The 104,439-nt window shown below is 35.6% G+C and overlaps 1 protein-coding gene across 3 annotated transcripts; it reads right to left on the bottom strand.

Moving 5' to 3' along the window:
• Positions 1-5,047: 5,047 nt before the first annotated feature.
• ITPRID2 (ITPR interacting domain containing 2) lies at positions 5,048-97,111 on the bottom strand. 3 transcript variants are annotated; one of them, XM_074338864.2, is made up of 20 exons: positions 97,009-97,111; positions 47,570-47,673; positions 41,686-41,931; positions 41,282-41,327; positions 38,223-38,272; positions 37,335-37,391; positions 35,357-35,396; positions 35,177-35,275; positions 33,786-33,994; positions 32,055-32,752; positions 22,894-22,966; positions 20,688-20,776; positions 18,122-19,330; positions 16,000-16,077; positions 15,789-15,916; positions 15,246-15,396; positions 14,129-14,194; positions 13,001-13,456; positions 7,080-7,197; positions 5,048-6,205 (listed from the first exon to the last, which is right to left on the bottom strand). In XM_074338864.2, the coding sequence occupies exons 3-19, from the start codon at positions 41,894-41,896 to the stop codon at positions 7,093-7,095; spliced, it is 3,765 nt and encodes a 1,254-aa protein (XP_074194965.2). In that variant the 5' UTR covers positions 41,897-41,931; positions 47,570-47,673; positions 97,009-97,111; the 3' UTR covers positions 5,048-6,205; positions 7,080-7,092. The 3 variants fall into 3 exon arrangements, with proteins under 3 accessions (XP_074194965.2, XP_019608400.3, XP_019608401.3); XM_019752841.3 differs by lacking the exons at positions 47,570-47,673; positions 97,009-97,111 and having other exon boundaries at positions 41,686-42,181; XM_019752842.3 differs by lacking the exons at positions 7,080-7,197; positions 47,570-47,673; positions 97,009-97,111 and having other exon boundaries at positions 41,686-42,181.
• Positions 97,112-104,439: the final 7,328 nt, after the last annotated feature.

Raw genomic sequence — 104,439 nt, 5'->3', positions numbered from 1 at the left:
ATTTCCCTTTGCCATTATGGACATTACAGGCAGAATGGACCAAGCTAAGACTCTTCTAGGAAATTCATATCTACTCTAAAAAATGGTTTAGGGATTATACCTGACAGAATTGAGATGTTATTTGTGTCCTGCTTTTGTTTTTTATGGAGTATTTGAAAGAACAAAAACAACCATAATAAATTTTACCAATATAAAAACTCTCTTTTGTGAATCTTGAATAACTTGGCTCAAATGCTAGTAAAATTAACAAGTTATCCAATAGTACAATAAGGTCATGAAAACATTGACTGTCAGTGCCTTCTACTCAACAGTGGTTCATTAAATGCATGTTGAATGAATCTAACTGTGGTGAGATTTCTCAATAGAAAAATAATAAATATGTGTATGCTCAACATTGGTCATTAAAATATTTGTCTGTTCCTAAGAGTAGGAGGGAACCAGCTTGTACCTATAGTGTCATGCTAAAGATTCAGCCACGATCAGTTTATATTAGTTGATTTGCAAAAGGGTATTTTGGCAGAGAGCAAGAGAGCTTGCAAGCACCAGAGGAGAAAAGCGGATGGGAAGGACAGCAAGCTATCTGTCTCCAGTGCTTTTCACCCATGGCCAAGCCCTGTGGATATGACACTGAAAGTATAAATGACCGAAGATGTGTTCACAGAGGATTCATGGAAAAATTGGGTTATAAGCAATGCTGCTTTGCTGCCAATGTACCATGTTTCCCCGAAAATAAAACCTAGCCAGACCATCAGCTCTCATGTGTGTTTTGGAGCAAAAATTAATATAAGACCCAGTTTATATTATATAAGACCTGGTATATTATATTATATTATATTATTATATTATATTATATTATATTATATTATATTATATTATATTATATTATATTATATTATATTATATTATATTATAATATATATTATATTATATTATATTATATTATATTATATTATATTATATTATATTATATTATATTATATTATATTATATTATACACCCAGTCTTATAGTAAAATAAGACCGGGTCTTATATTGATTTTTACTCCAAAAGACATATTACGGCTGATGGTCCGGCTAGGTCTTATTTTCAGGGAAGCATGGTAGTGACTAGATACAGCAAGAGAAGCTCTCTCTCTGCTTCCATACAGTGTATTATAATTTAGCCAACTGAGGGCCTGCGTAGAAGAGCAGAGAATCACAGTGGGTCTCAACAGAGAAAATAAGAGAAGAGGAAATCACTTGGAAATGATAGATGGGAACTGTTGGGAAGATATTTCAATAACTCTTGGGGACACCCCCTACCCCCAGTATAAATGCATGAGATTTGAGAGGATATGTGGCAGCAGGTGAGAGAAAAATATTTTTTTAAATGGCTGTCATCATTACTGAAATCCCATTTGTCCTCACAGGCTGAGGAGGCCTGGGTAAATGCATTCCATTTTTATTCAAATGATTATATGAGTCAGGTTATTTTACATATCTTAATAGGTTAATAATGGTATAAGTACTTCTAACAAAACACAAATCAGAACATTCACTACTGAGATTTATCTGATGACTGCTTGTGATTCAGTCAAGAACAATCTCTGCCCAGGTACAAAATGGTGGTAAGTGTTTGTGAATCAACTCGTCCGATAATATCTTCTTTGCAATATCTCAAAGGATTTTTTTTTACCTGGAGAAATAATAAAAGGAAGTATCTGAGACGTACTTAAACAAAACATGAATCATCTGTGAATGGATTTACTAAACAATTAACTCAAGAGCACAAATAACATATTACAATGTGTTCGACACAGGTATAACTTTTTAAATCACTAATCCCTTCCCCAAAGGAATGGTAAGCAACTTCAAATGCCAATGACTGAAACAAATTCCACACTTTAGAGCTCATCTCCCTTCTTTAGCATCACCAGCACGAGTTCTTTCCTTTTTGGGTCTTGTTCGAGTTCTTGACTGGTTAACTCTAGAAGCATTCAATGTCCAGTCCACACAGTCTATGAACTTATTACCTACCCACCATTAACAAAAGAGGTCTTTACTCATGCTGTTATTGCTGCCACACAGGGCTCTCCTGACCATTGTGTATTTCCATGAGGCCATTTCCATGAGGCCATGAGGTATTTCCATTAAGTGGTTCCCCTCATGGTTTCTTTCCTATGTGCTGTACTTATATTTGTTCTTGATTTTGAGCTTTGGGCTATAATGAAGCTTCCTCTAAAATGACATCTCCTTTTTCTGCTTAACCAATTTCTCCCTTCAAAGCATCTGCAGACAGGTAGTAAGACCTAGTACTATTTGAAATCTTTGCTACCAAACATACAGTTCATAGACTAGCAGCATCAATTTCACCTGAGAGCTTCTAGAAGTGCAGAAATTTGGACCCCTGAAAGTAGGACCAGATGTACTCAGAATCTTCATTTCTACAAAATCTCAGGTGATTCGATTTCTATGCATATTGAAGTTTTAGAAGCATTGCTCTAAGTGGTATTGCATGAGCCAAATTTTTTTGTTCCAAAGGACAAAATCTCTTTGTGGAAATGGATAGGCCATAATGTTCACCCTTCACATAATAGGAAAGTCAGACCCGGTCTTATATTAATTTTTGCTCCAAAAGATGCATTAGAACTGATTGTCCAGCTAGGTCTTATTTTTGGGGAAATACGGTAGTTGTGTGGTCCTCACTTAAACTGCATATTTAAAGTATCTCCTGAGGTTAAAGTAAATTCTTTGAAGTTCATTCAATTTTTTTCTCCTTAGCCTACAGATAAATCAGTTACTTTATCATCACTTCAAATATATTTCTAAAATAAAGCAACATTCTTTTCTGTCACACTTCTAAGTCCTTCTGAAGTCTGCTCTTCAAAATGCATTACTTCTCATATTCACTCCAACTCATATTATCTTCAATACATTTAAAATGGTTTCCTTTCCATTAAAGTACACTTTGGGTTTTTTTTTTAAATAGACAAAGAAGAGACAATCTAATTCCTAAATGTATTGATTCTTTCACTTAAAGTTCTAAACAGTGTACTTTATTACCTTTTCTTAGAGTATGCTGTTATTCATTCATTCTTTATATATTAATCTTCCTCAGAGCAGAGCCTTAAAAAGAGTGGCTAACCAGAAAACTTTTAATGGAGTGAATGGAATGAGCAAGCAAGCTGGTTAATCATTGTTCACAATAGGTTCAGTCTCCTTTGGGGTATCCAAGAAGACTCTCATGAAGAAACGGACCCTGATATTTGTCTGGTATGAATGTTTATCTTTGAGTACATTCTGATGTACTGCTGAGCACACTGACTTTCTGTATACAAGCTATTAGTTATTCAATGAGTATTAGAGCGTCAGTTGTGAAAGTGAGAAGAAAACAAGGTAAAGGGCCTGAGTTAATAGTAATAAGAAGAAATTTTAAAACTATAGGAAAGGAGCTATTAGAAATGAACTTAACTTTATACATTTAGAATGCAGCCAGAATAAGTGCTAATTGCTTTCAATATTCATAAATGATTCCAACAATCATACACAACTCACTACAAAACTTACATCCTCAGCTTTAATTATGATAGAATGTTCCCTCTTCCCACTTCCTAGAACTGTTATAAATTCACCCTTTCCATGAGAGGGGAAAGAAGAACCTCTGCTTCTTCAGTTTTGCTTTATTCTTCCACTAGCACTACACTCCCATTTGTTCAAGTGAGGAGCCTGCATAGTACACCATCCCGTCAGGAATCCCCCAAGCATACTTTTTCATTACATTATTTTACATGCATTCTTATTTTCCTCTAAAAAAGTTGAAATATGTCATAAACCTAAAATTGCTCAAAAAATATAGTCTTTAAAAAAAAAAGATGGCCAGCTGAGCAAACACTCTTAACTGATGTAATGCATATTTCAAATATTCCTGAAATTCAAATGAGTATTCTTAGAGGAACAGTATGTACTTCAAGTCTGAGAAGCTGCCCATTATTGCCAACCGTATTATCATTCATAGTGACTCCCAACTTCCAAATCACCATTGCAAGATACTTGTACTTCTATGCCTCCTCGTTCAGGCTCTTAGCACAATACACACAAACTATAGACAATGTACATTCTTAAAAACATTCCTTTCATCATGCACATAGTAGTTCAAACTCAATTTATGCATTCTGGATAAACTTTGCCAATGTTCTCTACTACTTCAACCCCATCCTTTCCACGTCCTAGTCTTTAAGACTTTCCTCAAACATCTCCTTGGTGAAGACTTCTCTGACCACCCCAGGATATAGTCTCTCAAATGCTCTTTATTCTTCTTCACATTTTTCACTTGGTACTCCTAAACTTATCTATAAATAAAAATGTGCCTTGTTCTTCTATCTAGTTTGTTGACCCTCTCTTATTCTTTTCTAGCAGCTAGCATGGTGGCTTGAATATAGTAGCTTTCAAATGTTCAAGTATACAAAGGTTTAAAATGGGGAGAGGAAAGTAGAAACTCTAATAGCGTTGAGGTGCATTTTATTTGTATACTAGTAAGTGACCTGCCCATTGGCTCATCCTATTTTTGCAACTGTTACACCTCTAATTTGATTAGCAAATTCTGGGTATCTTGTATTGTCAGAAATGAAGTAAAAGTGGCTACAAAGCTGAATAATTAAAATCACTGATGGCTGTATTACTATTAATATGGGGTGTTTGGTTTACACATATCATTACTGTTATTAGAATTAACTATTCAGCAGTTAAATTGCTGAATAAATTGACCAAAGAATAAGATAATACTTTAATGGGCTTTTTTTTGGTAGTTTAACACTACATTTTAAAGAAAAGTTTTACTTGGCCTCATGGCAATCATTAGGACCACAGAACTAGATGGAACCAAAAGGCATCAGTATGTGCTCTTTCTCCAGTGTGGTCTAGTCTAAAGTACATTTTGGCCTCTTCAGGAACAGAGAATATCAACCTATTAGGTTATATGCTGTAATTCTTTTAGATCTTCTTTGTTACACATCAAATCTAATCCAAATTCTTCATGGTGTAATTGAAGAAAAGAAAGCGCTAAAAACATGTTATGTAAAATAAATACTTTATTCTTTTAATATTTTTTTTGTTTTTAGAAACCAGCCTTTGTGTGATAATTCAAACATTTATAAACCTTTTAGATTGTCTTTCAAAAAATATTGTTAACATCTCAACCACTTTTGATTAAAATTTCACACAAAGAAATATAATGGGAGTTGAAAATTATAAATGCTAAAGGAACAATTCTAATAACATTTGGTTGTTACTTTACATATTTATTTAACACATATATAACCAAATAGGAAACCACCTTCCTTTTTTCCATAAAACCAAATAGTTCTCAATGGTTAAAACTGAATTAAAACCATCTATTGTGAGGAGAACAAATCTAAATTACTTCCATTTTGAAAACACAAAACCAGCTTATTTCTATCCATTCAAGTCGAAGGCCCCATTATTTTGGTAATATTCTATTTAGTCTAGAAGACAGAAGAAGAAACATCTCCTTATAATAAAGAAGCCTCAACAATGCAAAAAGTACATAGTGTTTAACATAAGGCACATTTCCAACAGAAAAATACTACATAAGCTATAACAAAATTAAATTTGTCTCGGGAAAAGTAATAATGCTTACAGTGTAAGAACATTTAAGTAGTTGTAGGTAACCTCATATAATTCTATCCTACCACTATTAGTAACTTCCTCAAGAATTAAGAGCTATTTTTCACAACAGAACAATTTTTCTTCTTGGAAGTGACACTAATTAACAGCAGTGGAGGGAAAATCATTGGTTTCTTCAAGCTCTCAACAAATGAATCAGTTATTGCACAGTAAATACCTCACAGAGGTCAGTGTTTAAGGAAGCTAATCTGAAGAAATATGCTATTTATAAGTTGGTTAAGTCTGGAAGTTTTCAAGTTTTAAAATTAATTCTACATAGGGAGTCGACTGGAAAATATTGACATACAAATAAATATTAGGCTTTTCAAATGGCTACAGTTTCGATAGTTTAGAAAAGAAAGTCAGCAAAGTGCCTATTTCTATGTATGTTTTTTAAAAAGATATGCATAGAAGAAATAAACATTGTACACAGTATACAGTAGCCCAGTTTAGCAGCAAGTATCTTCTGAAGCACAAATAACACCTCCACCAGTGTATATCAGTGATAATCCCAACATTACACAGCTAATACGATCCATGCCAACCTTAAAAAAGAAAGAGAAATGAACATTAAACATCTTTGAAATATATTATTAGATTCTTTAAAAAGCTAAATGAGAATATTCTCTAAATATAGATCTATAAACAAGATCCTGCTGTGATCTCTACACATCTGAGTTAATTCTTTTATCCCTGGCTTTGAAAAGAAATTCTTGTTAGTTACTTTATGAAATAGATTTTTCCCCCATTTTCTACAGCTGAAATTATATATTATACTTTTCAAATTATATTTTTGTTTCTCATATTTTATGGAATGGATATTTTTAGTTCTATAACAATATTATTCTAATGAAGTATATTACTCCCTTTTTCATTCACCAAGAATTACTGTCAAAATACATATTTTGTAAAATGTGTAAAATTACAGCTATGAGATAAAATTAAAGTAATTCATTTTAATAAATAAAACAGTTCTTTATAAATTGACATGATTAGATATGGACCTATGGGATACATTTCTTTAAAACACAAAAAATTATAAAATACACTAAGAATTTGTGATTAATTCTCAAAATCTTGGTCCACAAATTGCACGTCTGAAATCCATTATAACCAATGCTATCAAAATAAGACTCAGGTTTGAAGGTTCTGATTTCCCCAATTCCAGCATTTATTTACTATAATGAAATTTCAGTAAAATGACATAATAATCCCTTAGAAATTAGTATTATGAGATTTGACTTGCTTACATTTGAAAAGGGGTCGTATGAGGTTTTCACACTACAGGATAACATGTTACATACATTCTAAAAATTAAAATTTCATTAGACTAAACAGACCAGTATATTAAGAAAACAAAGTATTAAAAACTAAGTCCTAATTTACATTTATCTAAACTAAGAAATTCAGAAAACTTACCTATTAATTCCATTTAATGACTATCTTGCTTAGAATTAGATGATTTACTTGAAGATACTGCTGCCAAAAGTCCACTTACAATTTCCCGTCTGATTTCCCCAACAATAGACTCTTTAATCTAGAATAGAAAAAGATAAAAATAAGAATTTAGCAATATGACTGTCATCCGTTTTTATTTTAAAAAAAAACCATAAATAGCATTTAATTCCTGCAATCACATAAATTGTAAAGAAAACTACAACCTTCATGTGAATCTTCATGCAATACAGAGTAGTGGGAAATCACATCCATTTATCCTGAAACCCTGATTAATTAGACTTCTAGATCTGATCTACCATCAGTCAGACAACTACATTATAAAATATCACATTTCTAAGGTTGAGAACATTAGAAAATGTTATTTTATGGAGTTAAAAAGCTTCTATTAAAGAATTTGCTTCATGACACAAAAATAACCTGGAAGAGTGACTAAATGTTAGGTTCACTTTTATGTTTATAATGTCCACCTTTGTATTGTAATTAGCAGGATGCTCACGTGTTCTCAATGTTAAGAAAACCCATTAGTGGCAAAATAATATACAGGTATATTGCCTGTTTATATTAGGCTGGTGCAAAAGTAATTGCGGTTTAAAAGGTTAAAAATTGACAACACTGCAATTACTTTTGCACCAACCTAATATTAACTGAAAGTAGAGTATCTAAAGCATTTATATATTGTTCTAATATAACACACACTTTTTAAGCGGAAAGAAGAAATGATCAGTTAGCACAAATTATTTTAAAGCATGAAAAACATTCTCTAAACAACTATAGACTCTAAAGAAATAAATTTTTCTTTAGTTGTATGGTACGTTTGTCACTATCTGAAACATTTGCTTCAGATAAAGATATACACTTTATTTTATTGCTGGAAAAAGCAGAGACCCAGGGGCAATAACAATTCCATCAAAATTTTCTTCTCCAGATGCCCTAACACTGCATATGCCTATCCATGCCCTTTTCTCTCTAGTAATATAGCTTCACCTCCAAATAGCCCTTTGTGAAGACTTTAAATGTGTATTTCCTGAAACAAACTGATAATGCCCTTCCAAATTAGCACTCAAGACACTTTCAACCAGCTTTTAAAAATTCTACATTTCCACAGTTTCCTGTCAGCCTGATCTATTTCCTAAAATGTCTCTAAGTACATCCTGAACACATCTCAATTGAAGTCTTTCCCAAAATGGCTCTGTATTAATCTGTCATGCAAAATTGGTACACAGTACACAGATTTATACATAAGTATCCAGAGAAACAAATGCTCTTTACCTACCAAACATCTGTACTGGAGTATATATAAGTAAATATAAACTTGTTTTACCTTCTACCAATATTTCTAATTTTTAAGCATCATCAAAAGTTTTGGAAGTTCGTAGCACTTCAGATTCATTTTTTTAAACAAATATGTGTAAAGACAAATATTATGAAAACCAGAATCTCTTAGCCACAGGTACAAGCACAACACGTCGAATCAGAACCACTGCAAATCTGTATTTATAAAAGACAATGACTAGCACAATATTTGCACTTTCGTTGTCCAATGCAATATGGCAAATTTATTAAATATCATCATTCTTCATCAGTCAAAAAACAAACTTGCCAAAAAGCATTATTTAAAAACTGAAAATGTGTGCCAAAGTATTTGGGGAACACTGAAGTAAAGTCTCCACCATCATGGATGTTATCATCTAAATGGGCACAAAATGAATATTATTTCATAAAATATTAAGAGAAAAAAATTACTTAACAATTCATTAATAATATAATAACTCTGAAAAATGAGAGACCAGTATGAGTTAGAAGAGGAAAAAATACCAAATTCTCAGAGAATGGCGGACTTTAACGTAGTACAGTGTTTCCCCGAAAATAAGGCCTAGCCGGACCATCAGCTCTAATGCGTCTTTTGGAGCAAAAATTATTATAAGACCAGGTCTTATTTTATTTTACTATTATAATAAGATCGGGTATTATATTATATTATAATTATATTATAATTATATTATATTATATTAATTTTTGCTCCAAAAGATGCATTAGAGCTGATTGTCCGGTTAGGTCTTATTTTCAGGGAAACAGGGTAGGTCTTGAAAAAGGAAGGATTTCAGACAACAGTGAGAATAGAAAATTGCTAACAGAGCCCCCTGGATGAGAGGGCAGCCAGAAGAAAGGAGCCTCACTGACAAGACAGTCCCTGCTAGTGAGTGGAAGGAAGTTAGAATAGAAAGGGTGAGGTCAAATGGAAAGTGTTTACTGTGAGCTATTTCAGGGAAAGGATTGGGTCTCATTTATCAATGTATCCTGGCATAAAGTAAGTGCTCAATAAATGTCTGAATGAATGAATCAATGACATCGTAAGAGAGCACAAGAGTGAGAAACCATATCTGACATAAAAAAGGGAACAGACAGTAGAAAAACAAAGGACTACAGACTAGCACTGAAAATGACAAAATGCCTTTAACAATTTATTGAAGGAATAAATGTATGGAAAAATAAATCAGTTCTCAAGTCTCCCATGCTATAGAGATGTTGGAAGGGTTAGGAGAGAGAAAACTCTACTGGAATGGATGGTAACATTGCTCACAACTTCCAAAAAGTGATAAAGGCTATTTGAGTTTAAGAAAGGAATGCTCATTGGTGACAGAAACAGACAATGCAAGTCTCAACTGTGAGGCAATACATCCATTTAATATGTATCTGCTGACTTCGTGGCAGCCATTACATCAAGTGATCACTAAAACAAGTTATAATAAGAACAGAGTCAAGCTGTGTATTTATCAAAATTTATGTTTAAAGCACGTCAGATGAACTGTAATGAGCATATTAAAAGACATGAATCAAGTCTAGGAACTTCAATAACAAAGAACAACTGAACATAAAGCAATATATGTTTATGCTTTGACTACTGTGGGCACATGTTCGTTCATTCTATTAAGTAATCTTTTTATTTACTTTTTAAAAAAATATATAATAAGTAAACAGTTTCAGGCCACTGATTATATACACCAATAACCACCTGGGCAAACTGCAGGAGAGTGTATTTTTCCCCCACTACAACACATACAATCTGGGCAGAAAAGAGGTAGCTTTAATCTAACAAAAGCTTAGTGATTGAATGAGTGTGAAAGGGCTTTCTTTCAATGCTCTCCTTCAAAAAACGAATTCTGCTGTATTGATATATTATAAATAATGAAAGCATTCTTTCTAAAAACTTCACATATCATGAAATGATGGAAACCAAACCCTGACAGACATTGTTCTCATGCGCTCATCAACGCAGTAAGAAAACTTCCCTGCAAGTGTCTGCCACACATGCTTAATCCTCACCTGCAAACTTGTTCAATCCAAGTTGAAAGCTTGCCTTCCTGAATAGCGGCTTTGTTAATGGGGTCAAGGACCCAGAATTTACTGGGAAGACAGAATCAAATTTTCTTGGTAGCTGATACAATAAAACTGGAATGCAGTACCAAGTGTATTTAAGTAAAAAGATGATGGATTTGAAATGTATGGCATCAAGACCAATCTGAATTTTAAATATTTTGTAAACAAAGTTTAACAGAATTCCACTGTAATTAAGATGATAGGAACACAATTCACTTTTTAAATTATAAATGGTGTTGGACTAATTTATCAATTAATATATGCTTTTAAAATGCTTCAAAATAGTTTACTCTCTTAAGTACATCAACATTCCTCTTTTCTTGTTTGACCTGTACATTTTGCATGGCAAGTCGTTTATTTTGTAGACAATAAGAGGGTAAATGTTAATAGGCCCAACTTCCTCTACACTGCCAAATTCTGAATTAGGGAGTTTCTAATTAATGGGTTTAGTAACAAATTCTGAAAAATTCTTGAAACATTTGCCTTGCATGTCAGTTTAAATGTCTTCAAATTATAAAATCTTCTATGCCTAATGGGAGGTTTTTATAATGTTAAATAATTCTCTAGGAGAGAACAACTGAATTTCTATATGCTATGTTCTATCAGTCAAAAATCAATGCTCTCGTCTACGAATGATTTACTCCTGCGAAATTACACAGAGTACACATCAGACCATCCATTAACGACTTTAAAAATGAGGACTCAAGTGTACATTAAGGTGGGCCGGCCCGGTGGCTCAAGCGGTTAGAGCTCCGTGCTCCTAACTCCAAAGGCTGCCGGTTCGATTCCCACATGGGCCAGTGGGCTCTCAACCACAAGGTTGCCAGTTCAATTCCTCGAGTCCCGCAAGGGATGGTGGGCTCTGCCCCCTGCAACTAAGATTGAACACGGCACCTTGAGCTGAGCTGCCTCCCGGATGGCTCAGTTGTTGGTTGGAGCGCGGGCTCTCAACCACAGGTTGCCAGTTCAATTCCTCGAGTCCCGCAAGGGATGGTGGGCAGCGCCCCCTGCAACTAAAATTGAACATGGCACCTTGAGCTGAGCTGCCGCTGAGCTCCCGAATGGCTCAGTTGGTTGGAGCCTGTCCTCTCAACCACAAGGTTGCCGGTTCGACTCCCGCAAGGGATGGTGGGCTGTGCCCCCTGCAACTAGCAACGGCAACTGGACTTGGAGCTGAGCTGCGCCCTCCACAACTAAGACTGCAAGAACAACAACTTGAAGCTGAACAGAACCCTCCACAACTAAGACTGAAAGGACAACAATTTGACCATTGCTCCCCAATAAAGTCCTGTTCCCCTTCCCCCAATAAAATCTTTAAAAAAAAAAAAAAAAAAAAAAAAAAAAAAAAAAAAAAAAAAAAAAGTGTACATTAAGGTAGTATTTGTGCCCAATGAGTAACATAAAGTCAAGTTCTCAAGGAAAACTTCTAAGCCAAAGCAAACTAAAGGGAACAAAACTATCACATTTCTGCAGCTGCTGGAGGGGGTTGTTACTTTCTCAGTTAACAAATATAGCATGAAGAAAAACAGTTACTTAATTTCACTCAAAATTGAGCTTTGACATGAAACATTGATGAAAATGAACGATAATCCGTCATACAAGGTGGATGTACAGAGCTTGCTAAACATTAGCCAGCTACAACAAACTTACAAACATAATTACATATGTAGGACAAACACATTTACAGAATTAAGACCTTTCAAACTTTAAGTTGGTATTTCATGTCATGAAAAGAAATTACATACATTCAGTCTGTTCTGCTATAATGCTTGTGTTGAAAAAGTGAATTTGTCTCAACATGACTAAAATATTAGGAAACAATTGTCTCCCTTTTTAAATTTTATATATATAAATTCCTTTTAAGTACCTGATCCTAGTGACAAAAACAGCTATTTTACTAATTTTCACAATTAACTTTGACCTTTGATTACTAATCTTCCTATTTTTTTGCAATTCTTTTGGTAACCTAGAACTATGGTTAAATGCTTCAGGTTTGCACACTGCTATTCTCCAGAGTAAACCTTTACATTCTGTATTTCTATCTTTGAGCAACTCATATAATTTCCATATTACTCCACAAATAGATCTAATTATTTATACTTGTTAAAGTCACAACACCATTTTCTAATGTCAATTGATACTATAAAATGACACTATAAATTCCTGGAAGGAATTTGTCTGAACTGTAATCCCTCATTTTACAAACGTGGAAACAGATCTAAAGAGTTTGTCACCTGTTTATCTACACTGTCTTCAGCAGAGTGAATATACACAATGGCAATTATTTTACACTGAAGTATGAAATTTACCAAAATGCCATTACAAACATTACAAAAATATCTTAGTGGACACAAGCTGGATCAATGGGGAAGTTCATTTGAAAGCTCTCTAAAAATTACTGAATACAGTGAATCAAAGGAATGTCTTATAAATAATTAATGTTCAAATAAAACCCCCTCCAACACTTATCGCCAAATAAATTATTAAGCATGGATCTTACTCACCTCCCGTATGACTTGCTGCAACTCATCTTGCTCCACATTTTTATGCATTTCCTCAGCAGCTGACATTAATGGGGTTTTTCCATACCTTTCTTCCACTTCAGATTTAGGTCCTATAGCCTCTGAAGCTTCTTCAGCTGCTCCAGCTTCCTCAGAACTTTCCACTTCTGGAGGCGTCTGCACAGAGCCTATTCTAGAAGGAGCAGTTGGCGTTAGGGCCACAGATGCTCGGAATACTTTCTTGCTTGATCTCCGATGGGTCTTGGGTTTGCCTGCCGAGTCACTAGAAGGTACTCCAACTCTACCATTAGCAGGAGAAGGACCAGAACATACAGAAGACGACTCTGATGTTGCTTGGGAGAAAACAGATTCTGAGCTCTCTCCAGGAGGAATATCAAATCCAAGTCCCAGGCCCAATTCAGATTTCAGATATGACTGTTCCCTCATCAATTCAGTGACCTGTAGATCAGAAAAATTATAACTCTCCTCTCTTGAAATGAAGATTGGTAGTTCAAATAAATTAAAATCCTAGCTCTGATTACTGCCAGAAATCACTTGTAAAGACATGATTCTAATTCATTCATTTAGTAACTACTCAATTTCATTTGCAAAAACGGCAAAGAAAATTTACATTCATAGTGCGATCAAGCCACAAGATTTGTTAGCCAGAATATTTAGTTGGATGAAATTTTACTGGTTACCACAGGGTGTCCAAATTATTTGTAAGGAATAGTAACTAGTGAAAAAGCAAAAAGCTACTTATAATGCTTTTGCCCCCAAATGAACCAATATGTTTCAAGTATAATAAAAATCAGACTTTTGTTCAAAAAGTAGTTAATCTTACAGATCCAATTACCTAAAGGACCTGGAATCAAACTTTAAAAGAACATTTCCCTTGGCATATAAATTAAATATTTTTTATGATGCATTATCTTCTTTAGGCCATAAAGATAAATCACTATTGCAATTAACTGGCTTTGTAGTGGCCTAAGATGGCAATGGCCTTTCAGAAGTGTCAAACTCAGTTCCAATCAATTTAACTAAAAAAATTCATTTATGATAGGTAAATTATGTATTTATGAAATTCTGTATCATTCCCTTGCCCAGTGATTTAAAAAGAGAGAGGCTTACTGGTTCCATTACATTCAATGGAGAAGGGCATGACAAGTTATCAGCACTTCTACTGCCACACATTCCCTGAAAAAGAAAGAACAATTTACATAGATGTGTGTGTGCATATTTTTTCAAACTGCAACTTATTTACAATAAAATGAATCAGCTAATTATTTCCCTGAAGTATTCCATTATGTCATAAACATCACCCTCAACTGTCATAGGACCCTATAAAATGTATTATTGTGACTGAAGGTGATTGGAGATGGTCCGATTCTCTGCTATTACCAACACACATTTCTCAGAATAATGGATAAAAACCTTTTATGGGAAAGTATGTTAATCAACAATTTAGGATATTCTTATTCTATGCTACTCATACATATGTGCACACACGCACTCTTATTCTACTGATTCTACTCCATGTGTGCGTATTTATGTGCGTGTGTATTCATCCATTTATTCTTAACAAAAATCAAGTTGTTCGGGTAACAAAGAGAAGTTCACTATTTCAACATTTCAAAACAATATATTCTACAACTGCAAAGATATTAACAAAAATTAGAATAACTGCTAAAGTTCAAATTTCATAGAAAGGAACATCATGAGAAACACAAAAATTTCTACAAATAAAGAGCAACAGTCTTTCTTTTTAGTCTCTTGGTTGTATACATGTTTTCTGCCTTTACGAAGATTTCATTTGATTCTTTAAAAAACATAAATAGAAAAAAATACAAAATAAAAGTTTAAAGAGAATAATTATTTATTCAAAGGTAAGGAAGGGAAAAAAGAGTGAAATATATATTTGTGTTCTTTGCAGTCATATAGTGATTAAAATCTAAATTAGTCATATATTAACCCATTATCATTTTTCCTTTAAAACCCTAAACTTTTGTATTGCTTCTTGTTCTCTCTGACTAAAAATTATGATTAAAATTTTTCAATGTATTTCTAAATATACTAAATGTTTAAGAAAATATTCACATGTATTCACTGATTTGAGGGAAAGGCTCCTTTAAAATATGCATGCCACTAATGCCATTAGAACAAGTGTTTTTAAATTAAGGCATATATAGAACATTATGACTAAATCCTTACTGCAAACTATTGCGAAGCCCCAGGGTGCTTCACGTACCACAAGTGCTGAGGAGCGGAAGGGGGACGGTATATGCGTGGAACGCAGCTGTTCTTCCAGGCCCAGCAGACGCTCCTCCAGCTGTAGCTCCAGGTCTTCAAGTTCCATTCGGACTGAATTTCTCAAACTCTGGAGCTGATCAACTTCATACCTATGGATATGGGGACAGGCACAAAGTCTAAAAAAAACCAGTCTTGGGATTGATATTTACAATTCTCTCACCAGCTATCAGAAGGTATTGAAATTCCAAGTTCTATAAATGGGCAACTGCAATATGTGTAACCACCAGAACAAATGGTCTTCCTCTCCTCTTTCTCACCAATATCCCAAACACTAAAAAATACATTACAGCCACTACTTTCCTCAATACGTCGAAGGCAGAGAAGTTTACTTAGAAAAACATTATGCCTAATTTTATTTACAGATGCACAAAATAAAGGATACACAAAAATAAAACCTAGCTTTAAAAAAAACAAAAATCTTGAAAATGCTTTTTAGAATAAAAAATATTTTGAGTTCCATTAAGACAAAATGAACTTTTACCTCTCTTCCTCAGTCATATGCTGATATACCATGGTTTGCTGACGTAGCATTGCCAATTCTAAATCCATCATTTGCGTTCTAAACAAATTCAGGTTCCGCCTCATTACCTGGAGCTCCTGAAAAGTATTCTAAAATACAATATCACAAAATTACACTTCCAAATCATACACATTATTTTGTAACTAACACAAAGACTTAAGTCAGAACTTACTTCACAAAGAGGTAGAACAGATGATTTCTGAGTACTATATGGAGCAGCAGCAAAGTCAGGTCCTCTCATCAAAGGGTACTTCAAAAGAGTGAAAGTACAGTTACAAATCAATGTTAAAATGACTTCTACATTAATTAAGGTATTAAAAAGGCGGAATTTGGGGCCTTTTATTTTTCTCTTTGAGGCTCCTCCAAAAACCCAAAGAAAAACTTCTTATGGTAAGCAGGGACCAAATAAATCAGTCCCTAATGCTACCTGTTATTCCTATGTGTTTCAAGTATGAGTCCACTCGGAATGAGGCTGAGTCAAAGGACTATTTATAGTTCATCTATGTCTTACAGGACTTTCCTCTTGTTGAGAAAGTAAAAAAAGAAAAAAAAATGGAGAAGCAATCAGCAAATGTCATTCTTAAATAAGAGACTATTGACTTGGATGCAGTGAGTAGCAAGCAATCATCACATTCACTCTTAGACATTTAAGCATCTACCACGTCACTATTTTATGTAGTAAGGAGAAAAAGACAAAAGGAAGATAAAAGGCATTCCCAGCCTTCAAGTGTTCTCACAGTGCAAGAAAGAAATAAGAGGAATTTTAAAAATTATTATAATATTGGGGTACAGGGGAGTACTATGATGGAACTAAAAATTCAAATTAGGGGACTAAGTGTTCCCAACAGTGGCGATACCTGAACTAAGCCCTAACTGTAAACAGGAGTTAATCAGGCAAAGAAAGGCAAAAATGGGGCATTCCATGCAGGAAAAAAAAAGTGGCACATGTGAAAACAGATACCTAGGAACACACAACTATTAGAGACCTGCACGCAGTCCAATATGGCTGCAGCGCACACATAAGGAATGAGTCTGGGTAGATAGGCAAAGGCCAGGTCACAAATAACATCTATCTGTTGAGGTGGGGTGGGGAAATTCATTAGCTGAGTTATTGACAGGACATCTAAGAGCAGAAGAGCATACTTAGAGCAGCAGAACAAGCTGGCCTAGCCAGAGAGGTGAACCATGGGGGTGCAGGTAGACAGGGCCCTGGGAATCCCCAGGTTCACATAATTACAGCTGAAAGGTTGAATGTCTCACTCATACATAGAACTACATTTTGTAAAGAGGAAGAAGAAACGTCTACATTCTGGTTAGACTGAAATTCATTAGAGACACTTGTAATGAGGATAAAATCTATATTTAAAAGGAGGTATATTTTACTACATAACTTGGAAAAGTCATAACTTTAATTTTTACTTTCAAAGTGGCTTCCTGTCTAGTGTGTTATCATGGTAAGAGATCTGTTATATACATTCTAGGCCTTCTAACTCCTAGCTGAATACTCTGATCACTGCATTACACTGTCATTTTCTTCATTTCCTTAATTGTCTGAATGTAAGTAGTTCAGAGAGAGATTTAGAAAGGAAACATGAAATATGAAAGGCAAATCTAGGACAATTTGCTCATGTTTTTGGAAATTATTTCCAGCCCACTCACAGATCTGAGAGCAATGACTTTAAAAGTGACAAGACACATAGACCATTTTTATTCAAATTCACACTTTACCTGATTTTTTTTCTTTTCTGGGGTAGTTCCAGTCTCTGAACCCAGTGGAAACGGGCTAACTCTGTGCCAGAAGACCAGCAGCAGGAATCAGCAGGTGAAGGGGAAAGCTTAGTCAGAGAGCTACGAGCAAAACCAGGAGAACACACGGCGACATAGAAGCCAAGAGGAGAAAACTAAGAAAGGAAGAGGTGGTAAACACTGTCAAATGGCAGAGAAAAGAAGAGAAAGTACTTGAGAGGGAAGATTTTTTAATAATAGGGACAACTTGACTAAGACAGACAGTGGAGGAGAGGCTAAAGGGAGGATGCCTGATGGGCAAATCTCTTCTCTAAAAGTGAGGGAGATTATCAGCAGAGAAATTAACCTTCTTCAGGATTAGTTACAGCCTTTCCCCTGAGATAGGAGGAAAGAATACAGGAGGAGGGCATGTATAGGTTAAGTTTAGGCACGTAAGAAAACGAAGCTGAGGCGGTTCATGCCTGCTGGGTCTTAGCTTCTCAGTGAATTAAGAGGTGCTCAGATCAATTGAAAAAAAAAGTTAAGAATGATATCGTTTTTTCTCATACCTGTGAAAGATTCTGCAGTGAATTTCTAATATCATGCAATACTCTTCGTAGCTGCATTTCAATGGCAGAAGGAGGGTTCACAGAGCACGCTCGGTAAGGGTAGGCAGCATGTCTATGTGAGTAAGAACACCCGAAAGGGGAAGTGAAGCCACTACAGACGCCGGATATGTTGGGAACACTGTGAGTGCTGAGAGTTCTCATGTGCTCACACAGGGGCCTTTCCTGCCACTCAGAGCGAAGAGAGTGGAGGGAGCAGGTGGACCGAGATATAGGTGCTGGAGCATAGAGAGAACAAGTAGGAGTCCTTTGATGATGACATTCCTCCAACTGGTTCGCCTCTCTCGGAGAGGCTTCTTCTTTCTTCACAGATGATGGAGAGATGAAAATAGTGGATTTCACTAAAGACTGACCATCATGCTCAATCTCCTCTTTTTCTAATTTCTGTTCCTCTTCAGGTGTATACTTATAGGTGAAGGAAGGTGGACTGCATCTGGTCTCTTTTCCTGGGGACAATCGAACATTGACAGAGGACACAACCCTCACTGGGCTCAGTAAGGTGGTTGGTAAAGACTGAGACCTTCTTAGAGGATATCCAGCTTTTGCAAATAAGTACCTCTGTTTTAACAGATCTTTTGATTTTATCAAGCTACGCCCTACTCTTTGATTAGACAGACCACATATCTTCATTTGAGCTCTTTGCAAAGCTGTATTAACTCTGTCCACCGAAGAGGGAGGCCCAGTTATATTTTCAGAGACTTTCTCACTGCATTTAGCTTCAATAGAAGCCAATGACTTGAGAATATGGTGTGTGGTATACTGGACAAATTCGCATTCAGTGCTTTTATCCACATCGCTTTCAGCACTTGCTTCCCTTGGCAGTTCCACTGGCTGTGCTGGGGACGAATCCTTTTTCATTTCAGTAATTTCAGTAGCATGACCGCTTGCACTATAGGTGGACTGTTTATTTCCTGTATTCTGAACAGTCTTGCACTGGGGGAAATCCTGGCTATCTGACCCCCTTTTGTCAGCAACTGTCATTGCCTTCTCTTCTCTTCCCTTTTTAGGAGGAACGAGAGACTCCTCCTCAGATTCATTAAAATAAGGCTGGTCTTGTGCTGTTGGTGTAGTATGCTCTTCACCAAATGTGACTGTCGTCTCACTGTCACAACTATCAGCACTACTCCCCATGGCTTGCAAGGGTTCTTGAACCTGAGAAAGGAAAACAGGTGGAAGGATGGATTCAAATAAGTATCATTAACAAACTACCAAACTGATATGATGCTTCTACACTTTGAGGGTCTCCCACCTCGGTTGTGGCCCTAGCACTGTTCAAAATTGCTTTTACACCCCGATCAGCAACTCCTCCACTTCCTCACCAAGATTATTCTAGACCTTTATTATTTTCCTTGAATGCCCTTTTCAACACCCATCTCCTTTTCTTCCAACACATGACACTGACTCAGAGAAAATGGACGAAGAGTTCTTAACTTTCTTCTCCAACACCTACAAAGATCCCCATACCTCTTCCCATCATTCCCTCCTCTCCGTTCTGAAAGGAAACTGTCTCCTTTTCAAAGCTAATGCCTCCAAGCTATACTTCTGATCACATCCTCTCCAGGACTAGGGTATTTCCCCACAGTTTCATCCCAGATTTTTGTGCACCCAACTCTCTTCTCTTAGAGCCCCTTCCATAACAAGTTCCCTATGTCGCTGTCCTATGAAAAAGACAAAGACCTATCGCCCTTACGCTATCATCCTTATTTTAAAAGCCAGTCAGCATTCACATCTTCTCTTTATTAGCCATTTACTCTTCAGTCATGCTGTTGCCTCATATACTCTATCAGAACTATTCATTCAACTACTGAATTTCCAAATAACTACACTCTCATCTTTGTACTCCGATGGTCACAGCCTTCCTTTGAGAGGTATCTCCTCCATCTCCTAATTTTTCTACCCACCAGATTACTCTTTCTGTTCTCTTCAGATACTTCTCTTACATGTCTACTCCTTAAATGCTATGGTTATAAAGATTCTGTTTTTCTCTTTAAAATTTGTATATAGATGTGTTAAACACTTTTCATGTACATTCTGTATACTGCACACATAGACTATAAGCTCCTTGAGAATAAAGATGTGCCCTCTTCTGGGCTATCTAATACACTCTAGCATAAAAGTCATATAATATTAAGCAAGCTATGGATCCACACTTAATATTAATTATTAAATAAACAATCATTGTAAAATACTAAAATACAATGATGATAAAAAACAAAACAGACAGAATACGCTTATGATTAAAATAACCTGTTTACTGGTGGTCCCAAAATAAAGATGACTTTTCTGGTTTTAACTATGCAGTCAGAGACAGATGAAGAATTAGTGAAACCCAAAATTTACAGTCAAATGCTTAGATTACATCTGCATCCCAGAAAAAGTTTTATTCTTACTGTTATTTGAAAAATAAAGATAACACAGACTTGGTCTTGAAATATATCACTACTGAAAAAAAAAATCAGCTAAATATGAAGAAGTTAATTATAGTGCCTACTACAATAGAAAATGTTACCTGAAGATGATTAGGGGAGTTGCAGTCGGTTGAATCTTCAGCAAAACCACTGCTGTCAGAATGCTGACTGGCAGTTCTTAACAGATGATCTACCAAAAGAAATGTGGTTACACGAAACTGATAAATATGACTTCAATAAGAACAATATTATTACAGATCTATGACTCTCAACAGATATATGATACACAGCACTGATTCTTTCTTAGAAAAATATGCAGCACTTAAGCAAAATTGTGGCTTCAAAGCACAGGAGACAACTCAAATTCAAACAAAAACTGAATCACATCTATCAGAAATTCTCAATGTTCAGGTGCTGATTAAGCTCTAATTATCATGTATTATGGTAAATCCAATTAATTTCTTATCCTTGGAAGATAAGTGGTTGAAACAAAAGACCCAAGGCTACATTTCCATTATGTAAATATATAAAGTATGTAGCAGGTGAAATTATAAGTTTAAATGTAGTGTGTAAAAACTTCTATTATCTTCCTAATAAGAAAATAAAAATATATACCACATATCAGGGAAATCATATGGTTCTCGACTTTTTCTAATTTATTTCACTTAGCATAATAATCTCAAGATCCATCCATGTTGTCGCAAATTGTACACTTGAAAGCTATGTAACTTTACTAACCGTTTTCACCCCAATAAATTTTAATTATAAAAGAAAAATTTAACAGGCTATCTTCAAAAATAACTAAAACACTATGTTGTTCTCTCTCCCTCTCATGTACACACAAAACCATTTTACTGTTAAGTTATAAAAATGTGATTCATAAAAATGTTAACATTTTTACTCATGCCACCCGAAATAAGAGACCCTATGTCGTTAAGAGGAAGAAACCTAGATGTAAATACAAACCACATTCCATCTTTCCTACCACAGGAAGCTTACTCTTAAAAGATCTTAAAGTAATTATAGTGTTTTTATTTAAAAGTATGAAGTTTACCCACATCCTAATAATATGGACAAACTAGGCATATGGGATTTCAACCTTGAACAAATCAGAGAGCAAACAGCAAACAGGTTTTAGGAAGACCCTGGAAGTTTTGAGCTTTGAATCCTTTCAAGAATAAGAAATATTCCATAGGAATAAGAGTGGAATAACCCATACACAAAAAAGCTCAAAGGTTAAAGAAACTATTACCACTTTTGGCACAGGGCAAGCTGCTGTTTTCAATGTACCCCTTGTCTATCCATCTAAAGCAAAGATTCCTTGATAGCTGTCAACTCTGCCTTACAGCTTAGAAACACATGCATGTATTTATGGACTTACAAGTCGATGAAAATTAAATAGTAAACTTTGTTTTGTCTTTGAGCAAAACTAGTAAGTGGAGCTCTTGTTTCTAAGTACCATATTACAATAAAAGAAAAATTATATGCAAATTGTCTCTTATGAAGTCATTTCAGAGATCAGAAAACAAACATATAATTTCCTATTCTAGGAACATACATATGAATCTTTGCTTAAAAAAAAAAGGGTGGTTCAACATGTGTAAAGTTTTAAAAATAAACAGTCCTACCTTCAGTGGTCATTTTAACTTCTTTACTTCCTCTCTCCTTTTCTCTAAATCTCAAAACCTTTGTGACTTTAAAGATCAGACATGCTCTTCTTGTTGTAAGTTAAATGTGAAAAACAATGGATGCAAGCGTTCTTTGGTCAATAATCGTTCAAGAGAAGAATGGTATCTACAGCCATTCACCTTTGATCCATACTTTGAATTTAACTGGTTTTAATTATTGCTGAGATGTTGGTGTTTTTTTTGTTTTTTTGTTTTTTGCCACAGACATATTCATGTATCATACCTAGGAGCCATATTTAAATAGTGAAAACCCGGAGGTAGAAAATACAGTGTCTATTTCAATCATAATCATGTAAAAAAGTAGGCCTGAATGTGTTGCTCTTTCTATCATTTCCCATCTAGCCCTTATGCAAACTGAAAAATATTTAAAGGACACAGAATTATATAATGAGGTCATTACAGAATAAACAAACTGAAAGTACTTTATGAGCATAAAAGTCTTCAAGAAGATACAAAAAATTCAATAACCAAACCATAATGAAGCATGCATATCTGTATTCTTATTCATCTTTTTACACTTATATGTAGTACAAACACTGACAGGTAAAACCCCTTTTTCAGGTCAACTAATGACATTTTGGTAATGTACTTGAGATCTAGTGGATGTTGGTCTACTTACCTCTTTTTGACTTAGTAAGACCTAGCTGGTAAGTAGCTGGAACATGAGAAGCTTCTCCTTCCGTACTTTGAACCTAAAGAAGAATTTAAAGTAATTAAAACTTAAAGAACCTACGGCAAAGAATATCTTGATACTCATTTACTGAACAAATCAACATAACTAAAAGGATACCAAAGCTTTATATATTTAAAATAAGCAAGACATCTTATCTCAAATTGTTAGAATGTCTCAAATCTCAATTTTATAATCTCTTTTACAGTAAACAAGAAGAGTGCAAGTTTGTAGCTAGCTAAGAAAAAGGACCACATGAATAAACTATCTCATTAAAAGACGTTGCTGTTTTATGAAAAATAGATCCATAATAAAAAGTTCTTCTTTAAATGTTAAACTTCCAAGTTTAAGGTCAATCCCAGCAGAAATGCTGATTGACTCACTGCAGCAGACCAGTGAGTGATACACAACTGACTCAAGTATAATTCCTGTATCTTTGAAAAATGGCACATCATACTCCCATTGCAAAATTCTATAAAATCCCACAAATTTTCTGGTATCAAAATCCCTCATGTGTGGGCTTCCACTCAAGGGGGCACAGTAGGTAAATACTGTGCACACCTCCACCCATGACCACATCAAAATTATAACTAGACAACAGAACAACCATCATTGAGAAGTGCTTGAAATCTAGCTGAACAGAAGTCCTATAACTAAGGATATACAGAAGCCACCTCGAGACTGGTAGGAAGGGTGGAGATGCAGAATGGGATGGGGTAGCACCCATGTATGGCAGTTAAATATCAGGAGAGATATCATGGCTGCAGAGGTCTTCCCTGAGGAGTGAGGGATCCCAGACTCACACCAGACTGCCCAGCCCAGGGTTCCAGTGCCAGAAGTTCCCAAAACTTCTGGCTGTGAAAACCAGTGGAGATTGCGGCTAAGTAAGACAAAGGGCGGCTGCAGTCCCAGGCGTTCCTCTTAAAGGGCCTCTGCATAGACTTACCTGCTGATGGACTGACTCGCTCTGAGACCCAGCAATGGTCAGCTGCTCAAGAGCACCAGGGACATACAGGGAGGAACTGAATTGCCTGGCTTCAGGGTTGAGCTGAAAGGGCAGCTTTCTCCCAGGCAGAAGTGCTGGCAGAAGCTACTGTGCCTTTGTCAAGCCCTCTCCCCACCCACTCTGCACTCACAGGTGGGTGCCATATATAAGTCTCCATCAACCTGGCTAACACTCTTTGCCTGGCCCTGGCGATTCCCTGATACCCTGACCCACCCAAGCCACTTCCAGTGGCTTTTCCATACAAACGGTCTGTCTTAGCTCACGTTGCGACTTTCCTACCATCTCTCAAAGGTGTACAAATACCAAACAAGCAGCATCTGGCGTCAGCATGCCCTGCACCTCTCGCTAAGCAGCCCCACGCTCAGCACTAGCGGCAACTGGACTCATTTCACAGCTTAGCCTCTCCTAGTCACCTCCAAGCCTAGTATAAGTGGCAACCATCTGCAGATCCTTTGTGGCTCATACCAAGTGGCCCTGGGCAGAACACAGGCAGTCACTAAACGTGTCCTGCACCAGAGGCCCTCCTACGAGATCCCAAAACCAACACACCCAGTGGCCAGCTTCAGACTGCACCAAAGCACCACCAGCCACCTCCACAAACGACATACACCAAGGACTGACTCTGCAGGCACCAGAGCCCTGCTAAAGTGAATCCTGATCTGAGTAAGAATCCTGATCTGTAGGGTCAGCCCCTGTGCAACAGCTCCTCCACTGTAGTCATGGCCAGTCCTCGTGACCAATCAGCCTGAGGGTCAATCCCTCCTACTGATGTGCAGACAGGAATCAAGGGTCAACTACAACAGGAGGGCACATACAACCCACACAAGGGACACACCTGAAGTACCTGGCTCAGGTGATAAGGGAGACTGAGCCACTGGGCCCACAGGACACCTATTATATACAGCCACTCTACCAAGACCAGAAGATGTGGCACCTCTACCTAATGCATAGAAACCATCATAGGCAGGCAGTCAAAATGAGAGACAAAGAAACATGTCCCAAATGAAAGACTAGGACAAAACTCCAGAAAAAGAACTAAACAAAATGTAGACAAGAAATCTACCAGAAGCAGAATTCAAAACACTGGTTATAAGTATGCTCAATGACCTTAGGCAGAAATTCAACAAAAAAACAGAAAACAGAAAAATGGAGAGAGAAAACATAAAATAGAACCAATCAGAAATGAAGACTACAATAAATGAAATTAAGAATACATTAGAGGGAACCAACAGTAAATTAAATGAAGCAGAGGACTGAATCAGTGATTTGGAAGATAAGGTAACAGAAAACACCCAATCAGAATAGGGAAAACAAAAACAAGACTCAAAAAAACTGAGGACAGTTCAAGGGGCCTCTGGGACAACATCAAGGGTATGAACATTCACATCATTGGGGTACCAGAAAGAGAAGAGACAGCAAGGAATTGAGAAAAACCTATTTGAAGAAATAATGATGGAAAACTTCCCTAACCCAGTGAAGGAAATAGACATACAAGCCCAGGAAGCACAGAGAGTCCCAAACAAGATAAATCCAAAGAGGCCCACACCAAGACACAACATAATTAAAATGCCAGAGGTTAAAGACAAAGCAGCAAGAGAAAAGTAGTTAGTTACCTACAAGGGAGCTCCCATAAAACTGTCAGTTGATTTCTCAACAGAAACTTTGCAGCCCAGAAGGGAATGGCATGAAATGTTCAAAGTGGAAAAATCAATGACCTACAACCATGATTACCCAGCAAAGCTATCATTTAGAATTGAAAGACAGATGAAGAGCTTCCCAGACCAAAGGAAAACAAACAAACAAAAAAACTAAAGGAATTCATCACCACCAAACCAGTATTACAATAAATGTTAAAGAGACTTCTTTAAGAAGAAGAAAGATAAAAAATATGAATAAAATGGCAATAACCTCATGTCTATCAACAGTTATTTTAAATGTAACTATATTGAAAACTCCAATCAAAAGGCATAGGGGGGCTGAATGGATAAAAAAACAAGGCCCCTACATATGCTGCCGACAAGAGACTCATCTCTTATCAAAAGTCACACACAGACTGAAAGGGATGGAAAAAGATATTTCATAAAAATGGAAACAAAACAACAACAACAAAAGAGCTGGGGTAGCAATATTTATACCAGGCAAAGTAAACTTTAAAACAAAGGCTCTAACAAAAGACAAAGAAGGACCCAGCAATGCCACTTCTTGGTGTTTATCTGAAGAAACCCAAAACACTGATTCACAAAGACATATGCATCCATATGTTCACTGCAGCATTATTTGCAATAGTCAAGATATGGCAACAACCTAAGTGTCTATCAATAGGTGAATGGATAAAGAAGTGGTACGTATATACAATGGAATATTACTCAGTCATAAAAAAGAATGAAATCTTGCCATCTGCAACAGCATGGATGGACCTAGAGAGTATTATGCTAAGAGAAATAAGCAGAGAAATACAAATACCGTATGATTTCACTTATATGTGGAATCTAAAAAACAAAATAAATGAACCAACAAAACAGAAACAGACTCATAAAAAGAATGTTTTGATGGTTGACAGCTGGGAGGAGGATGGGGGGGGTGGATGAAAAAGGGAGAGGGACTAAGAAATACAAATTGGTAGTTGCAAAATAGTCATGGAGATGTAGGGTATAGCACAAGGAATATAATTAATATGGTAATAACTATGTATGGTGTCAGATGGGTAACAGATTTATTGAGGTCATGATTTCGTAAGTTTTATAAATGTCTAATCAATATGTTCTACACCTGAAACTAATATAATTATCGCATGTCAACTGTAATTGAAAAATAATAATTTTTTTAAAAAGTGTCAGTAATAGAGCTCTAATAAATATAACCTTGCTTTTCCCAATACAGGAATCATGTTCCCTGCCTTCCACCCCAAAATCACTCATGTGTAAGACTTCTTTGTCCTGATATAATGTTCTTCCAAGACATAACTTGGGACTTGTAAGTGAAAAAGGTTTCATTACAGAACTAAAATGTTTTAAGTTCTTAACCATAAATCCTCCCTGAAAATTCTGTTCAAAGAAGGTATCAAACCCACAAAAGCTGTTTCTTTATTCTTTTTCTTCCCACCTGTACAACTACATAATTTAGGAATTTTCAGATTCTTTATTCACCATGTCTGCTCCCAAAATATTCTATTATAACATAATTAACTCTATACTAAACATTTGGCCAGTGTGTGGGGGGGGGTATTAATTCCCAACACTTTACCCTATAATGATTAGTACTTAAAAGAATAAATAACATCCTAGTAAATGTGAGCAAACTAGCCAAACATATGAGATCTCAACTTTGAACAAATCAGAGAACAAATAGCAAACAGGTTTTAGGTAGAACCCTGGTAGTTTTCAACTATGAATTCATTCAAGAATAAGAAATATTCCATAGGAATCAGAGTAGAATGACCAATATGAAAAAAATAAAAAGCTCAAAGATTAAAGATATTATTACTCATTTTAAAAACTGGTCTGATTTGTGGTATCTTTGTTCTAAACAGTTCCATGAATCCAAGTTTATAAATCTTTTGAAAACTAAAAGCACACTGGCCATTTAAAACCATCCCCTAAAAATCACATATAAAATAGTTTCTACTCTTCCTTGTTATTATTGAAACATTGTAATATATTCTTCAAAGCAGCAGACATGAGTTAAACAGGAAAACCATTGTTTTGTGTGCAAGGAAACAAAATGCATTTTCTTTTTATATTCAACAAAGGATCTATTATTAGTTTCTATTCAGGCCTAGCCTACTTCAAAGAGTTTTCTATAAAGTAAATATCAAACAGACCAGAAAAATATAAAAGAAATAGTCTAGGAATCTCAATTTAAGCACAGCATTATGACACAACAAATTATAATCTCTCATTTTTAACTGTAGAATTACCACAATTCTTTTCCTTAGATTTATAAAGTATGTCACAAAATAACATGGCTTTAATGAATATGTATCCTCAATATTCTATTCTTTAAGACGCTTCTCTATGGCAATCATTCAGTCAATCTACTCCCTCTCTCCATTCACTACAAACCCCATAACTGATTGAAAGGGCCCCTTAAAGAAAAAAAGCTGTGAGAGTGATATTTTACTAAAATACTACTCGTCCGGATCCTTTTGTCTACTTACTTAGCAAAATCGGTACTATCAAATGTTAGTGAGGGAAAAATGTTTCCTCACCTATAAGGGAAGAAAACTGGAAAATAAATTCTAAGATCTCTTACTGTGCTAGGTTATGAGTTTGTGATTAGTTATAAGTTTTTATCTTTAAAAAAGATCTTCCGGGGCGGCAGGTTGGCTAAGTGGTTAGAACGCTGTGCTCATAACACCAGGGTCGCCAGTTTGATTCCCACATGGGCCAGTGAGCTGCGCCCTTCACAACTAGATTGAAAACAACAGTTTGAGCTTAGAGCTGAGCCACCGCTGGTGGACGGTCGGTTTGCTCAGTGGTTAGAGCACAGTGCTCATAACACCAAGGTCACTGGTTCAATTCCCATATGGTCCAATGAGCTGTTGTCCTCCACAACTAGACTGAAAACAACGGAGCTGTTTTGACATGGAGCTGATGGAGCCTGGAAAAACATACTATTCCTCAATATTCCCCATTAAAAAAATAAATCTTCCAAGTTTTAAACACATACATACATATATATGGTTTACTTTTACTGTCAGGTAAATTAAAAACAAAAACTAACTTACTTCTCTTTTAGATAAATATTAAATAACAAGACTTAGTGGTTAATTGGACTTTGAATTTACAGACATTGATGCATAATCACGTGTTAAGGCGAGTTCATATTCTATTGCAGACAGAATATTTGCCTTCAAAACACATACAGTTAAATTTGAAAGGTCAAAGGGACAACTTAACTGTCAAGTGTCTGTCAAGTTCTGCTTCCTCTAACATTTGGGAATATTTTAACTCAGGCCAATAAATATAATAAAAGGAATCCTTAAACTTAATGGCTAAAATAAGTACAATAAGTCTGCATTTAACATTGTTGATAGGTTCCAAGGCTAAACGAAACAATGTATAATGAGACCAAGTTTACCGTAGGCTAGTCGATGTAAACAAGAGTCAAGTTCCTACAGCATCTCATCAACGTTATAACAAAATAATGTAGAATGAAATCATGTTAAGGAAGGACCCGTTGTAATGAAGTACATTAAATCAACAATCAGTGTGGAGACAGGGTTAGAAACACTTAGTAAAACTTCTAGAAAATTATATATACTTCCAATAATATCTATATTTGAATATGATTTATAGACTGAAGAGACACAGAACAACCTATTTACAGAAATATACATATAAAAGTTCTCCTTCCTCCAACTTTTAAGTATGAGACATTTTTTCCTTTATACCTAAAAGATGAACAATCGCTTACTGAGAAGGATCATTTTGGTTTAACTATGAATCATTCATACTACTAATCTATGGCTCTAGAGAGTTACCATGATGTATTTATTCAAAATAAATCATTTCAAAAAGCACATAAAAATTATCCAGGAAGTCATTAAGAATTAGAGAACTCAATAGTAGGATTTTACAATTTTAGACACACTGAAATATTTTACATAGTCTAGAAGACATTTTTACAAGGCAAACTGACTTTTAACTGAAAATAGTATCTGGTTTTTTTTTCCCTTAACGTAAGAAATAGTCACTTTCATTCTCCAAGGCCTGGATCATTCTTCTCATCCTAACTCTCTTTACAATTACATGTTTCCTCTCTTTGCTCCTGGTAACTGTCAGATCTTACCTTCTGCCTCAAAGGGATTTAGCCAGCTTCTTTTAACAGGGTTATGTCTGCAACATTTTCTCCTATCGAGCTACCCAAAGCAGCTGGCAGTCAGTTAACCTGTTTGAGAACTGGCTTACTGAGAGAGAGAGAGCATGCGCTCTAACTTATATTTATTCGTTGTTTTTACAGGAATAAAGTTCCCAACAGGAATCAAACCTCAAGGGAAAGGAGTCCAATAGAAAAATAGTAACATGTTGAATGGGATCTAAAGGTTGCTTCAATAAGATTGTTCTCTTCATTTGTCAGTATGATTCAAATCATGCTTGGGAGGAGAGGAAATTAGAGAAACACATTATTTCCCTTCTTTATCCATTGTTCTACAAGCTCTCTTTAAAGTTCCCAAAGGGATAAAAACACAATTCTAGGAGGTTTTTAATCCATATTTCAAATATATCTGAAGAATAAGGACTCATTATCCTTAAAATTCCCCATATTTACAATGTAGCTATGGTTGACCATATATTCTTTTTTTCAAAACAAAATATTCCATTATTCTTCAACCAATGCCTGTAATCTTGTACTTAAAAAAATGTTCACTTCAATGTCACATTACTTTCTTTTCATTAACTGCTTTTGCCAGCAGAGGGCACAAAAAACCCACAGTCTCTCATTAAGTGTTAAGTTGCCTTCAAAGTGAATCTATCTGGCACTTTACAAATGTTTTAAAGAACTTTTTTGTGCATGGAATCAATAATGTTTTAAGAACTATAGCTTAGCATTCAGGAATTCTAGAAATTAAAAAGCAAGACATGAGTGTCTTCTCATCTGAGTCACCGATATCGGATTTGCAAGTGTTTAACATAATTTGTTTAAATTTGTATACTCTATTGTATTAAAACAAGGAAACTGTCATATCTGATTGTCATAGAAAAGGGACCCTAATGGAAAGCAAAAGTTACACTTTAATTATGAGTGCTAGGATAAGTTTATATCAAAACAAAGTCAAAAAAGAAATTGAGCAAGGAAATGAATACAAAAAAGAATTTTAGTCATTTTCTGAACTCATTATAATAAGAAATATATCATATTAGAAATTAAACAGCATAAATATAAAAATATGTAAAAAATGAAGTTTATCAAAAAATGTAAAATATTTCAAAGGGCTGCTTCTGTCCCCTTTTATTTCATTTTTTAATTGGAATTAACATAGTCAAAGACCATAAAAAAGGTAGCTATATCAGCAACTGAAATTTTGTAATAAATGAAAAATCTTCACTAATGAGAGATACATACTCACATCAGAGGAAGGATATTTATAGGCAGATCAATTATCCCATTTTCTAACTCCCTAAAATAATGACAGGTGATTTTAAAACTACCGTGAGGTATAACTAAAACTATTCTTCAATAAATTTTAAAAAGAAAAATTGCATATTATGTAATTTGTAGGCAAAACTCTTTAGTACAATATATGCCTTAGTTTTCTCATGTAAAATGAGACCACCATGGCCTGTCTCACAGACTGAGAAAGAGAAGTACAAGGGCATAGTACAATGCCCTTGTGCTGGATAGGTGCTTGATAAACTTGTTTCCCACCTCAAGCTATACAGCTCCAACTCATTAAGTTGCAGCTTCCACTATTCAAAAGCAGTTTTAGGTGAACCTCATCAAAATTATTTTTATCCTGTCCAATTCAAGATTTATGTAAACTAGCAGGAATATCACTAGATTTAAAAAAAAAAAAGTAACCAAACATCGCTCTTCTGGGCTTGCAAAAATCCTATCCAGTGGCCTTTCAAACTTCCTGCCCCAGGTACCCTAGCCTCCCCCCCGCTTCAGGTACCTATCTGTTCTTTCCAGTCCCTTACCCAAACCTATCCTCCTAGTCTTCACACTTACCCTTTCCACTGAGGTACATGAATAAAACCTTGCCCAAAGGCACACAGCAACTGGTGGCAGAGACAGAACTCAAACCCGTTTGATTTCAGAGCCTGTGTTTTTAACTATTATCCAATATTGATATGAATTTGAATATTCTTAGAGCACCAAAATCTTAAACTGAGAGAGAAAGGGGGGTTAAGTTCAAGGAATATACGAGGCAGTGGAGGACAGAGCACCCAGGGGAGCTGATGACCTGTACCATTACCTTGACTTCACATAGTCTGTGACCACTTCTTCGTTTGTGAAACACAAAACAAAAAAAACTGGAAAGTCAAAGTTAGAATGATTTCTTTTAGTATAAATTAGCCACCTTTCATTTGAGAAACACTTTTTGGCACTTTTTTCCCCCTAAACTACTATTTGAAACAGATCTCAGTAACTTTTTACCTACCTCTTCCATTTCAAAGGAGTCCTTCTGTGGTACCATTATATTGCTTATGGATGGGATTGTCAGTGGTGGACAGGGTTCTTTCTCAGCTGTGGACACATGGACATTTTTCACCTCATTGCCATTTTCCAGGTTACTATGGCTGGATATGTTGAAACTGCTACCTAAATCAGATTCTCTAATACCAGATTCCTCATCAAGTTTATCATGACTTTGGGTTTCTTTACTTTGTTCATTTTCAGTTTCTTGGTTAAAATTACTGTCTGCTTCCTCAGGAAGTCTATCAAGGTCAGCACTCTCCATAATACTTGCTGAACTACCTGATACTTCTTCTTTGACTGTAGCCAACATAGAAGATGAGTCTTTCTTCTTTACAATTTTTTGAGACTTTTGATCATTTTTGTTGCCAATTTCTTCGCTCATTGAAACATTCAGAATCTTTCCTTTTTCAATTGCTGGGTAAGGAGTACCACCTTCTCCTTTCTCTGTTTTATCAACACATAAATTTAGTTTTGATAGTGTTTTCATTAAGCGATTTGCAGTGTTACTTCGGGTTAAAGGTGGAGGTGAGTCTGTCTCCTTAGTAGAGGTCACTGAGGTCATACTTCCAATTCTCTGTAGGGGAGTCCCAGAGACTTGTGAATATAAAGAAGAAAACGCGTTGGCCACAGTAGTAAGCACTTCAATTTGACGAAAACGGCCTACAAAGAGAAAAAAAAAGCATTAATTATATATACATCTATGCATATATATAAATATTACTATTATTCAAAATTCCAATAACTGAACTTAGATCACAAAGTTTATGAATTTTTTCCCCCTTATCTAACACTTAAACTTTATCTACATTTACTGTGGAGAGGGAGGAAGATTTTTCACTTCAAGCACTGGAATTTGATTTTAAAAATCAGAAGGAAGCACAAGGTGTGATAGTAACACTGAATAAAACAGAAAGGACTAGGTATTGATCTACAGCTGTGATTCTGATTTTAGGTCTTGGACTCCATTATCTTCCAAATGTTCTCCTTAAAAAGTATACATAATTATATATTTTATACTTAATTGGGGAGGAGAGATTTATAGATCTCATAAAACTAATCCAAGGACCACATAAACATCCCATTTTGGGAACTTCTGGTCAACACAGAAAAATAAGCAAAGATATAATACGAATAAAACTTACTGGTTTAGCCATTCTACTTTAGATTTATCAAAAAAAAGCATCTGAAATTGACTTCAGTTAATGGTAATAAGACCCCTCCCCTACTTCTTTCTTGAACAAACGCAATCTGGAGATAAGTAAAAGCCTAAGGTTCTACCAGTAAGTTATGCTCTACAAGGTAACAACCACGTTTCCTTGAAAATAAGACCTAACTGGAAAATAAGCCCTTGCATGATTTTTCAGGATGATGTCCCCTGAACATAAGCCCTAATGTGTCTTTTGGAGCAAAAACTAATATAAGACCCGGTCTTATTTTGGGGGAAAGACGGAAGTATCACTCTGTAAGGTAACACTTAGTAAGTCAAGAATTGGGGAAGAAGAGAAGAAATAGGTTAATTAACTTTTATAAGTTGAATAATAAAAATTCAGAATAAGTAAAATAGCTATTGTGTTATCCTCAATAATTAAAGTTCCAGTGCTATTCCTAGAAATTAGTAAAGTTTTAAAAATAAGACCATCTTGCTGTGGATGCCATAATTTGAAAACAACACACTAACATTTAAAAACCTTACTTGTTAAAGCGTAATTTGGGTTTTCTACTTCCATCCGTTGCATCTGAGCACTCAGAAATACTTTAATATCGATCCCTCTGGCAAATGATGACGAACTAAAAAATCTGGGAGGAATTTTAGAAGCAATATCTGGTTCATCTCTTCCAAATCCAAGATTATAAAGAATTTCTTCAGGATCTTCCTCATAAAGTTCCAACAATTCTGAAACACTAAAAAAAAAAAAAAGAAAAGAAAGAAAAAGAAAAAAAGAGAAACATCAAGACATAAAGTAAGTTTTTAGTCCACATCCCATGATAAATGAATTCATCTTCCTGCTTTCCTCTGATAAAATTTTTCTACAGCTTTAAATCATTATTTATTTCTGCATCTTTATACACAGTGTACTAAATGTGATAAATAATCCTGTAAGTACACACTTAGTAAGAGATTCTCTAAGTGATTTCTCACCTTATTTTTTTCGTCATTTTAAGATTCCCAGTAAAGCAGCTAAAACACTTAGAGGAAAGATGATGAAGAATAAGGAACAAAAAGATAAAAGAAGAAATGAAAAGGGAAACACAGTAGGAAGTTGGTAGAGCTTTGGTAGCAGGGGACATTCGGTAGAACTTGAGCTTCTCTGCTATCTTTGGCTGTCCTACCAGAAGCAATACAGGTAACAACCTGATCTCAGGATAGGGAGGGAGGAGCTTACTTTCAAGTGTTTACTTTTCTCTAACCACTTCTACTTAGGAAGTAGGAGAAGTAAGGTGAGTATGGGTTACACAAAGGTAACTTACTCTAATTCTATTGGGAAATGAACATTTATTATCCCTTCTCTCTCACACCACCTATAATCCAAGCTAAGACTCACTGAGGAAAATAGGACTGTTAGAAATAGAATTTGAACAGATGGAAATTTTGATTTGTTTCAGAGAAAATGCTCAAGATTCCAATATAATATTTTGGGTAATAGTCAGAGGCCCATGTATTTGCTTATTCTAATATGTATTTTCAAGATCTTTGGTTTAGTATAAAGATAAATCTATGCTTAAATATCAAGCTTTAAATTGCAAAGGTTTATTCTTATTTTTATACCATAGTAACTCAAGACTAACAGAATGAAGAATTTTGGAAGTAGAACTTACTCCATTATGGAGTTCCTCTTTCAAGTTGCTGATAGGGCTCAAAACACTCAGAAATGAATTCCAGCAGCACTATAAACATATTTGTTGCTTTTTATTCAATCTTAATTTTAAAAAAAGCAGCAGCAGCTCCTGTCAGTTATGCTGAACCATGAAACACTTTGGATTCCTTTTGATTTCATACCAGTAAGCCAAACCAAAGTTTGGAAAGTGGTCAGAGTAGATCACCTATACAACACAATGTAACTGCAGCATAATTTCGTAAGTTACCTGGAAACTGTCCCACTACTTTTCCCAGATCCAGTGGAATTCATACTTCTCCCTTTCTGATGAAACTGTAGTCTTCTCTCTTTGGCCAAGATATTATTGCTACAAACAAAATTAAGATTATATAAAACTTTATTTTCATAAATGTTCTTCATTTTTAAAAAGAAAACAAACAGTACATACCTGTTTTCAATTTCAGCATCAGTTTCATGGAGGTGATTGGCTATAAGTAAAAAGAATAAATGTAGAGTACAATTGTTAGTAGGACAGTAACTACTATAATACAATTATCAAGAAAGCGAATTAACCACAATATTACTGCTAAATGCCTAATATGCCAAACTTTTGTCTTGACTCATTAAATCTTCATCATTAAAACTAATATACGGATCGATAAGAACAGAAACAGTAGCTTTTGCAGGGTGCTTTCATTTCTGTTAGTTAGCCAGTAAAACTACTTCTACTGAATGCTTAAGCTAAAAAGACATATAAGTAACCAATTAAACTTCTTTAACAGTTTAGAAATAAGTAGTTAGAAGATGTACAGCATATGCTGTATATGTGGTTCTAATTATTACATTTAAAAGCTGTTAATAAAGAATACTTTAAAAGCAAAAACATGATTTAGCATTATTTAAGTGTGGCAATAGTATTTACCAATTTCTAATGTGATTTTTTTTAAGGCTGAAAATTCACTCCAGTTGCAACCATTTTTTAATGCACGTACATGGAAAATGTCTACTCATTTTAACATAAGTTTATTTTTAAAAATTGCCTTTCAAGTTTATCCCAGACTTACAAGTTCTAAACAAATAAATGTCATTAATGTATGCTATATGATATCCTAATGATGGATACATATAATTATACATTTATCCAAATCCATGTACAAGACCAAGAATAAATCCTAATGTAAACTATGGACTTTGCGTAATATGATGCTTCACTGTAGGTTCATCAATTTTAACTAATGTACCACTGTAGTGGGAGATGTCATGGGGGAGGCTAGACATAATGGGGGCAGGAAGTACATGGGAAATCTCTGTACCTTCCCCTCAATTTTTTTGTGAACCTAAAATTGCTCTAAAAAAAACAAAGTCTTAAAAATTAATTCCAAATTGTGAAACTACTCAGATATCAAAGTTATTCACAGTAATACTGAAACACATTTAAAAAGGGTTTGACAATATGTTCAACTGTACTGAGTACAGAGCAGTATGTTTAAGCTCCTAACAGAGTTTATTCCTTGAGAGCAAACTAATAGTAATAAAAACTAATAGTAATAAAAACTAATAGTAATAAAAACAATGTTTACTGAAGTTCTAAACTATACAGATTGATTTAAAACAGCAAAAGATCTGGGATATTAAATTCAGTGGATAAATTCACTGCTCATCAAATTACAATTTAAAAAGATTTAATAAAATCCTTAATTCTTTTTTTTTATAAAAAGCATACTGTATCAATAACCCAGCTATACAGCTACCAATAGTAAAATACCAGTAAAATAATAAAATAGTAACAAATTCTTAATTTTACATTGTGGAAAGCATTATTATGAATCCACAGGAAAAGATTATGTAATCTGTGAAAACTTAAACACAGCACAATACACTTTTAAAATGCTAATGCAGTCTGGCAGACTTCAGTATAATTATTTCTAATGAAATTCTAGTAACTCTATTTTGTCTTTATCCTTTCATAGTCTAAAAATCTGGTAAAAGAGGAAAGGGAAAAAAGACAGGAGACACTTGGATGCAAAGAGAAAGACAAGCTGCAGCTGTAAGTCTGACATAAGGCTACCTCATACTAAAAATAAGCTTCAATTTAGTCTTCTCATGTATAAATATTTAAGTTTCCTTCCTTCTGCGGGACAATTCTTCCCTCAGTTATATCACCATTGTTTGCCCCCAAACAATTCCTTTAAGCATTTAAGTCCAAGGAAGACATGTGGACATTTTCACAATGGTTTTTCAGAGCCATTCCTATATGTATCCTACGGGCTCTGACTGGATTAACATATAAAAGGTCCTGTAAAATGTGTGTGAGCCATTTTCAAGACCTTTAAAGTTAGCTCTGAGGATCTTAAACCTGAAAGCGCTCAATTTTCTCTTTTCCTAAATTTTAAAACTATATGAAAACACTGTTCTTCCAAACAAACCTTCAGCTCCCAGTGACAAATCATCTTCAAAACTTCCTCCATTTCTCACAAGCACACCTGAAAGAAACATTGAAAGATTTATCCTGTTCTGTTCTTTCTGAGCCCCCCATGTAAAATCACTGTCTCAGTAAAACAAATTGACCAAGCAAAATATAAGATACAGTAAAGTGTTTCAGACCTGAATGCCCTCAGAAATTATTCTGATTATATAATTTCAAGAAGCAAGTATAAACTTTTACTTTATCATAAAGGAGCCATGATTTGCAGCCAGGCAAAGTTCTTAGAAGCCGATCTACAGGCTATTTAATACTTATGCCTTTGAAGATGTTCAATTAGATAACATATCTTACCCAAGAGTTTCATGGAAAACCAGATCCTGGAGCAATCATTCTTTTTACGCCCCTTATATTAAGTCAGGAGCTCGAGCTAGATTTTCCTGATACTGTAAATGTTTTTTATATGCCTTGCCACTACCTGCACATTCTTGTTGTACTTTGAACTTTAGAGTTCTGTCTTGCACAGGTTGTAAAATTTCAGGCGTGGCAATTTCAGTTAATGTAAGCAAAGAAATGCTGCACTAAAGCTAGTTCACTTAATACATGTTTTCCTTATGTTTACATGTATTTCTATATTTAATTAGTCTTTATGATAACCTTATCTGGACAATAAAAATATGAGTTTCACATTGTGGAAAGGTTTGGTCATTTGCTTAAACTCACCACTCTTTTAAAGTTTATTGACATGGTTTCTCCCCTTTGGCTTCTATCTTAGAATATATTTTAAACATGAATATCTCTTTTATAATTCATATATGTACACTTTCTCTCAGAGGACAAATGAAGCAGGACCCTCATAAAGAACAGATTTAGAAAGGCAACTTTATCTTACCCTTGGGTGTACTACTGCTTTGCTCATCCAGTGAGGCTCCCAAAGGGGTACTGAAACCACATAAACATATAAACCTTAGTCTTAGAAAGCTGTCTAAAGAGCTGTCATTGCACAGCCTTACACTTAAAGGGTTATAGCTAAGCAAGCTTCTAATCACAGTTTAACTCGCCTCTAGAACACACAAGGAATGCAAGTGGATTACATAAGTAATATGCTACTAAGCAAATACTTATGTCAAGTCAGTTTACCAGGAATGATTTAATCATATGTCTGATCTGCCAGCAATTAAGAGCAAGAATGGCAATTACAAATGATATGAACTAGCATTTTCTTTACAAAAACAGAAAGAAAAAAAAAGACAATGACAATAGGAATTAAGAAAATGTCTGCTTCCCTCAATCTCCTCCCTACAAACAGGAAACAATCAAAAGACAGCAAATCTTTACCTCAATAATATTAAATAGTCACAGTTTAGTTAGAAATAAGGCTCAATCGTTTACTTAAATCCCATCTGTTAAATCTATTACTAGCATTTTAAAGCACCACTCAGCACCTCGGTTACACCAACTACTATCTTTTTTGATACAAATGCAGAAACTGGAGACTTTTCTGCTTTTAAAATAAAAAATACATATATTCTTCATTAAACTCTGAAAATTATCAAAAAGCCAGCTTGAAAATCAACCAAGAACTGGTCATTACTAAAATTCTTTCACATTCTTGTAGTACAAACACAGATAACTTGGAAATCTCTTTTTTTAAATGCAAAAATGTTTCATTTCTTTTCCGAAACTACATTAAAAAAACAGATTGTTTTATTTTGAAAGTTCTATTTTGTAACACAAAATTTTCATAACAATTTATGCCTGTTAAAAATTCACGTCAGACACAGGGTCAACATAAAAATGTTTCAAATAAATATTACTGAAATGCCAATTAAATGTTGGTATTTAACTGGCATTTCAATAAGTGAAATATACAAGCAAACAAATATACAAGCAATGGACATTCTTTGAAAATTAGTGATTTTGATATGTAAAAGAATGACAAGCAACTACCATAAAGATATTAATAAAACTTTGAGCTAAGTTTTAATAAAATTCTAATTTATGCCTTCAAAAAAGTCATTCTTCTTCTCAATGGCTACTTTCTTAAGACAAAACTGTATTACTTTTTGTGCAAATGTCTCCACTTTTCTGTGCACTAACAGAAAGGAGCAAATAAGCAAGAATATAACTGGCATTCTCCTTCAAACACAAGTCTCTCATTCTTAAAATTGCTCTCTTCCAAATTCTATCAAAAACTTGTTCCTTCTTAGATGCTAACTCAAGTGATTTGTTTCTACTTAGCCAAAAAAAAAAAAAAAAAAAAAAAAAGTGGTTATCAAAATAAAGATTCCTTTAAGCAAAGACAACATAGTATCTTTACTCAGGATATGGACAGCAATAAGAAAACAAAGACTATTTGAGAAATTATCAGGGAGAAAAATGCTGTCTTCAGATCATGTGTACTTAATGTACAAAGTAGACAGATGCCCAACTCTGGGAAGGATCCTGAAATGCTATAGGAAAAAAATACAGTTGCATATATCCTGGCAGTCAAATCTGTGATAATAAAGCCAACATTAAAAGATTATGTGTTCTAGCTTTCCCAGGTACATTAATGCCACTTTTGTACAGAACAGGTGCAACTATAGGGAACTGGAAGGAAACCTACAAGGGAAGGGGCGGCAGATTACAGAACCTGCCTATGGAAGTTGAGATTAGCAACAAAAATGGAATTTTCAGAGATGATTTGTCCTGGTGAATGCTATTGTATTTATCTTAAAAGATGCACTTATTTACTATTTACTTGACAGGATCAAATAGATCTGATACTTCATATGATCTCTTATACAATCTTAATTCCAATACATCAAAAAAAAAACATAATGTGCTCCTTCTCTTGCTGTTAAACATTATTTTTGTACATCTTACAGAGAAGGTCCATATATTCACCCTATCTCAAAAACGTCTATGACACTCACAAAAGTTAAGGAATCCTGCAATAAAGTGTGCTCAGGAAGGTTCCAGGCAATTAATCAAAACAAGACATCAACAGAGTAGTGGCCAATATTTTATCTATCTTTAGGGAAGAAAAATAAACTAGAATATATGAGAATCACTTCTCCATTCCCCCACCCAAAAGACTTTGAAAACTTTGGTGCTTGAACAAAAGATTAAGAAAAGCCCAAATGGCATGGCAAAAAAAATATGTGCGACACAAACACCTTAACCAAAGTTAACAAGCAATATTTTTCATATGAAATTTTACAAGTAGCAAATAAATTGGAAAAAAGAATTAAAATGTGAAACCAGCACATTTCCCTGTAGTAAGGTTACTTGCAATATGATTCACTCCTCTGTATTTTATCAAACACTTTGTGCCAGTTGCCAAAGCATATAATTAAACAGATTTATGCAGTTTGAATGCCTTCAAAGCTCTATTTCCCTTCCATGAATCCCACTGCCATCTCACAAATGCATTTCCAAAAAGTAAACTACTGCAAGAACAAAGTTAGCTAGTTTTTAACAGCTTCCCAAGTAGAATTAAGTCACACACAAAAAATTAAAGCCCAGTTAGTGTACTGTAAAGTAAATTAAGCTCACCTAAAACACATTTGAAAGGGAAATGATTCGATGCCAGATACACAGATGCCAAAACAAAAGCAAAATAAAAAATTGTGTGAAATGTGAAAATCCTTTCTAATAAAAACAAGGCAAGCATAACAACGTGGTACGGTTATATGTTTTAGGTTTTTGATCTCTGATGCTAAACTAACATCATCACCGGAGTTGAAGTCCTAACACCTAACTGTAAAAGCAACACGGTCACCAAATAATCAGCGGTCACAGTACTTCCATTTCTAATCGCTTAAAGGAAGAAGCTATCCGCAGGCTGACTTTCCGGTTTACAGCTTACAACGGCCATGGGACCCACAGGGACGGCGAGTCACTGCTCGGGCGTCCCATCTGCGTGGATCTCTCTCCGGGACGCGAGCGGCGCCAGCGAAGACTCACCGGCAGTCCTTGAGCCATATCGCGATCTTCTCGTTGGGCACGTTTCCTGCGGGGCAGAGCGAGAGGACAGCTCGTTACCGACCCCTGGACTCGGAAGGCCGGGTAAACCTGGGGACTCGCATGTAAGAAAATGTACGGGGAGCAAAATGCAGCCTAGGCAACATGTCTTAGGGTCCATCTGAAGAGAAATGAGATGGCCCCGGAGTGTCTATGTTGACAGTGAAGACGCTTTGCCAAACGCGCGTGTTTAAAGGTCGGAAGTGTCTCCTCTCCCCTCGGCCTATCAAGCCCGGGAGGATCGTCCACAACTCACAGGAGTCGCCCAAGGCGCACGAGACTTCCCCGACTGCCAGCCCGCACTTCCCCAGTCCCCCATCCGCCGCAGCCCGGCCGAGCGCACCGACCTCTCCCCGCGGCCGCTGGCAACTTCGCGCCCGGGAGGTCCTCCTCGTCGTCCTCGTCCTCGTCCTGCGTCGTCGCTTCTGTGGACAGGTCCTCCGTCTCCGACGCCTGCCAGGACCCGCGGCACTTGGCCCAGGCCTTCCTTCTGCTACTCGCCACTTGCCACTCCAGTTCCTCCTCCGCCTCCACCGACGCCACCAGGGGCCGGTCCATGGCCGCACCGGGGGCTCCGCTGCCCCAGCCCGAGCCTGCGCGAGACAAGGCGGCGGCGGAGACCCCCGCCCCTGCTGTCAGCGCCGGGTCGGGCTGGGGGCCCCCGGCAGCGGGCGCTGGACGAGAAGGAGGAGGAGAAGGAGGAGGAGGAGGAGGAGGGGACGGGAGGGAGGGAGGGAAGGAAGGGGAGGGAGGGGGCGGAGGGCCAGCGCTTCACATGAAGCCGGCCGGGCGCAGGAGCGCGAGTGGCCCTAAGAAGCGCCGCTGGGAGCCGAGCGCCGGCCGGCCCCAGCTCCCGCTCCCCGCCCCCCGCCCTCCGGCCCCCGCCTCCCGCCTCCGCCTCCGCCTCCGCCTCCGCCTCCCGTCTCCCGCCTCCCTCCTGACGCGCCCCTGACCGGGCGGGCCGCCCCGCGTCTGCGCGCCCCTCCCTCCGCGGCGTCCCACGCCCCCTTCCGGCCGGGGGCGCGCAGGGCGGGGCGCGGCGGGCGCGGCGTGGAGCAACCCGCAGCCCCTTGCGGCCCACGGAGTGGGAGAGATTTGTTTACTTGTTTGTTACTAATCTTTTCTTCCTCGCAACTTCGCCTCCATTCCGGAGGAGAAAAATGTGGAAACGCCAAGTCTCACTAAACGTCCCTCTTCACCGCGTCAAAACAAGTGTCCGTTTGGACTCACTGGAAGTTATTCTTCGAGGAGTCCAAAGAATTGTGTCCAGGGAATTGTGGATAAAGATGAAACAAAGAAGCGCCTAATTGATACTTCTTGTCAAAAGGTCATACCTGGAAAAGACCAAGCTTCGTGGAGTGCTACTTTCATGCTTAAAGTTATTTATGGTGATTGTGTTAGACATGAAAAGGAATTAAGAATACTTAATCTGGGAATTCCATATTGAAGTTGGACGTGTAGAAGTAAAGAAAAAAAGAGCAAGGTATAGCTAGGAAAATGTAGAAATACGTGCTTGGATTTTGCAGCAACAAGATGCTACAAGACACATGATGTCAAGGTTCAGAATGAATTTTAAAATGAGTTTGAGAATTCCCTTTTGTTATTTTTAACATCTCATTAGCAGAAAGATTATAAAATACTATTCAAAATCAAACAAACTTCTAATGGTTTGTCATACTCAAAATCCAGACTAACTTTCCAGAAGCATCTTAATATTCTGGGCCTATGTATTCTGCGACGTACAAGGGGAGCTAGAACAGTGATAATAGTATCTCATTGGTTTGAAGTTTCACTATTTTCTTTGAATTTTAAAGACTTTTCAGCCTTCAAGAGTCCTATGCCAAAGTGTGGCTAACAGTTTAATAGCTCCCCAAAATAAGCCCTGTAGGAAAGGATAGAGAGTGAGGGAAAAGGCACTGAAAGGGCTGGTCAAAAGCCACAGGGAGCAAAGTCTATACACTGTCTTCCCATTTTCCTTCAGGGCCCTGCTGGACCCCACCCTACCCATCTGCTGCTCCCAGCTTCAATCCCCTTGTCTCCACATGATATTGCTGACTGTATTCTCACGTTTTAAAGTTCATTCCTATTCTTTGTCGAATACCTTCATGACCTTCAGGATCCAGCTGCACCAGAAGTTTTCCTCCACTCCACCCCCCCATCCCCCCCCCACCCCTGTCTCAGTCACGTCTCTCCCACAATGCCCTGATATACAACTGAATGTCTATATCATTTATTTGGGGACTGAGTTGTGCAGTAAATAATATGACTGGTTTCTGAGGGTATGTTTGACTTCCCAGATAGATTGTAAACTGTGAGAATAAAGAACATTTCTCAGTATTCTTCCTCCAGCTTTTACACTTTTAGTACAGTGCTGATCCCACAAGGAACAACGAGTTTCTTGAAGTAAATTTTCTATTCTTTATGTTCTTCAGAATGGACAGTTGAATGGATAAAATATTTGCTTCATGTCGTTTCTCTAAGGCCTATTGCCTTTTAATTAGTTTTGTTGATGTTTAAATAATACACTTTTAAACAACAACAAAGAATTCTTGCGAAGAGCAGTAATGAACCATATTTTGTATTTCAAAACCAAACCACCAGAGGCAAACAATAAAGAAAGGGGAAAAGTGCCAGCGGGTAACTTTAGAATATAACAGTTATTGAATCTCCAACAGCACAATCGTATGTTTTCGTCTACATAATTATTTAGTGTACAGTGTTGATAATATGGAAATAATAGAGAAGGAAATCCTTGAAACAGCTACTTTGAAAAGTAAGGGGTTTTAACTGTGTTCTCAACTTTGATATTTTTTTTTAAAATGCCCAAGGTGTTACATTTATTCAATAACAAATGTCATACCATACATAAGGAGAGTCTAGATGTTTGCTTCTTCAAGAAATTTTTTCCAAACAAGTACTGTATTGTAGACCTATGGCAAATGCATTGTAGAAGCTCTACAGAAAGCATAATATCTGAGTCACTGATGCTTACAAGGTGGAGGAAGAAACAAATGTATATTAGATATGGCTATCTCCATCCAACATAATGTAGTATGAAATAGTAGGGTTGTTGATGTCAGGCTGGAGTTCGAAATATGTTTCTGTCACTTTCTAGTTGTGTGGTCTAGGGCAGGACAGCTAATATCTATGGTCATCACGTTACTCATCTGTGAAATAGCAAAAGGAGATGACTACCTTCCCAAGGTGATGTGAGGATCACAGGGAATAAAGTAGGTGCCCAGTATAGCTATTGAAATTATTATACTAAATAATATACAAAAATAAATTTCATACGGGACATTATTCTTAAACTAGTAAGTGGCATCTATCTTCATGCTTATGCAGCTGAGTTTTTTAAAAATGGCATGAATTCAGGCTAGAGCAGAAAACATACGCTGGTTAAAGTAGGCAGTTTTAAATGGAAAATCTTATATCAAGAGTAAAACATTATGCTCAGTGTAATTTAGTTATTTTTTGTTTTTCCAGATTTTAAGACATACCTCAAAATTACAAAATAAGATTTACTGTTAGGTAAGCTAAAGCATTTTGGTTCTAGTTACAGTATTGCTTCTTCAATAATATTTATGTAATCAAAATTTTAATTCTGTGCATTGAAATCTTAATTCAGAATCTGATCTGAAAATGGTAGCATTGCAGTTTACCAAATTTTTACCCTTTATTAGACAAAAGGGAGCTGGGAGGTATAAGGTAAGAATTACGGATTAAACAAATAGAGCAGCATTTTATATTTCAATAGCATTACCTGGAGGAAGAGAATTCTATATGAAATGTTTGGAAACTACTACATATTAAATACGTCTCCCCTCTTACCCCAACCCAGTCGCAATGAATGTTAGAAACTTGAGAAGTCCTCAAGATTTACTTAAAAAAAAAAAAAAAAAAGAAAAGACAAAGAAAGGTTTAACTTGTTTAACCCAATATTTCTAAAATTCATTTCAACATAAAATCTTTTGGGTCCCCTCAATATAACTACTAACATTTCCAGGAATAACAGTGGAATCATTTGCCATAGATTAAAAGAGAACGAAAGGAAAATGTTAAGGAGTAAATTTTTCAAAAACTTTCAAAGATTTAGTTACAAATCATATAATTGAATATGAGGAAGTTGTTACTCTGGTAACCATTAAAAGTGGTTAATCTCATTTAGATTAGTTTGTTGATATATTCCTTTAAGTCATTATTAATCATTCAAGTATTTCGTTTATTGCATATATAATAAAATTGCATATTTAAGGTCTGTAATTTAAACCTATTATTTGTTCCTATGGCTTTTCCACGTCAGCAAAAATTCAAGGATTGTTATACTAGTTCATTGTCATCATAAGGAAGTATTAATATAGCATAACAATCTGGTATTTTGATTTCCTTTATTTTCCCAAGGACACACCAGAGAGAGAACCAGGTGTCAATACCACAAGAACTTGGCCTTGTGAATTATTTACATAATTCTGGTAGGTTTATATACGTTCCGATTTTATGCATGTTGAAGACTTGGCATTTTAGCATTCATTTGACCATTCCCAGATCACAATTTCTTCAGTTTCCCACATAATGCAAAATTTACCCTCTCAATGGTAAAACCTTGTAGACAGTTTGTTTTCTTTTCAGTGGCTCAATTCTCTGGTGTTTCTGAGCAACAGGTAAGGATGGCTCATCTATTCTTCATCAACAATGGAGTGAAGCAAGATTATATAACAGAATAAGCTTTACTTGGTCTATTGTATGTATTGTATGATCTATTGTGTGAAACAACTCAAAAGAGGTTTTGAAATCCTCATAACTGGACATAGTTACACATAAAAGGGCCAAAATGTTTTTAATTCATCTGTGAAGTCTTAATGCTCAAGTTTAGATCTGTCCTTTTTTCCTTTTATTTTTAGGCCTGCCCTAAAATATTACTTTTAAATATCTGACATTTTGAATCATAAAAGCTTTTAAAGAGGTATATCTATCTATGTCAAATGCTCAATCTGTGCCATTTGAGAGTAAATATTTTTCTGCAACATACAGCAAAACAGGAGGATGTCGTCATTATTGCATTTCCCAGTTTTAACACTGTCCTGTTTTGTGATCAATTTATTGATATACAGTTTCTTACTATTTTAAGATTATTTCTAGCTCTTATATAGGTGATTACATCCTATATGAAGCCATTTAGAACTTTTAAAAAATTTTTTATTTCACTCTGCATATTTGGAATTATATATTTACAAGTAAATATCTTCCACATTTTATGAGGATCAGAAAAAACAGGTTAGTGACTAGTGAATCATGCATCTATCTAATACTGATGTAGCTTTAAAAGCTTCAAATGGTGCAGACCTCACAAATGGTTCTTGAAAACATACAAACACACAATGTCTTTTTAAAAAATAATTTTGATGTGTGGCTGAACTGCACTGCCCTCTCCCACCACATTTCCCTTCTCTAATCTCCCTTCTGCAGCTCCTTCATGCCCATCTCAGAACAAACACAATCTGCATTCAGAACAGGACCGTTTACAAGTTGAATGGAGTTATTTTGGGTGAGTCATTGAAAACACAGTACAAAACCTTTCCTCACTCACCAGAAATGCATTTTTAAAATAAAGCCAAAGTGAACAAGGCTTGGCAAGTTTGAAGGGGGACAAAAATCGGGAGAGAATGGGGTTTTTGCTAGACTCAGACAGGATTCTGTTAAACCATTTTTTGTCTGTACTTTACATTCAATTCCACCAATTTCCCTTACCATCAGTAATCCAAAAGTACAAGGTTGAACAGGTGGGACATTAAAACAAAGACACTTCATTTCAACCAGCTCTCTGCTGGTGAGCTAAGCCAGTGGATCTCATAGTTTAGCAAGTTATAAATCCCCCTTTTTGTCATTCTTTAATTCAGAAGCTGTAAGATGTACCTACTTAGTAATGTACTCTGATTAAATAAATTTTGACAAATTAGTAATAATTATAGGCAATTTTTAGAAAGTTATTTTAAAATTGCTTTAAAAATAAGTGAAGTTCCATGAGAGTTAATCAAACAATGAAATATTAAAGGAAACAGAACTGTAGAGAAAAAAATACTAAACTAGCTCCTAAGAAACTTAAAAATTGAATTGATATAATAACAGTCTATGCAACGACTTGATAAATTTTGGAAATTTAACATGCAAATATTAAAGGCTGATGAATCAGTGTAGATTCTTATTTATCTATTTATAGAACATATTACTCACCCTCTATCCTCCAGGGAATTTTGTAGGAGAAATGCAAGTGATTACTCTTCCACAATCTGCTCTACAAATCAGTTGAGGCTCATATCTCATGAAGGAGGAGAAACCTAGAATCAATAAAGGAGACATTTTTAAACATATAATAGTAATTCAGAACTCTTTTTGCTATAAAATTTGATAGTCCCTGAAAATCATCTTCAACACAGGTTGACCTAGCAGGTTACAATGAGCTAATTAACACACCCTGTAGGTGGCCCTGTAGTTATAAGTGTTCCCTCTTCACAAAGGGTCTATCACCAAGCTGTGGGCACAAGCCAAGCTCTAGTACATGTAATTATGCAAGTATTCTCCTTGAACTCCCTGTGAATTACCAGTTTCCACAAGACAGGGTGACAACTGTTGGTTAAACAGAATGAAAACTGTGTTTGAAAGTTAATTTGGCTATGGAAACACTGGGGTCATAATAAACAAACACATATTTCCTGCTGTAGTTAAGAGCATAGCAAAGAACTCTGATTTCCCACATTTGGGGGAATTTTTTTTTCCTTTTCTTTTTTTTCTGGTTAAGCGCTTATTTTTAAATGATAAAATACAGTACTTATACAGCCTTCAAAGCTTATCTCACCCATCTAAAAATGGTGTTATCGCATTTAGTTGTATTTAAATATAATCTACATGTCATCAGTGGTTAAAAAGACTAAATGTCGGTTGATGGGAACTCAAAACTAAGAACTTCCCCACAGTTTTGTTTCAAAACAAACAGAAAAGTGAAGCAAAACTTCCATTAAAATTTCTCTAGAGTAAGAAAGTTTATTACTGCTGTTAGGTAACGTATTTGGCCTAGATTACATTAGTAGTAATCAAGCAGCTTAAAGTTGTGTTCATTAATAGACTGTTATTAAATAAAAGAACTACAGGGTAAAGGTCAGCATGCAGATTGTTTGCTTAATTTAAAAAAAAAAATCCTCTGAGTCCATGTCTTTCCAATTATTTTTTAAAACAAATCAGCCCAAGTTGACACCTTAAAACGTTCAAGTACTGTAATTATAATAGTTTTGCTATTAAATTTGGAGAAATTCTATTAGAAGAGCAAATATTTCTATGTTAAAAATAGATACTTTTGATTGAGTAGTTGTTTTGTGCCGAACATGTTTTTAGAGCTAGATTTACAGGGTGTCGTTTAATACCACAACTCTATAAGGGTTTGTATTATTTTCAGTTTACCGATAGGGAAACTGAGCTTCAGAAAGGTTAGTAATTGTGCCAGGCCACATACTAGTAAGTTGCAGAGTGCAACCAGGACTTTTCCCCTGTGAAGCCCACGCTTTGACCTAAACTAAGACAAGTGACTGTCTCAGAGTATTCCAGGTCTATTATTAGGGAAACATTAGCAATTACTTTTCTCTGAAGAGGAGAATCTTCACTTATAGCTGGTGGGCAGAGTCACTGTGACTTGTAAGTGGAAAGAATCCTACCGTGTTTCCCCGAAAATAAGATCTAACTGGAAAATAAGCCTTAGCATGATTTTTCAGGATGACATCCCCTGAACATAAGCCCTAATGCATCTTTTGGAGCAAAAATTAATATAAGACCTGGTCTAATTTGGGGGGAAACACGGTAGGAAGGCAATTGCCTACAACAACTCCCTCAATTTACAGCAAAGGAAGACTGAGCTCAGAAAGTTTTAGTCTGCCTAAAGTCAGCCATCTAGTTAGTGACAGAATTCATTAGGGACAAGAATCCAAATCTCAACAGCCCTACAAACATTGATAAAAGCAAAGATAAAAAACTGCTTCTATTTGATCAAATCTGAAAAACTCAAGAGACTGTAAAAACAAAGATTTTAGGGTCTCATGTGTTAAAAAGCCAATTGAGTCGGCTCTGACTCCTGACGACTCTATGAATGAGTGATGTCCCGAGTGTCCTATCCTCAACAGCCCTGCTCAGCTCCTGCAGACTCATGCCTATGGCTTCTTTTATGGAGTCAGTCCATCTCATATTTGGTTTTCCTCTTTTCCGGCTGCCTTCTATCTTTCCCAGCATTATTGTCTTTTCCGAAGAACTCTGCCTTTTCATGATGTGCCCGAAGTAGGGCAGCTTCAGTTTTGTCATTTTTGCCTCCAGTGATGTTTCAGGCTTAATTTGCTCCAGGACTTACTTCTTAGTCTTTCTGGAGGTTAGGTTATCTGTAGGGCTCTCCTCCAACACCATGTTTCGAATGAATCAGTTTTTTTTCCTCTCATCCTTCTACACTGTCCAACTTTCGCATCCGTACATGTTAATTGGGAATACGAGGGTGTGAATGATCTTAGCTTTGGTCTCTAAAGACACATCTTTACTCTTGATGATCTGTCCTAATTCTTCCATTGCTGCCCTTCTGAGTCTCAGCCATCTCTTGACGTCTTGGCTGCAGTTTCCATTTGAATTGATGACTGAACCTAGGTAAGCAAAATCTTTAACCATTTTGATGTTTTCATTGTCTTTGTTAAAGTTGTGTATTTCTTCTGTAGTCTGGATTTTTGTCTTCTTGATGTTCATTTGCAGTCCTGCTGTGACATTCTTCTTTCTCTTTCATCAGAAGTCATTTCAAATCATTGCTACTTTCTGCCAGTAAGATCGTGTCATCTGCATATCTTAAGTTATTCATATTTCTTCTACCAATTTTCACTCCTCCTTCCTCTGAATCTAGCCCATTTTTTTGTGATATAGTCTGAGTAGAAATTAAATAAATAGGGAGATAAAATGCATGCCTGTCTGACACCTTTGCCTATAGGAAACCATTCTGTGTTCCCATATTCTGTCCTGACAGTGGCTTCTTGTCCATGATACAGGTTATGTTTCAGGATGATCAAGTGCTGAGCCACAGCCATTTCTTTTAGAGCAACACAGAACTATGGAGAGATATTCCTGGCCCAGCCACATTCTTGTACTCAGAGGACTTTCCCAAAGGGAGCTATGTTCATGATCAAAAAGTAAGAATTTTTACTTCTCAACCTAAAAGCTGGTCTTCCAAGCAAGCTTCAACTGCCCAATACAGGACCTGAAGTTTGAAAGTTTCACCTAAGAACTATTTAAACCTCGATCTTGAAAAGAAACAGTATTCAGAAAGTTTTTCTAAAAGCTAAAAATTCAGCCACTACTGTGCTTAATAATATTATATGTGAGTATTTCAATATTAGTCTTTACCCATGATTTAATGCAGACCAGCAAAGAGCTGGGTGCCTTGATAGTATCAAATGATTTCCAAAATGATAGTTTTTACAAAATCACTCTGATTTCTGCAATGGCATTTGCCTATGTTGATTTTCAATACACATAATAACATGAAATGAAATGCATTATCTCTAATAAGGAATCTTTCCAAAACTTGTTAAGTATATCACCCTGTGTTCTCTTTAGTAGGATCTCAGGAGAAATATCTTTTTTACAATATGTGTTCCAAGAAGAGTTGAAATTACTGGGACTTTTTTTAAATCTCAAGGGCAATGGGACTTGGATAACTGACACAGTTTCTGTTTTTACATTGGTTACTAGAAAATTGAAAGCCAAATGTGTGGCTCACTTATGGTAGATGAGTAGGTCATAATGGTATGCATCTTAAACCTTATTCATAGCTCTATTTTGTCCCCACCCTTGTTTTTTGTTCCTTTCTTCATTTTCTTCTTCATCTCAAAATAATATTTTGTAATTTTTGATACTTTTTTCTCTGCAACATGAAAAGGAATAGCTAAGTATGTTAGATACTATTAAAATTATGTTTACTATACAAATATTCGTATGTACATTCATAGGTGAATATTAGGAGGGAAATAAACAAAAATGTTCTATTAAAAATGTCAATATTATGGCAAATTTTTTTCTTTGATTTTCCAAACTTTTTGAAATTGTATTTATAATTTAGGGAGAAAAAGTTATTTGAACTTTCAAAGCCCTAGTTATTTATTCTAGAACTAGAAGAAGTTTGGGAATTATGTGCATGGCCCCATGCAATGTACTTCATTTGATTATGCTAAGGCAAGTGGGGAACTGTCATAAACTAAGGTTGGAATGGTAGGTAAGAACCAAATTTCAAGGGCCACGATGTGCTATTCTAAGGGCTTTTATTATTGCCAGTGGGAAGATGTAAGCAGCTTTCAATTTTTAACTAAAGTGCTTTATTGAAAGGTAACTAGTAACTATATGAGTATAGTTGAAAGAGTGGGGCATGAGAAGTCTTCAGGCAAGGAAACCAGTAAAGAAGCTTATTAGTAAAGAGAGGTAGGTTGATAAAGACTCCAGTAAGTTAGAGCAGGGAGACAGTGGCTGCAAGCAGATTTGACAGATTAGAAATAGGTGTAGGGGAAGAAACAGAACATCCCCAAGGTATGTTTTCTACTTTTAGTGAATTGGTCGGTGTTGGTATTATTCATCATGAGAGAGAATTGGGTATTTGGTGTTGATTGTGGGGGGGGGCGTAAAGAGAACAAGAGGGAAGAAAGGAAATGAGTTCATTAGTGCCTATTGAATATGAGGTGCTTATAAGACATACTGATAGAGATGTAGCTCCAAGTGTTCAGAAATACAATACAGAGCCAGAACTCTGGACAAAAGTTTGGCTTAAATATTGTAAGAGTGTGTGGCAGTGGAAAGTATAGAATTGATACCAGACATCCATCTTTCCATGTGATCCTGGTTAGCCCTTTTCCTATTTCCCAAGTAAGATATTCTAAACCTATTGAGACAATAGTCATCAATGACATCTAAAATGCCAAATCCAGTGGATGCTTTTCAGTACTCATTTTATAGGTATCCTTACAGATTTTGTCAGGGTTGACTATTCTAACATTTTTCTTTATCTTGCAATTTCTGATTCTTCTACTTTTTGGTCCCTTTCACTGACTTTCATTCTTTTACCAGCTTAATTGTTGTGTTCCTGAGAGTTCCCCCTTCACACACTCTCTCTTACTGATAGAGCGAAGGCTTCAGTAGAGGAGTTTTGGGAAGAACATAAGTTTGCTGACTGTGTAAAGTTTGAAAAGCTTGTTAGACATCCAAGTGGATTGTGTTGAGTAGGCATTTGGATATATAAGTAAGGAATTCAAGGGGAAAATCTGGACTGGAATATAAATTTAGGAGTCATTAACCTATACAGATGGTATCTAAAGCTAAAAAACAAAAAACAACAACAGCAACAAAAAACACCCAAAAAACTAGTTGGGTCCACCAGGAGGGAATTGGTGAAGAACGAAGAGATATCTATGGAAAGTGTATTGGGGTACTGCACATTTTAGGGGCAGATAAATGAGAAGAATCCAGCAAAAGAGGCTGAGAAAAATCACTGGCAAGACACGAAGAGAACTAAGAGAAAGTAGTGTTCAGAAGACAATTGAAAAAAAGGTTTTAAAGAGGAAGAAATAGGATATTCTACCAATTTCCTGTAAAGTTGGTTAAAATGAAGACTGAGAATTGATCTCTGGGTTTGGCAATAGAGATGTTACTGCTGACCTTGAAAATAATTGTAGGGGAATAGTTAAGAGTGAAGCCTTGATTAGAGTGGGAATCGGTAAGGCTGATTCCCCTTAGAAGAGTACAACAGGAAATAGCAGGAGTAATAAAACGAAAACAATCAATTGGTTAAGGCAGAACAAAAGAGGAGGAAAGCCATTATATAAATATATGACCATTCAAAATCATGAATATCTATGCCTGGTTAAGGCTGACAAAAAGCCAAATGCTAGAGTGTTGACCCCTTTAAATTTATTCCCAATTAATTTTAATGTTAGACCTTCTTACAATTATGTGCTATCATTTCTCTAACACGGTCATGAGAGAGGTAAAGGTGGAAACAGTAAATGTTTCTGTTCCATCTGATGAAGAAAAGGATGAAGATAGGAAAATAGCTAAAAGGAAATGTTAATGTTGTAAAAGGAGTTTTGGCTATTTTTGAGGGGGAATGCAGGGAAATAAAACATGTTTATTGGTTAAAGATAGGAACACGTAAACAGAGACCGATTAAATATAAACAGAAAAGGTTATGTATTTGAAGGAATAAGATCTTGAGAAGAGGAGGAAAATTAATTTTAGAATGTCATTTATTTCTCTTAGATGGTAAGGAGATACAAATGCACCAATGTAGTTAAGTTTTCAGGGGAAGATAATTTAAAGGAGTTCACACCTAATATCCTACTGGTACTCTAAGAATTAGTCCAGATCATTTGCTGAAGAGATAGAACCTGAATTATTTGGAGAATTAAAGAGAATGAAAGTTTAGAAGAGCTCTTATTAAAAATGGAAATAAAACTACAAAGGAGAAGTAAAATATTTGACAGTTATATACTCCTGTAAACACCTTATAAATATTAGCTCATTTATTCATCATAATATACCTATGCGATATGGTTGATTATTATCCCCTATTTGCAGATGAAAATGAGGCACAAAGTGGTCATGCTATTTTCCTATGGGTACCCAGCTAGTGAGTGAAGGAGCCAGGAACTGAGCCTCAGTGCTCTGGCTCCAGAGTCCATGTTCTTAACCATTTCACAATGCTGATGACAATGATATATGACTTAACTTAGCAGGCTTAGGTACATAGGTATGAATTTCAAAATATGTAAATTGAGATTCATCCAGGATTGGAGTTCAGAGGCTGAGTGTGATGGAAGTTGAGGGATTAGTTGATGAGATAAACCATGCAATACAGGCTAGATGGAAGAGGTAGGGCAGGAGAGAAGGAAGCAGCTTCTAGAAGCTCTCAGAGTCTTGAATATTTGCTATTTTTCTAAGGTTTTACATTTTCTAAGGTTTGAGTCAAAGAGTTAGTTTGATAGCAGTGAGTAAAAGGGATAATTGAAAGGAGTAGGAATTTATATTAAGACAGTATAATTGTGAACTGTAATTAAGAGAGATAAGGAAATGCTGGGTGTCTAGGTAGCACTGGGGCATGGCCCTCGTAGCCAATCACTTAAGTCCAAATGAATTAAAGGCTCTGCATCGGAGATCAAGAAATGGTGTGTCTAGAGTGTTGGGTGGGGCATCACAATAAATACTGAAGTCACCTATGAATCACTATAGATGAGACAGGAAGTGGGGTGGAGAAACCAGTGGATTTCGATGTGAGTTTGATGAGGGAATGAAAGATGGCATAAGATGAAAGACCAGGCTGACATAATGAGCAGACTCCAGGCAGTGGAGTCATCTAGTCCAAACTTTCTTGTAACTATCTGCCTCTGTGAGTGTGGTACAGAAGCCACAAGTGCCCGTACTACTAAGATGCATAAACTGGCAGCATTCCTGAAGAGCTTTTTAAAGGGGTTGAACTTTTGAAATGATTAAAGCCTTAAATTACCTCAGTGGTCCAACACATTAGCAAAGTAAATATTAACACAGATTAGTTTACTTAACCCATAAAACCATTATCACTTAAGTACAAATAGGGCCCTAAGGATATGAATAAGTTTTAAAAGGTGGGAGAGTGGAAGGATGAAAGGAACACAGGAAACGGAGGTGAGGTGCGTTTGGCCATGGTGTGGCCACTCTCCCACCTAATGTGCACAACACAAAGGAGGAGGAAAGAACCAGCAGCCACAGAGAAACCTCTACTCTGTGCCCTAAGAATAATGTGGAAAAGGGGAAATGTGCAAATGAACCATATTCTTCCCTCAATCCAGAATACTCAATAACATTATTTTAATTATTTCAGATGCAGTGATATCAACTTTCCCAGTTCTAACACAGTGAAAATCCTCAAAAACAAAAAATAAATTTTTGCAGGAAAAAAAAAATCCTAGTGCTAAATCAGAAGGCAGGATAAATTACATACTATTATAGAACTAACTAGATAATATTAGAGGAAATTATGTTTTAGTCAACAAAAAAATCAGTTTGCCTTGCTGACTTATATTGTTAGTTACCTACCAAACCACCACTCCTCCACTTTCTTCCGTACCAACAGAATCCTTTTTCATACCACTGGATATTGGCATTTACACCTGATATTAAGAGATATGGCAACCATCTGGTAACCATAAATGGAGGATGCCTACAAAGGAAAACCAAGATGCTGATAAATTCCCCAGATTTAGGAAACTAATGCAGGGACCCAGTCAAATTTGAAATTTCAGATAACAAATAATATTACATGGGACATGCAATGTTTAACTGAAATTCAAATTTAACTGTATGTCCTATATTTAATCTGACAACCCTAGACAGGATGACAAAACGGAAAGTTGGATAGGTCCTAAATCATTGATGAAGTAATTGAGCTGCTGAATTAGCCAACTCTGGGACCACTTTAACTCAAAACATTTTAATATGGAGTAAATCTTCCTTACTGTTAAGCCAGCTCTTATTGCGTCCTCTGTTACAGCCAAAAGCATGCTAACTAGTACGGTTTTATAAGCTCTCTCAGTGAGCAAGTTAAAACCACATATTGTTCATCACTAAGTATCAACTTACAATTCTAACCAGTATTTTCAAAAGGTCTCTTTGTGAAAGTTCTAAGGTATAAAATACATCTATGTTTCTGGAATTCATAATTTTACATCTTTGTGTAGTACTCCATAAAATTATTTTTGTGAAATACATAACAGGTAATGTTTTCCTCTGTACAGTTTAGCTGGATTGGATGGTCTCTAAGATCTATTCTGGTTCAGGAAATAATACTTAATACAGGACAAATGAAAATGTGATATACAGATGGGCGTATTTTCTTGGTTAAGCACCTAACAATAAGGCCATACAACAGAGATCACCCAGTGTTAAAATTAATCCATAACAAAAGGCTTCTATTGACAGAAGTCACTTGTTTTAAGAGTTAACAGAGTTATTTTTATAATACCACCACCATGAAAAGCAGTAATTCAACAACTTCAGCATGGTGTTCCTTGAGTTGTAAAAAACAAATTAGAATGAAGTCCTTTATCCATATATAATGGTTTTGATTCTTAATATCCTAAAATACAAAGTAACCTCAGGCAAAAGAAAACAAGATAAATGATGGAAAATTTCTAAATGATTATATTCACAGTCTGTGTGGCCCTGGACACACCAATGGTTGGCATTTTCCATTCATTTTCAAAGGCTTATCAGAAGGCTGAATCAGTTTGTGAATGCTCTTAAAGTTCAATTGTCTACCCTTGGGTACAACCATAGTGTTTCCAGAACAGATGAAGTTTTGCATGAACTGACCTCCCTTGGTCAATGGGGAAATGATCAAGCTGAAGGTAGGAATCTTTTTACATGGTGGTATACATTTGTGTGCATGTGTGCACAAGTCTGTGAATCTGTGTACACACTTATGCTTGTGAGTGATCCAGAGGTTATTAGACCAAGAAGCCTCTGCCTTTCCCCCTACGTCTATCCTTAAGGCAAATCCAACCACACAATACCAGAAAAGGTGAAGTCCTTTTTACTAGATTTCCAGGACAGCTAAATGGAACGGGGCTACCAAGAACTTTATAATGGACCTTGTTATCTAGCATATTAGTACTCTTCAAAATCATGCTCTGATTTGAAACTAGCCATCTATCTCATCACTCTTCCCCCTCCCTTTCCTAACAGTCTTATGTAAATGTAATTCAGCTCTCTTTCCAAGTTTGCATTCTAAGAAAAACAAAAACACTGAAGTTGCTGAAGCCATTCATTTTAGAATATCGTCCAATTACCACTACTTCATTCAAACATATCTCTTGACAGACTTCCCATTCACATCCCTCAATATGTATATCATAGTATTTATCCAGCAAAACCAGGTAACTTGGGAAAAGGGAAGGAGAAGAGGGAATATTTAACATTTCAATTGGTGGTCTGAAGACATTGGAGATTGAAGAAGTATATTTAGAAGTTAAAAAAATATGATAATTTTCATTTGAGATCTATTTTAACCTATATTATAGGATGTGTTACTTAAACTAATAATGGTTTACATGCTTCTCCCCTAAGAATTAGTAATCATACAATGAACTCTTTCTAAGAACCAATTAGTGAATTGACCTTTGAAGGATATTTTCAGTCCACTGATTCCTTCTTTACATTATTTATCGTAGGTAAAATTTTGTCTCTATGTCTTGCAGAGTAAAGAAACAGAAATGAAAGCTATAAATAGAAAAGAACACTTCTCTAGGGTCATTTAATTCAAATCTTCCTAAGAAAAGTTTTCTCCTCAATTTTAATTATCTAGTAATACCCATTATATTTCTAATGTATCCAAATAATATTTATGCACTAGACTGAGAGACTATTTTATTTCAAATATCATTTTTCAAACTAGGGTTTCCAGGCAGGAATTCCCACCTCGTTCTCAGGAATTTTTTTCACTTTCCTGTTCCCGAATCCTGAGAAAAGTTGAGCGGGATATCGGGAAAATCAGCTCCTTGATCCCAGTAATACCCACAATGGGAAATAAATGTACCACTCACAATGTATCTCTTAGACTTTTTTCCTTTTATCTCTAGGGTTTCCAGGCGGGAATTCCTGCCCATTCTCAGGAATTTTTGCTCACTTTTCCGTTCCCGAATCCCGAGAAAAGTTGGTCAGGAAATCGGGAAAATCGGCTCCTTGAGCCCAGGTGGTTGGTAGTATCAGCCATCACTTTGTGGAAATGATTCATCGTGGAAAACAGAAAACAGTTCATATCTTGTGATTCAAGAATGGCAAAGTAAAAAAAATTCCTGAGATGTCAAAGTAAAAAAAAAAAATCCTGAGAATGGGCAGGAATTCCCACGTCGAAACTCTATCTCAAACCAATAACACCATTAAGCAAAATTTCTTAACGTATTTTCCAAATTCTTTAAAAAGGGATTATAAAAATCTTAAATAATATGTAGTATATAATTCTGACCTGAAGGAGTTTTTCTTTTTTTGCAAAGTCAATAGTGAGAACAGTATAAAATGCTGAGGTGTGTGTACTATAGGTGTAGTATAGGTGTTTTTAAATCTATGAAATCTATAATCTTTTGAAGTACCACCTAAATTTTTTCCAACAATAATTTAAGACAGTAAAAAAAAAATTCCCTTGAATATTCAGAGCACATTGCCAGCCACCTAGTACTCAAGCTCTTCTTTTTGTTGAGGAGCAAAGTTAGTACCATATTGCTTTAATGCATACTTTAAATTCAGCATCCTCTATTGCCTTCAAAGTGCTTCTTCAATATAATCCCGTTTTACCAATTCAAGTTTATATGCCACTGACACAACACTCCTCTCCATTTAGATCTGTCTTCTTTCTTTTCAGTAAGCATGCTTTATCCCTCCCCCTTTCATCCCTGTTGTTCTCTCCACCAGGAATGCCATCTCCTTTATCTTCTATTCTTACTTGAGCACCTCTTTTCCCAAAAGCTCTTCCTCAGTCTTTTAGTCCATGTGGTCTCTTATTGTCATATGTCCGTTTAGGGTTCCATTGTTCTGATTTATTTTAACTAGTTTATTCTTATACTTTTCAAATGTTCCACCTATCCTTGCACTCTCAAACACATTAGAAGTCTACTAAACTTTGTTTATTTGTTCATTTCTGTACAATTCAAATTTCTAGAAACACTAAGTAAACAACCAAAGTACAAGAAAAAGAAAAAGTAGAACAAGGTTTTACCTGTATAGAAACAAACAAGCAAACAAACAAAACAAAACAAAACAAAACAAAAAACCCCCTACATTCAGGACCCTTTTTTCCTTATTTTGGTCTGCAATTTCTAGGCACTTCCATGAATTCAGCTACTAACAATGACACCATTTCAGATTTGGGTCCTCATAATATTTCCCCTCTTTTTTCCCCATGGTACACAAGGTAATACAGTGGTTATCAAATTTGTTTTTTAGGAACAGAATTTTTTTTTCCAAAGTCATTCTTACTCAGAATTTCAAATATGTAAGAGATGCAAGTGGAACAACTCTTAGAGTGCACTGTGTAAGGGAAAGGTGAGGGATTCTGCCTGCTTGTCCAGCCACAGCCCCACAATTAGCTCCTGTGGCTCCTTGGGGGAATTCTGAAGGCACTCTGTAGAAAGAGCAGAAACCCTGGCCTTGGCCCTGCTGTCTTATCTCTGTTCAAGAGACTTGAGCAAGTCTCTTTCCTCAAGTTTAAAAACAATGAACTTGATCTTCAGAGACCATTCATATAAACTACAATGCCTCATAATACAAGCAGCACTAAAAACAAATGAGAAAAATGTTCATGTATAAACTATAGTGTTCTATTATTGTATTGGGTTAATACTCTTAGACACATTGTTAGAAAAAAATTGGTTGATATTTGATAAAAATTAGTATTGAGGGTTGATTAAATATTTGAACTTTTAAAAAATTATTTAGATTCTGATAAATTTCAGTTTTGAAAATTCTACTTTAAGCCATTTCAAAAAAAGAAACTAAAGTTTGTATTCAACATTCACAACTTCTAATCTTCTGTATTCTTTCAAGGAAGCAAGCAGTGTAACATAGTGTTCCTACATAGAAACAATCTGGTATAAATATCATTCAGATATTTGCTTTGGCAGGTGTTGATTTAACAGAATGTGTGAAGAAATACACAAACCCAGTGTCAGGCAAATGCCATTAAAGAGTACTATCATTCCATTTAATAAAATATGTTGGTGAAATTAGGACATTCAATTTTGGCTATATTTAAAAACTATTTCTACTGATTCATTTGTAAATGGGGGGAAAAAAGTTAGGCAAATACCAAAAACAGTAAGTTCCACTTGATTCCGAGCAAACTATCAAGTAAATGGTTGCTGCTTTTAACTGCAGAATACTTAAGTGTAACTGCCAACATCTGTAATTTTTTTAAGAATTCCTGGTTTCCCCATCAGATAAACTCGACTCAGATGTTAATATAAAAGTATCTTAGCTGTCGATTGGCTTGATCAAAATAACTTTTCATACTACTATTTTTTTTACCAAAAAATTTTTATTTTAGAAAATAGATTTATAACATGAAAATCTCAATAAAGAATCCAATTATTCTATGTGTATGTATGTATGTGTACATATATGTGTATACACATATGTAATTTTAGAAGTATTTATTGTTAGTTAATTCTAGTGAATTAAACTTTGCAAATAAAAGTAATACATTTATACAACTTACAAAACCTTTATTTTTTTTGCCATAGTGCGCTTATTACTAAGAACTTATATAAGATTGTAAATACACTTAAGTTAGGAATCAGTCTATGCACATTATTATTCAGTCAATAAATAGTTGTATTGTGCTTTTTTGTACAAAGAGATTTACTTGACCCAGATAGGAATTGAGTACTAAGATTCTGTTTCTGATACTTAGAAACCTGCAAACTAATGAGGACCATAATCAGGAACTGCATCATAAAGTAATTATCATTTTAGTGGTACAGGCAAGTGTTTTAAAATACCACTTTAAAAAATATATATTTAAAAAAATATATTGAAAAGCAAATGAGGTCTGAAATGACTCAAAGGGGAAATTTTTTGCCTGGAGAAGCAGTAATAAGAGTCCTGGTCACACTTTCTCTCCCTCCTCCTGCAGAAGCAACCTCAACCAGCTTTAAAAGCACTGTTATTAAAAAAAAAAAAAAAAAAGTCTGGCAAGGGTGAGAAGAGTGATTTTGACTTGGGAAATCCTGAGGGAGAGAGGAAGGGTAAAGAAGTAAGATAAGGAAGAAAAGGAACTAACATTTATGGAGTACTTAGCAATTGAGCTTTTCTGTCTATTATGAGATTATGTTTCTTCGTAAAGGGAGCCAACTAGAAAACCACCGAGGTATAAATTCTGCCATTATAGCAGGAGTAGAAACTGGACTAGTAGAATAAAGTTTTGGGATTTTTTGTTGTTGTTGTTGTTTTGTGTTTTTTAAATCTTGGCTCTATTTAACTTTGTCCCAATTGAGCAGTCCTCGAGGGAAGAGTATCTAGCTCCAAACTAATGAAGAATGTCTAATAAGATTTTCTTTCAAACTGTAGTCATGCCTTGAATTTAGTATATCATCAATGTTTTTATTTGGTTTAATTAAGCTGTCAGTTACAAAGAAAGTAAGTAAATAAAGATAATGCTCAGAAGATACATATATTTATGTTTTTGGAATAGGTGCCACCTATAAGCAGATGAATATAATTGCTGCTGGCAAGACTCACAGAAAGATACTACACCCAGGGAAAGATGCTTGAAAGTTGGTTGCATATTCCTTTTTAGAAAGATGTTGAGTTCGGGGGTCTTTAAGAAAAAAAATCCCATTTTTTTTAATAGCACAAATACACTAAAATAAAAACCAAAAGCAAAGCATTCTGACAATTAAAATGTTGCAGGTTCATTAAAAAAAAATCTCTATCTTTACTATACATTTCTGTTTTGTTTATCTACATCAGTTTTTTTTTTTTTTTAATGCTTCAAATTAAATTTCCTTCACATTTCTAGCAGTAATAAAGGGGAGTCTAGTTTTTCTAATTTCTTCAAAGTTAAACATCTTAAGAGTAGAAAAGCAAGGGTTAGGCAATAATTTGAAGTTATGGATACCTTCCAGAAAATCTATATTTAGTTTATTTCTATGTTCAACAAGTGAAAATGGTTTATCATTGGTACAATTTTATGTTACATATTATAGAATTTTAGCACATCTTGTCTGAAGAGGATGTTGTTAAAGAAAAAGGCAGATATTTGTGCTCAAGTGTAAAACTTCCTAATAGAAAATGATGTCCTAAGTAAGGGTAGGTCAGCCTTACTGCATATTTTAAGGCTATAAGAATTGTTTAGTAATTGTTTCTATTAAGAGCTAGTTAAGGCAAGCTAAGCTGAAATATTGCTAGGATGGAATTACATGCCATAGTAAATGAAAACTATATTAGTTTCATTTTAAAAGGAGAGTTCTTTTGCACTTCTCTGATTTCATGCTAGTCACATCAACAATAAATCAAAATTCCCCTAATTATTTTATTGTCAACATGCATATTTTTGTATGTTGCTTTCTATATTGTAAAATAAAATATTAACATTAAATGCTGTAAAATTCTATATGTTACCTCTAATAGTATACAGATTTCTCATAGAAAATGTGCATATAATGTATCACACATTATTAATTTTGACATCATAAAGTGAGAAAAATTGTTATGTAAATGTGGTTATTTTAAATATGGTTCTTTAGAACAAATTTCTGTAGAATGGGGTCAGAAAATGCTTTTGTTAAGAGGCCAGATGTTTTAGGCTTTGCAAGTCTAATGGTCTTAGTTACTACTCAGTTCTGCCATTGTAGCACAAAAGCAGCCATAGGCAATGTGTAAATGAATGATCAGGGCTGTCTTCCAAAAAAACTCTATTTTCAAAAACAGGTGGTGGGTGAAATTTGGCTTTTTGGCCATAATTTGCTGACCACTGTTGTAGAACACATAAACTTTTTACATTTTCTCTGTTTAATAAAGATTATTAAACTACATTTCCCACTCTCTACAGGTATTATATATTATTATATACAATATAATATGTATAACATACTGAGATTTGTGAGGATCAAAAAAACAACAACATGGGGGATCACTTTAAAAAATAGAAGTATTGGTTATGGTTAATTACAGTTAATTCCATTATAAATAGGAAATTTGTTTGAAACTAATTTTGGTATATTTTAACATTGCATTTGAAATACATCTCTTCTACACTTAAATATCTTTGCAATATCATTGCAATAGCTCGTCTACACTTAAAAACCAGGGAGATACTAATTTTTAAAATGAATTATAAATCCCATTACTAATAATCCCATTAATTTACTATAAAATCAGTGCCACTCCTAAATGATTTTTTGAGGATGAGGAAGTTTGGAAAAAAAGAAATGAATTAAAGAAGGACAGTAACAGCATTGCTGACAATGGAAGTTGATGTCACCGTCACATGGAAAAGTACAAGAAATACTAAACCAGAAATTCTCCGTGTAAATTAGGAACTGTAAGTTCTGACCCTGGCTAGACAAAAGACATTCCTTAAAATTATTTTACTATGAAGATTGTTCAGATTAAAAATTGTGATTTATCTGTAATAAATTTTACATAATAGATTAAAGAATTCAGATTCTAGTGACAAATAGCTCATAGATTCACATTAAACCTTTTCTGCTTCAAAAGAAACAAAAGATTATTTCACAGTTTTAGAGAGATATATTTTATAGCTTTCAGAGTCCCATCAGTTATGATAGCCACATCGTGTTCTTGGGAATACTATCATAATTTAGGTAGTGACATGACTTTAAAAATATTTTATATCTTTCATAATCTAAGCAATCATTTCTAGTTAAGCAGGTGCATATTACATAATTTGCACTTTTAGAACACTTATAAGGGAGATCATGATGTTTTAAAAGATAAGGAACAAACAATTCCTGCTAACATTATTACTCATTTGAATTAGGATTAAACACTAGACAAGTTAGTGCTAATCAGATGTTTTCTGACCTATATAAAATGATTCAATCCTCCCACATCCAGTTACTAGAGAAAAAAAAAAATATTACTGAATTGCTTAATTATAATTTTTTCTTCAGGTTTAAGGATGTTATTTCTAGATTCTCAACTGTGGTATATATTTGATGAGTACTTCTATATTAGGCTTTATCATATTACATCATGGATAGTTTATATTGTTTACATGTAAAATGAGTTATTTAAAGGCAGAGCTACATCTTACTCACAATATCCTAGGGCTTAACTCACAATATCCCTGCCACTTAGTCACATTTTATTGGTTAAATTGAATTAAAGACTACACTACAAAGAGTTCACTTTTACTTTTTTAACAGTTTCACTATTAAGAAAGATGGTTTCTCAAACACAAGAGGCAACCAAAATGAGAAGACAAAAAAACATGTCCCAAATGAAAGAAAAGGGAAAAACTCCAGAAAAACAACTAAACAAAACAGAGGCAAGTAATCTATGAGATACAGAATTCAAAACACTGGTTATAAGAATGCTCAATGAACTTAGGGGAACTATAGATGAACTCAGTGAGAACTTTAACAAAGAGACAGTAAACATAAAAAAGATATAGAAACCATAAAAAAGAAACAGTCAGAAATGAAGAATACAATAACTGAAATGAACAACACACTAGAAGGAATCAACAGCAGATTAGATGAAGCAGAGGATCAAATCAGTGTTTTGGAAGACCAGGTAGCAGAGAATACCCAATGGAACAGCAAAAAGAACAAAGAATTTTTTAAAAATGAGGATAGTTTAAGAGACCTCTGGGACAACATCAAGCATACCAACATTTGTATCATAGGGTTACCAGAAGGAGAAGAGAAAGCAAGGAATTGAAAACCTATTTGAAGAAATAATGGGTGAAAACTTCCTTAACCTGGTGAAGGAAATGGACATACAAGCCCAGGAAGCACAGACAGTCCCCAGCAAGGTGACTCTAAAGAGGCCCACACCAAGATTACATCATAAGTAAAATGCCAAAGGTTAAAGACAAAGAGAATCTTAAAAGCAGCAAAAGAAAAGTAGTTAGTTACTTACAAGTGAGCTCCCATAAGACTGTCAGCTGATTTCTCAACCGAAATTTGCAGGCCAGAAGGAACTGGCACGAAATATTTTAAGTACTGCAAAGCAAGGACCTACAACCAAAATTACTCTACCCAGTAAGGTTACTGTTTAAAATCCAAGGAGAGATGAAGAACTTCCCAGATAACAAAAAGATAAAGGAGTTCATCACCACCAAACCAATATTACAAGAAATGTGAAAGGGACTTCCTTAAGAAGAAGGGGAAAAAAGGTCATAAATATGAATAACAAAATGGCAATAACTATATACCTACAAGTAATTACTTTGAATATAAATGGATTAAATGCTCCAATGAAGACATAGGGTGACTGAATGGAGAGGAAAATAAGACTCACACATATGCTGTCTATAAGAGACCCACTTCAGAACGAAAGGCACACACAGACTGAAAGTAAAGGGCTGGAAAAAGATATTTCATGTAAATGGAAATTAAAAAATCTGGGTAGCAATATGTATACCAGACAAAATAGACTTTAAAACAAAGCCTACACCAAGAGGCAAAGAAGGGCATTTCATAATAATAAGGAGATCAATTCAACAAGAGGACATAAACATTGTAAACATATATACACTCAACATAGGAGCACCTAAATATGTAAAGCAAATATTGATCGTCATAAGGGGTCAACAGTAACACAGTAATTATAGGAAACTTTAGCATCTCTTTGACATCAATAGATAGATTTTCTGGACAGAAAATCAACAAGGAAACAGCAGCCTTAAAATACACATTATGCCAGATGGATTTAATTGATATTTATAGAACATTGCACCCCTAAATAGCAGAATATACATTTTTTCCAAGCTTACATGGAACATTTTCCAGGATAAACAAATGTTAGGTCACAACATAAGTCTCAATAAATTTAAGAAGATTGAAATCATAGCAAACATCTTCTCTAAGCACGATGGTATTAAACTAGAAATCAATTAAAAGAAGAAAACTGAAAAACACACAAACACATGGAGACTAAATAACATGCTACTAAACAATGAATGTGTTAACAAAGAGATAAGGAATAAATTTTAAAAAATACCTTGAGATAAATAAAAATGAAAACACAACAACCCAAAATCTATGTGACACAGCCAAAGCAGTTCTAAAAGAGAAACTCATAGCAATACAGGCCTATCTCAAGAAATAATAAAAATCTCAAATACACAATCTAACCTTACACCTAAAGTAAGTAGAAAAATAACAACAAACAAAGCCCAAAGTGAGAAAGAAGGAAATAATAAAGGTCAGAGCAGAAATAAACAAAATAGAGTCTAAAACAGCAGTACAAAAGATCAGTGAAACTAAAAATGGATTCTTTGAAAAGATAAACAAAACCGATAAACCTTTAACCAGACTCATCAAGAAAAAATGAGACAGGACCCAAATAAATAAAATTAGAAATGAAAGAGAATAAGTGATAATTGACTGCACAGAAATAAAAAGGATTATAAGAAAATACTACAAACAATTATATGCCAATAAATTGAACAATCTGGAAGAAATGGATAAATTCCTAGAAACATAAAATCTGCCAAGACTGAGTCAAGAAGAAACAGATAGCCTGAACAGACTGATAACTACTAACAAACTCAAGTCAGTAATTTAAAAAATTCCCAAAAAACAAAAGTCCTGGGCCAGATGGCTTCAACAGGTGAATTTTACCAAATATTCTAAGAAGACTTAACACCTATCCTTCTCAAATTATTCTAAAAACATTCAGGAGGTAGGAAGGATTGCAAGTTCATTTTATGAGACAAGTATTGCCTTGATTCCAAAACCAGACGAACACATTACAATAAAAGGAGGGAAGGAAGGAAGGAAGGAAGGAAGGAAGGAAGGAAGGAAGGAAAGAAGGAAGGAAGGAAGGAAGGAAGGAAGGAAGGAAGGAAAGAAGGAAGGAAGGAAGGAAGGAGAAAAGAAAAGAAAAGAAAAGAAAAGAAAAGAAAAGAAAAGAAAAGAAAAGAAAAGAAGAAAGAGAAAGAAAGAAAGAGAAAGAAAGAAAGAAAGAAAGAAAGAAAGAAAGAAAGAAAGAAAGAAAGAAAGAAAGAAAGAAAGAAAGAAAGAAAGAAGGAAAGAAAGAAAATTATAGGCTGGTAACTCTGATGAACATAAATGCAAAATCCTCAACAAAATATTAGCAACTCAATTCAGCAATACATTAAAAAGATCATACATCATGATCAAGTGGGATTTACTCCTAGGATGCAATGTTGGCTCAATATCTGCAAATCAATTAATGTGATACACCACATAAATAAAATGAAGTATACAAATTATAGGATTATATCAATAGATGCAGAAAAAGCATTTGACAAAATCCAGCTTCAATTTACGATAAAAACTCTCAACAAAGTAGAAATAGAGGGAACATACTTCAACATAATAAAGGCCATATGTGACAAACCCATAGCTAACATCATTCTCAGTAGTAAAATGCTAAATGTGTTTCCCTTAAGATCAGAAACATGACAAGGATGTCCATTTTCATCATTTTTATTCAGTGTAGTATTGGGAGTCTTAACCACAGCAATCAGACAAGAAAAATAAATAAAATACATCCAAATTGAAAAGGAAGAAATAAAGCTGTCATTATTTGCAGATGACATGATACTATATAGAAAGAACTCTAAAGAATCTACCAAAAAACTATTAGAACTCATTAATGAATTCAGTAAAGCAGAATACAAAATTAATATTCAGGAATGAGTTGCATTTTTGTACACTAATAATGAATTATCAGAAAGAGAAATTAAGAAAACAATTCTATTTACAATTGCATGAAAAATAAATAGGATAAATTTAACCAAGGAGGTAAAAACATTGAAGAAAATACAAATAAATGGAAGCATATATTGTGCTCATGTTTAGGAAGAGTTCACATTGTTAAAATGTCAATGCAATCCCCATCAAAATACCAACGGCATTTTTCACAGACCTAGAACAAACAATCCTAAAATTTATGTGGAACAACAAAAGACCTCAAATAGCCACAAGAATCTTGAGAAAAAAACAAAGTAGGAGGTGTCATGTTACCTGATATCAAACTATACTATACGACCATAGTAATCAAAACAGCATAGTAAGAGCATAAAAACAGACACATAGATCAATAGAACAAAACAGTGCAGAATAAATCCACACCTACATAATTAATGTATGACAAAGGAGATAAGAATATACAATGGGATAAAGACAGTCTCTTCAATTAAAAGTGTTGGGAAAATTGGATATATATTTTTTAAAAAATGAAATGACCACTTCCTTACACCATATACAATAATAAATTCAAAATGTATTAAATACTTAAATGTAAGACCCAAAACCATAAAACTCTAGAAGAAAACATACGAGGTCAGATAATTAGGTTTGTCAACTCATCCTAGAAAAAGTGCTACATACCTCATTGCTGAATATCACTATGGTCACTTTCGAAGTACTCCCCTTGGGAAGCTATGCACAGACGCCAGCACCTAGTCCACCCTTCAAAGCAATTTTAGAACTCTTTTTCTGGAATGGCCACCAGGGCTGTCATTGTATTACCCTTGATGTCCTGAATGTCATCAAAATGTCTTCCTTTCAATATTTCCTTCATTTCGGGTAAAGAAAGAAGTCATTGGGGGCCAGATCAGGTGAGTAGGGAGGGTGTTCCAATACAGTTATTTGTTTACAGGCCAAAAAATCCCTCACAGACAGTGCCATGTGAGCTGGTGCATTGTCGTGATGCAAGAGCCATGGGTTGTTGGCAACAAGTTCAGGTCATCTAACTTTTTCACGCAGCCTTTTCAGCACTTCCAAATAGTAAACTTGGTTAACTGTTTGTCCAGTTGGTATAAATTCATAATGAATAGTCCCTCTGATATCAAAAGGTAAGCAATATCATTGCAACAAGTTCATGAACTTGTCAGACCTTATAGGCAGTAAAGTCTTTGACACGCTCTTAGTAATATATATATATATATATATATATATATATTGGGTTAAGGGAAACAAAAGAAAAAATAAACAAATGGGACTACATCAAACTAAAGAGTGTTCGCACAGCAAAGGAAACCATCAACAAAATGAAAGACAACAAACTGAGTGGGAGAAGATATATGCCAATGATACATCCGATAAGGGGTTAATATCCAAAATATATAAAGAACTCATATAACTTAACACCAGAAAATCCAAACAATCCAATTAAAAAGTAGGCAAAGGATTTACATAGACATTTCTCCAAAGAGGACATAGAGATGGCCAATAGACATAGGAAAAGATGTTCAACATCACTAATAATCAGAGAAATGCAAATGAAAACCACAGTGAGATATTACTTCACTCCTGTCAGAATGGCTATCATCAATAAATCAACAAACAACAAAGGTTGGTGAGGATGTGGAAAAACGGGAACCCTCGTGCACTGTTGGTGGAATTGCAAATTGGTACAGTCACTGTGGAAAACAGTATGGAGGTTCCTCAAAAAATTAAAAATAGAACTGCCTTATGACCTAGCAATTCCACTCCTGAGTACTGATCTGAAAAAAATCCAAGGCACTAATTCAAAAAGATATGTGCACCTCTATGTTCATTGCAGATTTATTTAAAATAGCCAAGATATGGAAGCAATCTAAGTGTTCATCAGTAGATGATTGGATAAAGAAATTCTACATATATACAATGGAATATCACTCAGCTATAAAAAAGAATGAAATCTTTCAACATAGATGGTCCTAGAGGGTATTATGCTAAGTGAAATATGTCAGACAGAGAAAGACAAATAATATATGATTTCACTTATATGTGAAATCTGAAAAAAGAAAACAGAAACAGACTCATAGCTACAGAGAACAAACTGATGGTTGCCAGAAGGAAGGGGTTGCCAGAAGGGGGCTGGGTGAAAAAGGTGAATGGATTAAGAAGTACAAATTGGTAGTTACAAAATAGTCACAGGGATGTAAAGTACAGCATAGGAAATATAGTCAATAATATTGTAATAACTATGCATAATGCCAGGTGGGGCCTAGACTTGTTGGGGGAATCACTTTGTAAGTTATTTAAATGTCTAACCACTATGCTTTACACCTGAAACTAATATAATATTCAATATCAACTGTAATTAAAAAAGGATAGTTTCTAACATGCTAGCATCATGCAAATAACTTTTTACAAACTATCCAGGGAGGCATTAGATGGACAAAATTGTCTTATAGGTTAAGGAAGATACTGTACTGAAATTTCCTTAGGTACCCAATTAACTTATATTATACTTTTTTTTTTTTAATTGGGGAATAGTGTGTTTCTTCAGGGCCCATCAGCTCCAAGTTGTTGTCCCTCAATCTAGTTGTGGAGGGCGCAGCTCAGCTCCAAGTCCAGTTGACATTTTCAATCTTTAGTTGCAGGGGGCTCAGTCCACCATCCTATAAGGCAAGGATGTCCAAACTTTTTTCAACGTTTTTTACCAAGGGCCATATGTGGTAAAATACAAAAACAGCCGTGCCACTCACTCGAGGTGAAGTACGTATTGCCTCACCTGGTTTATTTAAGTAAACTAAATATATTTTTGGAATTTGCTGCAGGCCAATTAACAATGGATTGTGGGCCTCAGTTGGCCCGCGGGCCGCAGTTTGGACACCTCTGCTATAAGGGAATTAAACCAGCAACCTTGTTGGTTAGAGCGTGAGAGGTCACGCTCTAACTAACTGAGCCATCCAGCCGCCCCTCCAGAAGCTCAGAGGCAGCTCGTTGTCTTCAGTCTAATTGTGGAGGGCGCAGCTCACTGGCCCATGTGGGAATCAAACCGGCAACCCTGTTGTTCAGAGCTCACACTCTAACAAACTGAGCCATCTGGCTGCCCCTATAATTACTTCTTAATAAATGTTTTTAATAATAAACTTGCACTGACTATTGAAACCCACTATTATCTTGAGATAATCTATCATTAGGAGTAGAGTTTAAAGAGGCCCTTAAACCAAAGCTTTTCTGAAGCTCTTCTATAGGGCATTGAGTGTAACCTGTTCTATAAATGATCTGCTGCCATGAGAATGGTTAAATTAAAACACTAAAAATAATATTTTTCACACAAGAAGTCAGGAAGATGCCTTTCCATTAGAAACAAAATAATTTGAATGTATAATTCTAAGGTAGATAAATTTACTTAGGAAAGAATCAGAAGAGGGCACTAGGGGAGATTTCTCTCAATTGTTAATGAGATTTACCTATAGACATAGCTGATCTCACCAGACCCGGTGCATACGTTATATTTTAAAATATTTGACTTCAGTCTCAAAATAAATGAGTAGCAATCTGTAGTTCTAAGGGTACTGATTGGTTAGGGCCAGTGTACACATCATTATGTACAAGTATTTGTGCTACCTCTTCTTGACTTATATTTTCATGGTTGGTAGAAGAAAACTGCTTCAAATTCGTCCCCTTAAAACCAGACCCCTGTCCTACTGCAAATTCCACTTTCCAGTCGATCTGATCTATTGTAAATACCAAACGTTCTGTGCCCTTTCTCCCAGCCTTGTAGCTTTGCATGCAGGGCATCATCTCTACTCCTTTGCCTACTGTTTCTTCTGCTTAGGACACCCTCGACCCCATCTTAAGACCATGATCTAATTCCTGCTCACACTTCAACACCTTGTTTAGCTATTAACTTCTGTGGAAGCCATTCCCACCTTTCCAGGCTTGGTTAAACGTGCTTTTACCAGTGCTCCTGGAGTGCCTCTGCAGAATTGTCCACTGACTACTTGTTTTTCTCCCTTTTAAAAGTCCCCATGAAGACAGGGCCAGTGTCTTAACCATCATCATATCTCCAGCACCACCAAAGCAAGGAAGCAATATGGAGAAAGAATGAGAATTTTGGAGTTGCCAAGGCTGTTGGGTTTACTAGCAGTGTTACTTTATGCAAGTCGCAATCTCTCTGTGGCGTGGTTTCATCATCTGTAAAATAGATATACTACTGTCTGTTTTTCAAGGTTGTTATTAGGTTCTCACATAGGTAATTGGTGCCTTTTCTAAGCACTGTACATGCATTATTTCAGCACAACCTCATGAGATAGGTAGTGTTATTATTCATATTTTGTAGTTAAGGAAACTAAAACAAAGAAAGATTTAGTAACTTGCCTACAGATATTCAGTTAATAAGGGCATAACCAGGATTGAAACCTAGGTAATCTGTCTCCAGAGTACTCGTAAATTCTACACCGCATGTCACTTTCTTTCATAACTTCTAGAATGTGGTTCAAATAGTTGAACTGAGTTGCCAGTTCTACGTAAGTATATTGTATTTGAGGATCTTAATTTCCACGTCTTTTCAGCTTTCAGAAAGTTTCATGAGGCAGTACTTTTGCTTTTTGTTTAGAGTAGATTCAAATTAAATTATGTAGATTCAAAAAGGATTTTATTGCTATGAACTTCCCTCTTAGAATTGCTTTTGCTGCATCCCATAAATTTTGGTATAAATTTTTCCCTTTTCATTTGTCTCAAGGTAATGTTTTATTTATTCTTTGACCCACTGGTTGTTCAGTAGACAATTACTTCTTAAAATGTGTATTTTATCCCAAATTGAGGAGCAAATGTCAAATAGAATAATTATAGTTTTCTCACCCTAACCCATAAGTCTTTCTCCTGTGTCTTAATACATAAATACATTAACTTCTTGCTTCACTTCTAGTCTGACCTTGATACTAAATGCTCTCATTTAAGATATTAGTCGTGCTTAGTCTCTCAAAGCACGCTAGTATCTAGGGAGCTCCCAAGCTCACTCAGACAGGAAGCCAAACCCTTCTACTTTCTGCCCTTTTTATTCCTTTTGTCAAATTATTTGTCCTAAAAATCTATTTCCACAGTTGTTGATTTTTATTTTTGTTTGCAGAGAATCTCCAACAGACCCGCAGATAGGAGATTAAACAAACTATGCTACATAAGAGTCAACTCCGTCCTTCCCCACACACACACACTAAAATTCTCAGTTGTAAACAATCCTTCTTCTTTTTCAAAACGTAGCAGTTTAACTTTTTCTTGAAGAGATCAGATAGTTGGGGGTGGGTCTTGAGTGTAAAGGGGTTAGATTTCATTCTGCTGTCAATGAAGAGCTACCAATGATACATAAGTATGGTCTAAAATGCTTCACAGAGATTCAGCTGGCAGGTGTCAGGAGGGCTGTAAAAAGGAGTTGGGGAATTGAGACGGCAGACAGTAGACCAGTGCCATACTGCAGATGCAGGTGTTCACACTTGGGAGGGCCAGAGTGAATTCAGAGGGGTGCTTTTGAAAATAGTATCAAGCAAGAATCCATGCAATGTCTGACAGGATATAGGCATCGAAGGGAAGAAAGGGAAGTGGCATAGGTTTCCCTGTTTTAAGGCTAGGTGACCAAAGAAAGAATGATGTAAAAAGAGCTGGAAAATGCTAATCTGGGTGGCAGGCATAGAAAGTGATTCAGGGTGCTAGATGAGAGAAAGAGGAGGATGAGTAATTTGACTAAAGACATGTTTTATGTAATGGCAGTATATCTGCATCTTATATTTTATGTACGAGAACAAGATTTTTTTAGATGAAAATTAACATATTCTAAAAACCCAAAATTCTGATTCTTAAATTCTGTTTCTCCTAATTTCTAAATCATAAAAAAAGAGTCAATGACTTGTTAAAAATAGGACAGCTAATTTAGTCCTATGAAAAACTCACAGTGCCTTTGAAATCTAGCAAGTATTAAGATACATCACATAACACTTTTTAGAAATGACATATTTTTAAAATGATCCCTCAAATACTCCAAGTGGCCCTAAGATAGTCCTTTCATAGTATGTGCTCTATCTAGGGAATGAATGAAGAAGAATAGAGTCAGTGGGCAGTTAGTCTTGAACTGTACAAAAGTGATCAAAATAAAGACGTCAGTTTTGGAGCTGTCCACATATTCATGATAATTAATCAAGAAAGCTCTAAGGGAAGGTGATTCAATACAGAAGAGCTAAGGGTCTAGGAATGTATCTTGTATTACGACTAAATTTAAAGTATGTAGAGAAGAGTGAGAGCTAAGGTAGAAGGTTGAGTAATATCATGGAAATGAGAAAGTGCAAAGAATAAAGAGTAGAATAAAGGGTAAATCCAATAATAGGTCTAGGAAAGGGAGAACTGGAAAAAGTTGCTGAGTATGTGTGCATTTTAGTGGACAAGCCAGTGAGTAGGAGAGGATGCAAATTGTGTTAAAATCACAAAACTGGATATACGCATAAAGATAGTTACAAAGTTGGGCTTTTGGCATTTGTTTCACACCACAATTTACAAAATTGGTTTGGTTCATAAATGCAGGTAATTGCAGATCTTCCCTCACCTGCATTCTGCATCCTGAAAATATATATAATTTGCTTAAATTCTCAGTGCAGCTGACCATGTACCATTGTGCCAATCGCAATTCAGGAACCTTTCTTTATTTGCCAGGTATTGTTTGAGCATGAAAAAATAAAGTCAAGTGACGCAAGTAGCTTTTCTGTGGCCGTATTGTTTGCCGAAGCTATGATTGGATAAGGTCCAGTAATACATTTAGGATAGGCCCAGACATAAATTTAAAAAGCATTGTGTATTTTGAAAGAAACTTCTAGAAAAATCACATGAATTCATAGCTTTAATTGACCTTAGAGATCAGAGTGCAGCCCCTCGTTTACAGTGAAAAATATTTAAGATCAAAGGAGGTCAAATGACCTGCCCAAGCTCACCAAACTAGCTATTGGCAAAGCTAGAACCATAAGTCAAATGTCATTCTTATTTTATAAGCCATATCACCTTCACATAAATTCACAAAACTCCCCGACGTCAATAGTTTTAGTTCTGATATCGTCTAAAAATATCTTTTCTCTATTTAAACCAGTCTAGTTACAACATGCAAGTGCCTTTAGTCTCTGAGACATTCTGAAATTAACATTTTCTACTCTTCCAAACTGAGTCATGGTAAGCAAAATTTTAATCAAATATTTCATATCAGATGATTAAAACAAATTAGTTCAGTTGAACAACTTCCCAAATTTTATCTGCCTGTTGTTTAGTTTCACAGGTTAGAAACTAGAAAACACTTTCCCTTTCTTGTGAGGACTTTGACATGGTTTTAATGATTAATACAATCCACATTTAAGTACGGATTTTTTTTTTTTTGGAATACACATTATTTTACAGTGAGACAGTATAAGTAACATTCATTCAAGTTCTTGTTAAGGAAAGCCAGTTAACATTTTCTCTCTCTCCCTGTTTGTCTGTGTCCATGGCAAGTAAAACAATTCCCTAATCACATTAAAACATATGGCAATTTTTTAAGTGCTCTCTCTAAACCGTGGCAGTCAGTATGTTATCCATGTAAAGATTCTTACTGCTAATGGTAGGAACAATATCTGATGTGGGTTTGTTTGGTTTTCATCAGTATTTACAGTTTAGATTTCATTTTGTTTTTCACAAGATCATTTTATATCTGTTCAAACTAATATTTAACAATAATTCAGCAAAGCAGCCCAAAGTTGATCCAACACACTCACACACACACACACACACACACACACACACACTACAGTCCTTTTGCAAATATCAGAAACCTGCATACTCATTCATACTCATATCAGTTACCTGATACTCATTATAGTCCTGAAATTTCATCTCTCAGGCCTATCTCAACAGAAGTAAATCCACATAAGTGTATTATAGTAACAGAGAAGACAGTTTAGAATAAGACCTCATTTATTTTTCAATTATTTTTTAGAACTCTTAATGTTTTCTGCAGTTTAATGCTTAGGTGGTTATGCGGTTCTGTAGGCCAAGGGAACACACAGAGGAGCCTAAACTAGCCAGGTAGGTTCTGGTAGATACCATGCTTCAAGAGCCTCAGGAAGGCCATGGGAGGTAGATACAGGCTGGGAGGGGCTCAAAGTTGTTATGCTTTTGGCTGGAGTCCAGGGAAGTCAGGTAAGGCCAAGCATAACTGGCAAGGGCCATTGTTCTAGGTAACCAAGGCCCAGAGTCCAGGAAGTCAGAGTACGTTGGAAAGAAAGTTCTGGAGAACAGGTGACACTTTGTTCTTCCTGCTATGTGTGGCCTACACAGGCCCCTGATTGTTGATTGCTACCAGAAAGGGGTCACAAGTTTGCCTGGGAATTCTGCCTTTCACTGAGGCAGAGGAACCAGGATCACTCAGTGCACAGAGTTTTGCTATTTCAGGTCACAGACCACTGACTTCCCTATTTCAAAATACGCCGTTAGCCTTGAAAGGAAGTTACTGGCTATATACACCTTTCATACTTTTGAGATGCCAATTAAAGCTAACAATATTTACATTTGTGATACATATAAAAATTATGAGGGAACAGAAATAATAAAATGACAGTGGTTGATAGATAAATCCATCATTTCACAAGCTGTGCATGCTTGGACAGTTTATACAACCTTGTGAATTCTCATTTTCTTCACCTGTAACAGAAGATTTAATGCCATACAATATACAAAACACGAATCAAGCTAAAACACAAATCCTTGCGCTAGAGTCAGTACTTAATATCAATTACTTCCATTAATTTACTTCTTCTTTTCTTAGCCAACAAAATATCACCATTTTGGATTCTAGGTTCTGAAAACAGGGTGGTGAGCCAGCAAGATGTCCTTGTCTTCAGGGAGTTTGCACTCTTGCACGCTTCCTCTGTTTGTTTACATATGCCAATGACCCACTTTCTTCTTCACAGAGTAATAAAATATTTGAGAACAACGGTTAAGTAATAAGGAAACCCACAAATTGTTATAATGATCATGATCCAGGGTGTGGATCACTTAAAATATCAGTAGAATACCTTATCTTATTAGAAATTCTGGAAATCAGATCACAACAGATTAAATTCACTACTTCAAGTTATCCAAGACTATTAAATGCGGTATTAAACTTGAGTAGTTCAGATCTGTAATATCCGCTCAGACATCTGATTGACTTTACTAACAGTTACTTTACTTCATCTTCTCTACCTCGCTGGCTTCTCCTGTTGCCTACCCTCAAGCTTTTGACTTCTCCACTTCCGAAATACAAGTGCCAGCTGAAACATTACCTCTTTAAAAAATTAAAAGCCACCATTCACACATAAAAAGTATTTTTTCTTCTTATTCATATGCTTCATTTTGTTGATTATCTCCTTTCAATGTCACCATACCACAAAAAGTAAATATAGTTAGGGTTTCAGTATTTTTTGTTCAAAAAATTAAAGATTGAGCTTCAACTATTGCCAAAGACAGTTGGCAGCTCATGAGCTTATCAGGTTTTAAGAATAGGGATATTCTTGAAAAGTGTATATAACAAAAGCAAAGACACTCAAGGGAAGAGGATGTGAAGCCACCAATGAGGATAGGAGGACAGCTGAACGAGGCTTCCCCATGTCAGCCCCCTGCTAGGCTTTGCTCGGCAGGAGGTAATGCTCCTCATTTTCCCACAGTGCAGAACAGTACATCAAGGAATGGGATGAACAGGCAGCCGGATGGCTCAGTTAGTTAGAGCGGAGCTCTTAACCACAAGGTTGCTGGTTCAGTTCGACTTGGAGCTGATGGGGCCTGGAGACCCAATACTCCCCAATTTAAAAAAAAGGGTGGGGGGGATGGGATGAAGTTGATCCTCCAGTACATAGATGAGGGAAACCTGACAGATTCCCACGCCTTTCAGAGAGGGGCTACAATCTCATTATTTTATAATATATCATTATTTGTTTGAAGTATTTAGATATCTACAGTCAACTAATTGTTGCAGTACACCCAGAGACAAGTGGGTTGTATTGCTCATCCTTTTAGGTCATCCGTCAGGTTATACCTCTCCTTTCCATAATATAATTGATATGTGATTATATGTTAAATTTTCTGTCTTTAAAAGATATACAGGCAACAGTGCTTGGCATATACGCACATTATGTACACCCACCGATTATGGCTCTTCGACCTGGGCAAGAGGCCTCTGTTCTGGGCCTTATGTGTTGAGAATCTCTCTGCTCTTCTTCTGATTACAAACCTTTGCACAAGGTAAAGAATCCAGGAACTGAAGGACTGCACCCACTCAGAGTCTGAGCTATGCCTCCTTTTATGACTTCTCTGGTTACTTGGAATCCCAGAATTCCCCACCCAAATGGCCACAAACCTGCTTCATCTTCCCCAGGTCTATTCCCAGGCATTTACTGTTCTATGGTATCTGTATGGCCTGAGGGATGTCCAAGCCCCAGGTGGTTGCAGGGGATCTGATATGGATACTGGAGAGATGTGGCCACAGGTATACCCTTGTGACCTCTCACCTGGTGGGATGGAACTGGGGATTGGAAGTGAAGTGGCTGAGCTGTGGGCTTTGGAGCAGGCGCTGCCAGTATCTCCACTTTTTAAACATGAAGCCAAGGTATCTAAGGATTTTAAATTTGAACTTGGCCTGAGGTATACTTTTTAAGGTAGGAGGATAGAAGACACTTAATTTAAAGATATTTACCATAATTTATAACTTGATACATTGTATGTGGGCCTTCGTTTGTACTCTCTTTCAAGTCCCACAAATGTTAGGAAGGGACTATATGTATATATTAGAGTTAATTTTCCCTAGCATTTCTGGTATATGCATTCCCAAGAGGCTGGCAAAAACTCTTTAAGTTTTATAAGGTGTGATTTCATACTAAGTCCACATTACTTTGGATTGCTTTTCCTAACATGTCTCAGCAAAACATTAGACAACCTGGTTAAACAAAGCCTCATTCCCACACAGCTCCACCTTCCTTACTTGGCAAAGATTTAATCTGGTAACACCCTTTATAGACCATTATTCCAGCCACATTTAAAAGAAATAGCCATCACGTTTCCATACTTTTTTTTTTTTTAAGTTGAATTCTATTTCTGACCACAGGGCAGGTAAAACCAAAGAAAAAATATCCCTAAAAGAATAACATATTTCAAATATTTTTCCCACTCATCCTCTCCTATTTATTTTTAACCAAAGCCACACAAATGAAACAAACAAAACTAAAAATCCAAAATAGAAACACTGTTGAAACCCATGGATCATTCTAATATTAATTTCCCTAATACTTCCAAGCCACAATAATAATAATACATTAGTAAATATTTATTAATGATCCCATTCAGCCCTAGGATATGCTCCTTGGTGATGGCAGCCAAGGGACATTTGTACAATACAGTGTGGAAAAGAAGACATAAGAAATGCTAGGCAATGGAAGGGGGGTGGTAGATGAAGGTAAAGGGGATCCAATACATGGTGATGGAAGGAGAACTGACTCTTGGTGGTGAACAAACAATGTGATATTTAGATGATATATTACAGAATTCTACACCTGAAATATATGTAACTTTACTAACAATTGTCATCCCAATAAACTTTAATTAAAAAAAAAACAAAAAAAAAACAAGAAATGCTAGGCAAGAGAAAGGAGTTTTAATGTGAATTCAGGGGCAGGAATGATTATTTTACTTTAAGCAGTGAGTAGGAATGAAATACATTTGGTGAAAAAGCAAAAGGGCATTCCATAATTGCATTTTAATTTAATTTATGGCATTCTGGAATATTCCAAGTTTAAATATTGAAGGTATTAAAGCATCTTGCTTTCACATGTCCAGGCCATTTAAGATTTGCCAACTTCCTAGGGTAATTGAAATAGAGATAAACATGGGCAAGGAGAAGTAGAGAAAGGTTGGACATTGATTTTCAGGGCATTGTTAATGAAAAATGATGATTTTATTTTTTTTAAGAAAAGTAATAGTTGTAAAATGCATTGAAAATTTTAGCAAGTATATCTTCTCTTTGGATATTGATATTTAGTGGGAGCATAGCATATAGATTTTCTAACATTAACTCCAGTGAGTCATTGAATTACCATGACCATATATGGCATAAGTGATGAACTGACTCCATGATACACACCCAGTGTGTCATAGCCAGTGATGCTCAAGACAGGTTGTTCATAAGCCATCCAGATTCCTCAACATACATCTCCTTGGAATTAAGTCACCCCAGTGGTGTGCATGACATTCTGTATTGTCAGAATACAAACGTAGGTATAATAAATTCCTGAGGCCTGACTATCTTTAATTTCTCTTGTCAAGTCCCTGGTAAAAGTTCTGATCCACAAATATGGTGCATAAATTATTATTTGGGAAATACCACCATAGGCATTCAATTAAGTTTGTTGAATTAGATTGAAGTTACAACATCAGAACTAGTGCTTCAGCAAGGATGCAAAATGTAATATAGACAAATGGGTATTTTTGTTTTGTTTTTAATCTTAGTTTTAAATTTGTCTAATTTTGAAACATCTAAACTAAATCTGCTTCAGTATGGTACAATGTATAATCCATTATGGCAAACTGTTTTAGAAAAGAAACGGGTGAATTTGGGATGTATACAGAAATTATGCTGTTTGCATTACAGATACAGAGGGAGAGGGAACATTTGAGCTGAGCCAAGCACATTCCATCTCAGGTCACTGCACTTGCTATTCCCACTGGATGGACCACTCTTCCTAAGTATATCTGCATAGATACTTTCCTGCAACCTTCCAGTTTTTGACTAAATGTTGCCTTAATCAAAGAAATCTATGACCATTCTACATAAACTAGCAACACTTTTCTGCATCACTCTCTACTCTCTTATTCTGCTTTAATTTTCTTCTTAACATATATCAACACCTCACATGTTATACATCTACTCGTGTACTTTTTTTTTTTCTCTAGAATTAGAATATATTCCTTGAGGACAAGGACTGTGTTTAATTCATTCCATGGCACATAGTAGATATCCATTAAAGTTTCTTGAAGAAATAAATGGATGAATGCTAGCTCATTGTAGGTCAAGATGAATTACTTATAACAGGTCTCACCCATTATACTCTTAAAATATAGTAAATAACATATTTACTTTGGAGAAGAGAAATACATTCGCACATCCAAGATATTCAACAAAACGAAACTCACAAAATGTTTAGAAGCATGAAGAGGTGTCGAGTGTATACAAATGTACAGAATCAAATATTGATATCTGAAGACTCTCCGAGTTGAATTTGCTTACTAGGATACTCAGTTACACATAGCTAACACAACAGGTTCATAGTATATAGTTTTAAAGTATATGCAACTTCAACAAATGGTGCTGTATATCTGGATATCTACATGAAAAAGAATGAAGCTAGACACCTACCTCATACCATATACAACTATTAATCCAAAATGGATTCTAGACCTAATACTAAAAGCTAAAATTATAAAGCCCTTAGAAGAAAACAAAAGTAAACCTTTGTGATCTTTGGTCAGGCAGTATTTTCTTGGATATGACTCTAAAATAATAAGCAACAACAACAACAAAAATAGATAAATTGGACTTTCTCAAAATTAAAATTTTTGTGCTTCAAAAGAAAGCAACAAAAAAGTGAAGGAACAATCCACAGAATGGGAGAAATATTTACAAATCATGTATCTGACAAACATATCCAGAATATATAAAGAACTCTTACAACTCAATAATAAAAAGACAAATAACACAATTAAAAATGGGCAAAGGATGTAAATAGACGTTTCTCCAAAGAAGATACACAAATGGCCAATAAGCACATGAAGAGCTGATCAACATTATTTGTCATTTAGGGAAAGGCAAATCAAAGCTACCACTTCACACCCATTAGGATGACAATACAATTGTTGGCAAAGATGTGGAGAAATTGGAAACCTCATACATTTCTGATGGGAGTATAAACTGGTGAAGCCATTTTGGAAACAGTTTGGCAGTTCCTCAAAATGTTAAACATAAAATTACCATGACCCAGCAATTCCACAACAAGGTATATACCCAAGAGAATTGAAAATAGATGTCCACACAAACACTTGTACATTAATATTCATAGCAGCATTATTAATAATAGACAAAAAGTGGAAACAACCCAAATGTCCATCAACTGATAAATGGGTAAACAATGGTGGTAGATTCATATAATGAAATTGTTTGGCAATACAAAGCAATGAAGTACTAGTCATACAAGCTACAACATGGATGAATCTTGAAAATATGGTAGGTGAAGAAAGCCAGTCACAAAAGGTCACATCTTGTATGATTCCATTTATATGAAAAGCCTGGAACAGGGAAATCTATAGAGCCAGAAAATAGATTATTTGTTACCTAGTGCTAGGGTTGGGTTAGCAGGGATGAGAATGGAAAATAACTGCTGATGCGTATAGGGATGAGGAAAACGTTTTAAAATTAGATAGTGGCGATGGTTGCACAACTCTGAGTTTATACTAAAAATTACTCAAGCATACACTTTAAATGGGTGAATTTTATGGCATGTAAATGATATCTAAATAAAGCTATTTTTAAAAAGCAATGTGGATGCTTCAAGTACGTAGAACTCACAGCGGACAGCAGAACATCAGCATCAGTACACTGAAGTTGTGCTCCATAACAGGGCCCTACAGAGTACCAGAAACCCTCTCCCCACGGGTGCAGATTACACAAAGGCAATAGAAGGGGAGGCCCTTCAGGGACAGTTCTGTTCATAGACAGAGAAAGAGCCTCAAATGTTCTCCTCAGCTTGTTGCTTTAGGGTCTAAAATGACTTTTACAGGTGGTCCTGTGGAATAAGTCATGAAAGCCCTTATTAAAACAGTAACACTCTCTGTGGAAATGTATAGTACATTAACTTTTTAACACCCATAAGAACAAGCTTATGAACTTCCTTAGCCAGGCATTTCAGTGGCCCGAAAGGAATGAAACGTTAATTAAATGAAAGGGAAGAGAGAAAGACTTGGTCCCTGGCACACTGCCCAAAGCACTGATCTTAGTAGTAAAATCTGAGAAACATAAATTTGAAATACGGGATGGTGCGAAGGACTAATTACTTTGTCTATCATAATTTACCCACCTTGCCTTACCTTTCCTGCCATGTAAATCAACTCTGGCCATACAGGTTAGCTTTACACCATTTTACTCTTTTGTTCTTTAAGCTTTAGCAGGCAAGTGGTAAATCTAGAATTATAAATCATAATCCTGGGCTATGAAAAGCCGCTGAAATGTTTTTAAAAAAGGGAGTGTCATGATCAGGTGTTTTAGAAATATTATTCTAGCTGCCATGTGGAGAACAGATTTGTGGGAACAAGACTGGATGTAGGGAGACAGTATAGGGACCAACAGCCCACCAAAATGGTGTGGAGGTTACTCCAAAGTGAAAACATCTGCAGAAAGAAATCTGATCTGAACTTCCCTTCTTTGACTAAAGCAGGACTTTATGAGAGTTAGGGAGGTAACTGGCCTTGGGCACTGGGACATTCCAAAAAAACAAACAAAAACAAAACAAAAACAAAAAAAACGGTGTCAACAAGCCTCTGTTAGAACCTTCCATCCTTTGAAGCTCTAAACTCACCCACCCCCTTCATTAAGCTGGGGAATTACTTCTTATGGGGTGCTCCCATATGCATGTGAAAATAGATTTTTCTACTGTTAATCTGTCTATTATTACTTTGCAAGCCCCAGGCCACTCAGACCTAAATTGGTAGAGGATAAGATTTTCTTCCCAAGAATAGGTTAAGAGGCCATTATGCTAATCCTGGTGAAAAGACAGTGCTGGTTTGGACAAGGGTAGCAGCAGAGGGATAAAAGGTACATCAAGTAGAATCAACAGGGTTTGGGATATGGATATGGCCAGCAGAAAATAGGGCAACATGGGAATGAATCCCAGGTCTCTTCCCAGGGCCCTTCCAAACTTAATACTCTGCTGCCTGAATGGCTTTCAAAATGTAAAGTATGCTACAAAACCTGTGTGTGTGTGTGGAGGGGGGAACTCCTGGGGGGCGGACAGATAACTCAAAAGCAGGTAACAGAATTGCTCATGGAAAAAACTGCCTTATTTAGCAAAAACATCTTGGTGAGCCATCTTTAATTCTGCACTTGGAGCTTGTCTAAAATGAGCTAAAAATTAGACAAAGACAATATTGCCTGCATAATAAAATGAGAAAAATGTTTTGCTGCAGTCAGAGATAGATGGATCAAGTGTTCCAAGACCAGGAAAAGCTGCAGGTGTGTGTGTGGAGGGGAATAACAGGAGGTAGGGAAGGTGGCCCAGCAAGACGTCAGGAGCTGGGTCCTGAGCAGAGTGCTGGCTAGTGGCAAGTACTGCCAGTGAACAGGGATGCCAGGTGTTCATGTTGCCACTATTTGCCATGCTGTACTGTGATATACTATCCTCGTATCCCAAGATACACACCCAAATCTTCAACCCAACTGCCTGGTGTGAATGTGTTTTAGGGAACTAAATCAAAACACATGTATTTCATATTTGCGTCCATGAAAAATGGATAGAAGCTAGCTATATGAGGAAGGATGTGAGAGATCATTCAGCAGTAGTAGGAAGTGAGAAAAAAGTGGGGAGGACAACCCCCCTGATATTCACCACATCTACTGGGAAGTAGGGTGGAAGGTGGCGGGGGGCAGGGTGGCAGCAGGAGAAACAAGAAAAGTATGTTTCATGCTACATGGGAGACTCCAGTAGGGGCAAAAGTAGGGCATTTCCAGTCAGCTGATGTAGGGCAAGGCAATTCTAAGCACACTGGATGATTAGGGCCACCAAGCAGCTGCTGCGTGAGTAAACACCTAAATGAGAATCTTTTAAATTATCTATTCAGAAAGGTAGCTTCTGAATTTCCCTATCTGTCATTTCTATACAAAAATGAAAGTACTTCTCTATTTATCAATGTAGGTTATCTTGGACACACATCTAATCGCTCAGAGCATTAAAAGAGCTCTGTATCAAGTATGAGATGTACCAATTAGGGGGAAGAGCTAAATGGAACACAAGAAGATGATATTGTCAGGAATAGAAGATAATATTGTACTATGTTTAATCTTATGACTCTACTTAATGCTTCAGCAAGGTATAGGTTTTTCTTAATTAAGACTTCTAAATAAATTAAAATGTCTAAATTATAGTATAAAACTTGTGCTTTCTTACCTGGAATACCTACTAAGTTAGTGAAATATATTTTGAAGAAAAATATATTGGAATGTCTTACCTAATTTTTTAAAGTTTTGTTTTCTTATTGTTTGAATTATTCCCTGAAGAGACCTCCTTGAAGCAGAGTAGCTTAGAAGAAAGATGATGCACCTGGAAATTATCCACATGGGTTAATCTTTTAAAGATTATGTCCTTCCTTCATGATTTCCACAGATACATTATTGTATTTACCAAATTACTGGTTCTATGTTCACCACCATGGACTCTAATGAAAAATTAGATTGTTTTCTCCTTCCGTTGTGATCAATGTGATCTAGTGTATTCTCTCACATTTCAAATAAAATTTAATAGAATCTACCATGAAAACAAACTGGTAAATGAGGGGTTTTTAAAGTTGAAAGCTGCAGCTGCCTGGTTTGGAATGTCCTTAGAATGTAAATATTCTACCAATAAAAGGCACAAACCTATCTACATTACTTTGGTTCTATACTATGGATAAATTTTTTGACTTTGTATAAATCAGGTTTTTATAGATTATGTGGGAGTTTTCAAAGTAAATTTATTCACTTTTTCAGCAGTAATAAAAAATACAAACATGAGCATTGGAATTGGTCACCAGCCTTTCCTGCAGCTATTATCTGTCCATGAACAATTATTTGCGATGGTTAATGATGTGCGGTGGTATCACTGAGACAAGCTCACCTTCATCAGCCTGGCCTACTAAGCAGGTGACAGTTAAGATGAAGTATTTTTTATCTTTGAGAGATGAAATTTGTCACCAAGGCAGATTTCTAACATCATCTAGTAGAAAAGACATGCTCCTAGATTTTCCACATAAAACCAAGTCTCCATTAGCACTTGGGTATCAAGTTAGGAGGCTTTCCACGTACAACTTTCAAGTAAAAACTCACTATCTCTAAGATTTTCAAAGGCAGAACGTTTTTGCAATAGCTTCACAAAATGGGAAGTAGACAAAATGTTTCTGTTTTTAGACATAAAAATTCAGGAAATGAAACATAAACTAGTTCTTTTATACTAGCTCCTTTTCCCAGTCTGTTTAATGCACTGTCTAACCAAAATTGGATATTTTCTTATCAGACATCTCCAATAGTTGTCTCATAGTTCTCTGTCATTTGAGGAAATCTCAAGAACAGCAATAGGAGGTTTATCAATAAAATACTCCTATTCTCCTCTCCCCACCCTCAAAGCCATAGATAAGGAGTTGGACTCTCAGAGAAAAGATACTATTTGTTTGGGTGTATGGAATGGAATCATTAAAAAGTACATCTTTAGCAACACTTTTTCCCTGGAGTGTGAATATTTTGAACTTTTTGGGGAGGATTTCAACAAAGAAATGTTAGAAAGAAAGACTAGGCATTTGTAGGAGTAAGCACATTTTTCACAAAAATTTGGGTGAAAAAATGAGAAGTTACATTTTACCTGTTAGAAGGAAGACATAATTACTAATGTTAACATCAGTTAGCTGTTATTTCCTGAGAAATTAACACATGAGATATTATTCAGTATTTTATTCTAAAATAGAACAAGTTTGAAGTCTTAAAAGTGATAAATAATGGTAAAAATAAGATTGTAGCTTAGGTTCTCTCCCCTTCAGCTTCAAATTCATAAGCTTTATGTGAAACTTCACCCAAATTAACATACCTAATAAAGTTTCAAGTCACTGACTTCAGTCATTTGTAGCATTTGTGGGAGTGGGAAAAATGAGAAAAAATTCCTAACGCGTTTCCCGCCCACTGTCTTTTCTTCATGATAAAGGTCACAATTTTGCTTTATGATAGATTATAGACTGTTGGAGCTAAGAGAGACTCTTTCAGCCCTCTAGACTGATTTTCTTGTTTTACACAGAAGAGGAAACTGAGACCCAGAGAATTTAAATAACTTGTCCAAGTTCACAAACCTACAAATAATGGGACAGGAGCTAGAAAACATAGAGAAGGAAAGAGTTTTTTCTGTTAATTATATACTGTGGTTGATTGTTCAAATATGTTAGCCCTAGAAGAGATTCATTCAGGTAAGCCAGCTAAAAATACTTGTAATTGATGTTTCTCTATATAATAAGGAAGAAAAAAAAAAAAAATCTAAAGCATAGAAATGAAAAGAGAAATGAACCATAGAACAAGTGAGACACAGCCTAACATACTTTGGTTTTTAAGCTTCTCGGCCAAAATCACACTTAGGATCTTGGTAACCAGAAAGAATCTTGTTCCTGGAATGCTTGCAGAAACCTGAATTAGTCATAAGCTTCTTAGGAAAGAATTTATCCTGTTTGATTATCGCAATGATTCTTGATCAGAAAGGCAAGCAAGCGTCTTTTATTGTTATGGGCCTAGTCATACTACAATTGCCGGTGTAACAGATCCTTTTGGCTGAAGAACCATCTATTTTGAATGACTTTAGTATGGATTAGATGATCTCATGAGGTCTCTGCCTGCTCTGTCATTCTTTCCTTCTTGGTGCCAACACAACAAACCTCACATGCTTGTTTCAGACAAGTAGAATAGCTAGCAATGACAGAGTTTCTAATCGTAGACGTATTCAACCAGAGAAATAAGCATAGAAAATTTCCAAAGTATCGCCAAAATCATTACTCTAAAATGTTTAAATGAGTAAGACTCAAATGTCAATATCCAGGACAAAACAACTCCAGTGAAATCATGGCTTTGGAACAAATATTTGGACCATTTGATAATTGAAGTGATAAGTTTGGCCTCTGGTTTTCCTCACTCCCCAACCCCCTTCATGTAAATCTGTTACTGCCTGTAGCTGGAGGATAAAAATTCCTTTCTAATCTACTTTCACAGGTAGGAGATTGACCAAAAGCTCCATTCAGTCCTTAATTAAAATTTTCTTTTTTGCTAAAAGATGAGAAAAAAGCACTCTATCTTTAATTCCGAAGTCTCTAGGAGCAAGTTTAGTTTGATATTATATGAAAATACAACATTCAAAATAATGTCTGGCGTATTCTTGACATTCCACAGGCATACTTGAAATAAGTGATGCCAAAAGGAGCTAAAAATGGTAAAGGAAATTACAGAAGTGTTTGACTATCATCCAAAAGATTCTAACAGAGGAAAATTTCCCTCCACCTCACAAGCATCTTAAGGCTTTGTACTAAAGAATGCTAAAGATTTTAACTGGCTGGTAAAATACCGAGCAGGTGGCAAAGTATTTTTGACTTGGTAGCTGAACCTTTTTACTTACATCCTTGACCATTTCATAAGTAAAAATAGTAATTACAAAACAAACAAACAAACATCAGGAATAATTTCTACATAATAGAATTCATTCTATGTGAAAACAACAAGATTCTTCAATCTTTCATAGCAAATAAAAATTCTTCAATGCTCCATATTTGATTCGCTGGCTTCCCCCCGGTGACTCCCTGCTTCATTAAAATACTGTGAACCACCCTTCACGTTTATTCTTATGAATTGACATGAAATTTGACAACACTTTCCCTTCCTCATTTCAGATATGACTCATTGCTCTTGGTGTAATCCCCTAAGGACCGGAAGCTCTACTTTAAAGTAAGGAAACAAAAGAAGCACCTTTAATTCAAGCTGGTTTATCCAGAGAACTCTAATGGTTATTATTCACTGACTTCTTAAGGACGCATTATAAAGCTGAGCACTTGAAGTGTCCTCCCTTCAGCTTTCCCTGGGGAAACCAGTGTAGAAAAGCTGGAGAGGTAACCAGACTGATAAGTCTTAGACTTGAAGTTTATCAGCAGTTCTACTTAACCACCCATTATCTCTAGGATGCTATTGGATTTTAGTTTGGGGAGCATTTTATTTCATTTTCAAGATTTTGGATCATCTTCCCTCCATACCCCTCTTACTTGGCATACAAAAAGAGATCTGAGCTATATCTCGAAAGCCTTTCTAATTTAAAACTTGACCCATTTTCTGCTGTGTGAAACTACTACCCCACCTCCCAGTCTCTCTCAAATTTAGAAAGTACTCCAAAGCTCAATTCACTACAGAAATCTTAAATCATCTAGAATAGCCCGTGGTCTTTCAAACAATATTCAAATTAGAAGGAAAAAAGAATATGGCACTCTAAGTAAAATTCTCCTTACCTTTACTTGAAAAATAGAAAAAAAATAAATAAATAAAAAGCCAAGGCCCTTTACTTTTTTAAATCCTGAAAAACTTCTAGTCCTCAGAGAAACCATTTCTTGATTTAGAAGATGAGGAAAGTTGAAGTTAAACAATGATCCTTTTTCCATTTCTTAAAAAAAAAAAAAAAAAAAAAAAAAAAAGGCCAGCAGAGGCAAATGCTCTGTTGGACAGATTGTTTCAGCAGATGTTCATTGTCCTAGGGAGAAAGCAGCTCCACTTTGCAGCTTAGCATTTGCAAATTTAGAAACCTTAATATTTTTCACTTGAAATAGTCCATGTGGTATGAGCGAGATGTAAATATTAAAAGCATTTATATGAGCAAATGAGCAAGTGTTTGCATTTTACTATTAAGTCCATGGAAGGCTGACCCTGTTGTTATATCATGATATGATGATGCAGCGATTGTTGCCCATCTGAGCTTTACAAGTTTCTGTAGTTTTTTCCCCCCAATCATTTAAAATGGCATCCTAGAAGAATACTGATAATTATAGTAACATTAATAGAGTACTTGCGATGTACCAGGCATGCAAAATTATCTTATGAGGTAAGTTCTATTTGAATGCCTATTTTAAAATGTGTAAACTACGGCTCACAAAGGTTCAATAACTTACCTATATCGCAGAGCCAAGAAGTAATGGCATTGGTATTCACATGGAAAGGGTTTGACTCTAGGACAGGGGTGGTCAAACCCTTTTTGTAAAGGGCCAGGGAATAAATATTTTAGTCTTTACAAATCACAAAGTCTGTTTTCAACTACTCAATTCTGTGTTTGCAGAACAAAAGCAGCCTAAGACAATATGGAAAAGAGCAAGCATGGTTTGTTAAAAAACAAACAAACAAAATCTTCATCTATGGACAGTGAAATTGGAATTTCTTATATTTTTCATGTCACAAAGTATTCTTTTGATTTTTTTTCAATAGTTTAGAAATGTAAAAACAATGCTTACCCTATGGGCTGGACAAAACCATGTGGCAGGCTAGATTTGGCCCACTGAATAATTTGTTGACCTCTGCTCAAGGCTCTTAATGATTGTATTATTTTTCTAGTAGTGTCTTTTTATAATTTTTTAAACAGCTAAAATAACTACATTTACATTCTAGCATTATCAAGTTACGTCACTTTTATCATGTAAAATTATGTTTTGGGAAATGAGATTTTGTTTTTATATTATATACAGAGGGTGCCAAAATACATATATGCACATTTTAAGACGAGAAAACGTATTAAAATTGTAATACTCAATATACACTGATAACAAAAGATGAATACAAGTCACGTTTGACTGCTACAATTACAAGAGGTGCTCAAAGTGGTTACCATCAGCTTCCAGACACTTCTGATTACTCAGGCGAACTACTGCTTGAGCAACGTTGACCAAAGTGTCCACTTGTATACATGTTTTTGGCACCCCCAGTATATTTGGTTGAATCATATGAAATTTGCCAATATTGAACTGTTTGACCTACTAAAGTAGCAATTTCATGTGTTTCAACAGAGCATTTATAAATGCCTGTTTCCTTAGGAGGTAACACGTATTTTGTTAGAGCTATTAAAACATAGGCTAGTGACAAGGGGAACATTATGTAAACACTTCAAGCATCCGAAGTGTAACACACTAGATGATTTTTAAGGTTTCATTAGAATCTTTTCTAGTAAATGAATTATGAGAGTCTAGGACTCAAGTTATAAAGAAAGGGGAACATATATTATTGCCTAATTTCTGTGACAAATACTCCACTGTGTTATCTCATTTAGTTTCCACAATTAATATAGGGAGGGGGCATGAGGACTATTTTTACAGAAGGAACTAAGAGGTTGGATTCCAAGCCTGCTGCCTATGTGCCCCAAGACACAGAATTCAGGCTGACGTTAATCAATCACACAGAGCAAACTCTCCGGAAGACCTGAGATTCCATTAGGACCATTCCTGTCCTTAAGCCCACGGCAAATTAAACACAGGTTGTACCTTACAAGAGTTACAAACCAACTTATTCTTGCATCTCACTGAAGTTAAAGATAAACTTACCATTGTTCTTCTACCCTCCTTCCTCCCCCTGTACCAGTGAATTTTCCATGGAAGCAGAAAACACATATAAACCCTAGCCCAGGGTGTGGAGGGGTCTCTTCCACTAGCAATTAGGATTAGAGACCGCCACTGTTTATGGGGTGGCCTTTGCTTTCTTACTTACTCTCTGCTAAATAAACTTACTTTTACTTTAAAGTCTATATCTGCTCACCTTTGACTTCTTTCCTACGTGAAGCCAAGAATCCTCTTTTCCTGCAACACAATGACACTGTGAGATAAGTATTTTCACCCAGTTTGAGCAAATCTAGGTTCTTGGAGACTAAGTATAACTTGCTCACATTCAGAGCACTAACAGATGAAAAAGCCTAGACTTCAACAAAGAAAAACAATACTCTTTTTTGTTTTTCTCAAAGACAGTTTCACTTGCAATCTGTCAGCACCACTAGACTTTTAGGATAAATTTTATTTTTCAAGTTTATTGCTAGAAAATCAGTTGTAAGCCATAGTATTAGAATTTATGTCATTTTCAGTAAACTCCAGAAAATCCACTCATAATTTTTAAACATCTTTGTAGCCATATTTATGGTGCTTCTTTGGAATTTTTTATACCAATATTGCTCTAGTAGGTAAGATCTCAATTTATTCTTAAATGGAAGAGAAGAGAAAAGTAGGAATGAGAGTTTTTGGTAAATGTGTGTTAATAAGCTAAATGATTACTTAAAACTAATGGGTTTACAAAGTCTTAAAATTTTCGTGGATCAAATCCTGTTTTTCACATTTTAAGGTATTAGAACATTTAACTCCTGTATATACTAAGAAAACGATTCTGCACATACTAAGAAAACAAGCATCACGGAATGGAAGAAACTACAAAGAAATCAAAACAAGTATCTAGATCAGAAAATTAAAATTATAATACTTTGCCTCATTTATGCTTCTTATTCCCTATCTAAAGAAGAAACCCAATAACCTCATAATCAATAACTGTTGAGGAAAAAAATTGTAAATAAGGTAAGGAATTCTAAAAAATTCCCCAGAGACAGAGATATCCACCAGAGGAAAAGAACACTCAAAGTTACAGTTAAACTGGAAAGATTATTTTCTTCTTTTTTAGTTTTCTTTTCACTTTCTTTTCTTTCCTTTTTTCTTGTCATAGCAAATAAAATAAATTTGAGGCACAACTGGCCTTCTTCCTCTCATAATTTTCCATCTTTACTTTTACATTTTTTTCCCTAACTGCCAGATTGACTTTCCTGATTAACATTCTTTCAATTCATCAAATATTCTATTTCCCTTCATTCAAAATTTACTTTAAAGTCAGTCTTCTCTAGAATGCACACTGAGCAAGATAAGAATAGAGACATCTGCCAGAACGTGAAGTTCAGAAATGAATGAAAAGGTTCTTGGCATTCCTCAAGAAACAGAGGGTTTACATGAAGAAAAAAAAAAAAGTATGAACAAACTTTTGCAACTATTTATAATGCACCAGATTCTGTTGTTGTTTTGAGCATATAATAGATGAGGATGAAAAATGGTTGAAGGAAAAGGGGATTTTGGATCTACTGATTTCCACTAGAATGTAATCACTATGAAAGTAGGATTTTTGTCTTATTCACTGCTAAATTTCCAACATAAAACAGTTTCTGGATCACAATAGGTGCTCAATGAATCTTTGTAGAATGGATGAATGATTATTGAAGAATGACTTTGGACATGAAATGAGGAGCACAGCAATTACACAGATGATATTATTGTCTTGCATTAATGAATCCTTCTTTAGTCACAAGTAAAAATAACGAGGGAAATAGTCTACAAGTCATTCTGACAAAGCACTATTTAGTAACATGGACATGACATGAGCTTAAAGATAATGTGACCATTGTCATTTTGTACTAGTAACAATCAAGGAAGGGAAAACTGGACAATCCAGTCAGATCATGATTCCTAGACTTTATATAGGCAGATTCCAGAAAGGTCATTAAAAAGTAGGTACCATCCTATGGGCCAATATTATAAATAAAAGGAATGAAGACACATGAGATTTCAGGATATTCTGAAAACAAAAATTCTAACCCATAATTATGTATTTAGTCATGATAAGGTATGTGAGACCTGTAAAGCAGGGTTTCTTAATCTCAGCATTATTGACACTTGGAATCGGATACTTCTTTGTTGTGGGAAGTGTCCTGTGTATCGGAGAATGTTTAGCAGCATCTCTGTCCTCTACCCATTAGATGCCAGGAGCATCCCACACCCTCTGTTGTAGCAATCAAAAAATACCTTCAGATATTGCCAAATTGAGAATAACTGCTCAAAAGGAAGGAAGAGAGGAGAGACTGCAATCTCAGATTTTAGAAATACTTAAAAGCAAATGAAGGGTAACAGCGTTTACCACCTCAAAATATGCTTTTTTGGGAGATATTGATTATTTTAAACTGCTTATTTTTAAGAAAGGAAAGACTCAGGAAGAACCTTTGAACTTCCCCCTAACTGCCTAAAGTAGTTTAGATAGAGGGCCTGCTCCAGGAAGGGAGCTATCATTATAGATAACTATAATTTAATATGAATCATAATAGTATGTAATGGACAGGGAGGAACCTAGCAAGGACATTGATCCAAGTCCTCTCTGTGTGAAATCCTTAAAGAAAGCCCAGCAAACATTTGTTTACCAAACATTTGATTTTCCATCTCCATGTAAATTGTCTTCCCCCCCCTTGAAGTGTCAAACCACTAACACCTCCCACCTCCCCACCTCTGTTTTCTTCTTAGCTCAAGATAGCACATAAACCTCAACTACCCAGTTTGTCCTGGGGAGTGGATATTCTTATGGAACCCTCATGTGTACATACATAATTAAATTAGGCAATTTTCTCCTGTTAACCTGTCTCATGTAAATTTGATTAGACCAGCCGGAAGAACTAAGAGTGAAAAGGAAAAATATTTCCCTTTCCCACACGAACACTGAAAAAAGAACTTATAAGAATGATTCCTTATCATTGCTGTTGAGGAGTTAAAAATCCCAGTTTATCAAAAATTTTAAGGACAAAAGAAAGGAGTGTTTGTGGTGGCTTATTAAAGCAAGATAAAAGTTTGGTGCTGTGTATAGATAAACAACAGGACAATTAAAATTACTAAAATATTTTGCATATATCTTCTCCCTTTAGACAAATGAACTTCTAATATTATAAAGAGACCAGTTTTAGGTGAGAAGACAGTAAGAAAGTACTTTATATATTATTCTGAATTCCCAAAGTTAGGTAAATTACGTATCAAAAGAGTATGGGAAAAGTAGCAATCAAAGGCATAAGATTTTAGAAATCTTTGAAATGATGTTTAAGAGTTGTACCATAAAAGAAATTATCCTAGTTTTCAAAAAATAGGTGGTCTTTAAAAAAATTGATAAGCCACTTATTAAGGATTCTTGCAATAATCCTAGAACAATGAAAGAATGATGAGCACCTGCAAAAGAAAAATTGTCAAAAACCTTGAGTGCACTAGAAATGAAATATGTCAGATTAACTCATACTTGACTGGGTTTCTTGAACTGCAGATCAGAGTATTACTATACATAGAGTGTGTCTTGATTTCCACGAAGGGTTTTGTCAAATACTCTTAGGCTCTCTGTGTTCTTGCAGACAAACTCAAAAAGTATAGGCTGAATGATACTAATGTTTATTTCCCCTATACCACCACCTTCACGCACTCACCCTTGTTATAATGCTTTTTGAAATCTCTAGGACTCCTCAAAATAATGTTTCAAAGACATTAGATTCTAAAAGTATATCGTATCACGGGATTTCAGTCACTGTGATCTATAACCAATGCAATTCAGTCTCTTAATTAATGTTGCACAAAAATTTTATAGATTGATTTTCATCCCACCCTAGATGGACATCATTCTTTCTGCAAAACTTTTAATCCACAGAGAAGCAAATCAATATTTTAACAAATAGTTAATATTTGTTTAATTAAAAAAACTCAAAATCAAGATATTTTGCTACACTATTAAATATTTCTTGTATAGTTAGTTCATTAATATCACAATCTTTCTGTTGTACTGACAAAGAAACAGTGTGCTAGATATGGGAAGAAATCAGCCTGTAAGATAGTATATCAGTCTGACTTTTACCCCACTCCACCCATTCTATACATTCACCTTCAACCTGGTCCAGTAATTGCAAAAATGAACAAGCAAAAAATTTACCAGCGCCGATATTTTGAGCACCATCATACCAGTAATATCAAAAGTATATTTTCAGGGCAAAGAATACATTTTGACAACATGAAGAAAGGAATGTAAATCAGAACAGAATTGTTTAATTACATCTTACCTGGAAACAAATGAACAGTTCCAGCAAACTTGGTAATAAGTCACACCAAGTATACATAACTACAAACCATGCACTTATTTAAATGGACTGCTTCAATTTTACTACTATGTAAATAAAAAATACAGTGTAATGAATTGTGATAGCTGATGATACTGTGATTCTTTTAGTTAATTTAAAAAAAGTTTAGGAATTCAAGAAAGGAGACTCTAGTTTGACAAGTTAAAAGTAAGTGGATGGATTGTAAGTCATATTCAACTATCACTTCATCAACATTATTCCACACAATAGTTTCCTTACCAGAGTATTGGTTCACTTGTGGAAAACCCAAATCATATTATCAGGTAAAGACATGCTACAATGATTTCTTTCCAGCTGCAACTAGGGTTCATATTACACAGGTCATATTTATACTCAGGTGTCTTCAAACTCTGAACAAATGGAAACTTACCTAATGAAACAACAAATATCTGACCTGCCTTGTATCCATTTTTGATGATCTGCCCTGTAAAGGAAATATATTCCTAGGAAATTCAGAGCCATGGAAGAGAGGAGGTAAAATATGACTTTGAAAGAGAGGATCAATAACAGTGTCCAAGTAAGTTCCTCTGCACATTTGACAACACTTGTTTTCAACGGATAGTGGAAGCAAACTGTGTGATGTTATAAGTGTAAATTCATGGGTTTGCAGAGTTCAACCTAAGCCTATGAAAATATAAACTACTTTAGAGTGGGTGGATAATTTGACCCAACAAACTCAATTCACAAAGTCCTTTTCAAGCACTTGCCCCACATCATTACCCAGAGAGAGTGCAGCATTGGTGAGCCTGGGAGCAACTAACTTTAAACCAAAAAATGCTATTTTCTTTCCTGAGGAAGAAGGGTGACTTTTGTTTTGTATATATGACATCTACTAGTAAGCTACAATGAGTACAAAGACCCTGATTTTATCTTCATCTTTAAGACAAAATCATGAAGAAAATAGCCAACAGAAATACACAGAATATTTTTTTAAGAGAGACAAGTGATCAAGTTATACATAAAATCAACATTTTTTCCTTAAGAAATTAACAAATATAAAGCTCATTTCTTAATTGGAAAGAGTCAAACAAGATTTGAAATCTTTTCTCCAAATGGAAATAGTGACTATTGCTTCCATGGCAATGATTTTAATATTTCAACCCTAAACATATTCACAACTTTTTGGTTTACATGTATTTACTACTCAAATCAAGAAGAAACAAACTCTAGAGCCAGTTTCACAGACATCTATTATTATCTCTACCTCTTTTTTTTTTCTCAGAACCTTCAGCTGGAAAAATAAAAATCAATTTGGAAAGATTTTACACGAAGCTATCCCAAGTAAATAATCATTTTAGAGCCACTCATTCACTCAACCTAAAAGCATTTAAGTGATTTAGGAAAAGTTAAGCATGAGGAAGAAAGTAGCACTTTCAAATCCAAATCTTACCTGGTATATTGAAATGGAACAACACCCCTGAAGGTCTTCTTTGAGCTCCTCTCCTCAAGGGACAACTAAATCACAGCAGCCTATATTCTTAAACCCTCAAAGAAAAATCAGGAAGCTGGATCTGTGCACATAATGGCCTGCATAATGTAAGAAAGCGCCGTTTCTTGGCAACTAGAAAACAATCCTTTTCAATTAACTCACAGCAATTGGCCCACATTTGTTGTTAAACACTGAATAAAGAAAATGTTTTAAGAACTAAAAGGAACCTGCTAACAGCTCACCGAGAAAATCAGATCAGTTTGTTCATTCTGAAAAGCATTTTTAATTAATTGACTACCTATTCCAGGGGCTTAACCCAAGAACTTTTATCAATTTACCTGTCTCACTTCCTGTTGCATATTATTTACTTAAAACTCCAATCCTGAATAGTTGCACCCATTGTTGCAGAAACACGGTAAAAGGTGAAAGGTAATTCTAGCAAACCTGTGGTATGTAATGTTATCTGGTCTTGGTCATTTCGCATACCATATCTGTCTTTCTAAAACATCAGCTTAAATGTTGCCCTGGATGCTCATTAGGATACATAACTCAAAGCAGTTGTATTTTCTCTTAGCTTTTTAAAGACCACCTCCAGCAGGCACGAATTTTAGGTAATGTGTAAGAAATGCAGCTGGGCTAGGTTGAATTTGTGCTAACTTAACTGTTTTGTGGGTTCATATATACTTATGAGAATATGATGAAATCTTTCAACAATCTTCTTAGGGTGCTGTGAATTCTCACACACATATATATTGGAAAATTCATATATCAAATTGGAGTCCCATATGTGGGACTCTTATTTAAGAATATTTGTTCAAAAACGGAAGTGGTAAGCAAAATATAAATTATACATAGATAATTTTTGCTGTTTACCATTGCAAATAGTAAAGTTTTAACTATCTAGTGTGGTTGTATTTCCCAAATGAAAAGACAGCTTACGATGAAACAAAATAAACTAACGAAACAGAAACAGACTCAGATACAGAGAATAAATTGATGGTTGGGAGAGGGGTTGGAGAGCTGGCTGAGAAAGGTGAAGGGATTAAGTACAAATTGGCAGTTACAAAACAGTACAGCATAGGGAATAGTCAATGATATTATAATAACTATGCGTGGTTTCAGGTGGGTACTAGACTTAGCAGGGGGATCACTTTATAAGTTATATAAATGGCTAACCACTATGCTGTACACCTGAAACTAATATAATATTCAATGTCAACTGTAATTGAAAAAAGATGGATAATTTCCATATATAGCCAAAGCCAAATGGGATGCATTTTGTCTTTATCACCCCTCCACTTGCCAAGACTGACCAAGAGCCTATAGTATTATGGTGTTTACCTTCAACAACTCCTTGGGTGATTTTTCCTTTTATCATCCAAATCTCCCTAAAATGTGTCACCCTTGTCTTGCTATCATTACTCGTCAATTCTTGGGTAATATTCTAAAGACACAGCCTTTTGGAGGCATTATCTCCACACAAAGCATTTTCTCTATTGGTGAGAATTTGAAGCAGTGTTGTAAATCATTGAAGGTGATGTATTTGGGTAGACCTTCTGGCACCTTCGCATCACACTCTCCACAGCTGTGTACACTTTCCACGGATAGAACTGGCTGGGATAATTTTACAAGTGTTTCTGCAGCTTTACTACTGTACTGACTCTTCCACTTGCCAGTTCTATGACCTCAGGCAGATTTGTTAAACATTTTGTGTCTCAGTTCCCTTATCTGTCAAATGAAGTTAATAATATTTACATCATAGGATTGTTGTGAGGATTAACTAAGATTACATGTATAAATTTTCTTAAAATAGTGCCCAGCAGATGATAAGTGCTCAAAGATTAGCTATATTATTAACATTACTGTTGTTATTATTACTATTCCTGAACTAAATAACTTTCAGGGTTGTTTTCAGAGTTAGGATTTCCAAAATTCTACGTAATCCTTATATAAAAATATAAAGTTATGTAAACAAAGGCTCTTGAGGCATGTAACGTAAAATTATTTTTCTTCCTTTTTTTACAGATTAATCCTCATCTACCATCTAATACATCTAATATTTAGAACCTTTATATGTCCTTTCAGTAATAAAATAAAATATGCAATTATTTTGAAAAGAGGAAAATTTATTTATCTTTTTGAAAAATTCACTCGTTAAATATTAGCTTGAACAATTTAACCGAAGGCATAGAGAAGCAGAAATTCTATAAGAATCTTTTATTATGGGACGTTTTATCACCTGCAGTATGATTATTAAAAGAATCACAAGCCTTTCTTCTCATATTCTTAAAATGTATGGACCATTTACTTCAGCTTTTGGTGTCCATTTGGATGTATTTTTAACCAGTGGCTGTGTACCCTAATATTTGAGAGGAAATGCATGCTTTTGAATATTCATTGTAAACACAGTCCATTCAGAATGGGCCATGAAGACTCCATCTGATCCTTTCCAACTTAAAAGGCAGGTATAATCTTCGGTTTCAGCCAAATCTATTATGTGGCTCCCTCAATCAAAAATACCATGCCCACTCTCTCTTAGGCAGAAAGGTGCCAAATGAACCAATCTTCTTTGGAGGGATGGGCTTTAGCTACTCAGGTAGATGTTTACTATTATCTTCTTAGTATATGGCAGAACCTCCTTTGTTCTTTATTTCTGACATCTTGTTTGCCTCAATATCTTGGAAATACAAATTCTGGTATGGGAAAATTAGCCTATGAAATCTGTGAAAAACTGAAAAGACAATATTTGTTTAAAAATATCAGACTCTGGAGATTTTAACAGAAATACTCTGGAAAACATCAGTCTAGTGTCTCTTCACAGAAGATTGGGCATAATATGAAAACACTGCTGCATCACAAATTCTGTAACAGTATGTCACGCAGTCATTTTCCTTCCATAACTCTGAGAAAGTCCAGTGCTTCCAAGTTGAACTGCACAAAAACAGCATGATATACGGCATTTATGAGTAACTTTTGGGTACCTTTATTTCTAATTCAAGTATAATGTTGAAAAATGATTAATCAGGGGAAATATTAGAATTTAAATACAAATAAAATCAGTGCTGTTATACAAAAATATATGGAAGTTCATAGATAATCCTTCCACAGTTTGTAAATTTGGAAACAAAACATCAGGTCTCATGAGATACAAGTTGATGAGGATTGTGCAAAGTGATTCTTATGGACATACAGAGGGTGCCAAAAAATGTATACACATTTTAAGAAAGGAAAACTGTATTAAAATTGTAATAATATATACCGATAACAAAAGATAAATAAAAGTCACATTTTGTCTTCTGCAATTACAGGAGATGCTCAAAGTGGTTACCATCAGTGTCGAGACACTTCTGATTATGGTGAACTACTGCTTGAGCATAAATAACATCTCTTAAAATGTGTATATGTTTTGTTTTGTTTTTTGGCACCCCTTGTATTTAATGATGAAATATTTTACAAAATAAAATGTTTTATAAGTATTGAATTAAAATATAAATAAAGTGTAGCAGATTACATTCAGTCAAAATGTAATAGAGCCAAACCAAATATTTCTGAGTTCTCATTTTTGCAGTGAAGAAAAAAATTGATCATAAGAAACTGCTTGGATGTCCATCAGCAGGGTGCTTTTCTGTAACCGAGGAAGCTAATTTTCAAGCTTCACTGTAAGAAAAAAACTGACCTAGGAAACTTGTTAAACATGCAAATTCTTGGACCCCAATCCCAGAGATACTGACTGAATGTCTTGAGTGAAGCCAAGAAATTTGCATTTTAGTGGGTTCCTGGAACTGACTCTGGTGGGTGTAGGTCCACTGTTGAGAGCTACTGATCCAGAGAAACACAGGTAGCTGGGTCTCTGTTTGTCCGACAGAGGGGAGACTTGGATAATTGAAAGAGAAGGAAGATAGCTAAAAGGAAGAAACATGATTGGTCATGAGGAAAAACAGGAAGATATAACTCAACTTCCTCAGGCCAGAGAACAGGATGGATAACAGTGAAGAATGAATCTTGAGAGGCAGATAGAAGATGTAGACAGACCTGTAATGACTTCTCATTTTGTATGTGTAATGCCATTTAATGTAATAGCATAAAAGCCAAAGTTCTTAGCATAGACCACCAGACTGGCCCCTCTTGCCTCTCATTTCTCACTACTCTCCCCTATCTGACTCCACTTGGCCTGCTAGCTGTTCCTTAAAACATGGCATTCTCCTCTAGTTCCTTCACATCTTTCCTTAAATGTCATCTGTTCAAGAGCCCTTCAGATAGAGTGGTCTATCTGAAACTACTATCCCTACCCCTATCCAACCCCACTGACACGCCCGATTCCCTTCCTGACTTAATTTTCTTCTTATCGTTTATTGCCACATTCTGTATTTATAAATATTGTTCATTTTCTGTCTCCCCCCACTGACTGTAAACTCCATGATGGCAGGGATTTTTATCTGTTTCGTTTACTGATAAATATCCACTCATCTAGGATTTTACTGGGCACATGTAACTACTACAACACAGGATTAGAAAGGGTCCCCATTAGGAAGTATGACATTGTTAACATTTAGAGACAGGAAGGACTTTATTCAGCACTAGAAGTAGAGAAAAAGTTTATTTAAAAGATTTGTTTTTAATTTCTCTGTGCTCTTCTAGGAAAAACAAAAATAAGAAAGAACTGACGTATGGGAATCTTTTCAACTGTTACAACACTTCAAGGTGTATTTGTTTTCCATTCTTTCACAAAGGTTAGCATAGGTAGTTATTGTTTAACCCTACCAAAAGCTAATAATTCTGCCACTTTAGCCTTAGGGAAATGAACAACAGGAAACATTTTATTGAGGTACGTAGATTCATAAGTAATATTTGGAAAGGTTATTTGAAGGGTGCTAGAATTCCTTTCAAACAGACTTGTGTTAAGGTAATCAAAAAATCTATTTTTTTGGAAAAGCAGTGAATAACATAGAAATTGGCCATTAATACCCTGTTTCTTTCCATACCCGGCTAAACAATGTATTTCTTAGAATAAAACTATTATAGAAATAATCATGAAGCAATGGAAATTGTTATTTAAATTAATAATGGCAAGATTACTGCATTACATTACTGAATGCATTTCTCCCAAATGGCCTAACACATAAAGATTAAAAACAGGAATGACCTCACCAGTGCATTTAAAAAGAGAGAAAAGGCTTTGCCCACCTCAAAAATCTTTCTTTCACTCCTTCCCCAACTTTGTTCCTTAGGAAAATCCACTCTTATTTGTATATTACACTGGGTTTTCTTCTCATAACATGAAAATGCCTTTGTTATTTGTAGTGACATTGTTATGGCCTGGTGATTTTCCAACTGTTTCACCTAATGGACAGCTGAGTTTTGTTCAACAGACAGACTTCTGACATTGGGTGCATGCATACAAGTGCTGAGAGGGGTACAAAAGTATGATTGAAATGGGAACAGAATGGGGAGCAGGAGGTGGGAAATGTTTCCGACTTTCTGCTTTGGTCTATGTATAGGAGACAAATAACTCTTTCAAAGTAACATAAGTCTCCAAACACTTCCTGACATTCCATTCCTATTCCATTGCAACATATTCAAAATTCAAAATCCTTTCATCAAATAAATTAACAGCAACAAATAACCATCATATCCATACTATATTTCCAACACTGTTTTCTATATGCCCTCCCCAAATATTCTCTCCCTCTCCCTCAATCTCTGTCTCTCCCCTACTCCCTCCTCTTACACACACACACACACACACACACACACACACACACACACACAATATCGATTAAAATTGTATGCTTGTTCCTATCTTACTTAACTGTACAACTACTCTGAGCCAAGCATGGGTAAGTAAATTACTTATATTATCCCATTTAACCTTTAAAGCAACCCTAGCAGGTAAATACTTTTATCTCCATGTTACAGATGAGGAAAATGAGCTATAGACAGATTCAGTAAATTTCCTAGTCACATTTAATAACCAGAGAGGCTAAAACAGATCTAACTGACTCCAAAATCCATGCTTTTAATTATCACACGTTATTGCTTCTCCTCAACCCCTGCCATGTCCAACAAATGATCATACTTGAAAAGTCCCCTGACTTGTTCATGCAAAATAAATAATCACATAAGTCGGAATGCCTAGCAAATCTACTACTTGTAAACTTCTGAATGGGTTTCTTTAGTCCCATTAATATTTCTGGCTATTTATAAAACTTCATGAAATACTTTTAAGGACAAAAGAAACAAAGATTTTCATGCAGTCTTATATAACGATGTGCAATTTAGGCCTAATCCTTTTAGCCCAGAGATGGAAGACTGACACTCTAAACAAAACTCATTGTGTTCTTTTGTGCTGCCATAACAAGGTATTTAAAGGATGAAATTCTGGCTGGCAGATGGACTTCTTGGCATCACTCTACGTGCTTCACAGAAATTGTTTTGTTTCAGAGGATTCAAACAAGATGCCTGACATTTCTCAGAAGATATTTTCACATATAAATATGGTAACTTGTTAGGAGGGGGCGCTAAGGGACAATAACAAAAGTTTCTAAGGCTTTTGTCCTGTTTATAACTTTGCGTGATGTGTAAAAGAAGTGCATTTACGGAAACTCATCCTAACTCAGAGTCTAGGTATTTATTCTTGGTATGTAATATTCCTGGAGCCCTTCTCATCCACACGAGGGATTTATCTGTGTTCTGTGGCACAAGAAAGTGGAAACACCCTACTCTATTCCCGAACTAACACGGCACAGAGAGAGACATTCAGCTGGATATCTGTGTGGCCAAAGGTGCTCCCTGGAATAGTGCCCTTGGAGAGCATCCCAAGTCCTTCCAGATCACTCGCTTGCCATATATTATTAGAGGGTGCCACAAGGTTATCATAACACTACATAGCTTTGGGGTATGGGAGCCTGACTGTTATTAAAAAATACAAATAAAATCTCTGGTAATGTATGAATGTCCCTTGGCCCTCGAATAATCAAAAAATGAAAAGAACCGAAAGAAGTACACAAAGGTCAGCCCTTTGCTTTTAGACAAGTGAATGCTTACATCACCCAAAGTCGCCAATAGTGGCGTCTCTTCTCCTCTTGAAGATCCCAGGGATAAAGACCTTATATGGCCTAACTAGTTCTAGCACCCACCCCCCCCCACAGAATTCCTTTCCTTTCCCTGCCAAAAGCCATTGTTTTGACAAACACTTACAGAGCACCCTCTGTATGTCTGCATTATCATAAGGGCTGGTGATAATGCAAGGCCCCTTGTGGTGGGTTTTAGAAAATGGCTGCACACTTCTTAGATACTCCTCACATTGACAGGTGAGTATACGTTCTTACTTTGAATCTGGGTGGATTTCTAACTGCTTTGACTAATAGAGTACAGGCAAATGGATGCTATGCG

This window comes from Rhinolophus sinicus, chromosome 17 (assembly GCF_057876585.1).
Source record: "Rhinolophus sinicus isolate RSI-liver-muscle chromosome 17, RSI-T2T, whole genome shotgun sequence".
In the NCBI taxonomy this organism is placed as follows: Eukaryota; Metazoa; Chordata; class Mammalia; order Chiroptera; family Rhinolophidae; genus Rhinolophus; species Rhinolophus sinicus.
Note: the sequence above shows the minus strand (reverse complement) of the source record. Positions and strands in the feature narration are given on the sequence as shown.

What these genes read in the sequence shown, in the direction of transcription:
- ITPRID2 (XM_074338864.2), bottom strand. Translation starts at nt 41,896, where the DNA reads ATGGACCGGCCCCTGGTGGCGTCGGTGGAGGCGGAGGAGGAACTGGAG. An exon ending in GATGCTGAAATTGAAAACAG is followed by an intron (nt 35,276 to 35,356) that starts GTATGTACTGTT and finishes TTTTGTTTGTAG; the next exon opens with CAATAATATCTTGGCCAAAG. An exon ending in ACTCCCCTAATCATCTTCAG is followed by an intron (nt 19,331 to 20,687) that starts GTAACATTTTCT and finishes TTCCTTTCTCAG; the next exon opens with GTTCAAGAACCCTTGCAAGC.